At 43.3% G+C, this 144,179-nt stretch overlaps 3 protein-coding genes and 1 long non-coding RNA gene across 5 annotated transcripts; 2 read left to right on the forward strand and 2 right to left on the reverse strand.

Moving 5' to 3' along the window:
* Positions 1-10,782: 10,782 nt before the first annotated feature.
* On the forward strand, positions 10,783-42,430 carry LOC111840108 (tetraspanin-18B-like). 2 transcript variants are annotated; one of them, XM_023804601.2, is made up of 9 exons: positions 10,783-10,816; positions 29,006-29,090; positions 37,617-37,712; positions 38,814-39,008; positions 39,120-39,194; positions 39,271-39,369; positions 39,495-39,671; positions 41,233-41,316; positions 41,663-42,430. In XM_023804601.2, the coding sequence occupies exons 2-9, from the start codon at positions 29,088-29,090 to the stop codon at positions 41,708-41,710; spliced, it is 777 nt and encodes a 258-aa protein (XP_023660369.1). In that variant the 5' UTR covers positions 10,783-10,816; positions 29,006-29,087; the 3' UTR covers positions 41,711-42,430. The 2 variants fall into 2 exon arrangements, with proteins under 2 accessions (XP_023660369.1, XP_023660362.1); XM_023804594.2 differs by lacking the exon at positions 10,783-10,816 and adding an exon at positions 11,387-11,638.
* Positions 42,431-45,275: 2,845 nt separating this feature from the next.
* On the forward strand, positions 45,276-69,175 carry ext2 (exostosin glycosyltransferase 2). Its single transcript, XM_023805832.2, has 15 exons — positions 45,276-45,459; positions 46,526-46,867; positions 47,191-47,414; positions 48,347-48,436; positions 49,586-49,702; positions 51,788-51,983; positions 53,276-53,415; positions 53,769-53,862; positions 57,842-57,973; positions 60,578-60,767; positions 63,697-63,863; positions 64,846-64,989; positions 65,287-65,415; positions 66,625-66,707; positions 67,691-69,175. The coding sequence occupies exons 1-15, from the start codon at positions 45,454-45,456 to the stop codon at positions 67,827-67,829; spliced, it is 2,193 nt and encodes a 730-aa protein (XP_023661600.1). The 5' UTR covers positions 45,276-45,453; the 3' UTR covers positions 67,830-69,175.
* Positions 69,176-69,542: 367 nt separating this feature from the next.
* On the reverse strand, positions 69,543-94,942 carry alx4a (ALX homeobox 4a). The gene is made up of 4 exons (XM_023805846.2): positions 94,267-94,942; positions 80,384-80,697; positions 75,165-75,293; positions 69,543-73,799 (listed from the first exon to the last, which is right to left on the reverse strand). Exons 1-4 carry the CDS (start codon positions 94,610-94,612, stop codon positions 73,482-73,484), a joined length of 1,107 nt encoding a protein of 368 aa, XP_023661614.2. The 5' UTR covers positions 94,613-94,942; the 3' UTR covers positions 69,543-73,481.
* A 10,041-nt stretch (positions 94,943-104,983) lies between these two features.
* Positions 104,984-107,576, reverse strand: LOC140593443 (uncharacterized). Its single transcript, XR_011993792.1, has 2 exons — positions 107,228-107,576; positions 104,984-107,045 (listed from the first exon to the last, which is right to left on the reverse strand). It is a non-coding gene; the product is annotated as an uncharacterized lncRNA (long non-coding RNA).
* Positions 107,577-144,179: the final 36,603 nt, after the last annotated feature.

The following is a 144,179-nucleotide window of genomic DNA, read 5'->3' on the forward strand; positions in this document are numbered from 1 at the left end:
CTCAAAGTATAGATGTGGCCAGTGAATGATTAGTGAAAAATTCATACAAATGAAAAGATTTCTACAGAACAAAGTGTCTATCGTCAGAAGAAAGACTGAAGCAATTTCAAAGATAGCATCTTTACCTCTCTTCGGAGAGAATAAGGCCCCTTTTATATTAAAGTCTCTCTAAACCTACCCTTCGAGCTCTGCTAATAAATAGGAGTGTATATTAGACTGAGCGATGCCTGGAGCAGGGAGGACAGGAATATACTGGTCTGCTGCTTTTCCAGGAGTATGAATATGGGTGCTTATGGGTGACTGAAGAAGTAAAATGTCTGGCTGGGCCACTTTTCAAGCCCTGTTGGCCTTTAAGCTTCCAGATTGACATGTTTCTCCTGGCAAAGCTGCATTGCCAAAGGTCTGTTTTGTTGGTTCCCAGCAGCTCAGACATTTTTCTCTTGGCAGCTTTGCCAGGAGCCCAGGCCACAGAAATGACTGTTTCTTACCAAGGCAGCACAAAGAGAGGCCAGAAGTGACCTGGCAGAGACCCCCGAAAGACAGTTTGGTGGTCTTGCTTGGAATCTGGCGATTCTGCCCTTGTGTGCATTACATTTCAGTCTGTAAAGTCTGCGCCAGCAGCTCCCTGAGCGCCACATGCTTAAAAACGTGGCCAGGTTCATATCATTCTGTGGCTCCCCAGCCAAGCCATTTGGATGGAATGGAAATGAGGTTTTCTTGTGGTTCCAGTGCATATTTGAAAACCAGCAACAGTAGCCTATGATAATTATACAAATATGACACTGCTTGGTTGGTCCCTTATACGTCTGGCCCATTAGAGCTGTGGATGGTATTTCCTACACCACCTGACATAACTGCATTCTCATCCCAATGTCTAAAAGACTGACAGTGTGTAGATTAGAAATAGCAATTTCTAGATACTTGAAGTTGTCACTGAGATTCTTTGCTAAGTTTCAGAGCATCACTTTCCAGTTTTCGTAGAGCAACCACTGTGACCACTGGTTACATTAAATTGCTTCAGCAACTTAAATGTCTTAGTTTCAGTGGTAGTGTTTTGCAGCAGTATAAATTGGAAGAGCATGTCATTCTGTTGTGGCTAAGAAGCTGGGATCATGGCTGGTTGCAATTTCAAAGTGCAAGAGAGTCCACTGGCCAGACAGTTGGTCTGAAATGCCTCCAGTTGTATAAATGGGAAGAATTATGACTTATATAGTATATTGCTTTGGACGAAAGCACACAGCAAACACTCAATATTGCACAGGGTCACATGGGGACCTAGAGCCTATCCCAGGCACCATAATGAGGCTGGGCTGCAGCCAATCACAGGGCACATACATGCACACACTCACATTGTACTGATCATTTAACGACACTAAAGTATGTTGCTTTGGATAAAAGTAAATGCTAAATAAATGTAAATATAAAGCTTATTCCAGTGACTTCTGGATACCTTTCATAATACCTTTTGGACATGCCTGACTGCATGTCTTTGAACTGTGGAAGGACTAAATTCCATAAAGGTGAATGTTATGAATATGAAAAATACTCATAATCATAACATTTACATTTATGCATTTTTTAAACAAAATAATCAGTTTTCATTGTAATTTGGGGACCATAACTTCCCACAGCAGTTTGTAAATATCCATCATTACTGAACGTCGGTTGAGGCAGAGTATCTTGGACTCAGGGTTTGGACCTGATCCATCTCCCACAGGTATTTAGCTGTAGTAGCATGCGCTCTGCATGCCTGAGGTCGGAGCGCAGTGTGATTGGTCCCGAGGGCCGAGTGGGGCTCAGCGAAAGGGGATGCAGTGCAGGAGGGGCTCAGATAGGAGCCTTCAGATGTTTGAACAGCTGCGTTGGATCAGTCCCACCAACATCAGGTCCAGCTCACCTTCCTGTACAAGGCAGTGAGGCAATGCAGACATGCTGCAGATCGTGAGACCGGCCGATGGTCTCTCATGGCCAGTCACCCTTCTGCCCCCTCATCCCCAGAGTGCTTCGTCACTCTTCGTCACTCTCCACAATGGTCAATTACAGTAGGACCCCAGCCCAAGAACGTTCATGTTTGAACGTTACATCTTAATTGATATGCATTGTTATGTCGGTCTTGCTCCAGCACCATTAACAATAACAAGTCTCAGAATCTGCAAGACTCGAGATATTGCATCACTTTTTAATGTTAAAAAGGACACAGAACAAACCTCCGCCCTACTGTAACGCTGGCCATCAGGTGTGACTGCGCCCCTAGATGGAGCTTGGTACAATGATGTATAGCCTCCCTACTACCAAGTGTATTATAGAGGATAAAAAAAAACCCCGGAGCCGCTGTAATGTGTCCCCAGTGAGTTATTCCTATAGCATTTAGATGTGCTGCATAAAAGCACTGAAAGCCACTGCAATGAAAATGGTAATGGCTGTGAGAACAGCCCTATTTCTGACGGCCGGGGGCTTGCAGAACATAAGTGCAGCTTAAATGTCAAGTTCTCTTCCTATTTTATTTTCTTTTACCGATAGCGCTTGCGGCGAGAGACTCGGGAAAGGAGCTGCGGCTGGAGCCAGTGTTTGGGGTCGTTCCTTGAGCAGCCCTGGTGCATTTCATTACATGACCGTCAGACCGTATTCCGCTTCAACCGCAAACTGGTGGACATGTTTCACTGTCATGTGGAAAATGACCCTGGAGTAGCCTGCGCACACAGACACACACACACACACACGCGTGCAAGCAAACACACACACACTCATCCACACGTGGCCTGCCTTATATCCATAGCAGGTAACACCCTATAAGATACGTTTGTGCTTTTCTGTTACTGCCAAGGAAAATGGCATCGCAACTGCATTACTGTAGTGTATGTGATGATAAAACTCACGGACTATACTTAGGAATATTTTGACCAGAAATCTGCATTTGGGTGCGGTCCATGTCCCCTGATACTCTGGGATCAAGGCCTGCCTTGTGATCCTGCTTTTGCCAGCATACACTAACATTGTTACAAAATACTCTGCAAATTCTTATTCATTGGTCTTATGATTTTATTTACATCTTAGAAAGAAAATATGTATATAACATCCCTGGAGAATAATTCAAGTCACTGCAATTTAATATCCATTAATCCATCTTCCATCCACTTATCGAGCTCTTAGAACTGCGGGCTCGGGGGGGGGGGTCGGCCCCACACTCACGGGATTAGGAAAATGCAATATTGACTATAGCCTGGTAGCTACATCGTTACACTGTATTAATGTAGACAGTGATAAGACAGACTGACTCCTCACCCACTGCATCCCACTCCCAGTACAGTGGTGAGACTCCACTCATTTGCCCTCAGAGGCTTGTTTCGACTGAGATTTTAGCACTTTGCCAGACCACATGTTCACTTTGTCTTCACATAAACACAAGGACAACTCACCACCTTGGTTTAATCCCCAATACTTGTGCAAAGTGGGACAGATCCAGGTATAATTTTGTCATCTTTTAGTGTGCTTGTGGTTTGCTTTGAGTTAGAATGCATGGGTTACTCACTTATAAACAGCCATGTTTGGGCATGCGGGAGTGATTAAAGATCTCACCTCCACCTCTGTCTATCTAATGCTCTGAGAGATAAGGGTGGTGATTGACAGTCCTTTTCATATCCCACAGCAGCCAAACAGAATGTGACAGCATGGAACAGAATCAGTTCCCAGAAGACTAAATCTTTCTGCTTTAGCAACAGTTCAGTCAGACCTTTAACTCAAATGCACTGTGATCTTCCGTAAGACAATGGAGATTCAGCATGGAGGTTTACCCATTTGCTTTGTGCTTCTCCCATACAGTTAATCCTGTGCTATAGCATGCAGACATATTTTCCTAATTTTGTCTGACAGGAAGGCACATAATATAGAACAAAAATAAATAGTGAAACTGAGCTTTTTTTTTATCAACACAGACATGTAACTCAAGACACTAGCATAACATTTGCTGAAGAGTAGTCAGTGTACTTCCAAGCTGCTCTGTGCCTTTACTGCAGTAATTCTGTCCACTGGTTAACAATGCATTGTTTTAGTTTAAATCAGAAAAATAGGCACCCTGACCAAACTCAGACCAAGACAGTGGGAGTTTCTGATTGTTGCCAACCACCAAAGCAACAAAAGCCCAAACGTGAGGATGTGTTTTTGTTCTGCAATAGCATTACTTCACACAGATGCTCTTGTGAATAGTAAACTTAATACAGCATAGTACTGTGATGCAGGACCAACGGATGCGTGGACGGATCACTAGGTTCCATCGAAGGGCTGTGGTATTTTCTGAGCATGCTCAGTGTGACCATGCTTTGTATTCAGTTCTGACCATCTGGATTCTATTTCCATGCTAACTGTTGATGCCCCTCCCAGTTCAGCCTGCTGCCCTCTGTCAATCTACAGGAGCGGTCAGTTGCACGGATAGATACGTAGCCAATGAGAGCTGTGCCGCATCTGGGTTAGTTAGCGGCCCTGACGAAGCCAAAGTGAGCAGCTACTGGGACTTTGCAGGCCTCTCCTTAGCAATGAGGAGAAGGAAGCCTTTCCTGCCTCCAGGCTCCAGTGCTTTCACAGCTCAGCTCAGAGAGAGTCAAGATGAAGGTATGACACACAATACCATTCAAGAGGAGCTTGGAGCTTCTCAAACAGAACAGAATAAGGCTCAAAATGTCTTCTGAACTCTGGGATCCTGTAACCATAGTTGTCCCTTTTCAGTTGTTTTTCATGACCTCATTGCCAATTTTTAAAAATTGCTTCACTGCTTAACTTCTACTTGGAGCTAAAATTTCTTGAGATCCTTCCAAAGTTCTGTTGCTTGAATGTTCTTGCATTTTACTTTACATGTCTCATAAGAGTTTTCAGATACAGAACTTGTGCTTAGGTTCTTCATTTTATTGAGGTGTGCACACGGCCGAGTATCTTTTTATGCATTACTTCTGGGAGCTTTATCATAATGGTGGGAATGACCAGTCTGCGAGTAATGCACAGGCACTCTTTTAATTTGGCAAATTACCAATTATTATGATTTTAAAATGATGTATTAATCTAATAATGAAGCCTGATGAAGGACTGAGGGGTGTTTGATACACTTACCTGTGTACATCCCTTTTGCGGCATGACGTAGGCAACATTTGAACAAAACTCTGACAGCCCATAATAGGATATGGTGTCAGTATATTTTACCAGATATAGTATAATCATAACATGTGGCTGTTATAAAGTCTGCAATGTGATCACTAGGTCAGAAAATTATGCAGTATTTAATACATTTTCCAAAGCTACAGAACAGATTTTCACAAGATCTTGTATGCAAAAAGTAGCATAAGCAGCACTGTGAGACGATGGTGCGTATGAACTGACCTGGAATGAGGTGTGATTCGGGTCAGAACCATCAGTGTGCTATTTCACAGTGAATGTCTATTTACAGTTTGAGCCAGACATGAGGTTCTGCCTTCTGTGCTTGTTTCTGTTGGAAAATCTTATACATAAAAATGGAAGCTGACAAGGTCTGTTTTTTTCAGCTTTTCATCACACCCCTGCAGGTCCCGAGATCACCCTTCCCTGTGTAGGACACTGAGTGTCACCATTAGTCACCTGTCACTCTTTTCACTTTCACCCTCCATCTTTCTTAGCTGGTCAGTCTGTTTATTCATATGGAAACGTTCCCAGTTTGGCCATATGCAGTGTGTTAGTCATGTTAAATGCATCTTATATTATCTATCATCAAACTATTCTATACAAGTGAACCCCCTGTGGTCAGATGTACTGTATAGGAGATTCAGTTACTGCCCTTGGTCAGCATTTACCATACAGCACATGCAGCCAGTAACAGATATATTTCATTACAGCTGCAAGTTTGTCTTAGAATGAATCCCCTTGCCATAGTTGTAAAGTCCATGTGCATTATAAGTATGATTTATATTTCTTTGATGTTAAATTGTTTTCCAGCCCATTTATATATTGTATTATATAAATAAAAGCAAGGGAATTCCATTCCTGACTACATAAATGTTTGCAATGTACTATTTGCCTTGGTTGTACATCACTTTGGGCAAAAGTGTCTGCTAAGGATTGAATAGCATAATTATCACAATTATTTTTTTTAGAATCATGGTTTGTAGTCATTGTGAGTGTCTGTGTGTGGTCATTTTGGCTCTTTAATGTTACTATGTCATCACACTATCCAAGAAAAAAGAAACACTACGTGAGAAAGTCACACCAGTGACCACGTTTGGAGGAAGAGTGAAGTGATGGGGGCAGAATGAAAAGCATGGGAGCTAAGAACCACCACATAATCTCTTCTGTAAAAGAAACAAAGAAGAGATGCTTCATTAATGTAAGTTAAAGCATCCAGTTTCATAACTGCTAATGGTGTCCAGATCACTCTTCTATGGGTCTAAATACTGATAACTACATATGCCTATATACTGCATGATGAAAGTATCCAAGTGGGAATTCAAACGCTTACAGACAGTGCAAGCTATGGTGTTCTTATTATCCATAATGGGACACCTACTTATCTTCATTATTAAAATGAATCTGAGGGATGTACTGTTCTCCCATTTCCCACTACATTTATGTGCAGGATCGCACAGTTAATGGGGCCTGCCTAGTCTGGGTAATGAGTCTATGGTCGCTGTGTGAGAGGACCCACTTCCTCTTACTGCTTCCTGATTCCCTCACAGCTCTCCTGCCTTCCTGGGAAGAGCGGCAAGACTGTGGGGGCTCAGTGTCCGTTTTTTGGTAACAGCGATCCCTTCCTTCTCCCTGCTGCCCGTTGGGCTGCACAGGAAGGCTGACGATCTGGTAAGAATGGGGGGGGGGGGGGGGGGGAGTGGAAACATCTCACTGGAGAGCGACCAACAAGCCATCTGGAGCTACTCGTATTAGAGTTTATAGGATATATACTTAGTGCTAGAACCCAGAATCTCAACAGGTACACTGAACACCCGAATGTTTCCTGAAGGATCAGGACCTGGGCATGTTAACAGCCCAGGAACACACACTTTGCCTGTTATGTTTATGAGCGGCGTTCCCTTCTCACAAGCTATTATGCATGTTTAATAGGTGATCATAAAAAGTGCTCAAAGGAAACAATGAGAACATGTGTTTGTTTTTTATGGTGAAAGCAATGAGAAGCCAAAATGTTCTCAAAACTGCTTAATTCACCTTTGTCGGTTGAAAACTAGATTTTTCACCAAATATTATATTAATAATTAATTTTAACCCAAAACCTGCTGTCTATTTTCAAACTGCTCTCCATAGTAAACATTATTACAATAGGAAATTATAAACGGAGACATTTTACATGCTGGTTGTAAATAGAAGAGCTATAGCTGATAGACTGTATCTTGCATTACCTGGTTTAGGAGCTGAGATCACCGAAGTTTTTTTTAGAATATTACAAATATCACCTTATAAAGGCAGCAAAAATGAAAACTGTAGCACCCATTTATACTAATGTAGCTTATTTTAATATCCAATATAATGCACAAATGGTTACATTTTGAAAGAAATACAGGAATGAAGTTGAGATGAAGATAGAAAATTAGGTTTAATTAACTGGAGATTTTATAATAGTATCAGTCCAAAATCTCAGCCATGAACACATGAACACATGAAGACATGCCTCAGCCATGCAACTGGATGTGAATAGGAAGGAATTATGTTTTCACTATCAGCACCATCTCCAAACTGTCATATGTGGCTTCCTGAAAACAGATTTTTATAGATTTGCCATATACTGTATATCAATATATACATATATACATATTTGCACTCTTGAGTCCAGCCTTCCTTGTTTTGTACCGTCCTGTGTTCTACATTTTTTTTTAACTACCGCTACACCCTCTGTCTGTCACTTGTTGTCTGTCTTGTCTTGCACTTTGGTCTTGGGGGAACATTATGTATCACTCTATACATGAATATACAGTAGATGGACGACAATAAGGCCCACTTGGCTTGATATGACTTAAAAACCAGCCAGAGTCCATATGTGACATTGACTCAAATGGGTTTTGAAGTATTATGCAAGCACAGTACAGCTCACTCTTCAAGTCTCTTAACAGATGCAAGTACAACCTGCTCTGACACGCCACCTACCCAGACCTCTGCAATGACAGCCAAGGACAAATAAAATACTACAGATAACATCTGTTTAATGAAAAAAATACCAATGCAAAGCATATGCGATCCAGCTTAAACATATATGCAGGGATTCACATAACTGGTACACAATATGTACGTAGTATACAGTTATTAAGTAAATATCCAGGTATTTGCTTTTTGGGATTGCTGGAAGTGATTATTACATTTTTTGTTTATGTAAAAACAAGACTAGGATAGGAGAAAAATCTAGCTGTTAATAAACGTTTTGAACAGGAAGTCATCATGAATAGTGGTGGATTTTCACCCTGTGGACATACTGTAATTACAGAGCTGTGGAGACCTTGCCCACACAGGAATGGGCAAAGGAAGGATGGCCAAAGACCTCAAAAATGAAAATCAATAACAAAGGAATTAAACCGCCATCAACAGGCTTTTGACTCCTGTGTCTTCTCTGGAAGGCCACTGAAGTCATCTGGACTGTCTGACACTCTTACATTTGATGTTTCCTCATTGTTAGCTCATGGTTATTTGAGAACACAGACCTCAAAACCAAAATACCAATAAAAGGAACTGAAAAACAATGTTTCTACTCCTTAACATGTGGTTATAATTTTAATAGAATGAATGTCTGGATGATTAATGGCTGATTCTGTATCAGAGCGGGAGAAAGCATGTGCACAATTTATAACATGGTTTCCTCTGGTTCGGGGTAGTACGTGTCACACTTAATGTTGCGGTTACTGCAAACCTGACTTAGAATCAGTCATATTCTAATCAACTAGATGCATATGAAGAAGTAATCTGCAGTTTCATTCAAGTGTCTTTCATTACATTACATGACATGACGTATTTTCATGGTTTGATGATTTTCTCTGTGGACAGAAAGCATGCTCGAACCAATCAGTCCATCATCAAAAATGTTTTTATTGCAGCTGGTTTTTTTAGAGTTTCATCTAGTTGCAAAGGTAACATGCAACTTAATGTATAGTTAATATAAATATCCCAGAATATGTACAGTTTTAAACCTTTTGTCCTAAGTCCTAACTGACAGATAATGGGTTACAGGATAGCAGTAGACAGACAAATGATTTAATTTAATGACAAGTCTTTTAATTTAATTAGCAGTCAGTTGTCAATCAATAAAGAATAAATGACTAAGCGAGATGCTGGCACGGGTCCTTACTCTTGCTTTTACCGTCTAACCCTCGTAATCCTCAGAGGAGTAATGCAGTTACAGTGTGAGGTGCATGGCCAGTGCTGGGGGTATTGACCAGAAAGCTGTTCCAGTGGGCATTTAAAACCAAGCTTAAAACCTTTTTATTCCATGCCTTTGATTAGTGCTGCTAATCAATGTTGATGTTTTTTCTCTTATTTTTATTGTCTTTTATTTGCAGTTTTAAAATGCTTTTATTTTAATTGTTTTTAGTTGTAGTTTTTTTAATTGCATATTTAATGATTGCTTTTATTTGATCTTTTATGTAAAGCTCTTTGAATGACCTCTGCGTTTTAAATTGTGCTATATAACTAAACTTGCCTTATCTTGAACAAATCATTTTACCCTTTTGAACTGTCAACAAAGGGAAACGGGTGATAATGATGAAGATTAACTGAGTCTTAAAAAGAACACATGCACCGTTTGGGGCCCCAGTTAACTTACACATCTTTAAAGGTACATAAATCTATGGCGCTTTTTACTGTTTTTGCAGAACGAGGGTGGGGGCAGGTTGGGTTACACTGGCGTACCTGCAGTCACATCTATAAATATCTTCATCAGGCCTCAAAGAGAGCATGTAATGATGTAGCAGCCAGTCACCTTGCCTGAGGTCTCGATCAAAAGGCATCCCAGCATGCTCCACATCAGCCAGTGGCTGCACCTTCCCACTGCTCACCCTAGGGAGCAGACAGAGCTGGGCTCTCGACAGACAGCTTCTTTATTGCAGGTACCAAAGCGAAACCAATTGTGTGATCATCCTTATGAGGACATTGTTGCTACAGCCAATGTTTACTGCCTAAGGCATCTTCTAATAGTCTAATTTAAAAAAGTTTCTTAGGCTCACAACTACACACATTTTCAAATGAATTTTGAAAAATGTTATTAGTGTTTTTGCCTGTTCTATTACATATTTCTTTTTTGCTTTACCTATACTTTGTGACATATATTAGTAGTGTTGTTAAGTATATTTAATTTCGACTTATTGCCCGTTTAAATTTCAAGTAATAAATCCGTAGTTTTCCTTTTACCCCAACAACCATGCGTGGGACAAGTGGGTATGGAAAAATGGATGGATGGATGGACAGATGGGCGAACAGATGGATGGATGGATGAATGGATAAATTTCCCTTTAAACTGACATAGAAGGTGTGAAACTGTTGCCTTTCAGCCAGTTGCTGTCAGAGTTCAGACTGAGAGTTCACACCTCTGGAGAGAAAACCCTTTGTTGTTTCAGTATTGATAGTCAAGATCTTGATTAGATCAGTTCATAATCAACTTTGTACTCTTGAAAATGCAAATGTTCCCTCCAAAGAAAGAACGGTTGGGGGTTGCTGAAAGAACATCCACTGAGAAACACTCTTAGCGTTGTGTTTACGTAGGCTTATTGTTTACTATGGTTTTCCTGCTGATCACGTGGTTGGTCCTATATTACAACAAGCTGCCAACAAGCTGAGTCTATTCAGAGCACTGGGATCCTCGCGCAGCCTGAAGGTAGATTAACAACAGAGCGCGTTGCTGTCACATCATGTTTAACATTTGGGGTTTCATTTCTAAATTAAAGCTTTTAGTATCATCCAATAATTACACAAACAAATTCCTTTGTGCCTCTTGGGGGACAATATTGTCGGTACTTTCCAGTAACAGACCGAACTTTGCTGGGACAGCTGATACAAGTAAAATGTACAAAGCAACAAACCACGTTTTAAATTGCCTAGATTAATCAATGATGTGTGCGTTTGTATTTTAATGATCAGTGCAATTGATTGTGTCTGCTCGCTAATATAACCAAGTCACAAAAATGCTGTGTTGACATCTGGAAATTAAGATGAAATCAAAGAAAACAGCTGTCAAGTAGTATAACATCCCAATTTATTTGCATCGTCAAGAAATATGCATTCTATGTCTTTGGTACAAGTATAATAAGGCAAGAAAAATTATTATTATTAATAATATTAATAATAATAATAAACAAAGGGGTTAAATGAAGGCGTAGGCATAAACTAACTGCCCGCCCCCGGGGATGAACACTCAGCATGTTCAAATATCGACTTAGCGGTGAGTTGTAAGGAAAGCAGTTTCTTCAGCGGTCTCTTCCAAAGGCTGCTGCTTGGTCCGAAATGGGGAAATAATGAGCCCACAGCTATAGCTTTTCCTTCGCTCTACCTCACGGCATCTTTGCAGCTCCATGAAATCCTGATTTCATCTCATTTAAACGGCAAAGAGTCCAGCATCTGCAGGCTGTGTGTTTTTTTTTCCTGGAGTACAGTAACTGCTTAGGGACAACGTGCACACTAACAAATAAGCACTTTTGTGGTAAGAATTGTCGAATTGATACATTTTCATCTTACAGTAGTTTTAGGAATTAAGCACCAAGGTTTGGATAATGTTGTACTGTAGCAATATAATAGTAATTCTAACATATGGTATTTTAAATCGCTCAGCATTTTGAGCTAAATATATTGTTTTAAAGTGTATGTTTTACATAAGGTATAAAATGACATTTACGTGTAGAGAACCGGCTAAATTGCTCTATACTGTATATGCCTCTTTTATCAACAAAAGAACGTGTTTCATAACAAACAACCTGCAGTTTGTTTACGTAATTTAATTCCGTTTCATAGCATTGCGCTACTTATGTTTCAGTTATGATGTCACGCTGTACTTCATCGCTTTATAATCGCTGTTTGATCGCTATAGGTGTTACAGTGCACGGTACAGCACAGTGTTTTCTGCATGCAGCCGCTCTCGCAATTGCTGTCCATAGGCATTTAGTTGCAGAAATAATCCTGAATTAAGTTTCACGTTCCGATAACTTTTCGTTGAGTTTTAAATTTACGTTTAATTAAATTTATTTTTCACTACTGTAGCTATACGAAGTGATGTTTATTCCTCGTCCTCTCGTGTCTTATCGCACGTGGTTTGTGACTAGTTTGCTTCGCGCGACACCGTGTTCAGACTTGCAAATACTCCATCTAGATCGAATAATTAAATTTAATCAAATCGACGCGTTGTTAGTTTTAATGGAACGAGAGCAATAAATATTCTAAATGACTCGTGTCCTTGAAACCTGATATTCAAAGAGAATGACAGCTTGGAGCATGAGGCATTAAATAGTTTCCTGTCGGAGTGAGCTGTTCTGTTTGTCTGCTTTGACAAAGGTCACCAAATGGCTGTCTCTACCTATATCATCATATTATCTAAATGTGTAGTTTTTCTTCACCCTGAATGAGAATATTTCTCTGCATTGCATTGCATCGGAAATATCAGAGAAAGGCTTTTTATGATATGGCTAGTTTTTTTTTCTCTGATTATTAGAAGATGTTAATAGGCCTAATAATGTAGTTTCAGATTGTGGCACCCTAAATCACAGCCTCAGAAAATAAAATAAAAAAATTAGTCATGCTGTTATTCTGCCTTGTAAAGACAAATCTTAAGTGAGTTTATATTTGACACAGAGCTTTACAGTTTTTGACAGTTGATAAATTAAATGTTTAGTAGATTTGTCCTTGATGTACAAAGAGAAGGAGAATTTGATTAACCAGTCACTTGAGAATGATAACATTGGCTGTGAGGAGTCTCAGAGAATTAGAGAGCGTGTGTTCTCCAACACATGTGCTGCAGTTCGTTCTGCTCTTACTGTCTCATTGTGAAATTACAAGCATAATGCAGTGATTACCTTTAAAGCAAAAATGGCAGCTTGGACTCTGCACTCTGGTGTCTTCCTTATCAATTGATTAATCAATTGATTGATCAACTTTGAATCCTAAAGAGATTAGGCTTAGGGTTAAGGCCAGCCTTTGGCTGACTGGATCTCATTCAGAGTCATCATTTTAATGTTTCAGTCTTCGTTATGATCTTTATTTAAAGGGTTCGTTCTAGTTTTTACACAGATGGATCATCTGTTAGGACAATACCAGAACAAGATGCTGCTGTGGGGACTTCCGCAGGATTCATTTTTAATTTCAATCTGATTGTTTGTTTCCAAAATATATTTCTGATAGTCTAAAAGCAGTCAGGATAGAAGCAAAAACTTGATAAGTAACTCATAAAGCCCGTTACATGAATTTTAAGGGCATGGATTCATTTTGTTTTCTGATTCATTTTACCTGAAGTTGCAGTAGCAGAAATTCCTGTATAATGAAAATCTCCCTGGAGGCTGAAGCCCAGTGGGGAGCTTCAGCCATCGCAGGCCAGAGGGACCTTGTTCTCTACAAGCCCCTACAAGACACCCATCTGTAGAGCAAGACATCAGCCACTTCTTCTCAGGCAGCATATTTAATGATTATTAAGGAAAAAATAAACTTGCCTTCTGTTTGTTTTCCAGTCTTTATGTGTATTTAACCTTTCACAGCAAACAGTTGAGCTTTTGGTTGATATCAGTGGCTTGTAATGGCCCCTGCCCTGTCTGCTGGCCATCTGTTGCTGTTCCTAGCCGCAGTATTGTAGACCTGTCAGTAATGTTCACCCACCTTTGATAGAGGAAGGCTACCATTACTGGTTTGCCTCTTGCTGAAATGCAATAAAAGTGTCAATCACAGATGGTTTGAGTTTATACTCTGCACACTGTGTCTGGCTATGAAGCTGAGGTTTCTCAAGATACCCCACACCCAAAAATCAAGACTGGGAGCGATGGCTGTGTTCTAAGAAGCAAATCAGATGCACTTTATTAATTTGTGGCTCTCATGTTTATTTCAATTTGTGGCTGTGATTGAGCCTGCGGACAAGCCCCGTGTGCAGGCCGGCCCTGAAAGCAAGAAGTAAATAATGAAACGCTGTGGTTCCCCACGTCCCCTCTTCCTTCAGCTGTTCATCGGGGGAGACATTCCTCCCCTCTGCACTCAGTGAGAATCACAGCTAAACCCGTTGAAAGATGCGAGACAGTGCGGAAGATCCAGTGGGCTGCTTTGCTGTCGGTCATGTGACCATCCACTGTTAACGTGTTGTCCGTAGCAGCCTGTTTGATCCACACTCCAGATTTCACAGCCCTAAGCAGCTTTGGTTATTCATTTCACCCAGCGCCTCCTACATCACGACCCCTGGCATTCTTCAGCGTCAGCGTGAATCGTTATCTTTGGTGAGTGGGAAATGGTTCCTGTTCATTACTCAACTCCTTACGTGCAGGATTACTTTCATACAGGCCAGTATACAGGTATTTCACCAGATGATGGATTATTATTTACCCGAAGAAGGTCGTGGTACAGCAGTGTTGCTAAGGGTCTTCTCACTGTTATTGCAGTGTTGTTATTGCAGTGTTGTTATTGCAGTGTTGTCATTGCAGTGTTGTCATTAGTTTCCCTGCTCCATTCAGCAGTGCAGTGAATAATACCCTACATAGACCCAAAGGGTGGGCCCACCAGCAGCTCCCGGAAGACCTCTGGGCCATGTCGTTCAGACCTGCCCAATCAGCCGATTTTCCTGTTTGTCTTGTCCAATTATAAGGAAACAGAGAGATGGCCATTACTTAAGGGCCAGTTTTTCTTTCACGCTTTTGTTATTCCGCTTTTCGCTAAATGCTTTGGCAGTCAGTAGGATATCAGGAAAAGTCCATAAGAGGGAAGCCTCGGTCCTGCTCAGCGATAAACGAAGTCCATTCCTTTTATGTCCCAGAGACCTGTGGGTCTGCCTTTCTTCATTCAGGCACGTTTCAGCCGATACTGTTTGCAGTTGTATTTCTTTGCTTGATTTCTCTCTCTGCTGCTATAATAAGGCCTGCCTCTTTCCATTACACTCCGCTCTTGTCCTCTTCTTCAAAATTAGGATATTTTTTAACTTCATCCCTCCCTGGCATCTTGAATGACGTATGTGGCCAGAATGTAGTATGTTTCTCAGCCTTCTCCTTAGGGATCCCCTAGATAGTCCACATTTTTGCTGGCAGTGAGCTGGAAGGGAGTAAATCCGTGGACCGTTTGCATTGGTTTAGTACATTGAGGCCAATAGGGATCACATGAAGTCCCTCAGTCAGGTTGTGGTTTTCCTGTCTTCATCGACTGACCTCACCTGTTCCATACTCAGATTATTCTGATTGAGCTGTATACCAGGTGTTATTGCACAGATTTCTAGTATAATGGACATTTTATAATGTACATTTCTGATTTTCACTATGTGCAGATCAGACGTGTTCCCCTTTCAAACCCATAGCCAGAAAGGTTAATGACAGAACTGAGCTACATTTATATGGCTACATTTAGCAAGTCCCAAATCAACATCATTACTCCATTTAGTTCTCTCTGTCTGCACATTTAATTAGGGTCGCAATGATCCAGAAAATCATAGAGGATTAGGGTCTGCCCAAGGACAGTGCGTGGCTGTGCACGTCCTGCTGTGTGAGTGCTGAGCTGGAGAGCTTTGAACCGTTGGAGGAAACTCGCACAAGGAGAAAAGCTTGTAGACCAATCATCAGTCCTGCAGCTTTAGAGGTGTGAAAAAAACAGCAGCACTTGCTCACTGAAGACCCTGCATTCATCACCAACATCCTTGCAGAATATAAGACAATATTCAGACATAAATTCATCACAATCGACACACACAAAAGGGGAATGTTTTAGACATGGAGATCTTTCTGTTTTTGAACACTGTTTCTCCATAATTTGTTGGAATCAGTAATGTAAGAATTTAATTTCTTGTATCTGGGAACAGTTAGACTTACATTTCTTTGGTAAATAGGTTTCTTTTATTTTTATTTGCCTCAGAAGCTGAGATATTTGTAAGTTGAGAGGCTGGGCAAGCAGAAGAGCCCGTATGCAACCAGTAATAATCGCAGATTATTTCTATAATGATTTTATGATAAATGTTGCACGATGTAAATGGGTCAATGCATCTTATAGTCAACAGCATTTTCAGTGTGTGAATAAGATGCACTCCCACATATTTAAATAACATGCAAATGAAATATAAATATTTATTACCCTGGCATCTTTTAGCATTTGCCCAGGAAAACAATCAGACCTTATTGGATTTCTTAGTCATTTTGTATTGCTGCTGGTTCAATTGACAGATCTCTGGAAGTTTAATTCCAGTGGCCATTCCTGCATATCCCCCCATCTTGTATTTACCTCAGCAGGTTTTAGATTATTTCAGTAATCTGGGCCAGGGGTAGTCATTTTCCTCTGCCTCTCCTACAAGGTAATTTTTAAAGGAGAATTGTTGGCTGAAACTGGCTTCTTTCCCATCATAACATCAGATTTCTGTTGATGGACCCATCATGGCCTTAATGCGATTTACTGAGGTACTGAACTTCCCAGTGGATTGTTTGATGGATGTCTCTCAACCTAGAATCGGAGCAGGCAGCATGGATTTGCAATGAGGAGGATTTATGAATTCATTTAAGCGTAGCAGCAATGCTAGTGAGCTTTATGCATGAAATATTTTACCATCTCATTGTATTGCTGCCTGTGTGAAATAGTTTCTCTTCTGTTCTGAAAGCCACAAGACTTGGGCATTTTATCTACTGTTGATTAATCATGGGAGCAAAAGGAGGGGTGTATTGAAGAATGCCTGCAGGTTTCCACATATTCCTGGGGGCTTGCATAGGGTGCATTTGACTTGTAAACAGTCTGGTAGTTTTGTGCTGGGTTTTGTTTTCAGTCGGCATAAGTCTGCTGCTGTGTCTCAGGGGGTTAAGCCTGCGATCAGAAGGGCGCCGGTTAGAATCCCGCTCTCGGCAAAATAGTCATATCGCCGTTGGGCCCTTGAGGGAGGCCCCTAACTCCCCAAAATGCTCCAGGGGTGCTGGATTAATGGCTGGCCCTGTGCTTAGTCACCGGATTTCACTCTCGTGTTTGTGTGTATGTCTCACTGGACAGCAAGGTGGGATATGTGAGAAGAAGCATTACAAAGTACTTGTGCAAATGGCAAACAAAGCATTCCACAGAAGTGCCTCTGTAGGCAGTATCAGATCCTCAGGTTTGTCAGTAATCTGGGAGTATAGAATATGGTTCTTCTGCAAGGGATGGACTCCTGACAACTAGCCAAAGTCCATTTAATGCTTTCTGAGAGGTTTATGTAACTTTGTGAAGATTTCAGTCAGGCATTTTGGCATTTTGTCCTGTTAAAAGGCTTGCCACCCCCACCCCCCCCCCCCCCCCCACACACACACCCCCATGGCTGTCAGTGATGCGTCCTCCAAGTGTTCAGTCCATCCTCTTTCTGCATGGCTCCTTCTAAGGGCTCAGTGACAGTTTTTCTCGCCTCTTGAATCTCCTGTGTGTTAGCAAAGCGGTGATGCTGTTGGGGCCACTGGTTGCTGCCAGGTGATGATTTATGTTGTGCAATCACAGACCTGCCTGATGTCAGTGTTATCTGAGAAGGCATAAAGCTGCCCGGCTGGGTAGCTGCTCCAAGAATGCATCCTATTGTGAAAGGCACCACACAGATCTTCCATATAACTGAAGGAGAGCATGAAGAACGGCCCGACTGTAGAAGGAAGAGCTACTCTGCCAAGAGCCCGGAATGGCTTTCAGCGGTGAGATGGAGATGAACAGAGGCTGGGGTGCGACCTCCTTGGCCCTTGGCAGTGTGTGATAGCAGGTGAAGGAAAACACACAGTCAGTCATCCTGTTTTAGTGTGTGAGGGTCCCCAGTGTTATTTAACCATTAGTCTGGGAAACATAAACTGCTTCAAATCAGCTTGATGCGGTAATGAAATTGATCTTATTTCCATTAATTATGTCAGAAGTTTTCAGAGAGGCACCTCATTTTGTGCCAGCATTGCCTGTGATGAACAAAGACTTCCTGCACAGCTGGGGACCGTGGATTGAGAGGATAAACATGGTGCTAGATGAGAGAATCAATAAAGGAAGCCAAGGTTTGGGGCGCTGCTGGTAGGCTTTGTTCCTAGAGTTTAGCCAGCAGAAGAGCTGCCAGAAAGCATGCTGCTTTGTACGAACGGTAAACAGCCACCCTTATAAAACCTCAGCCAAGCTCTGGAGAAACTGGGTCCTCCTGCTGCTGTTGATCTAGACTTATAAATCTCATATAGGTGCTTAAGCTTGCAGGCTCAGGTGTAACAAAAGCTCAATGGTCACATTTAATTGATTTTTCTGTGGCAGCTCTAGTGCACGTCACCTAGATTTTGCAATGTGATGTTGTAGCAGGAATGTCTAGCTGAGTACTTTATCAACTGAGGTAACTAGCAGGAAGATGACTTTAAACAAATGCACATGAATCATGTCAGTGTGCTATCATCAAGTACTCTTAATTAATCCTCAAAACAGGCTTTTCACAAACAGATAGTAATCAAGATAATGGTAAAATGTAAATATAGTAATTGGAGCATCGGTGTGTAAGTGTGTAAAGATGAATGAAGAATGACCGTGCTTGAGGGTGCCTAAGTAGGAACAGTGATTCAAAAACCACATTGTTGCCATACCCCTTCCCCCCACAACACACACACACACACACACACACACACACACACCAAACCTTTACCTTTGCGTACAAACATCTTTGTAAACATGCCTGCCCCTGTTTGCATCTTTGAGATTTGCGTTAGAAATTATGTTAGAGGTAGACCCCCCCCCCCACCCCCAAGCTGTCATGGGACTGAATACAGTTTTAGCTTCAGGGTACAGAGCTTTGGTATCAATTACAGATAAATCACATAGTACCCAGTTCTCTCTCTCTCTCTCTCACTCTCTGTGTTAAAACCTGTTATTTTGACATTGTGGTGACCATTTTTTCGCACTCCACAAGGGGAAATTCAATCTTATAAAAATCTGTGACTACAATAGAAAAAACCTAAAAATGATAAAGACCTGAATTTTGTTTGATTACTTATGGTTAAGGTTATGGCTGGATAAGGGTTAAGGTGCTCATTGTTGGGATTGGAGTTTTGCCCATAGAAAGTAATACGGTCCCCACAGAGATATAATTACAGACGTGTGTGTGTGTGTGTGTGTGTGTGTGTGTGTGTGTGTGTGTGGGGGGGGGGGGGGGGGGGGGGGGGGGGATAGGTATACATTACCAATTGTCCCCACAATGTGATAAAACCTGTTATTTTTCCCCACAAAGATCTGTGAATGCAATTTGAAAATCAAAAATGCCAGTCTGATATTTCATTTGGTTACTTGTTACTTATGGTTAATGTTAGGGCTGGGTAGGGGTTACGGTCAGTATGTTGTGATTAGAGTTTTCCCCATAAAAATGAATGGACAGTCCCCACAAAGACATGATTACAAACCTGGAAAATTGGAAAAGGGAAAGTGCCATAGAGTTAGTTACTTTAAAAACTAAAGTCAGGCATTTAACAGTCACAAATGAGGAAAGGAGGGACACAGTGGCTTTATTAGAAGATGAAAAATATGAGCATTTTATTTGCATTCATTAAAATAGTGTTTGTTTGATTTTGCTTCAAAGGTATGAAAAGGCCTTTACACACTTGAGTGAACGGCCTTGCTTTAATGTGTCTGAATGCTGCTCCAACGTCAGAAACAGAGCTGCTTACACACAATCCCTTTTCCCCCTTAAAAAGAGATGTTTCCCTTTATTAATGCTGCGTTCTGTCCATTACACGGTATTTCATCATTCGTCCATGATTAATAACCATATTGAGTCATATGTATCCGCTGTTATATATTTATTTTGGTAACTGGGAATAGAAATGATTCCTCAGCCTTGTTTTTTCATCCCCAAATTTTCTTGATCTCTCTCGTGTCTAATTCTGCCCTTTATCTGACCTGTCTGAGCTGGAACAGCGGCGCTCAGCCACTGCCTAGCAAGAAACCCGTATGTTGTTCCTTGAATGGTTGTATTTCATTTTAATTGACAAGTGAACAGTGAAGGTTTCAAACATGCCTCACTGCACAAACTCTCTGGAGCAGAGTCATGCGACGGTATACAGTTGTCAGGAGTATTACGAAAGAATGTTTGTGCCGTGCTAAATATTCCTCTTTGGAAAACTGGATTTTACTAAATATTGCAATAAGAAAATATGTACAGAAGTGTTACCATTCTGCTGTTTTGCGTAACATTGATTTCAGGCATTCCAAATGGTTAGTCCAAAATGAAAATTATTTAATGCTTGCAGTCTATAGCCCATAATATTTCTATATTTCAGTAATGAACAACATAACGTCAGAATTAAAAATACAGTCATGATGAGGCAACTTTTGTAAGTATATTTGGCTTTTATGCATTTTTAATTAATGATGTTTATTTCTGTTATTAGCTGATGATATTTGGATACTATATTATGACATTAACACTATAGCAACTTCTTGTTTTAAGGAGCTTAGTCCCCTGTGCCTCATTTTTTCACTGTGTTGCCATTTCACCATCTTACACCTGACCCAATATTCTGATTTCAGGAAAAAAAAAACATTTAAACCCAGCCTAGTACAGCTTTGATACCGTTTTGGAGAAAATTCTGCCACCGAACTGAGCCAAACACATGCCCTCTGTGAGAGTTTGGTGCTGCAGCAAAAATTCTGTGTTCTTTTAAACAGTGTCTGCACTGGTGACTAACTTAAAAAAATTTAGGCTGAAGTGAAATATTCTCCATTGTATAGCCATGTGTAGGAGGTCATCCTGAGAACAACAGAATTCAAGATACCAGGCCTGGTGAACCATGTGGAAAATGAATGGAAGGTTTGTTTTCCTGTTAGTTCCAGTCAGTCTTTAACATAAAAATACTATGATATGTCATTATGACTTTTGAGCTTTTATGTCATCAATTAATTAATGGCTGGCTTCCTTACAGCTGCAGTTAATTAATGGAGACCTTTTTAGTTTGTGCTCCTGAAGGGGGTTCGGCCTGAATCATTTGAATGTTGTCTATATGAGCTCACAGTTCGTTTTGTGCTCTTCCGCAGTAGTGCAGTTAAATGGCCGTGACATAAAGTAGACTGACTTTCCCATGGCTTGACAGCAGTGATTTCTCACGACGACATGACTTTGAATGGCTTGTAAACCCCAACTCCATTATACTCAAGATAGCACCAGCCTCTGAATATCTGTGAGCTCAATCCAGCTGCTCTTAGGCTGAGAAAATGCTATTTAAACACTTACCTGTCTCCTGTCTCCTTTTAGTTGATGCTAGGTTTGAAATAGTCTTCATGGCTTGGGTTTAAGATTGCATCTTGGCTTTCTTATGATTAAATCAGGCATTCAATTGTATTATTTCTGACGCTCCCCACCTAGCCGTTTTAAGAAAATCCCCCTGAGAAGAATTAATCGTCAAGCCAGAAGCCTGTTAGCATTTGTAACACAGCATGTTGTCCTTACTGTAAGTCTGCTCCTGTGGGAGCACAGCAGAGACACATAATAATCCAGAATGAACAGGACACAGGGTTCACTCTCACTCTCTCTTCTGTAGTATTTAGATGTTTGTTTCTGAATAATGTTTTGGTCTTAACATTTCCGTCAGTACATCATGGATACAATCATGCACATAATGCGTTACAGCTGTGCCTTCTGAAAAGTGCGTTCAGTCACCAATGTCAGTTTTATTTTTACACATTCTTAGTTTTTTCAGTTTAGACCCCAACCTTTTAAAATGCACTAGTGGCCAAAATTGTGGAAACGCATCCAATTTTCCATTGCAGGACTTTATTCAGCTGTTGCTCCAGTAAGTTACTTAATCGTCCGTTTTATGATTTTACAAATATCATCACTAAATAAGTAACTGGAATTGAAGATAGTTCTGCAATGTCTAAAAATTGGAAGTGTTTCCACAATTTCGGCCACTAGTGTACCAGGGACTATTTGTATTCCCACAATGTTTCGAAATACAGTTTGGCCAGAAGAATTGTCAGTGATGTGATACATCCACAAAGGACCCATTCTTGTTTTATTTAGAGTTTTGTCCCAGAACATCCAATTTGATGTTTATCAGTTTCAAGCCAAAGGATCATGGGTTACAAAAAAAAGGCATTTTTACATGGTGTCCTGAGGCTGATAATCACTGGATGAGAGGAATGCAAAAATGGCAAGGATGTTACAATAAACTTTAACTGTCTAAAATTATGAAGCTAATGAAAAAGAATTTCAGTACTTATAAAAGTTCTGATTAAAAGTAAGAATATTGTCAGGGACTGCGTCCGGGAAAGCAGCACAAAACCGTGAAATCGGGTAACTGAGGATTTATTAGCAAAAGACAGAACCACAGGACATCACACAAGTACAAAACGTCAATGACCGGACAGGGTTAAGACAGACTCAGAAGCACTAAATACACAGAATTAATTAACAACAACTAGACACAGCTGAGAACACCGGGATTCCACACGAGGTAACAAGGGGGCGTGGCACACAGGAGGATCGGACGAGCAGGTCATAACAAGTATAAGTTCACAGTCATTTGCTGAACAGTGTGATTTATTCAGCCTAGTGTGCAGCGTGCTGTACATGAGAGTGCAATGCAGAATATGTCATGTCCCATAGGAGAGATTACTAATGGGGGGTGGCACCGTGGCTCAGTGGGTCATATTGTTGCCTTGTACCTCCCTGGGTAGGGGTTTGAATCCCATTCCTGCTCTGTGAGTGCTGCATGGGTCTTCTCTTACAGTCCAGAGGCATGTGGGTAGGTCACTCAGCTCAGGCTCATGCTATCCTGCTCAGTGACCCAGACAGGGACAGGTGGTCAGAAGATGGACTGCTTCTCTGTAATAGTGGGTGTAGCTTGAGTCCAGTATTTCTGGAAAATTGTCAAGGGGGTTTCTTTGGCCCAAAGAAATGCATGCTAGCTATCACAGGTGTTTCAATCTTGCTTTTGCTGTTGTCCATACTACCACTGTATGTCATTTGTATAAGTATATGCAAAATGTTTGCATTGTTGTTTGTTCATCATTAGTTATTGCTATTCCTGTTTTTGGCCCTGTGGTCTACAGGAAGTATATAAGAATTCCATTGTATGATGTACACAAGACTAAACTTTTAAACTTGATGTGTGATAATTACTGTAGTTTTCTGTGAGTTTTTTTCTGTGAGTTTTATCTGTGAGTTTTGATGTCAGTCTTCTGTGAGTTTCAACATTCTGGGTTAATAACTGAGGCTGATCGATCTGGCTGCCATGCAACTCTTGCACAGATATGAATGCAGATCTGCCTTGTAGGGAATCTGATGCTGATTTTATATGAAATCTGATTGAACATTAATAGGACAAATACAGTCAGGACCATAAATATTTGGACAGAGACAAAGTTTTTCAATTTTTGAGTTCTGTACATTACCACAATTAAAGAAGTCAGATGCAGTTGAAGTGCAGACTTTCAGCTTTAATTCAGTGGGTAGAACAAAAACATTGAATAAAAATGTGGGGAACTAAAGTAATTTTTCTACACAATCCCCTCCTTTCAGGGGCTCATAAGTAATTGGACAAATTAATATAACTGCAAATAAAATGTTCAGTTCTAATACTTGAGGATTGAAAACCCTTTGCAGGCAATGACTGTCTGCAAGTCTTGAACTCATGGACTTGACCAGACGCTGGGTTTCCTCCTTTTTAATGCTCTGCCAGGCCTTTACTGCAGCAGCTTTCAGTTGCTGTTTTTTTGAGGGTCTTTCTGTCTGTAGTTTAGTCTTTAGCAAGTGAAATGCATGCTCAATGGGGTTGAGATCAGGTGACTGACTTGGCCATTCGAGAATATTCCACTTCTTTGCTTTAATAAAGTCCTGGGTTGCTTTTGCTGTGTGTTTTGGGACATTGTCCATCTGTATTATGAAACGCCACCCAATCAATTTGGCTGCATTTGGCTGGATTTGAGCAGACATGATGTCTCTGAACACCTCAGCATTCATTCGGCTGCTTCCATCCTGTGTCACATCAAGAAACACTAAAGACCCAGTGCCACTGGCAGCCATGCACGCCCAAGCCATCACACTGCCTCCACCATGTTTTACAGATGATGCAGTGTTCTTTGGATCATAAGCTGTTCCAGCCCTTCTCCATACTTTTCTTCTTTCCATCATTCTGATACAGGTTGATCTTGGTTTCATCTGTCCAAAGAATGCTGTTCCAGAACTGTGCTGGCTTTTTTAGATGTTTTATTGCAAAGTCCAATCTAGCCTTTCTATTCTTAATGCTTATGAGTGGCTTGCATCTTGCTTTCATGCAGTCTTCCCTTTATGGTAGACTTGGATATTGATACGCCTACCTCCTGGAGAGTGTTGTTCACTTGGGTGGCTGTTGCGAAGGGGTTTCTCTTCACCGTGGAAATGATTCTGCGATCATCCACCACTGTTGTCGTCCGTGGACGTCCAGGGCTTTTTGCGTTGCTGAGTTCACCAATGCTTTCTTTCTTTCTTTCTTTCTTTCTCAGGATGTACCAAACTGTGGATTTTGCCACTCCTAATGTTGTGGCAATTTCTCAAATAGTTTCTTTCTGTTTTTGCAGCCTAAGGATGGCCTGTTTCACCTGCATGCTGAATTCCTTTGACCGCATGTTGTATGTTCACACCTCAATCTTCCAAATGCAAACAAGACACCTCAGATCAACTCCAGGCCTTTTATCTGCTTAATTCATAATGAAAGAACGAAGGAATTGCCCACACCTGTCCATGAAATAGCTTTTACTGTAAGTGAAATGTCCAGTTACTTTTGGCCCCTTTAAAAAGAGGGTGGCACATGTTAACCAGCTGAAACTCCTAAACCCTTCATCCAGTTTGAATGTGGAAGAGAGAGTCTGCACTTTATGTCCATGCCCATTGTATAACTTCAATTGGGATATATTTCAGTGAACAGGTAAAATAGTAAAACTTGTGTCAGTGTCCAAATATATATGGACCTAACTGTATATTTTGTCATAAACTTAAATGTACCATCCTAAAAAGCCTTTTTTTATCATAAATGACTTTGCTGCAGTAAAGTCATAAATAACTACATAGCCTAGACCAAACCATTGATAGTGAACTGTTATGCTACAAATAATGATAGTTGTGCATGTGCCCAGTTGTGCGGATGAGGTTGCCGTGGGTGAGGGGATACGTATCTACCACATTTTAATGGTCACCATCCCTGTGAAGTTCAGCCAGATTTTAATTTCTGTACTTATGAGTGTTGTAATCCCCGGCACAATGAGAAACAGAAATGGCACCGTGACAGAGAACTGGTTAGTGAACTTTGCTTTTCTTGGACCGTCAGACTGCAGTAGATGATTGTGCAAAATGGCAGTGTGTTTTTCTGACTTGCTGCCAGTCAAATAAATGGCGATGAGGAATTGAAATTTGCTGAACATTTAGTTTGCAGTGCAGTCGGCCAGGTTTCGCGCAACCCTTTCCTCTCAGCTGCCTGACAGCTCATGGTGATTGTGACCTGAAACCAGGAAGACTTTATATCATCCTGCTGAAATATCTTCCTTCTGTTTTTTTTATACAACAACTCAGTTCAGCTCAGATTTGTACTATTCTAGGTCTTTTTTCCTGTCCTCTTCATCAGTGTCAGAATTTCTTTAATGTTCTGACTCGCGTATGCAAAAGAGACTTTAATTAAGAAGGCAGGAACGATTGCATCCATATATACAGAGAGCATCATTTCAGGGCTTTTAAATTGGGTCAGAGTCTGCCTGCCTCCTGTCCTGCTCTGCATGCTATAAAGGGACCAGGGAGCTTTCGCGATGCCCCGAACCCTCATTGCCGATTCATTGCAACTATCTTCGTACAAAATTTTCTCTAATTGAGTCCCAGGAGTCTTCTCTGCCTTCCCTGTCCCTCTGAGTGCATTCTCTCCCAGCGATCCTACAGGTCTCTCTAGGTCTCATCCTCCTTAATTGTACCACTTCAAAGACCTGATTGCCCCGGGTGGGGGGAAGGGTGGTGGAGGAGGTATATATTGGGCCTCAGGGACAAAGGAGGACCAGGAAGAGAGATGGGAAGGAGTTCCTTACTTTACTTTCACACCACTTCAGTGCCCCTGAAATACGGTCTGGAAGTTTTTATACCACTCTCAATGTAGTCATGTGTCACTGGCAGAGCAGAGAGTTCGAAATTTTGTTTTCTCACTTGACATATGAGAGGACCATTTTCCTTCATTTGGAATGTTTGTTCCATGGATCAGATCCCTGCGGTGCTCAGACAGCCAAACACCGGTTTTTTGAAGGCAAAACATTAAAAACTCCATATGGTACATAAAGCTATTTGAGTAGATGGCTGTAGGCACCACAAATCAGAATCAGAGGCCTTTTTACACTGGCCATGGATCACATGAGGTCATGCATGATACAAGGGTCTGACCTGAACCGCTTCTGCATGCAAGTGATCCTGTGTTAGTCTTGCCGGAGGCCAGAGCTGAAGGCCTGTTTCCGAAAATGCAGTAATAACAAAGCCCAAGAACTGACTCATGTTTTTAATGGATAAGGGCAGATGAGGTATGTAGGCACAGTGAACATTTGGTGCAGAATCCACATATATTGAAGGGCAGTGGTCATGTGACTTCAGAAGTGTAGAAGTAGTTTGTCACATATGACCTTTGTTGTTTGATGTGACTGATGGGTAGAACGGTTACGTAACTCATTTAAGCCTATGTGGCTTGTCTGTGGGCAAAACTATTACACCGTGTGTTGACAGGAATGTTTTTCATAAGAGGATACATAAGGCAGGGGCAGCCAGAGTTACTGGAAACCTGATGCGTCTGATTTTTCTGGCCTGCTGTTGTGAGTCGAAAAAAAAACAGTCTGATTCGCAGCCAGGACGTCAATAATAGCATCACTAAGCAACCTAGAACATACTGAAGGATCCAGCACCAGCGAATACTTGTTTATTGGCAGTAAGTCGTTTGTTGGCTGTCGCGTCTTCCCTCAGAACTCCCCCACAGGGAAGTGCGCGAAGACCGGGGGGGAGATGCTTCCGCCTGGAGAGATGCTTCCACACGTCCCCAGCTGACGCCTCACTCTGCTGACTCCCCCCACACTGAGCCGCGCCAAGGCCAACTGAGGCAGCATGTCTGTGTGCTGGAGGCCCGCAAGCCCAGGGAAAGGATATAGTGGTCAAATGGCCAGATGCTGCCCTGATCGCTGCTCTGGCTGCATCTTCTTTAGCACTGGGCGTCGCCTGCAATCGTATATCTTCAGAAGGGTGTTTGATGGCGACTTCTCTAGTCAGTCTCCATAAATGTTTGTGTCATCATTTGGAATTTGTTAAATAACATTAGATTGGATAGGATAGCCTTCCAAGAATATAAATGAATTTATGTGAAGCATTTTACTGTGTAAAGCTTTACATTAACTGCACATTCATAGAACATTTGTAAGGAGCATGTAATTAGACCTCAAACTTAAACATTGTATATACATTATACCTTAATAGCAAACATTATATGATAATAACGAACATTAATACAATATAGTATTTGTTATTAATCTATATTTAAGCTACTAAGCTATGTTAGGATGTTGAAGCATACTTACATGTTGCTTATGAATTGTCTATGAATGCATAATGAAAGTGTAGTTAATGCAAAGCGTATCATGCGTTTATTGTCGGGAAACTGAATTTTGTTACATCCTGCCTGTCATGTCCGCCTGACCCTCCTCTCTCCCCTATAGATCATGACCCAGATGAGCCACACATGTTGCTTGTTACCTCTCATTAGTCTTTGTATTTAAATACCATTCACTGACGTTGCTCCTCCCGTCTGCCTGTGTCCTTCCTCATACTTGCCTTCTTGATTTGACCCCTCGTGTTCTCCTTTGTTTCCCTGCTCCAGATCACTTAATATAACCACTTTTGTGTAACGGCTGCTTTCAAGTCCTTCGTCCCGCATACGGTGACAAATGAGACCAGCAATGTACTAATAGAAAAATATTAGAACCCTGTATGAAATCGAGTGTTCTTTGTCTTCTGTTGGGGACAGTGTAATGTTTCCCATTTTTAAAAAAATGTTAGCTATGTGAGATGCCCCCAGAGGATGCCGGGTAGCATTTCTCTTTAGTAAAAGAAAAAGCCTTGTGCGATTATGACTGTGAAATAAGGGGACTGGCCAGGAGATCGCAGATTTATCTCCCAGGAGGGAGACTTCTGCTGGATATTAAGAGTGGCTCACCTGGAACAGTCTATGAAATGACATGCTGTCAAAACGAAAAGGGCAGGTGCCCAAGAGCACTTAATGATTTTCTGAGCTGTTTCGGGTGAAGCTGTCAAATTTACAAGAGCGGAGCCCCAGCTGGGCAGTAAACTGGCTCATTCTCTGTCTAAATTCATAGCTTTCCTTTCCAGAGAAATGGTTTACACTGACATGCGAACAAGGAACTATTGCACTTCTGTTATAATGAAACATTTTAGAAAATGGATACTGCCCTGTAGAACAGCTGCAATGATTGTAAGAGTCAGCGGCACCTAAATAACAGGCCCTTTTGTTTGGGATAAGTGACTCATTAATTCAGATGTAAATATGCACCGATTATATAGTATGAACGCGAGGCAACTGTGGAAATGGATTTTAATTATCCACAGTGGAAAAAAAACATAGTACCTAGAGGTAACCATATATATTTCACCTACTTGCAGAGTTGCTGTGGTTTGGCTACAATTACATTTGACAGTTGTGATGTTTCCCTGCCATTTCCAATGCTATCTGTATAGTGAATGAGACAGGGGAAGCATATGAAAGGAATTTCCATCGCTCGTCATGGAAATGGCTGCTGTCTGCGTTGCCGGGCTTACATTAAGGGCGGTGGACCTTAAGCGCGGAGCGTCTCTGCTATGCTGGCGGTGATTCAGCACTCACTGCCATCTGTCTCTCTCCTCCCACAGCTGATGTGAAGGCCTGTGGGGCCCAGGCGAAGAAGAAGGTCTCCCACGTTGCCTCTGAAAGAAGAGAGTTTTACAGGTACACATGGTACGGTGGTTTTCATTATTTAATTATGTGTTTGTTGCTTGGCTTAGAATCCAATTTTCAACTCATACATGACATGTGAGAACAGGGCTGTTGATGTGAAATGCTTCTGTCTTTTATTAGTTTTGAAAGGCGAAGCTAAGTGCTTGTGTTTGATTGTATTATGCAGATCTTATGGATTTTCCCTTTGGTAGTAATGCAGCCACAACCTGTGTGCATCCATTGCCTTGTGCTGTTCCCCAGTGCTCCACTGCAGACACTTTTGTTTTTACGAGCTTTATAGTCTGTAGATTTTAAGAACAGCACCACTAGACCTTCAGAGTCAAGGTCAGCAGTAAACCTCTCCAAATACGTAAATACATGAAACTGTCATAGAGGAATCTGAGATGACCATGGCCTCAGAGCCATAGAGGCAATATGTAACATTTCAAGCCTGTGTCATGGTTTCAGCTGTTGTATCTTTTGGGCGGTGTTCAAAACGTGAGCTCTGCTTGAATGCTGACAGACTGATATGGAGACATTTGGTACAGTGCCAGCAGCTGTAATTCTCCAGAATGTGTGCCAGTCTCCTACTGTATATTTACATTTTAACTTTCTTCTCATACACAGCTGCTGTAGGCATGGAGATTAGTAGAAGTACTGATGATCTATTATACCAGGGATGGGCAATCGTATCCAGAAAGAGCCACTGTGTGTGCAGATTTTCGCTGCAACTCCCTAAGTAGATTATTAATTAAAGGACTGATTGGTTGACGAGTCCTCACACCTGGGTTTGAACAGCTGACCTAAAGGTTATCCTAAAAACCTGCATACACACCGGCCCTTTGCAGATAAGATCGCCCATCCCTGCATTATACAGTGAATTGCGACTGTATAATAGTAATTCATCCCCATGGGGAAATTTCCCTTTTCCCCCAACTTACTCTCAGTAGGTAAGAGCAAGCTGGCTGCAAAGGGCAGCCGCCCAGGGAGCTGAGGGGTTAACAAGCCACAAATGTGCTGAAGCCAGGCTTGAACTGGCAACCTTCTGATGCGAGGCACAGAGGTTTAGCCCACTGAGCCACACACTGGCACTTTAATGCAGTGCCGTCTAAGGACCCAAAGATCACTGCTATGCAGTATTGGTTCGTGGCCTTGTCCCTTGCATACAGAAATTTCTAGTGATTCTCTGAATCTTTTAATAATATCATGTACTGTACATGATGAAATTCCCAAATTCTTTGCAATATCACATTGAGGAACATTATTCTTAAATTCTTGCACTATTTGCCCACACAGTCTTTCATGGAGTGCTGAAGCTCTCCCCATCTTCACTGCACAGAGTCTCTGGCTCTCTGGGGGCTCTTTTTATACCCAGTCATCTTACTGACCTGTTGTCTTGTTTTAGCATTACACAACTTTGCAGGCTTTTGTTGCCCATGTCTCAACTTTTTTGAAACATGTTGCATCCATCAAATTCAAACATAGCATATATTAGTCATAAAACAATAAAATTTAGCAGTTTCAACATTTGATGTCTGTTGTCTTTGTTCTATGTATTTATAATTAAATATGAGTTTATATGATTTGCAAATCATTGCATTCTGTTCTTAGTTACATTTCACACAGCATCCCAGCGTTTTTGGAAACAGGCTTGTATGTTGAGTGTCCCTCCATCAGTCCATCTAGCGAATCTCAACCCAAAGGGTCGCAGCAAGTTCTGACAGGGTCACGAGGCAGAGTGGGAAATGTAAGCATTTTAAAACCAACAAGTTCCTATGCTGATCCACGATCAGATTTCCCAGCACAAATCCTACAATTAACCTATATAAACAGATTTTGTGCCTGCAACTGCGTAGGGCAAAACTAGTGAACATTCAACCAATCCAAAAAACCAAACCACAGATGCTTAATTTAAAATTCACTGGCACATCCAATCAAGTTTGTGTGATAGGCGTTGATTGGCGCAAATTGCAGAGTGCACTGCATGCATGATCATAGCGATAATTTGAACCTATACTTGACATGGGGTTGCATCTGAGCTGGCATGGTAAAAATTGGGTTGCGGTGCAACAGAGGTTGAGGACCACTGCTCTAGCCACCTGTCCAGTTCGGGGCTGCCTAAGTTATAGGGCACAGGGCACAAGGCAGGGAAACTCCCTCGACAGGATGCCAGTTTACTGCAGGTCATACTTAGATCATTAAATAGGATTAAAATGTATGAAGACCTAATTTTAAAAAACTAAAGTGATATATTTTATTTGCTGTCAAATAAGTTAGGACAGTTTCTCAGAGAAATGGCAAAATATTATGAAATACTGACTATTGCAGAGAACAAAGAGACTAGGCTGTCTTGGGAAAGGGGTAAAAATTTTCTTAATCAGTCATGTATGCTGTTAATTATGGTGTCCAGTTTCACTGTGTGGGAACTGCAAACATCAAGCAGAACACAATAGCCATTCGAAAGCCATGGTGTAAAGACTTACCCAATACTGGGTCACGGGGGGGGGGCGGAACTATATTCAGGCAGCATCAGCCATAATCACACACTGCAGGCAATTTAGAAAAGCTTGGATGGACACAGGATGTCAGTCCAAACCCTAATAGCAACAACGACAACCTTAACCCCCACCCAGCCCTAACCTTAACCATAAGTAACTGAACAAGAAGACTTTTGCCATTTTTAGTTTTTTGATTGCAGCCAGAGGTGGCATGGTGGTGCAGTGGTTGGCACTGCACCACCATGCCACCATGCCATCACAACCCCGGGGTCTGGGTTCATGTTTCCACTGGGGTTCTATATGTGTGGACTTTGCATGTTCTCCCCTACACACATTCCCAAAACATACTGAGGCTAATTACTAAATTGCCCCTACTGTAGGTGTGAATGGTGTGAGTGTGCCCTGTGATGGGTTGGTGCCCCATCTGGGGTTGTTCCCTGCCTTGCGCTTGTAGCCTCTGGGATAGGCTCCGACCCCCCCCTGCAACCCCGAATAGGACAAGCAGACGCAGAGGACGGATGGATTATTGCAGTCACAGATTTTAATAAGATTCAGTTTCCCCTTGTGGGGACCGAAAAAAAAAAGATGGCATTGTGAAGACATTTGGTCCCCATAATGTAATATATACATAACAGACACAGACACAGACACAGACACACAGGCTCAGACACAGATATGCACTATGGGCAGTTTATCCAGCCATCCTTCTTCTAGCTGTTCTTCCTAATGAGGATCGTGCGGGGGGTAGGGGGTGCTTCAGTAGACTATTATGGGATTCCTGGACCATCATTCCCTAGTATCCTCGGTCCACCTACAGAAACCACACATGTGCAGCTGCTTTCCTGTCTCCCTTACTTCGTCCCAACATGGGCTTCTATATACATACGTATATGGTGTCCTCTGAGCTTGAGGGTTGGTCATGGGAGGAGTTTTCCGTTCATACCTAGTTTATCATTATTCCTGGATTCATATGAAGGACATTGTGGCACATGAGTCTGAGATGGACAAACCAGAAGAACATTACTTAGCCAGTAGCTAGTATTCTCATGGTCACAAGTCTTACCACAAATACAGCCCAGTGCTTGCCAACAGAATGGAATAGTATTTATATACTGGTTTAGGCTTTATTGTACATCTAATCTATTTCACAGACAGGAAAAGCACTGCTGACAATCAGTCAACATCTAATGAGCAAGTCAAGGTGCATCTTGATCCACTGTGTTGGCTGTCATCAGCATCCCTGTTGGCAGACTGAGGTTCTGACCCCGTTAGATCGTGAGGCACCTTCTTCAAAGCTCCCTCCCATCACCAGTTTGGATATGGAGGAATGGACTTGAGCTGACTTTGTCAAATACCATCCTTCTTCTTCTTCTTCTTCTTCTTCTTGGATCTCTCTGAGAGTTGTTCTTGTACACCCACAATGAACATGACTCAGTGGTCAGGCTATTAGGATCCTGCGGCTGAGCATAAGTGCTGCTTATGTCTCCCTATATGCATATCCACAGCATTCTGCTTAAAGCTGCAGTTTTGCAGCCTGTAGTTCCCCCTGGTTCTTCTCGTACCCTGACAGTGCTGAAGTCTAGCCTGCAGCAAGCACAGTTTTTGCCTTTACGTTCAGGAATTACTGCTGGGAACCGCGAACTTGACACACAGCTGCAGACGAGCTGACAGAGGTGGAGGTGATGGAGGTGCTGTTTTGTGTGAACGATTCTGAAGAAACTATGTCAACTACCTAAAAAAAAAAAATTCTAGCTGGTTAAAGCAAGTTCTTTTATTTCCCATCTTTTTGATAGATATCTGTCTGACAGAAAACTGGTTTTGTTCCAGTCGTTGGTTACAAAGCTGAGAAAAACAAGTACTGTGAATTTGTCTCACTGTACAAGCACTTCAGTTAAATGACTGAGATGCCAGTGTAAGTGTCTACTGTACATCTCCATACAGTTCAGGGCACATGATTAGTTCTTCTGTCTGATGATACATTCAGGCTGCCAGACAGTCTGGGCTGCTGGGGGGGTTTGTGCACGTAAATCGGATCTTTGTTCATATCTGTCTCTGTTGCCTTGTTAGGGGGCCTGATGTCCTGATGCCAGATCCAGTTCCAGTCCTTCTGGTGTTTCAGCTTAAACCCCAATCCTTTACTGAGCCATATTTTATCGGATATACATTATCTATATAGTCTCAGTCTCCTTAAGCATCATCCTCTGTTCAGTCCCATTGAACGACAAACTGCTACATTTAGAAGCAGGAGGAAAACAGGTTTGTATAGTAGCGTGAGAAGCAAGAGTCAGTCCACATGGGTCATTGTTTTGACCACAGACTCAGATAACGCACCGACCGGCTGCTTGGTATTTCATGCAATTCAAAAATACGGCATCAGACTGTGTCTACTTCAGTGACGAATTCAGTAACAGGAAGCTTTGTTCTCGTGACCAGGATTTCATTTGCAGACGGAGTGTTGGTGCTGGAAGAGCCCTTTTGTTTTTGTGTGGTTGCACTGGAAAAGAAAATCCACACATATTCTGTAACTGCCCATCCAGGTCAAGGTTGTCTTGATCCTGGAACCTATGCCAGGAAGCACAGGACAATATGGATGATTAGAGACAGCAGTACATCACAGGACACACACTCATATGGGCAATTAGAGACACCAGCCCATAACAGGACAGACACTGAGACTCATACACTCAGACTCATACACTCAGACTCATACAGATTTGAGACACCACAGGTCTTTGGAATGCAGGAGGAAACCCACTCTAACACTGAGAGAATGTGCTCTCTCTCTCTCTCTCTCACACACACACACACACACACACACACATACTGTATATACACACACATAGCTGGGGGCAGGAGTTAAACTGGCAACTCTTGAGGTGTAAGGCCACGTTTCAAAAGAATTCAAGAAAAATGAGCATGTTACGGTATGTTCTCTGCCTAATCATAAAAGGCACTGCAATTAGGTCTCCTCACTGATATGCGTGAAGCCCATCAAGGCAGCAAGGAGATGAAAGGCTCCCTCGCTGATCTCCTTCAGGCCATTTACACTTCAGTGTGTATATTTTAGGGGTTACGATTGTGCTACTCAAGGTTCCTTGGCACATGCAGATTGTACAGTATATCATCCTGTCTGTTTGTATGGTCAGATCTGTACTGAGGGATACAGAGATCTAGGGCACAAGGGCACGGCGCCATTCCTCAGACCTCCTAACCTAGATCCTGGTCAGGGAAGTTAGCCGAGTGCAGAGCAGGCTGCTCTAATCCTGGCTGTAGAGTAAATGTAGGGGCAAAATCGTGATGGTCATTGTGTTGTATCATGAGATGCCATCGGAGGTGCCAAATTATTTAACCCAAGTAAATCATATCTGCTTTTATGCATAAATTGTTGAAAAAATGAAGTGAAAAGATGCCGTTTTTAAAAACAGGGTAAATGCAGCTATTTAGTATTCAGACTGTTCTTTCAGCTGTTATGAAATTACACGTGCTAAATTTCACAAATATTACATTTATATTTTATTTCAGTTTTGCACAAGATAACGTTGTAAACCTATTGTTTCCATCTAACATCTGCGTTACTGGACAATGAAACTTGGGAATTCCTTCGAAAGTGGCTGGGAAAAAATATGTACAAAAAGACATAAATCTTTACAATTGGGGACACTAAATGGATTGCAGTGCCTTTGAGAACACGCCTGTCTCCCCCCGTTTTGACATGGAACAGTCCATTTTTTTTAAAATAAGGTTTGGATAAACACTGGGCACTCCTTCAGTCAGTCAAATGCCCTGAGCCAGGCTTTCTTTCAGGGCCTTTTTTTGGGATGTACCATTTCCCAAGGAGATGAATGCTTCCTTGATACAACCCATCTGCGCGACATTTTATCGCAGTGGAAAGTTATAGTCCTTTGTGTGTGTGTCCGCGCCTCGCACCGGCCCCAGGGGCAGAAAGTACAGCGAGCAGCAGAAACATTCTCACGGCTTCACCCCACCCCCAACCTCCACCCCCACCCCACAGGGATGGCGCAGCCCACATCAGCCATCTTTTTTGCCAATGACTATGCTGGGAAGCCAAGGAAGTGCACACAAAGAGCACAGAAGATGATAGCATAGGCATAATAGCAATTACTCATTCTGTTTCAGGCTCTATGCATAAAGCCAAGCAGGTGCATTGATGAAGAAGCTGTTTCTTTTCTTCTTTCTGCAGTTTGCAACTCGGCAACCGTGGCAAAAACATACATGTCCTGATCGATGAGGACTGTCTGAAGCCGGTGCTTTACAAGAGCTGTGGGAAAAGCCTGCTGTCGTGGCCCCCATGCGCTCCGCAGCCCTTACACGCACTCTGACAGCCCTCATTTATTTAACACAGCTTCCTACGTCAGGCTTTATTAGATCTGGAAACAGGGCTGTGCAGTCCCCGCTCTATACCAGGGCCAAAATTAGATTCAGGGTTCCCACAACTCTGTCCTGCTGCTGACCGCGTGCCCCGCTCGCTCAACAATCCGAAGCATGTGGTCCCTGCAAGAAAGGCCGAATGCTCCAAAGGAAGGAAACGGGCTCAGCCACGATACTCCCCGAGAGAGAGGCATGGGAAGGAGATCTGCATCTGGGGCAGCAGGCCCAAGCTCAGGTCTGAGGTTCTTTCCAGTCCCCGTACAGTGCAAATTGGTCTCACTGTATGCAGTGTCGCAGTAGCATTCAGGAAATGGGAGCACAAATGGCCGTTTGACACTCATTCAGCAAGAAGCGATGCATGTTGATCTTCAATTAATGTCTCTCGGCCAGCCTCCAGCTCTTTTGGAGAGGTAATTAATTAAAATCCTGGTTGGTTGCTGGGTATCCAGTGAGCCAAGGCACCATTAAAAGCCAGAACAACTCACTGCCTGTGGTCAGGACAGCCGGCGGGGGGGGTCACCAGCATGGGTAGGGCTTTAGCTGTCAAGGTGATGTATAAAACACCCGAGTTGTAATCATGCTGCCTGGTTTGACGCGAGCCTGCTCCACAGCGCAAAGAGATTGACTGGGAAACCGGAGTGAGTGCATTATTATTTTGATACAAAATGACTTCAAGAGAAGCCTGAGAGAAGGATTATGGGATTATCTTTGAATATTGCTTTTGAAATGGAATTGCTTTACACGTTTCTTTGTGACATGTGGCAGCACGGCTGTAGGCAGCGACTGGCTCTCAGATTCCATGGGGCTGCAGGGCTTAGATGCGTGAAGCCAGAGGCAACGTGTAGCTTATGGATAAATTAAGGAGGAGGAGCAGTGACCCAAGGTGCCACTCTGGGCTCAGAGCAGTAAGAAAAATACTCCCCTTTATTACATTTAAATGCCTCCCAATATTCCACGTTTATAAAGAGTATATTGTTGGCCAGATAGACAATTGCCTGCCGCTTACTGTTACTACATATACCGCCATGTCTTTGTAGTGGGAAAGATGAGCAGCTTTAATACAGAAGCGTCCTTGGAAATTCAGTCAATGCAGTGAAGTATAGTGAATGACTGGCCAGGCTGTAATCACCGTGATGATGCTTCCCAGAGGCTTGGGGGGGGGCTTCGACAACAAGCACAATCACGCCAGTGATTTATTAAATTACGACTTTCATATCGGCTCCGGCTTGTGTCACTCTTTAAAGGGACGGCCTCTTTAAAGAAGTTAAATAGATCACCTTTCCTCCCTGGCTTAATAATAATCCATGCTTTATTAATCCCCATGGGGAAATTGTCTTTACTCCTCCCTCAACTTGCTCTTTATGGAGTAAGTTGTCTGTGAAGGGCAGCCATTCATAACAGCACCCAGGGAGCTGGGGGTTAAGGGCCTTGCTTAAGGACCTGCAAACATGCTGAGGCTGGGTTTGAACCAGCAACCTTCCAATTACAGGCACACAGGCTTAGCCCACTGAGCCACACACTGCCCCCAACTTACCCCCCTTACCACCCTGCCTGAACTAGGCGACTGCTGGTCGGTCAGTAGCCGAGTGGAGAGCCACTGCTGCCGCAGCCCTCTGCCTGCCCTCGAGCCACAATGCTCAGCTGCTGCTTCTTCCCACAGGGGCACGGAGAGACGTCTACGAGGAGCACGGCCATGGAGGGCGACTGCTTCAGCTGCGTCAAGTATCTCATGTTCGTCTTCAACTTCTTCCTCTTCGTGAGTACCCCCCCGCCCCAGTCACCTCGCCGTCCCCCAGATCAGCATGCTCAGGGCCTGGCGTCTGACCATAGCACAAGTGTCAGGAGTGTCTAATGCATGATAATGAGGATTAACACGATCTACTTTTTAAATACAACTAAAACATCAAATCCCTTAAAAGAATACAACTAGTCAGCTGGAAAGTGTGTGAATGATCATCAAGGTAAAATGCGTCAACAGCATTATGAGGCTGGAGATTGACATGTAGCACCAGTTTTTATTGCCGTGCAATAAATTGTGTGTAGAGTGTTCCATATTCTCAGGGAATGAAATGAATCAACAGGCTCACGCGACTTTAATCACCCTGCACAGCTGCTCGTGTTGTCATTTCCCCAAGAAGTCCTGAACTGCGGACCAAAATGTGAAACCTCAACAGCCACTACGAAACTGAACAACTTAGAGCAGGGCAGACCTCTCGCATTAAACATAGCTGACAGCTACCTCACAGTTCAAATTCCAGAGTCAGGAATGAAGATTTGAGTAAACTGACTGAAATGGCTGGTTAGCATTATTAAGTCACAATGACAGACTGTAATCCTGATGCAAATTCCAGTGAGGTACAGCTGGTATGAGAGACCTGATGGGCTAACAGCTAATGTAGATAGTACTGTACCAGGGACTGGAAGTGCTAACGGCTAATATAGCAGTACTGGAGACTTCAGGGGCTAACAGCTAATGTAGATAGTACCAGGGACTGGAAGTGCTAACGGCTAATATAGCAGTACCAGAGGCTTCAGGGGCTAACAGCTAATGTAGATAGTACCAGGGACTGGAAGTGCTAAAGGCTAATATAGCAGTACTGGAGACTTCAGGGGCTAACAGCTAATGTAGATAGTACCAGGGACTGGAAGTGCTAACGGCTAATATAGCAGTACCAGAGGCTTCAGGGGCTAACAGCTAATGTAGATAGCACCAGGGACTGGAAGTGCTAACGGCTAATATAGCAGTACCGGAGGCTTCAGGGGCTAACAGCTAACATAACCATGGCCAAAATAAAGGTGTGTTCCAGGTACAGCATGACTGAAGTTGCCCTCCCCGCCCTGTGTTCTTGCTCCACAGCTGGGTGGCTGTTTCCTGCTGGGAGTGGGAAGCTGGGTGCTGGTGGACCCCAGGGGCATGAGGGAGATCATGGCTGCCAACCCGCTGCTCTTCTCCGGCGTCTATGCGCTGTTGGCCATGGGCGGCCTGCTCTTCCTGCTGGGCTTCCTGGGCTGCTGCGGCGCCCTCCGTGAGAATAAGTGCCTGCTGCTCTCTGTGAGTCAAACCATTTCTGTGAGGGTGGGTGGAGGGGCAGGGGGGACCGTGTATCTATTAATCCCTGCGCATGTGCAGTCAGGCCTCTGATTGTCCACCTTCTCTCCACAGTTCTTCGTGCTCATCCTCTTCATATTCCTGGCAGAGCTGGCTGCCGCCATATTGGCCTTCATTTTCCGGGAACATGTGAGTGCTCCATCTGCTGTCACTCTGTGGTCTGTTTCCTGTCAGCATGTGACTTACCCAGCCTGCCTTGCTGCAGCTGACACGAGAACACTTTACGAAGCAGCTGAAGAGGCACTACCAGGGCTACAACACCTCAGACGTCTTCACATCCACCTGGAACGCCATCATGACCACAGTAATGGCTTCTTTTCATGGTAGAGGTAGCTGTAACCACAGGCCAGTAAGGGAAGGCACTGGGTCTTTGGTGACATTCTTAGAAGATGCTCCACTCTCCTTCTCTCTTACCCTCCCGCCCTACAGTTTGACTGCTGTGGGGTAAACAGCCCTGACGATTTTGAGGACAGCCTCTTCAGACACATCAACCCCGGTGACATGGTGCCTGAGGCTTGTTGCCAGAGGAACAGTAAACCTGGCGATGTGGCCTACATCAGTAAGGAGGAGTGTCTCATGGGCAGCATGCTCTTTCGCAATAACAAGGTATGCTGGAATCTGCAGAAATGGGGCTTATACCATCCTGAGCCACTTGAGGGCACCCTTTCCTTATCCATTACTGTAGAGGTACCTTAACCTTTGGCCGGAAAAAAGAATAGTCAATTTCGCTCGTTTTTACAAATATGTGGGAGTGAGGTTCACAGACTTCTTGCTCTCTACCGTTGTGTTTCCTAATCCAGTCCTTAGGGACCCACAGATAGTCCATGTTTTTGCTCCTTCCCAGTTCCTGGTGGCCTTCTCCCGTGTTTAGCAGTCCCCTCTGGCCCCCGCCAGTGTGTAGCAGTCCCCTCTGGCCCCCGCCAGTGTGTAGCAGTCCCCTCTGGCCCCCGCCAGTGTGTAGCAGTCCCCTCTGGCCCCCGCCAGTGTGTAGCAGTCCCCTCTGGCCCCCGCCAGTGTGTAGCAGTCTCATCTGGCCCCCGCCAGTGTGTAGCAGTCCCCTCTGGCCCCCGCCAGTGTGTAGCAGTCCCCTCTGGCCCCCGCCAGTGTGTAGCAGTCCCCTCTGGCCCCCGCCAGTGTGTAGCAGTCCCCTCTGGCCCCCGCCAGTGTGTAGCAGTCCCCTCTGGCCCTCGCCAGTGTGTAGCAGTCCCCTCTGGCCCCCGCCAGTGTGTAGCAGTCCCCTCTGGCCCTCGCCAGTGTGTAGCAGTCCCCTCTGGCCCCCGCCAGTGTGTAGCAGTCCCCTCTGGCCCCCGCCAGTGTGTAGCAGTCCCCTCTGGCCCCCGCCAGTGTGTAGCAGTCCCCTCTGGCCCCCGCCAGTGTGTAGCAGTCTCATCTGGCCCTCGCCAGTGTGTAGCAGTCCCCTCTGGCCCCCGCCAGTGTGTAGCAGTCCCCTCTGGCCCCCGCCAGTGTGTAGCAGTCCCCTCTGGCCCCCACCAGTGTGTAGCAGTCCCCTCTGGCCCCCACCAGTGTGTAGCAGTCCTCTCCCCTGAAGGCTCTGTAATTGAATTTATAGCCCTGAATTACCTTTACTGTATGAGAGCCTTGTGATGAAGTGTCTTTCCGTCCAGATTATACCCTCCCCTGTACTTTACGCATCTAAAAGCAGAGTCCCCATCATACTGATGTATATTTAGTAAGCTATCGTTGCCTGCATGTTTCTACTTTCATTTTTTCATTGTTTCTTACACTTCATTTAATAACTTGTATAAACATACATGAAACTAGGATGCAGAATAAATCGCCCTTTGAGAACAATGCAGCCGAACTGAGCGATTTAGCTAATTTAACAGTTACTGGACATCATAATAAGTGAAGGCAGCCTCTAGTTAGGACGGACTGGCCAGCACTATGGAAACACTGTGCTGTTATTGCTGTCTTGTGGATGTACTGGGGCATTTATAAGCATCACACTCCATCCAGTCACACACAGGCTTCTGTATTGACTGTAATAACACTCAGCTATAAGAACAGACATATTATCACCATCAACAGAGCGAAAACACAACCCCCTCATTACTTTGGTAAGATTGATGCCAACATGCATCATTCAGCAGATGTGATGAGCTCCTTGTACTTTTGGTCACGGACACATGTCCTTCCCTTTTATCAGGGCTGTTACTCAGCAGGAGTAGACTACTTTGAGATGTACATCTACCTGGCTGGTGCACTGGCCATCGTGGTGTTGACTATTGAAGTAAGTCTACCGGCTTGGTATCATTTATTATTATGATAAAAGTGCTTTGCCAGCTTCCCAAAATATGCAGCCCAAATATTCTGGTGAAGCATGAGATGGGTTTTCCGGAATTACCTGACTGAGTTTCTAGCAGCAGCAGTACAGTGACACGCTGTGGCGAATGTTGGAACTGCAGTTAACTTTAAACGATGTTTCAGATATGAAATGTTTAATGCACTGAATCACTAAGCTCAAAAGAAGTTTACAGTCAATGTTTATGCATAATTAGACAGTGTTGTTTTTGTTCATATTGCTATCACATCTTGGGATCCTTGTCAAATAATTTCCCCCTGTTTTCTCTCTCCAGCTCTTCGCCATGGTGTTTGCGATGTGTCTGTTCAGAGGAATCCCATAGACCTGGCAGCCTGTACTGGAGGATGTTCCTAAAGGGAAATGGCTTGTGAAATTAAGAGACGTCATATTCTTCCTCTTTTTATACTGCCAAATTGGTGACGCTGTAATGACTCGTACTTCATGGCGGGACATTTGGGGTACTGAGTTCACTGTAAGAACAATAAATATGGAAATTCTGGAAAATGTAAAGTGAGAGAGAACTTGAAGCTGGCTGCTGCTGCGTTTCTGAGCTGGAGGGGGCAGAGCCGCTGCACTGACATCCAGAAGGAGAGTATTCATGCTGAGGGGCGCTGCCTGTGCCGCTGTGCTCTCTGTAAGTGTCCCTGTAAACCCTGTAACCTGTTTGGGCCCCTGCACTCACTCACATTAGACCTTTTGCTAGTTTCATACTGTTCTAAGCTTTTCCTCTGTGTACATACCAGTGTGTCCGTACGTGTGTGTGTGTGTGTTTGAGACAGAGAGTGTTCCAAAATTTTTTGGTGTATTTTTAAAAAATATTGTGACATGTTCGTCATAGAAATTACATGTGATTGTTATTGACCTTTATCAGTTTTCAGTTGTATTAGAATTGTTTTTAAAATTAAAATATTTTACAAAGATGCTTTTTCCTATGATGGTGTCACAATGACTGTTTAAAAGCTACCTGCACACTTTTTTTTTCATTTCTGGTTTGTGTCTGTATCCTGTACTCTGTGTCCTTTATTAAAGACTGCAAACTGCACTGTTATGCTTCATATAATTCAGTGCGTATGTTCTTAGGGGATGAATTAAAATCACAGCAGGGGAAAATGTGATGGTATATATACATATAATACATGTTATATACATATCTACATGTTATATGTGCTGTACATATAACAGCACATGGAAATCTCAGGAGAATTTGCTAGCAACCCATTTTATGACATCTGATGGTATAATTACATTGACAGACTGGCACTCTCTTACGATATTAACAGTTGGTAGCATAGTTATCCCTCAAATCAACTTTACTTATCAGACGTGTTTATTCAAAGCATGGTACTATTGCAAGAGCAGAGTCAGCCAGTCCCTGGAGGAATTAGGAGAAAGGCTCTTGCTCAGGGATCTAATAGTGACATCACTGCTGACCCAAGGGTTTGAATCAGGGCCCTTCTGACCACAGGCCTGACCTCCTAACCCACAGAGCCACAGAACTGCAGCCTTACAGCACTCTCACCACTGCTGTGTGTGTGGAGTTTGCATGCTCTCTCTCTGTTTATTTTCTCTGGGTAATACAGTTACTTCCCTTCAAGACATACAGACTGCCTGACTGGCGTCTCCAAACCTCCCAGGTAGACGATGGATGGATCTTTGCTGTTATCACTTATATCAACATATTCACACACATATATATATATATATATATATATATACTGTATATATATATATATAAATTGTCACAGTTCAAGAATTCAAGCTATCGTTTTTTTTCTCTTCCGCCTTCCATATTACACCTTTCTCCGTACTCTAATAGGAGGTGCAATGCCCCAGCAGGAGAAAGACTTGTAAAGCTCACAGTCCATATTCAGGACTCACGCAGCCAGCTTGGTGCTGTTTAGATTCTGTTCAGCTCGGTGCAACAACAGGCGCAAACACCAGGGATACATGACATAAGACATTATATATTAGAAATTACTTTTCTTGAGTAATATGCAGATAGAATTACAGATATTTGAATATTATACTTATATTTTAAATGTATTTAAAGGATACTGTGACACATGGGCACTGCTTGTAGGCGATCAGCTGCTCGCAGGCCAGCAGAACCTGTGGTTTCCTCTCCGCTGGCCTCAGGACGTGCTAAGGGGACTCGGGTGGCAAGTGACTCGGACCTGAGTCATGGGATGGAGCAAGCTTCTGGGCCAGGCTGAAAGCGCGAGCTGGGAAGAAGCGGAAGCAGGGGACAGAGGGGTAGGCTGGCATGCATGTATGGAGTTTGCAGGGGGATGCAGGAGGATGATGGGCCTGCAGGGGGCGCTGTTTTCTACTTGATGGGGTCACGGGAGGAAGATCGCCCTGCGGTGCAAGTCCCTTTTTGGCAGAGCATAGTGATGACTGGGGAAAGCTTTCCAGACAGTTGTGTTGAAAAGTGGTTAAATTCTCTAAGCTTTGAATGCTCACTGGAGTCACCTGCTGGTCAGAAAAGCTCAGAGCAGCACAGGCTAGTGCACACCAGTTCCTCAAACCAGTGGTATTACAGCAGACACTGTAATGACAATTCAATGCTTTTATACCATTTCCAAACCTAAATTTGTTAAGGTTTAGTTCAGTTCTGTTTTATTTAGTTAGTTTGTTTCATAATAAAATAATATTTCAGTTAGGTCTCCAAATATCTTGTTTTCTATTTATAAAATGGACGGATGTGCTTGTAATGGACACATGTAGAAGAAATGTGTGAAAAGTAAACTAATGTTAAGCTTGTGTTTATTTTTATATATGTCTGTTATATATTCGTCGAAAGTGACAAGTGAGTTAAACTGCATATTATAAACATGCACAGTCAAGGAGCCAACTAGGCTGAGCTTCCAATGAATGTCCAGGTACAAGAGTAAACAGCTTGCCTCTCCCCACCAGGAAATCAAACCCCAGTGTCCGAGTGCAAGCAGGGGATGCTAACCACTATACTAATAAAGATGATTGTGCTAACAGCAAAGGTGTATGAATAGCATATCAGGATTACAGTTACATTTCCTCTTATTAGTTTATACCATCACAAATTGTAATCAGAAGGTTGCCAGTTGAAACCCAGCCTCAGTATTTCTGCGGGTCCTTGAGCAAGGCCCTTAACCCCCAGCTCCCTGGGTGCCCCAACAGGTGGCTGCCCTTCGCAGACAGTTTACTCTACAAAGAGCAAGTTGAGGGAGGTGTAGGAAAGAATTTCCCCATGGGGACAATAAAGGATCTATTATTATCTTCTTTTTGGAGATGACTGCATCTCAGACTATTATGGGTATTACACAACACAATCTCAACAATCTTTTTATTGGCCAAATAAACAAGTTCTATTCTTGCAAAACAGGCCAAAAACATTTGGTGAGAGACAATATTTATTAGCAGCAAACAGAAAAGAATAAGCACAAAGTGGCTTATTAGAAGTGGAATTGGCGACACTACCTGTGGCAGAATTTAAATTCCAGGAACCTCATTTAATTTTCCTCGTGCCTCTCCTGGTCACTGAGATGGCAGCATGCAAAGCAGCTAAGACTACACCCCCTTTTCCATGGCCACAGATACTGACTTGTCCTGGGAGAATTCCAGAAGTTCCCGAGCCAGGTGGACTCTGTAAACCAAATTAATTCTGTTGGAAGTGAGGCACAATATCAAATACTTTACCGGCATTCCCCAAAATTAACCGTCAGTTATACTTTCTCGCCTATTAAAGCGTGATGCAAGATCAATTTTTAGTTTAAAGAACCTTTTTTTCTGGAGTTTCTGAATCTGTGTGGTTAGCCGCTGGATTGGCATATAGTGTAGATATGCAAGTGTACACCGCAACGTCAGGTGGCGCTGCTGTAAAACGCCTGGGTCCGATTTGTGGTGTCTATGGTAGACGTACGTCCGCCTCCCTATCACGTAACTCCGTGATTTGCTCCTTCAACGACGTCTGGATACAGAAACAAGTCATTAAAAGTTAATTTCTGAATATGACAGTTGTCCGGCTAAATAATTAAGTAAAATATGAAATAACTGCCCAGCGTTACGTTCCGAAGCGGTTGGGCGTCTATGAAGGTCAGTTTGAGCGGATTATAATTTGTTACTAAAGCATCATGGACAGGGTGGGTGTCTAACTGGTTTTCAAGACCGCTGTTTCTCTTAAAATAAAACATCCCTGTTCGTATTATTGAACATAATAACAAAATAAGCAGACTATTTTTTTCCCATTTGTCTGGTTCCGTAGCTGAGCAGTTGTCAAGTCAACCTGCCATGCTGGTTTGTTGTTTATGAAGTAGTAATCTTCCAAAAAGTCGAAATAATATAAACGGTGGTCTGGTCACGCGTAACGAATATAAACTATGCAACAGACGAAGAGAAGGAATACTTATGGAAATCCCTAGTATCCCCAGCAAGCTACTGAATTGTATTAAGTGCTTCGGCATTTATATTAAGACTTAAGCTGTGGGACTCTCAGAAGAAGGTCTGGACATGATCCTACTGTCAGCTCTGTCAGGTCGCACATTTGCATTTTCAATGATTTATTTTGTTTGAGTTCGTCATATTTTATAAGATTATATAGTTGATTGTTTGTACATGCTTCTTTTGGGCTGTTTGCGCGAATTATGTTTAGATTGTTAATTTTCCTGGGAATGGAAACTGAGTATCAGTTGAGTAGCTTGATAATGATCGAGTACTCACATATTTGGATAATAAGTAATTCAGTTTTATTATAGCGATTGTTCTAGTTACTAGTCTGATGATTAATTATATTTATAATCATATTGACGCTGCCGTTTTAATTCCTTATAAAAACCAGTAACACCAGTAACCCAATGATATATAAAATGTAACGTTTGTTATATAGAAAGCACTGTACTTAAGTAGACGTCATGCTGAGAAAGGTATGTATTCAGTTCAATTTTATTTCATATAGCCCTTTCGCAACAGTGTCGCCCCAAGGCGCCTTAATTGGGTGTGTTGTGGTGCATTACAACATCATTAAGACTTAAGACTAAATATTTCCCCATCGGAATTGATATTTTATACTTGCTCACATCTGCGTTGAATACTGGTTAGATCATCGCTACCTGTCATGCTTTTTTATTAATTTTTATTTCATTTGATTATTTTTATTTGAAAGTGGCTGAGCCGCATTGTCGGATTCAGCATGTGCGCATCTGTGAAGTACAGCTCCCGGGGTCCGGCTCTCATCCCGCGCATGAAGACCAAGCACCGCATCTACTACATCACCCTCTTCTCGGTGGTGCTGCTGGGCCTCATCGCCACTGGCATGTTCCAGTTCTGGCCGCACTCCATCGAGTCCACAGCGGACTGGAGCGTGGACCGGCGCAGCGTTCATGATGCACCACTGGTGCGTCTGCCCGTGGCCAGCTCCATCCCGGAGAGGGGCGACCTCAGCTGTCGCATGCACACCTGCTTCGACGTCTACCGCTGCGGCTACAACCCCAAGAACCGCATCAAGGTGACGCCCTACAATGCATATTCGAGCACCTTCGGAAATCGTTATTAAATTGCTGTTGTTTTAACTTATTGTTTTAACAGCCAGTCAGTCCTGTTTCTCTGTTGCAGTGTTTCCCAGCTTTCTCTTAAGTGACCCACAGATAGTTCACATTTTTGCACCAGGAGCTGGGAGGGAGCAAAAACATGGACTGTCTGTGGATCCCCAAGGGCTGTATTGGGAAACACTACTCTAATGAACCCCATTTCTTAGCTGATCATGCAAAAAAAATAACCTGCAAAAAATTACAGGCAGCTTCTGACGGCGGCTCTGCCGTCTCCCTGCAGGTGTACATCTACCCCTTCCAGCGCTATGTGGACGATGTGGGAGCCCCCATCAGCAGCACGGGGCTCTCGCGCGAGTACAATGACCTGCTGAGCGCCATCTCCGACAGCGACTTCTACACGGACGACGTGAGCCGAGCCTGCCTGCTCATCCCCTCCATCGACGTGCTGAACCAGAACTCACTGCGTATCCGTGAGACCGCCCAGGCCCTGGCCATGCTGCCCCGGTGAGCCCAGAGTGAATGGGGCTCCCAGTCTAGCCTGTGTGAGAGGGGCAGCACTGGTTATAGATGATATGCCAAACCTGGATTTTATTCCTGTTACACAAGACGATTCACCTTTTTGTTACTTCTGTCAATATGTATGTCATCTAAAAGTCTTCCTCTGAGCATCAAAATAATTCTTGTTATACTTGTAATCAGGGATGCACCGAATATTCGGCCACCGAAAATTTTCGGCCGAAAATGGCCCAAAAGTGCATTTTCGGTTTTCGGCCGAAAGATTTTTATCACCGAAAAACACGCCTGAAACAGTATGTTGTGATGACGCAAACAGAAACCGGGGCCTGCACGAGCTTGTCTGAAGCAGCATGTCTGCGGTGTGGACGTATTTCAATATATCTGAGAAAGACCCACGGATAGCGATTTGCAAAACATGTAATGCCGAAATTTCAAGAGGGGGTGCGTCTGCAAAGACTTTCTCCACGTCGGGTTTAATTTATCACCTGAAATCCAAACATCCCGATCGCCATGCTGGATATGAGAGTGCGGTTAAGTTAAACATTTAAGTTTGAATTTTATTTTATTTTATACTGTGCATTGTTGTAATGTGCTAAATAAATATTTTCATAATTTGTAACTGATTTATTCTTTGAAACTTTAATATTAATTTATGCAATCGCAATGCCTTGATTTTAGTAAGGTTAGTACACAGTCATAGCCATAAATACAATGGTACTAATTATTGGCATAATTTCTTTCGGTGTTTCGGTTTTCGGCCTTCGTTTCCTCTTTTTTGGTTTTCGGTTTCGGCCAAGAATTTTCATTTCAGTGCATCCCTACTTGTAATGGTTATACTTCACCATTTCTCTGGCATTTCTGTCACTGCATGTGATGAGAGTCAGTAATGCTGTTAATCACACTGTGGGTGTATTTCCCAGGTGGGACAGAGGGATGAACCACCTGCTGTTTAACATGCTGCCCGGTGGCCCCCCCGACTACAACACTGCCTTGGACGTGCCCAGAGACCGGTACTGACCGCCACTGGACCTGCTGGTGTCACAAAGGGGGAGGGATATATTGAGTTTATTGACATCTAAAGCGAAAGCCGGGGAAACTTGGTAATATGTTCATGATCCCTCAGAGTATCTGATGGAAAGCAATTATGTAAGGATTTTTGGTAAAATATAGAAAAAGTAAGTGATACGTATTTCTAGTCAGAAAACTGTGCTAAGCATGATGGTGCGTTTGATCTAGTTTTTAGTAAACAAGGCTGCCTTTTCATATATTTATGTTTGCTGTACTGAACAATATAGTTATTAGCCAGGATATCTGTGTTCTCAAAGCCTAACCTCTGAAATGTACTATGTACAGTACTAGTCAAAAGTCTGAAAGCTGCCTGCAAAGCATAGTGATGGTGTTGCATCACATGACCTAAGCACAGTAGAAATGGTTCTGGAGGAGTTTCACCAGGAAAAGCAAAGTGACTTGTTCATCCTCCATTGTTTTGGGGTGGCTGTATAGTTTTGTGTGATATTACGTGTGTAGCTTAACTTACAAGCCTTTTGCGTCTCCCCTGCTTATTTAGCATAAAGGTCCCAGTTCAAAGTGACACACAATAGTGGCCAGGAGCCACATAAGTTCCCATTCAACACAGCCCAGGAACGCGGAACCACAGACGGCCCCTCTGTGTCTATATGTGCATATGCACATGTGCTTGTGCTGACAGATGTGCAGGACACATGGATGTATCATGGCCATCATGTGGGCACGTGCCCCTTTCAGCGTACGGAAACTTCATGACTAGCTGTACCGTCGGTCACTTGCAATAATGAGATCGCTCACCCCACCCGCTTACGTTAACTTTCGACTCCAGTTATTCCCTACATGACGTCATCCCCAACTGTGTGCGGCGTAAAGAAAACACCGGTAGTTCCATATGAATAGGCCCACCTTCTATGGAAAGGACTGCATATTCTTGTCTTAATCGAATCAGCAGCCGGTGAAGATGACAGCATGGAGTGTATAAGTGGAGGTAAAGAGGCAGCCATTCCTGCTAGTCCGACCGTGTGCCGACTCTGTACCTTCTCTGTATTATGAGGCCCCTTCCTTAATGGCTGCTGATTCTTTTACATGCTCTGATGCTCTGCAGTGACACGGGGCTGTTTTGGCTCTTCCAGGGCCCTCCTTGCCGGCGGTGGGTTCTCTACATGGACCTACCGGCAAGGCTATGATGTCAGCATTCCCGTCTACAGCCCCCTGTCTGCGGAGGTGGATCTGCCAGAGAGGCAGCCGGGGTGAGGCCTCAAACACAGATAGCTTTAACTGCCCTGAGTCCCTCTTTATTGGTGGTGACGTGCTTGTCCTGATGATGGGAGGACTTCAGTTTTAAGACGATTGTGAGAACAGTGGTACCTCAGAACTCGAACTTAATCCGTTCAGCGCTCCGGATCGAATCCTAAAAAGTTCAGGTTCTGATCGAATTTTCCCCATAAGAAATAATGGAAAACCAATTAATTGGTTCCCGGCCCCAAAAAATTACACCTAAATATATTTTTTTTTTAGCATTTAAACACAAAATGAACTGGATAAAACAAGTAGAGCATATACTGTACTAAACACATCTAAAGACATTTATCAGAACAGTAATTTGTAAAGTAAGAAAATAAATGTATCCAAACAATGTGTAAAGTTAAAAAAAAAAACAATGTGTCCTGCCCCGATCGTCTGCCCCTTCCGTGTGCCACGCCCCCTCGTTAACCCCGTGTGGAATCCCCATGTGATCAGCTGTTTCTGGTTATCATCATTAGTCCTCTGTATTTAGTATGCGTTTCAGTTTGCTTCCCCAGTCCGGTCATTGTATTGTCTGTCTGCGTTTTGCCTGCCTTACCTGTAATTAAACCCCGTATTCCCCGATACCCTGACATCTGTGCCTTTGTCTCCGTTCCGTCCCCGCTGGGCACGACAATATTGTTATAATTAAATGTATTAATGGTTTATTATTAATATTAAAATACTGAATAAGAAATCTTTATTTTTAAATGTATTTTATTGTATAATAATAATTACTGTTACTGTCTTTCATTGTCTAAATGTATTTTTACTGTCTAAATATATGTATTCAGCTAGTGTAAACATACACAATGATATCACAGCGAATGCGAGGCTGAGACTGAAGCGTTACCCCTTGTTACTGCTGAGAGACGTGCCGCGTGACTCATTTCCCCGCGCATACAAGTTATCTTAGGTCGGCGTTCACGGTTTGACTTCTGAGATTCAGATAGAGTACTAGGTATTTTTTTTCTGAACTGGTTGGTTTCACTTCTAAGAATTTCGAGTTCTAATGAGTTCGAGAACTGAGGTACCACTGTACAATGAATCTCCCATCACCTCTCGGTTTAGTCCATTTCCTGTTGGAAACGGCACCGATTCCCACTGGTATGAGCCAGGCAGTGATTTGTGTCGCTCAGTCGCTCCACCACTCAGGGTGTGCATTAGGGTGGACCTTATGTTTTAAACATGTAAATATCACCTTCTTACCCTTTCATTTTGTTTGCTTATAAGAAGAGCAAATTCAGGCAAAATATCAGCTTCATTGGTGAATATTTACTGGTAGCTCAATTTGCATCGATATTTTGCAGATATCAACTCTTAAAGGTTTCACATACAGAATTCATAATGGGCCAATGTAATATTTACACTGCAGTATTTTGTAACCTGCTGAACAATGTGACCACATAACTCCGTCATATATCATTTACCTGTCATAGACAGAATTTTGCTGACATCAGTAATGGTGCAACACTGAGACAATGAGACGTTTATTGTTTAGTAAGCTTAATCTTGATATACGATATAGTGTCTAGTGACATCACCAGCTGAGTCATGCAGTGCATTCTACTGTCCTGCCTGAAAGTCTGATATTGCCCTGGCTGTACAGTGGGTGCTGCTTGCTTCTGAAATTATTCATTTGTAGTCATACCCAAACTGTGCTGACATCACCTGAATAGTGGTTTAAATGCTACAGCGAATGCTGGACAGTGCATACAGTTGATTGACTATTGTAACAAAACACACTGTTATTTACTCTATTATAGTTTTGTTGTAGTTGTAAATGTTAAGTCTTAATGAGATATGGCAGCAGCAACTAGATCTGAAACAGAAGGCTATCTCCTTGGCTGTACTGTGACTGAATTAACTGGTAGTGAGCTGCTATCTCTGCAAATGGCTCTTGGTTTTTTTTACATCATCACCTGTGAACAATGGGCCTCATTGCTTTATATTTGGCTCTCCTGTTCCCAACTCCTCTGCGTGTTGCTCTGTCCCGCCTCCATCCTGATCCCGGTCCCGGTCCTGGTCCCGGTCCTGGTCCTGGTCCACAGGTCCCGGCGTTACTTCATCCTGTCGGCGCAGACGGCCGTGCATCGCGAGTACCGTGCCGAGCTGGAGAGGCTGAAGGAGGAGAACGGAGAGGCCGTGCTCCTGCTGGACAAGTGCAGCAACCTCTCCCAGGGCGCCGTCTCGGCCCGCAAGCGCTGCTGCCGCGGCCAGGTGTTCGACTACCCTCAGATCCTGCAGGTGGGTGGGCGAGCTGGGGGTGGGCCGTGGACAGGCTGGGGGTGGGCCGTGGACAGGCTGGGGGTGGGCCGTGGACAGGCTGGGGGTGGGCCGTGGACAGGCTGGGGGTGGGCCGGGGGCTGGCCGTGGGTGAGCCATGCGCAGACCGAGGGCAAGCCCAGGGCAGACCGGGAGCCTCAGGCAACCTGGGCTCAACAGTGCTCGCATCTTGTGGAATTACAGCTTTCATTTATGCTTGCTGGTACTGTGATAAACAAGTCTTCAGCTTCTAAACGTGCTTTAGGAGGAGCTGTCACCCTTGCGTCTGGCCCGACCCCGTGGCATCTAGACAGGAAGCATGCTTATCACCAACCCACTACCTGTGGGAGATTTTCGTGATTAACACCCCGTGAAGCTGACTGCTCTGGGAGTGTGAGGGTTTACCTTTGAACTCTGACACTTCCCTGTCCCAGATCAGCCTACGCAGGAAGTGCTACACACAGACCTCCATGGAGACGTCTGTCTCTATTAGGTTTGTGTAATTTGACGATATTATCGTTAATTGATGATATCAGGCTAGTTACCGCGTTTGGGACAGTGACTGACCAGTGACTGACCAGTGACTGACCAGTGACTGACCAGTGACTGACCAGTGACCATCTCGCCTGTCAGGAAAGTGGGCCTGGGCTACACATAGATCAGTATAACAGAAAGATTTACCTTGTGGCTTTCAGTTCAATCCTGTAGCCTACATTTTGATACAGTTTTTTAAAAAATGCTATTTTTTAACTCCTTGTAGACTTCTAACAATCTTTGAAGTTTGTGTTAAACTTGTACATTTTTGGGGTGACCAAGTAACAGGTCAAAGTTTTATACAAGTAGTACACATACATATGTGTTTCATTATAAAAAATAATGACTTCACTTTTGTTTAATAACTGAAAGAAGTAAAAAAAAAAAAAGTGCAGTTCGTGAGATGAACTTTGACCTGTGAAGTAGTCTTTCTGAGTAGTGCTGTAATAGTAAAAACATTACGACTTGTAAGAACACATCCTGAATTATCATTTCTTGCTACCCGGGGTGCAGAAATGACACTGCACCGCAAAGGGAATTAAAAAAAGTAGATAAGCTCTGGAAGGTACGTGTCATTCACATTCCAAATTTTATCAAAATCGAAAATTATACACAAACTTTTTTGTAAAATTGTTGAATTTAAAGTGGAATGTCCCCTCATGTTGTACTTTGCATAGTGATTTTAATGTCTCTGAGTGTGGTGTGCCCTGTTCCCCCGTGATGTCTGCCTCTATGCATAGGAATCCTCTTTCTGCGTGGTGCTGCGGGGGGCGCGCCTCGGACAGGCTGCCCTCAGTGACGTGCTGCAGGCTGCCTGTGTCCCCGTCATCCTGGCAGACTCCTACATTCTGCCCTTCTCCGAGGTTCTGGACTGGAAGCGGTGAGCAGCCACTTGAGGGTCTGAGGGTCAGGGATGTAGAAATGGGGCAGAGCGAGCCGGAGCACCAGGCCACACCAGAAAGCTGCCTTACACTCTCTCTGTCTGTCTGTCTCTGTCTGTCTGCGTGTGTCTGTCTGTCTCTGTCTGTCTGCGTGTGTCTGTCTGTCTCTGTCTGTGTGTGTGTGTGTGTGTGTGTGTGTGTGTGTCTGTCTGCCTCTGTCTGCGTGTGTCTGTCTGTCTGTCTGCGTGTGTCTGTCTGTCTGCGTGTGTCTGTCTGTGTGTGTGTGTGTGTCTGTCTGTCTGTCTGTCTCTGTCTGTGTGTGTGTATCTGTGTTTTTATTCATCTCCTGCAGGGCGTCTGTGGTCATTCCGGAAGAAAAACTCCCGGAGATGTACACCATCCTGAAGAGCATCCCTCACAGACAGGTGGAAGAGATGCAGAGACAGGTGGGTGTGTGACGGAGCCGCTTGGAGGTCCTCAGGCACCAAATGGGATTCATGAGACACTCCAGGTCCCAGTAAGCATCAGTGAGCCCTCAGGTGCTGCAGACGGCCCTCCAAACTGCTCCCGCCGTGATTAGTCCTGTCCCAGGAGGTTTTTAATGACTGTTACACTAGGAGTCGCCTTACCTCCTGCATTGTAGGTTGGAGTCCCACCTCTGTCCTGTACGCTTGGAGATTTTCTCCTGTGTCCCAGTGTTGTCCTCCCTCAGCCCAGTTAGAATACATCACATCTTAGAATTGCTGTCAGTGTGCCTCTGTGTGTGTGTGTGTGTGTGTGTGTGTGTGTGTGTGTGTGTGTGTGTGTGTGAGTACCATCCAGGGTGTCAGCATCCTCTCTGTGAATGATGAGGAGTGGGATTGTCAAAGGATGCTGTGCAGTTGGGAAAAGTTCATGGCGGGGGGCTGCACTGTTTTGTTTCTACAATAGAGGGCGCTCAAACCGTGGTCTTCCACCGCAGTGCAAGACGCTGCCGGCTGTAGCTTCACACGCTGCTCTGTTTTGTAGTCTTGCTGTTTTATCATTGTATTCGAACGCCAAACGTAAACTGAAGCTGGGTGATAGTTTATATTCTGTTTGTCAGCCAGGTTTTGACATTAATTAAAATATGCACCAAACTCAGTTTATTTGTTGTCCAAAAGTTGATTTTCTAACCGCTTGCCAGCAAAATGATTGTTCTGTTTTTATTTTGGATTTGTATACATTATTATATACATTTATGAATAATTAGTGGTAATGAATCCTCTTCATGTCCCCCCCCCCCCAACAATGGGTAGCAGGTGATGGCCCTGCTGTAACTACATACCTGTTGTCATACATGAAAGCCTGCAGCTGTCTGCATTTGCACGCCCTGGCAGAGCGGTAGCCGTGCTCCACCCCAAGATCTTCCCGTTTCGGGTCGGCGCCGCCGTCAGTGCCCAGGGAGATTATCGCTGAGTGTTTGGCACTCGGAGGCTGCCAGGCGTAGACGTCTGCCTCACCCGGGAGACCAATGTGAGGAAATGTAAATGCCGTGTTGCCGTGGCGATCGGCAATGCATCGCAGAAGCCTGATTTATCGAGACTGTGCTTTGATGGCTCAGCGAGCTGTGCGGGTTACCCCTGCTGGAGGTGTGGGGTACTGCGTTCAGATTGAGAGCTCTTGTTCATCTCATCACATATTACACAAGTGACCTGGCTGTGGAATGAAACTGACATGTTATATAAATGAAAACCGTGTAATTGCAAGGGTGCTTTTTGAGTATCAGTATTGGGTTTTATTCACATTAATGATATGGAGTTCGCTTGACATGTGAGCGGCTGAGCTGTATAGAATGAGTAGAGTAATACCCAGTGATGTTTGACTCTTCTTTGTATTCCCACATTTCCAGGTTTAATCCCTTGGGATCCTTTTGTTAAGGAGCAGTGAGTCCTTCCTCTCGCGTTAAGGAAATAGGGGCTGTCTCCCCATCCCTGCTGCTGTCTCCAGAGGCACCTTCCTCACACAGGGCAAGCGGGCTGGACCTGCTTCTCGCTGGGGAGGCAACTTTCATCACTCCCTGATTAATGGGCAGCTGATCCCCCGCTGGGACTGGAAAAGTCTTTTAAAAGGCACTCCGTCTCCCCCCTCGACATCAAAACAAGAGCTGTTTTTAGTCCCGTGTTTTTCCAAGGTGTAACGCGCCCGGCTTTGTGGGGGGGGCGGGGTGTTAAGGGGAAGCAGTGGGCTAAGCAGCAGACCTCTAAGGAACAGTATGGGGGGTGAGAACTTGTGTAACGTGGCTGATTCTGGGCGTGGGTGGGACCCCCCCCCGCTGTTGCCATGTGGGGGGTGCTGATCTGCTTCCATACGCCTCTGGTTGAGCATTTGGCTGTGAGCTGCGTCGTGTGATGTTAATGGTTATCTGCGTTTGATGAGGTATTAGCACCAGATTACACTGCTGTTAATAATAACCTGTTAGCCTGGACTGGCGCCCCAAGGTGTAGCAGAGAAGTGAATGTAATGAGGTGTAACGAATAGGCTGGGATTCGAGTTCAAGGGCTAAATAATCATCTACTGCCACTTTGATAAATAAACAGACTATTATCATGGAATTTTTAAGTATAATGACTAAATTAGCATTGACGTTGATGCAAATAACTCCCACCATCTGTGTGTAGGTACTGCGTGACTGTCTGTCTCGTGTCAAATAAGGAAAGTGAATTTGATTTATTTATCAATAGCAGTGCCCTGGGGTAAAGAGAAGCTTCCAGAAAAGCAGCGGGATGAGTAAGCCCAGGGAATGGAACGCCAGAAAGTTCAGCATGGAAAATTCGCGTTGGCTTGCACATTGTTCTGGATTAACGCATCTGCCAAAGGAATAAACAGCTATAGTAATAACATGACAAAAGGACAAGCTGGCAGGAGAGTATGGCCTAAAAGATGCAGATGCATGAGAGCAAATGTGTGTGTTTGGGGGGGGGGGGGGGAGTCGATTCGTGGATGCATTCCTCCCGCAGACCTCCGTCCTGGGGCTTATCTGCAGGTCTATCCCTGCTCCGTGACGCGCTTCTGGGTGCGTGTCGCAGGCCGTCTGCCCCTCGCAGGGCACCTCTGGGATACTCTACGGGCCAAGAAAAGAAAGCATTGCAGTGAACTAGAGTCTCTGTGTGGGAGCAGATCTCACGTTAAGCCTTGTACCATGTGCAGGCCAGCCTGTCTGTCAACAGCTGAGCAGCACCCTCCAGAGGTCCTTTGCCTGCACTAAAATAATTTTACTTTAGAACCTGGTGGTTGGAGCTCGACTGTCTTTCATCTATAAGTGAACATTTCTGGCCCAAATTCAAGGGCTTGGAAGGGCTGGCGAGGTTCCAGTTTCCTGCTAGGGAGAGAATGCATGGTGGGGGGGGGGGGGTAAGTGCTCTTTTCCCTCTGATGTCGTAGTATAATAGGTAAAGCGTATTACTGTGCTGGTAGGCATCAGTGCCATGCTAGTTTGGGGGGTTTCCGCAGTGTTTTCCCCTCCCCGTCACACTCAGTCTGTCTCCTGTTTAGGACCTAGCTTGCGTCTTCCTTTTTGCATGGGAAACTGATGCCCAGGTTCGAAAGTTTAGTCTGGTCAGCTTCCCGTGAGCCCTCGGGCTCCGCATGGCGTGGAGGCAGTGGAGTGGGGGGGTTTCTTTTGAGCAGGCCTCCTGCGCCGGTCCACACGCACGCGGGTAGATGACGCCACGCACCCCGGAAATCTGCTCCTCAGGGCCAGCTTCATTTCACGGCGCCGAGCCGGACTTTCGTCAGATCCCAGCAGCCCATTCAACATGCCTTTCGTATTAAAGTGTGGCCGGCTTTCCTTTGTATGTCCTGCCGCTTTTCCCGGGCTGGACTCGGAATGCCTTTTCCATCCTTTAACGTTGATTCACTGCCTCCGGTCTGATCAAAGTCCGCCAGTGGCTGTGGGCTTTACCTGCAGCCTGTTTCACGGCTCTTTTAAGACCCCAGGTGTGCGACGGACATCGATGTCTCAGCGCCGGGTTGAATTACCCTTGTGATCCTCTGTTCAACCAGCATGGTGTTTACTTCCCTACCTGAGAGCCATAAATGAACTTCAGGCTGACATTCATGGTCACGGACGTCTACAAGATGTTGAGACCCTGAAGAACCTGCCCTGGGTGCTGAATGTTCTTTCAGAGTGGACCTCAGATGGCTTTCTTGGAGAGCAGCTTTCTGTCTAGATGTCAGTATGACTCCAAAATAGTGATGCAGTGAATGAACCTTCCCATTGATGACTTTATTGGTTCTCATAGGGGCTAAATAGGCAGTGATTGGCTGTGACTTTAAATGCCAATGTGTTGCTCTTACCTTGATACTCGTGTCAGTGTATGTCTGTTAGACCAATGCTGTCTCCACTCCCCTCCAGCACTACTAACCTCGTGAATCTGAGGTACTGCTTTTTCTCCCCGTCGTCAGGCTCACTGGTTCTGGGAGGCTTACTTCAGCTCCATGAAGGCCATCGGCCTCACGACGCTACAGATCATTAACGACCGCATCTACCCCTACGCGGCACACACCTACGAGCAGTGGAACAACCCTCCCATAGTGGTGAGTAATGGTATTGTGTCTGAGTTACTGTAAAATGCACAGGAAACACAGGGCCTTCGAATTCCAGCTGTATTGGATGTACTTTGGGAAACTGTTAGTGGCAGTTCTAACTCGGGATGTAACTGTACACAAAATTCATGGTTCGGTACAAACCTCGGTTTTGGCTTCACGGTTCAGTGCAGTTTTGGTACAACTGGGGAAACAGAATTTGTTTTGAATTTATTAAAACTGCAAGCAAACACAATTAGGAACATCTGTAAACCAAAAGCAATTCGTCTGTCGACACATGAATAACAATAGCTAAGAGACGCTTATTTGCACATTGTAAAAATAAATATGCAAAATAAATTCAACAGTTAAAAATATTAAATCATAACAATCAAAATGAACAAAATCCTGTGTTCTCTGCCACCCAATATGGTAGCATACCGGTAGTGATAACTACCACTGCCTTAATCATTTTTTCAGTCTGGTCTGAATTTCCTGGCCACAGTAAATGTCACAGGTAGACTAACTCGCAGAGGCTGTTCCCGCCCTGCTCCGGTCAAACACTCACTCGGATTATGTCGCATCAAATTAGTTAGCATGATGTATCTACCCAAGTAGAGACCAAAGTCACTTCAGCTGAATGCTTCAGCTCATAACTATTGACCACCATTCTGACCATGGTGCTGACTTCTTTTGCCTCTCTGGCCACTTTGCTGAGTGTTTTCTTGGAAATACTGCAAATATGCAGCTCTGTGGATAGTACAGTGGTTCTGTGGGTGGCTGTGTGACCTGTGGGTGGCTGTGTGTGTGTGTGTGTCTGTGTGTGTGTGTGTGTGTGTGTGTGTGTCTGTGTGTGTGTCTGTGTGTGTGTCTGTGTGTGTGTCTGTGTGTGTCTGTGTGTGTCTGTGTGTGTGTGTGTGTGTCTGTGTGTGTGTGTGTGTGAGAGAGAGAGAGAGAGACACGACAGCAGACTGCACAGTATCTCTGCGGCTGACCCATCGGGGAGGCAGACAGTTAGGCTCTGCGACTAGGATGCCGAAACTGTAAATCAGTCGGGGCGTCACCCTCAGGGTGGGCCTCTGGCTCCAGGCAAGCCGCCGGCTCCCAATGTGCTCGCCACATGCTCCCGGGCTCCTCGGATCTCCTCCGCTAGCACCTTCTGGTTCTCTGAGTGTGGAAGGTTGTTCTGAGTGTGTGTGGTGCCATGGGGTTGAGGTGGTGCCTATAGATGATCATCAGAGAAGAGGTTGCCATCTCCCTTTCGTAATGGGTGTTGGCTGTATGGCACTTGAGACATCAGGGCACCCAGCGTGCCAAAGCTGAGCTCTTCCGCCATGCTACCGTGCACGCAACTAACCCATCAAGCTTTGTGCTCACTTGTCATGCTGCCACGTAGAGCTGGGCTCATGTCACTGTGCGTTAGCAGTGTTTGTTTGCGCTGACTCTCCCGTATGAGTCATGGTGACAGATGATGGCTTGGTTTTGACTGTGTTTTTCCGTATTGCCTCTGGGCATCGAGCTTCCAGGTGCTCAGCGTCCCTGTGTTTATTTCCCAGAAATCCTCTTCTCCTGTGTTGCTCAGTGACGGGACACTGTTGCATATAACTGCTTGTGCGTGTGTACTTCACTGGCGTGGCCGTACCGTGTTCCCTGTGTCAGCGCCACACGCACGGGATTCTCGGGATTCTGATGACAGGACACATGATCATGTGGAATGTTAGCTGTTGTGAGTCTCCCGTGACATCCATGTACCCGCTGTCTCTGAACGTGCAGTTGTCATCCCGAAGTGTTCCTGTACAGTGGAAGTCCATGCTGGCCACAGCTGGCTCGTCCCATACAATGGCCTCATTCAGCTTTGTTGCTGAATTAAAGGAAGTATTTTATTTGTCAACTGTAATGAAGGTGCTGCAGTGCTGCCAGTTGCTGGTGTCCTCACACTGGCTCCCTCCCTGTGGCAAGCACACGCCCCCCCCCCCCCAGAGGGCCCTCAGCTTCCCTGGGGTAAACACTGTTGTTTTATGGCGTGGTACTTAGCGTTTACAACGTGCAGATTGGGTTGTGAGAGAAGCCTCCAGCGGTCAGTGGTCAGCTCCGTTAAGTGGATGGTCCTCAGTAGGTCCGCCCCCCCCTTCCCCCCCCCCGCGCTGCTTTATGGACAGGGCATGTCCCAGAGCAGTTATTCAGATATTCTGACAGTGGCTGAGCGATTGCAGAAGGGAAGAGCTTGGCTTTTATCTGCCCATGGAGGCCTCTCCCCTCTAGGATTAATGGGGCTTTAGCAGAGCCTGAGTCTGCAGGAGAGAGAGGCTGAGGTCACATTGTGCCGAGTGGTTATGGAGGACAGCTTTTCTCTTTAAACTTGATATGCCTATAGATGCGAGTCTTCACAAGTTAGCATCGCATGTTTATTCCGAAGTCATTAAGTTTGAGAGCAGATAGGTTGATCTACAGAAAAGCATCTACCAGCATTATTTCCTGAAAACAGTAGCATGTGCAGTGTAGTGAAATGCTTCAGTCGTGTGAAAATGTGTTGCTGAGGCAGTGGGATGGTTTGATGGTCGCCAAAGTGTGTGATTCAAACAGGACTGTGACCACTCTTTCCCCTACCCATCGTAGAAATGGTCGAGTGTGAACAGCCCCCTCTTCCTGCCTCTGATCCCCCCTCGCTCGCCGGGCTTCACCGCCGTGGTGCTGACCTACGACCGCGTGGAGAGCCTCTTCCGCGTCATCACCGAGATCTCCAAGGTGCCTAGCCTAGCCAAGCTGCTGGTGGTGTGGAACAACCAGAACAAGAGCCCACCTGAAGGTGAGCGCCCACGCTGTCTAAGCATAGCTTCAGTTGAATACGTCTGCCCTGCCTCCAGAGTGGGTGAGTGCTGACTCTAACCCTAACCCTAACCCTAAACCTAACCCTTTATGCCTCCAAGCAAATGTAGGTGAACCCTGGGGACGATTCAACAGCAGGTCATTGGACTTGAGCCATGAATGTGGTCTGTTTGTTGGCAACAGTCTGCTTAATTCATAGTGATTTTAGTATCTTGGCTTTATCTAGTTACTTATTTAAAAATATCTTATACACGTTGGGTGTTGTGGTGATAATCAAAACAGTGTTTCACAACCGCTGCTCTACAGGCCAATAGCTAACAGCCTGTAGTGGACCACGGAACTGTAGCAGGAAAACATGGTTTGGTCCTAATGGGCCACCACATGGACGCAATCCCAGTTGCCACCCTAGAAAATTCCCCGGTCAACAAAATTTACTGCAGAGATTGGGCAGGGCGATATAAACTTCATATCAGCTTAACATATTATCATTATTGATAAAGTTGAAATGATAAGAAAATTTGAAACTTCAATATTCTGACAATAAGCAACATTGCTTCATTGCACACACCAAGCTATGATGGCCCAGAAACGAATTCATTACCAACCAGTCATATGGTGGTCTTTTAAGAACAAACAGCCTCTTTTTCATCAAATGCACAACAAGGTCGGTTGAGTTAGCGGGTTGCATGCTGCTGTTTTGGAAATATCATGGAAAAGATGTGTGCTCCCTCAGGAAACTTCAGTGTTGGTGAAGAAAGGGAGAGCTCAGCAGCCACATCACCTTTTAATAAAGGAGAGATTGAGGATAAACAAGGTAAAAAGATGTTGGTGATGTGGCGGCACTTTTTGTGGTTTTAAGTTTGACACGCAACTGACTGGTCCTGTGTACTGTAAACTCTGCCATAAACTTGGAAATACTGCAAGCTTATTTCACCCCTGAAGCATTGCCATCCAGCAGAACACGGAGAATGTGAGTGCTTACTGTCATGAGCAAGTAGGGTTTCCAGTTACAAATAGTGCCATGTTTTGGTTAAAAATGTAACTGTGGGAAGCCAGTCAGGCAGTCAGAGAAAAAACCAGCAACAAGCCGGACTGTCGATGTTTTCTAGTGTTACGCCCTGTGGAAAAAAAAAAGTTTATTTTTGCATGATTTCAGTCCGCAGTCTATTCAGTATGTCATCTTTTTTCATGTTCTGAATTGTAAGCAAAGATGGAGTTTTGCCAAGTAGTAATTTGAATAATATTGTGATATGTTGACTAACATAGAAAAAATCATCCTAATATTTTTAGCAAAATTATACCTGTCCCCCACGGGATGCCAACAAGGTAGATGATAAATAGGTAGATGATAAATAGGTAGATGATAAATAGGTAGATGATAAATAGGTCATGTGGCTGGAAAGGTTAAGAAACCAAGATCTGAAGTCAGACGGCACCGATTCTGTTAATTGGCCCATGACATTATGATGTGACCCATAGCTCTGTGCTGTTTTGGCCTGTATTGAGATTTTTTCTTTCAGACGTATTCACTTAGGGCCGAAGGTAACCTGATTAAGGAGCTGGGCTTGTACCCTGAAGGCCCTGGCTTCATCGGGCCACTAGACCTTAAGTGGGTATAGCTGGCGGCCATTAGCCACATTAACCGCTATGGTCAAATAGACCAGCTAAGAGCTAATATAATAGGAGCAATAGTAAATCTGCAGGTTTGGGCAGCCTTGGTGCTGATTTTGATATATGCGGGCCTGGCCAGCAGGCACTCGGCCTCCAGTTTGTTCCTGGTGCCCTTTCTCACTTACATTTCACGTTATTTATGACCTCATAGGCAGTAAGCTGATATTCCCTGTTTCCAGCGCTAATGATGTCTCCTGACGCTCCCAGCCCTTGTTTACAGAGCGCAGAAATGCAGTGCATCCTCACTGTAGATTTGGGCAGTGTGATTATACGTGGGAGGGGCTTTGAAGTGGCCTAATGGGACACTGTTTCCTTTGATTAGTGGTGTAAGTTGAGTCTGACTAGTGCTGTGTGACCTATTAAAGTTAACGGGGCCTCCTTCTAGGTCAGGTTCGGGTTACTATGCTGATCAGTCACGGTGCCTTCGCCTTATGGAGTTTATTTATTAATTCTGTACCATTGGGCCACTCAAATACTTGTAAATTGCTATAATCGTAAACCAGGAATCACTGCTGTTAACTTTTTTTGATGGTGTGGCGTTTTCCCTTGTATTAAATGAGCTGAATAAAGAGCGTTTCTTTTTCCTGTATGCCTTGAGGCCTGCTGCCTCTCACTGGGGCAGAGAGTCGCAGACACGTGACCAGCTCAGCGCTCAAATGCCGGAAGCTCCGTCGGCCTTGCGCTGCTGAGCCGAGGCCCCGTCACCTACAGGCTCCGCTAGCCGCACGGACGAAAGCCAGGGCCGAACCTGAGATGCGCAATCAGGAGCGAGCTGGAGGTTTTCTGATCGTCTGCCTTTGGGGAAAATGGGCAGAACTGGAAAGACACAAAAGTCGCATTATTGCTCCTCTGCCCGATCCGTCTGGAGTATCTCGGGCTCCATCAAAAGAGACGTCTGGTCCCAGGAAAGAGTTCATAGAGCGACACGCTCTGCCTCTGTTCTCAATGACTCCGACTGTTGCGCAACCCAAGAAAGAGACTTTGTTTTCCTTGCCCTGAAAAAAGAAACATTGAAACAATCTGACTTCATTGTACTGAGAATTTATATCACAGTTCAAACCAACGCGCTGTTTCTCCTTGTCTGCAGCTAATGCCATCTCATCATGGCTTGGGAGGTTTGGGAGGCATTCGGCTGGTGGTTGATTGCAACCTTTTCAAATGTGTTATTAAACTGATCTGACTACCATGGGGCCCTGACTTGTTGTTGCTGGTCTTTTTCTTTACCTATCCCTGCCCAGAGTCTCTCTGGCCAAAGATCGCAGTTCCACTCAAAGTGGTGCGGACCAAGGAGAACAAGCTGAGCAACCGCTTCTTCCCCTACGACGAAATCGAGACCGAGGCTGTATTGGCCATTGATGATGACATCATCATGCTGACCTCGGACGAACTGCAGTTTGGTTATGAGGTGAGCGCAATTGTTCCTCTCCATCCCAAGCATACAAATCAGCTCTGTGGTTTAATGTCCTAACATAATGGTAATTCAGACTTCCTGGTTCCTTAACCAAGCTTTCACTTGACTGCACTGTCTTCTTTAGTTCAGTTTTTCCTCCCGTGCCTTTAAGCAGACCGAGCAGCTCTAAGCTGTCACTTTCTCGTTTCCACCAAAGAAATACGCTTTGAACTCAGAATGTGAACCCAGCGTGCAAGAAGCAAGACTTGAGTCAGGGCCTCTCTGCTTTCCTCAGGAGCCTCATGGAGCGGTTTGCTCCAGGCTCTGCGTTTTATTTCTGAGAGGCGATGACAGGCCCGGCTGACACTGCCCATGACTGTAGGATTAACTGCTGCTTGCCTGGAGGCATTTAGGGGAGAATGCTGTCCAGCCGCTGCCTCTATGACATTGAGGCAATTGAGGATAATTTGGGGTAATGACATGAAATGGGAGGCATGGTCATGTCAGCTTTGTGGACGTCGTGGTCTAAGGCATGATGTTGGTCTTAAGACCTCAAGATTTCTTTTCCAGGGAAAACTTCAAGTCTGTCCAGTTGGTCTAAGTGTTGAGGAAAGAAACCAATAACATTAATATGGTGGAGTTCTCAAGACAAACTCATTCATTTAATGAATCTTTTAAAAGATGTTCTATTATTTTTGAGATATGTATCATCAACTAAAGTTATTTTCTTCCTGTCATACTGTTTATGCATATTTTGCAAATTAGTCATTGCCTGTCAAGCAGCTGACTTGCATGTACCAGGCCCCCTTTAATTCACATTGTAAATCCCGTGATGTTCTGCAGGGAAGTTAAATGCAGATTAAATGAGCAAAGCCTCACCTCGCCTTGACACTTATGAGCAATGATTTGCAGGCAGCAGACAGACCTTTCTAGAGCACCAATGCAATATTTGATTGCCAGTGCCTGACTCTACACCCTCACGTTGTTTGGCACTCAGGTGTGGCGGGAGTTTCCTGACAGGCTGGTGGGGTACCCTGGCCGACTACACCTATGGGATCACGAGATGGGCAAGTGGAAGTATGAGTCTGAGTGGACCAACGAGGTTTCCATGGTGCTCACTGGAGCAGCCTTCTACCACAAGGTAAGGAGGCATGCCTTGGCAATGCTAGCTGGGCTAACTGTGGTTACACCACCTGACCTTTCTACTCAATCTGAGGTGCAAGAGCCAAGGCTTGGGTGAAGGTTATCTACCAAAGACCTTCTCCGTCATTTTTCTGTTATGACCACATAATGAAAAAAAATTAGGCTGACAAAGAGTTTGTTCCTTCCAGCTGGTTTTAGTACATTGGTGATGTAAACATTAATTACATGTTGTCATTGGCCATGCTTCTTCTGAAGGCAGTGATTTACACAGTTCCTCTCTTCTCTCTTCACCCAGTACTTTAACTACCTGTACACATACAAGATGCCAGGTGACATCAAGAACTGGGTGGATGCCCATATGAATTGTGAGGATATCGCTATGAATTTCCTTGTGGCTAACATCACTGGCAAGGCCCCTATCAAGGTATGTTCAGCATGTAAGATGTTTCATTTTCACATCATAGGAGAGCTGGGTTGGTGCCACGGCCTCATACCTCCTCGCATAATCCACAAACGTCTCTCACTGTGAGTGTGTGCCATGGTTTGTGTACCAGCATCCGGTACATAGTTGAAGGTTCCCTGCAACATTCCCTCGACTTCTTAGGGACTGGCTCCATGCTCATTGTGACTGAACTGAATCTCTGCTTATGGAAAATGTATGGATGGAGGAGGCACCATGTGTAAGAGAGCCAAGCATTTCTTGTTCATAAGTTGATAGTAAATGAAGTCCAGTCAGTTCATCTGGGGTTCATTTTCCTGTCACTGAGTGTAGGCTTTTATTTTGCATACTTGTTGATTGGGGCAATTCAGGAAGCCACTGCAAGAATGTTTGAGTGATCGAGTAACGTACTCCGTGGCAGTGAGACTATATGGGACATGTCAGCCATCCAAAAACTCATTCCTCTTGAGCAATGAAAGGATGTCTGTCCTCTTAAGAATGCTGCATTCCAGTGGCCTCATGCAAGCTCCCAATCCGCAGCAGAGCAGAGCTAAACTAGCTTGCTTAGTGGTTGACCAGCTTGTGCCCCATGCCCGTCCTTTTTTTACAATTTGGCAGTCCTGCTCCCTGCTCGTGTATAATGGGCTGGGGGGGGGGGGGGGGTTAGGAAGCCGTAACTCATCATCTTTATGGGCAGGGCGGAATGGCTTGTTTGCACGAGGCACGTGGGCATGGAAACTGCTGCCGTTGGGCCTGTCATGAAGGGCGCTCCCCCGCCAGCCACTGCTCAGCCTAAGGACTGCTGCCCCCACAGCTGCCAGTGTCTTGCTAAGCAGGCCAGTCCAGGCAGGGCTCACGAGATCTTACTGCATCGGTCATGCTGAACGGTGGCAGTTAGCACTGCAGCAATACGTGTAGCTAAACATGCAGCCATGTGCCAGTATATGTCAAAGATCTGCTGTTGGGCACTTCAGAAGGGTTTAACCTGAATGTATAAGCCATATAGGTGTATAGTTTCTATGGTTAATAAAAACAAATGTAAAGCAACAAAAAATAAAAGGTATTGGTCCTTGTTCTATAGAATGAAAGGAGGTTGTTCGGGCCGCTAAGCCTGTACCTGTGGCTTTTATACAAGGGTGGGTAGTGGGCTTTGCAGAGCAAAAACTGAGAGGTTTCCTGCCTGGCTGTTCTCAGGTCACCCCCCGGAAGAAGTTCAAGTGTCCTGAGTGTACGGCTATCGACGGGCTGTCTTTGGACCAGACCCACATGGTGGAGAGGTAGGGATTTCATACCAAGCACGGCCAACCACAGGCACATAAAGCCCTTCAGATCAAAGGCTCCAGCCTGCTCAAGGCATAGCTAACCTGTGTTAGTTTAGGCTTTGTCTGCTATTAAAGAATGGCACTAACAGGTTTATAGTGCTATAGGTCTGCTTCTCCAGACCTGACCAGTTAGCCCTGGGCCATCAAGGAACATGACTTGCTGATGTGGACTGAAGACTGGACTGGAGCTTTATGCTTAGTATGAGTGCCTCATTCCCAGTCTGCTTAACCACCAGTACGTAGGAGAGAAAGGGGAGGGTAGTGATCAAGTGGACAAACTGAGCTTCTTTAAATGGCAAAAAACACGTTGAAAAACAAAGCTGATTCTGTCAAGATGAGTGATTGCTGTTTCACGTGGCCTGGAGCATTCATTACGCGCCTGCTTGACCTTGGGAGTGGAGGCTTTGGGTCGGGCCAAGATGGATGGGGGGAGGGGGGGACCCCTGCTGCAGCTGCCCATCAGGCCTCCCACGCCCTCCCTCCCTCCCCACTGAAGACACAGAGCCCTGAGAATGCCTGGGATTCTGCAGGATCCCCTCTGACCTCCTCCTCCACCTCCTGTGTGCTCCAATGGGAAGGAACCCTTTCTCCCTCCATCTCAGGATACTCCTGTCACCTGACACCCATCCCATTAATGATCAGATGCCTACTGAAAGAACCAGAAGCACCACTACATAAATCACTCTTTCAGTCATAATGAAGACACAAGTTCAGTGTCACCAGCACAAAAGGGTTCTATGACTTTGTTTACAGCCAGCCAGATGTGGAGTAAATGTAGGTCTGTCTACTGGTGAATTTAAGTGCAATAGTAACAACACAGAGACAGTAAGATGTTTCTCCAGGTCAAAACAAACATTGATGGGTCTCTATTTGCTGTGGTGATGTACATACTAATGGATTTCAGGGCGTCCCACTGACCCATCTCCTTTCTTCATCAGGTCGGAGTGCATCAACAAGTTTGCCTCTGTGTTTGGGACCATGCCGCTCAAGGTAGTGGAGCACCGGGCTGACCCGGTCCTCTACAAGGACGACTTCCCTGAGAAGCTGAAGAGCTTTCCCAACATCGGGAGCCTCTGAAAGGAGACCTCTGGACGATTGGCCCTTGGTCCTCTGGCGCAGCATCTTGTTCCTACCCTCAGTCAGACCCTAATTTCAGGCTGTTTCTGTTTCAGATCCCACCTCTTAACCATTCCAACAACTTGTTTTTTGTTTTGTTTAAGCTGGAGGCAAATGACTTGTCTACCCAGTGCAGTTCTTAGATTCCACAGAGGAGGTACATTGGGGTTAGAGGCGCAAGGTAGTCCTTTTCTTAAGTGGTTCCCAAAGACACTAAAAGAATCAGGCCTCATCATGGGTTCACATGTGAAACCTGGTAACACTGAATGAATGAATGAATGAATGAATGAGTGTGTGTGTGTGTGTGTGTGTGTGTGTGTGTGAGTGAGGTTTAAGAACAGCATGGCAGCAGATGAGTTACTCTAACGAAGACCAGCATACAGTCATAGCAGTTCGGTCAAGGTTTCGAGCTTCTCACCCACGATTCTGGAACATGGCTCTTTCCAGCAGTAGGTCCAAAGGGTTCAATTATCATCTCTGCACATTTAATGAACTCTTCGCTGGACACTAAAGGCATTGGCTGTACAAGTCATGTTGAGGTGAGATTTCTTCTGTGTGATTTACTGTACTTTGATCAGTGCATATTTAAAGACAGTTCTGGAATTAGCGAGCGGTGAGTTGTGCTGAAAATGTATAGAGTGGCACTGGTCTTTTATTTTGTCATTGGCTCATCTACTTGGAACTTAAACAGTCAGCACACGTCTCTCTGGGTTGGAAGTGGGCTGTGTACGGCATGCATGAGATGGTCTGTGTACGCATCTGCTCTGTGTTGTGCTTTTTTGGTGCAGCCAGAGCCGCAGACCCATCGGACCCAGCTGATAAACTGTATGGCCTAACTGCACTTCAAGATAAACTGAGCAGTTGACGTTGCACATCAAAGCTGAAAACTGACGGGATGTTTAGTAAGAGACTGCTGTTGAGCATAGTCGTACATTGAGCTTATTTTCTATTTTGGATCCACAGGTATCTGACCTAACTAATCCAGGAACACTTCTTCAAAAGATGACTTTTGGTAACTGTAAGCTGTAATATAATTTCAGATTGAGGCTCTATTATTATTATTGGGTGATTTCCAGGTGAGGCTCTTTCAAGCAACTGTTTAGTGTGTTTGTGGTTGAAAGAAGAGATGGATCCCCACTCTGCCAGGTGCACATGGAGGCCGCGGATATGAATAGTGTCTTTTCGAAACAAGAGTAATATTTCACAATATGTACATTCATTTTTGTTGTTTTTTTTAAGATGTCAATATTCATCTTTATTTTTTACTTTTATTAATCCTATGGAAAATAATAAAGATGTCAACCAAATGAATGTGAATGTGCATCTAAATTACGGTTCATTGTTGATGAGTGAACAAATATATTGATTTGATAAAAGGAAAAGCCAGCAGTGCTGTGCAGGATGCAGGCTGGTTCTGCCGTAACTTTTTCTGTGCACAGAAGTTGCAGTTTTGTTTGTTAGTTTAGCTGCATGTTATATTGATTTGCAGTGAAAATATAAATCTGATATAAAAAGGGAGATTGGCACTTGTGGAAAATGATACTTATGGTGTCGTACAAACACCCCCCCCCCCCACACACACAGCATTTCATTCAATTTTGGCGTCAAACAGAACTTCCCCAAAACATGATTTTTTTTTTGCATAAACACTGAGAAAATGCTGTTACATTACAGTTTTGTGTTGCAATGTTTTATTGATGACCAGTATGCTTTAAAAACACAAATTAAAATTAAACAACAGTTGCCAAGCCCACTGCAAACACGCACACAAATTCTCCACCCTTCATGTTTTAAAAGAATGATATACTTTTTCTGTGAAAGTGAAACCTTTCATTGCTTCCAGATTGAATGCTTGTAAGCTTTGGAAGCCTCTGGCCTTTGTGGAAGTTTAGTGTAAAATTCCCTCAAGATATTAAAGCAGGGAGAGTAAGACTTAAGAGAATATATTTGGCTCCATCGTTTCAAAAACACAACAAAGATTCCTGTGGAGGATTGGGGGAAATCGTCCTAGGGGGATGTCTTTCCCACTCAGAATTGTTGGGAACTGTTCACCCACTGTGGACTGACTTACTTGAATAGGCAGTGCTCTCCGCTGGGGTGCGTCCCACTTGATTGAATAGGACCGAGCTCTAGTCAATGTAGAGAAGTGTTTCGCTTATTTACAATTATTTGTCTAGTTATGCTGTGATCAAAAGAGATCAAAAACAGACAAGCTTTCTATCAGATCTGCATCTACTGGAACAGAGTGTTGGTCTTAGAAATGGCATGTTGAGGTTGCAAATCAGCATGTGATGCTTTATGGGTGTGTTATGGGTCTCAGTCTAGTTTCCATCTCAGATGTTTTAAGTGCAATAAGGAACACAAAAAGCTTATTAATATGATTAAAGGTAAGACATTTAAATGCAGTAAAATCCAGCTTACAGCTGTAAAAACTTAATGTTTATATACAAATTTGAAGCCATTAAAGCCTGGGTTAAATCAAATGCAAACAAAAAATAACCTTAAATTTTCTCCTAAGGTACAATAATACTTTACAACAAGTTAGATTTATAAAGATGCTTAGTTTAAAACTGCAAATACATCAGTTCATTTGCATAGAAAAGTAACACATGACTCCAAAATTAATAATATAATACATTGTGTAACATTTTTTACTTCAGTAGTATTAGAAGTGTAGGGGACAATTTTTAATTGAGGGTTAACTTAAATGTAAAATACTGTCAGCCTTGTCACGGTCTCTAACAGTGATTTGCAATGGCGAACATGGGATGAGGTGAGTGAATCCAGATGGGGGTGTTTCATTTAATTAATTTAGTTTTACTCGTCTTTGCAGGTGAATGGGCACTTGTAGTAATTCGGGGGGATTAACATAATAGTGTCTAAGAGCGGCATCTCTGTGACCTCGAGCTGCAGGCACATTGCATTCCCTTCACAATCTCTGGGTTGCCCCCAAAGATGTTTGCCGGTTCACCTGAGCTAAATCTTTTCCTGCACTATGAGTGTACTGCTTCTGAACTCTGGATCTCCACAATATTTGGACATGTCCATTTTGCTTACTGCTTATTCAGGTATGACCCTCGGCAGGATTCCAGTCCATCACAGGGAATCCCAACTGCACTCATGTACTGTAGGCAATCGAGAGATGCCAGTGTGCTGGGCTGCATGGCTTTGGCTGTTGGAGGATTCCCGCAGGACACCCAGGACGGGGGGGGGGGGGAGGATGCGGACTCCCCAGCTTCGAGGTGTGATGTGACAGTGCTGGCCTGTGAGGTAGTGAGTTTTTCTGGTTGGGATCCATGCAGATGTCAGATAGATGGACTAGTTGTTGCTACATTCCTGTAACGTTTCCATGTGATTAACCAAATGCTAGTTGGGAGGATTAAGATAAACTATATAGATGACAACTAAAAATAAGCAATTATGCTGGATTCAGTGTTGCCTTTTGCTGACTCCTATTTCTGGCCCAAAAAGCAGCCCAGTATGACCATGTTCTGCAGCCACTCTGAGGCTCTCGCACCAACAGTCCCTGTCCACAGAGAACCTGGCCTTAATTAAAATGCCGCTTGTCAGTGGGGGAGCGACACAGAGCCCCACGGCGCTGAAAGGGGAGCCCCGTGTGGGATATGTTTGTTTTACATCGGCCCCCCAGCACAACTGCCTGCACTGTCCTTCCTGAAGCATGGGGGCTGCGTGGTCCTCCCTAGCCCTCCGCCCCCCTCCCCGACACAAATACAGCCATTAACGCAGCAGCAGAAATCTTAAGGGTGCCAGTAACATCCAGACTGGGCTGTTCACATCTAATGATTTGCTGCGGTGCTGAGATGCATGAGGCTGAACTCCCAGCGCAGAAGTAGCTCCTATGTTGCTGTGTTTGCTCTTATTCTGGCATAAGGTCATGTTCTTTACGTGGGACAGTTACGCCTATTTATCAATATGCTATGCTGTTGAAGTTAATGGACCCATAATAGGCTTTGCATTGTGCCTCATCCCTCCTGGGTTGCGCCATGGCTATGAGGTGTTTGCATGCTGCACCTGTATTTTGTGGGTTTACTCCCAAAATTCCCATGCCTCACTGTCTGTAAATATCCTGGTGTGTGCCTGTGTGCATGTCCTGCCATGGAGTGGTATCTAACACTGGGCGTTGCCCATCCTTGTGCCCTATGCTGGCTGGGATAGGCTCCAGGCCCCTCCCATTGGCCTTTTACAGGATCAGTGATTGGAAGATAATATATAGTGCAAGGAAGCCATTTATGGGCAAATGATGAAGTGGGAGAAAATAGGAGAAGCTCCCCATATTATTTCTCCAGTCTTAGCAAGGTAATGTTGTATATTCAGAACCTTCATCTATGGAACATCAGGAGCTGGAGGTTTTGTCTGAGATTCTAATCTACGGAAGCCACTTGATTTAGTACAAATGTGAGAAGTGATCAGAAAACAAAGATATGTTCCAGGAATGAAATTAAAACTTTTTTGGTCATAACTGCTGTTCACTTTTATTTTACTGTGATAATGGAAAAGGGATTTCCAAATATTTTGTATTTCCAAAGAAGTTATTTTTCTAAAATTTGGCGCTATAAAATGTGGTTGAAAACTTGAACCTTAAACTTGTAGACCTTGGTGTTCTGTACTATGGTCTCTGTCCAGCTGTGATGGGATCTATATCAGCCCTTAGTCTCACATCCCGAATGAAACATGATGACTGTGTTGGCATATATCTGACTTAAATCTGATGCGTTTGAGCTGTTCCTGATGTGTATCTAGACCTTCCTTAGGAAGATTTATCAGGTCCATAGTGACGACATGGATAGAGCTTGAGAGAAGATCCGCTGTGAGTGGCTGTGTCAGTCATGCCACTTAGTGGAGCATCTAAGTCACCTGTCATTTGGCTCAGCGTGATGTGACTGACAGTGCAGATTAATTACTACAAGCTCACTGGGTGTTTGTTTCCATCGGATGTAGTGATGTGTGGGTCGATGGTCACCTCCCTGCATGCTGGCCTGCCAGTAAAGAGACCAGGTGATGGGGTCTGTGTCAGAAATGAACGGCAGTTTTTGGGGAAATATTTCTGTAAATATGTGTACTGACCAATAACAAAGTCTTTAGAAACCTCTAGAACAGTTTTGGCATCCAGCATACTTTAACATGAAATTTGTGTTTGTAATTAATCTACCTCATTCATTGAGTTTTCTCAATGTTTCTTTTTTTCATTGTAAACATCATCCAACCCAGACAGTGGTTGTACTTGATGCCGCAAACATCCATGACCTTCTTGAGTTGGGAGCGATGGCTGGTCCTACTCACCTCTCGACTGGCTTTCGGTTGGCGTACCTTTGTCGTGAATCGGTAGCTGTCTCTGATTGGCCAGGCCAGCCAACTCTGTGAATCCCCTCATCACCTGCCTCTCGGATCTCCCAAGGGAGGCTCCGGAAATAGTGAGAGGCCTCAAGGATTCCGGAGTGACGATTCTAATTACTAAGGTTGTTGTTTTTAGTTTAGATTTGTAGTTTTCTTTGGGTTACAGTTCAAACGGCGGTTAATGCTTGGCAAGCTGAGTGTTTACTTTTGTCTCATGTTGGCTGGACCACTGATTGGCCTCCCAGGGGCTTATGGGTCTCATGTGGCCCAGGAGATGGCTGCGCTGTGCTCCTTGGCCTTCATCCGCAGCGTCGCGATGCTGGACGTCTTGCGGTCAGGGTCCATGTTGAGGTCGTAGCCATTGATGCCGGAACCCATTCCTGGTCCGGAGAACAGGCCGCCCATGTGCGTCTGTCCCACGGGGCCCCCAGGGCTGGGTGCCCCCAGGTAGTCGGAGACGCCGCTGGCTGCGTGGGGGTGGGGCGTCATGCAGGAGGTGACCGTGTCGCAGGGAACCACGCAGCCTGGCACCGGGGATGCTGTGCTGCTGCTCCCGATCCATGAAGGGTTCTGGATCTGGAAGAGCCAGGCGGACATCAGGTCTGATCTCTGACTGATCCTGTGACTGGCAGAGTGATGCCAACACTGGGGCCATGGGCCATCACTGGCCAACGTGACCCTAGTGTGGTTCTCACCCGTATGTGTGTCTGTATGTCTCACAGACAGGGAAGATGGGTGGAAGGTGAAAACAGTTTCCCCAGGGAGATGGACAAGCTATTTCTGTTCTATATTATTCATTATATCATTGCTGCTGCATCCCAAACTGTGTCACACCCTTGCTGAACTATTTAAAGACTGTGCATATAGTATAATCAGATTATATAAGAGCACATTCAAATAAACCAGGGAAAAATAAGTGCTGAATTACAAGAATGCGAAAATGTGCTTACAGCACAGTACAAGGAGGCTTACTGCAAACCACACTGACCTTGTAAAAAAATGCTTCCTCTCTCCAGATCTAAACTGGTGCCTAAATGGTTTCCATTTGTGGCCATTGTGCTTCTGAGTGCAGGCGCTGAAGTTGCCCCTTTATATCTCTTATTTTTCCTCAATATTTTTAGCGTCAAACAGCCTACTTGATAGAATTTTTAAAAAGTCATATAGCACTCAGTGCACAGCATGTAAAATGACGTAATACGGTTGCTGGTCCATCCACACCGTGTGTGGTTAATGGCAGGGAGGGGTGCTGAGTGCTGTGGCGTGGGATGGGGGGGGTGGGAGTTTGAGGCAGGCCTGAGTATCTGTAGGAGGGATGGGAGGGAGATGAAAGCCTGCTCGGGGAGATCCCCCAGATGTGCGTAGTGCAGCATTCCACAGCTGTGCCGCCCCCCCCCCCCAACCGAAGATCTCCCCGCACCCTCCGACCCCACAGAAGATTCATAATAAATGGGGGGGGGGGGTTTCTGGGCCCCCACCAGGAGGCACGCACAACTCCCCCCCAACTATGGCACCATTGCGTCTCAGATCTGGAGGTAAGCCAGCGGACCCGGATCCAGTAAGAATTCCCCGTGCTGGTCCAGACTCCTGTCTGCACTGTCAGTGCTCTGCACACTGCACTGGGCCGCTAATCCCAGGCCATGGAGACTCTCCACTCATCTTTTTCTTTTTGGTCTTGCTTAGCCCATCTGGCTCTGCCTAATAATATATTTATAGGAGCACCTGAGTGAGTTCTCCACAGTCCATAAAGTGTCTCTGATCTAAGAGCAGCTGAAGGCTTGTAAACCTCAGCAGCAGAGCAGGGACCATGGATTTCAAATGCACCCCCGAGAATTTAACTAGTACTTCCCACTTTTGTTTTTAATGTTGCGTGCCGCCTCATTGGTCGGCTCTGTTGGTCCCCCTATCAGCAGCCCCGCTCCCCCACCCCTCCCGTGGACGTACCTGTGCATAGTTCTCAGGCCGTGTGAGCAGCGGCAGCTCGTAGGCGGTGGAGAAGTGCGTGCGGACCTGCTGCATCTGTCCGAAGCGCTCCCTCTTCCTCCACTTGGCTCGCCGGTTTTGGAACCACACCTGCAGGGAGGGAGGAGGGCATGGGGGTGAGAGGGGGGGTTAGAACTGACCCGTGGAGGTCTGATGGTGAGGCATGCCAGCGATTCACACTAGCAGGAGAATAAGCCATGGATTTATGATTCCGTGGGAATCTATGAACTTATATGTACTTTGTATACGTTTTACTCGTTTACATTTTGTCATATCTGGGGGAGTGCCTTTTTTCCCCCCAAAAAAATGCTCGGTTAAAGCACTTCATCTGGTATCTGCTGAACTGACACGGTGAAAAGGCCCCCAGGCAGACCTGCTGGGGTATTCAGATCCCTCCGAGGGAATATGATTTAGGGACAGATCCACTCACACTTTCATGCGTGTCTGGCGTGCATGCGAGTGTGTGCATGCATGTGTGCATGAGTGAGTGGTAGAGGGGGTTTCTTAAAAACACTCCTGCTAAGAAGGGGGGGGGGGGGGGACTGGTGACCTTTGAAGGCCGAGGAGCTGACAGAGTCTGTAAAGGCCCCCTCTTTGACAGCCCCTGCTATCAGAGGGATCAAACGCGGCAGGGTGCTTGAAAAAATGTTCTGGAGGCCTGCGACCCCCCCCCCCCCACCCCATCGCCATCACGCCGAGCCGCCAGCCATGTGCAGAGCAGCGCTCCCTCCCACCTACTCCGCATGGACAATGGGGAGATGTAATAAAATTGAGAGAGCCAGGCTGATGCAGGCTCCCTAATCCAGACAGAGCCTCCCTGTCAGTAACACATCACCATGGGCCGGCCTGCCGGCCTCGCTGTGCTCCAGCTAAGCCGAAGCTCTTATTTACCTGTTATTTAAAGAATACTGCTATGTGGCCACTGCAGAACCGCGCCAGCTTTCACTTCAGTGTGAATGCGTGCAAAGTTTTGCAAAAGTTTCTTTTATTATTCCATTGTATGTATTTTTTTTTCTTTGATTGTTTTGCCCACATGCTGTATGTTTGCAAAAGCTAAATGTCCGTCTTCTTTTGCTGGAGCTGGTGCCAACAGAACATTCATCTTAATCCACCATCAGCTTTTAGGCGCTGGCTTTGCCATCACGCTGCTCCATGTGTTGCTTCCCATTTGACACCATATTCATTATAGCTGTAGTATCCTTAGTGTACAGTGTTCTGTTCTGCGACATGGTGCCATAAACACATATAGCAGGAGTATCATCTGTACATGCGATCCAGAAACAGAACCAGCATTCACTGGGGCTGTTATCTTACTTGAGTGGTTCCTGTTTCCATAGTAAAAAGGAAGATAATTGTCTCTGCCTTCTGTTCTGTTTATGTTTTGATTGTTTTATTTCTGTCCCCTGAGGCTTGAAGTGTCATCTTCAAAAAGCAGATCCTCCTTGGCTATCTCGGGTCATCATGAAGTCGACCTTGACTCTGAGAAAGGGCGTTGGGTCAGTCAGCTCGCAGATTTTATATGCATTGATTCTTTTTTGCATTTTTAGCGACATATTTAAGGAGGGAGTGAATTAACAAAACCAAAAGTGACTGTTCAGGCCGGGAAGGAGCAGGAGAGCCGGGAGGGAGCAGGAGAGCCGGGAAGGAGCAGGAGAGCCGGGAGGGAGCAGGAGAGCCGGGAGGGAGCAGCAGAGCCGGGAGGGAGCAGCAGAGCTGGGAGGGAGTTCTCTGCCTCAGACATGCCTCACGCCTTTCCTCACGCCGGCAAAAACCCAATCGCAGGTCCTCACAGAGCTTTTTACCCACAGGGCCTTTTCTGAAGGGTTCTCAAGGTCCACATGATTAAAGCACTGGATAATTGCCTTTGATATGTGAGTTTAAGATGGTTGTTCTGAGATGTTTATCGCAAATATTCTTACATGTAAAGGCAAAGAGGGATGTAAATGAAAGCAGGCTTGGATTTGGGCCAGCAGTCTGTCACCCTGTCACTCACAAATTTGTGTTTCTTTGCAATGGTAACTTGATACTAGCTTCTGGCGTTTTGGTAGTCATTCTGAGTATCAGTGTTTCCCCTCTGCTTAATGAGTTTAATGCATTTGTTGTTTGAATAGGTTTTGCTATGACTATTAAGCAAAATAAAAAAAAATTGATTACTGCTTTAAAATTTTATTGCCTATAAAAATGCATCATTGTGGAGATTTATTTTGATTTTGCAGTAGCGTAAACTGTCATAATATTTTTGATGAGCTTGATGTAATTGATATAACGGTGCACTACATATTTTTTCTTGGCTTGGTGAATGAAGTGTCTTATCTTTCTCTTCTCCATTAGCACTCCAACTCTCCCTCTCTCTCCCTCTCTCCCTCTTGCGCTGTCTCCCTCTCTCTATCTCTGACTCTTTACATCTGAGGGGAGAACTTAGGAAAATGATGGGATGGAAGATTGTCCAAACCAGAGGTTTGTTTTCCTTTCATGTTTAATTTCCTGAGGCCTTGGTCTCTGGCGTCCAGTGGAATAACACGTGGTCCAACAGAGGCTGCCATGATCTCCTGGCCCCGGCTCTCTCCAGCCCCCTAGCCTGTCTAGCACATGTTTGCATGATTGTTATCTTCTCTTATTCTGATTTGTCTTTGGGGGAAATAAAAATAATGGTTTGGCCAATCAGAGGAAAAATGACCATGGAAATTATGTAATCAGACTCTTTGTGATCCCTCACCTTGTAGATAATGATAAGGGTGTGTTTCACCCACCCTCTGCTGGGACGGTAGCTCCTCACAGGAAAACATGACTGCACTACACACGTGTCGGTGATCCCTTAATTGGTCAGGATGTTGACAGCTTGAGCAGCTCACGGGCTTATTAAACAGCTTTATTTATGTTCTCGTATCGCGCAGGAACGCGAGGGCACATTAAATCCAGCCATGTGGAGGGAGCTGGGTAGTGGTTTGCCTTTGAAGTCAAGCTGTTTCAGTGCAATCCTCTCCACCTGAGGGCAGTGATCTGCCATAGGTGCTAATCGGGGCTGCATTCTGGTGCCTGGCCTGGTCTGGCCCGGTCTGCCCTGTGGTTGGGGTGCCACTCAATAAGCAGGCAATGCCCTTCATCTGCAGGCTTGCTGACCTTGAAGTGCCTCATATTCTTGAACTTGGAAGTGTAATAATTTTTCTAGAAGAAATATAACATAATTAACTGAAATCAATGCATTATACATGTCATTTTTCTCCCAAAAAGGAACTCTCGATGAGCACTGTACAGATGAATAATGTATTATTTTTTTTAGAAGGGTACATTTTGTGATTGAGACATTCTTTCTTCAGAGCTTTAAATGACCACAAACAGATACACAAGGAATGCATTCCTTTCAAAACACTGGACAAACAATATATTTTACGATCTCTTTCTTTTGACTTCAGGAGATTCTCAAGCACTATTGCTACTATTGTTACTAAAGAGTGCTGTACTGTCAAAGTATAATTTAAATAAAGTTCAATTAAATAGATGGCTCTGCTTGCATTGAGGATTTATGTTCACTGTTTTTCTAACGGACTCTGGCACATAGATCCCCAGTTTGTGTCTGTGCTGCTTCTCGGCGCGGATTGTATTCCCAAACCCGGTCATGACGTCGCTCTGTTTTCTAACTCGGCACAGTAAGGTAGTTTGTAAGCCGACAGGAAGTTTTGAAATACCCGTAACCTCAGACCGTTCAGCTGTGTCTGAAACATACACAAACCAAAGCACTGCTCTCTCTCTACTCCTGAAATGTGTAGAGACTGAGCAGTAGTTTGACATTTGTAACAAACAATTTAAGACCCTTGGACTATATTTTAACTTTGTGATTTGTCAGTTTAAGCAAAGCCGTGTGAACCACTTCGAAGAACATTAGCAGCTGAAAGAAATATGAATGATTAATATCCAATTTGTTTTCAGTTTTTTCAAGTAGAATATTGTTTTGTCATTGTCATTTATAACTACTCTGCATGAAGCTACATATCACATTAACAGACTGGAATTTAATGTATATAATGTGTTTTGTGATCTTAGGATTTGCTGTCTGTAAGGATTTGCAGCTGCAGGAAAAGTCTTAGACCATGAACATTTACCTCAGTGGAGGATTTGACACCTGCACACTGGGGAGGCACACATTTTCCCCCATTCAGGGCAATAAAAAACAAACAGTACAGATCGAGGGGTTCTTGAGGGGTGGGGGGGGGCTGTCCATCAGAGCTGGAATGCTGCAGTCACCATGGGACAGAAGATCCTCAGATCAGGCTTTGGATGGTGGATGTTGCCACAGTTCCTGCTTGAGTTTGTAGAGCTTCCTGTCTAACATCCTAAAGTTCTATTGGTAACACTTTACTTGATGCCACACAAATAATATAGTATTCTACTTATGTATTAATTAACCACAAACTAAGTCATAGTTACATATTGATCTCATGTTAATTCATCATTAATGAATTATAAGGTATGTTTTTTCTCAAGCAGTAAATATATTTACTATTTCTAATTCTGTAACCCTTTGTAAACCACTGAAGGAACTAATAAGGAACTATTGAAGGATCAAGTAATGAATAATACAAGTGAAATACTGATCTCATGTTAGTTTACCAATAATAAATCGACATCTTTTATCTCAAGTAGCTACTGTATTTGTTCATAATTCGTACTTCAGTAATAACTGAGTTATTACTAAGTATTTGTGTCCCGTCAAGTAAAGTGTTACCAGTTTATTAATAGTCTAACAGAGCACTTATGGTGTCCTTATGGAGTGTCATTAAAACCATTGCACAGTGTGGATGTGCAAACTGTGAAAATACCAGCACACTGCGGTTCAGTGTGGATGTGTTGAGACAGGGATGGAGATAGAGATGTGCCATGCAAACTGTGGTTCAATGTGGATGTGGATGGAGATAGGGATGTGCCATGCAAACTGTGGTTCAATGTGGATGTGGATGGAGATAGGGATGTGCCATGCAAACTGTGGTTCAATGTGGATGCGGATGGAGATAGGGATGTGCCATGCAAACTGTGGTTCAATGTGGATGCGGATGGAGATAGGGATGTGCCATGCAAACTGTGGTTCAATGTGGATGTGGATGGAGATAGGGATGTGCCATGCAAACTGTGGTTCAATGTGGATGTGGATGGAGATAGGGATGTGCCATGATGCCTGCACCTACCTGCACGCGTGCCTCAGTCAGGTCCGTGCGAAGTGCCAGCTGTTCACGTGCATACACGTCCGGGTAGTGCGTCTTCTGGAACACCTTCTCCAGCTCCTCCAGCTGGTAGCTGGTGAATGTAGTTCGGTTGCGTCTCTTCTTGCCCTTGTTGCTCTCGCCCTCAGTCTTCTCCAGTGGCCCTGTCAGCTCGGGGCCCGGCCTCTCTTGGGAGCCTTTCACCCCAGGATCCTTGACACTAAGGTAGCCTCCCTCCATCGCCGTTGGGTCGATGTTTGGGGAAAGGTCTGAATCTATCAGACCAGTCCTCTCTTTGGCTGTGGGGAGAAGGGGAGGTGCAGGGGAGAAGACATCTATCAACAGAGAGTTTCATACGTGTAACCCCCCCCCAAGCCACAAAGCCTGAATGACCCTTCACCATGACAGAGTTTGAGTTACTGTATGTTAAAATGTTACTTCAGTTTCAGCACTGAGGACTTTTTTATTCGATAATGAAAGAGCAGTTCTTTCCCATTTAAGGTTCAGTTGCATTTTGCTAAGAGGATGTAATCCCTTCCATTTATTGACAAACAATGATATATTGTTCACAAAACTAATGTTAATGTAAATACTGCATGAGTGTCCTTTACATAATAAGATGTTTGCTGCAGCTTGGATATCCAGGCATAATTAAGTGAGTGCCATTAAGAATTTTCCAGGACTTATTTCCCCGGTCAAGCTGTTAACATGCAAGTGAATGTGAAACCCTGTGCTGTGAAGTACTCTGCAGAAACACGAGCGGCGAGTCAGCAACACACTACTGCTCTGTTCTGTATATTCCGACAGGGATGGTTGCTCTTTGGGAAGGCAGCTATCAATAACAGCGCATCACCTTCACCGTACACTGCACAGCTGCCTGAAACTGTTACACTTTAAGGTGACATGGGAATACCACCCACATGTAGATCCAGGTAGGAAACATGGATGGTCATCACTCCAGCTGTCCACCAGGGGACGTCCTACTGAGGAATTTAACTGCTGGAGCACAGAATCCACTGTGGAACCTACCTGGGATTTCTTATCTCAGACGTTGCCAGTTTCTAAAAAGTTTAGAAATGACAGGACAGCAGTGAAGGGGCATCCCAGTCAGTGAATTGATTTGGGAGTGTAGTCAGAATGGTGAGGAAAGGTGAGTTTTTTCTTTCTGAACGTGGAAGCCCTTGAATAGATTTGCCAGGAGGCCTGTATCTTGGTGAAGCACTGGGGCTCGCTTGGTGATTTTCAGTTTTCCATTTGTTGTTTTTCTTTTTTTTGCAGAGCTGAGCCCTAAGTCCTGATGGGAACGTACCAGCGTTGAGGGTCTAATGACTCACACATTGCCAGCTGTCTCGAACTGACACATCCTGTTAGGTGAAACGGAATATGCATGTGTACCAAAACACGAACATTTCAAAACGATTCCTCCGAGATTGCTCGTGCCAGTCGCTCCTAGCAGAAAAGGCTCTTGGGCTGTTTGAAATACATGATCAAAGTCTCCTGTTTATGGCCGTGGTCCTTGATTACTTTTGGCAGAGAGAGCAGGGGGACCATTGCTTACTCGTCTGAGTGATTGGACGTGGCTGTAAGTCTCTCTGGTGGACCGGCAAGACAGCAGAAGGCTACCTCTGGGGGACTCAGCACAAATTGTCTCTGTCAGAGTGGTAACGCGGTGGGGAAGCCCGTGGGCCAACGCAATGCTGTACAAAACACTCCGTCCTTTGTTTACTGGAAATGTGTCAGCAGGGAGAAGAGTTTTGTGGTTCCAATTTAAGTCTGTTGATCTTTCGACCAACTTTATCTTTCGGCTTCTTGAAGAGCAAGTTGTCGCATGGGGAAACCGTTTTAATCTGTCAGTGTCGGGAACACGCTCACACTAAGGAGTGTGCCTGTGAGCTCAGGCTCGTCTCTCGTGGGGACGCCTCTTTTTTTTATACTCCCCATTCAAACCCGCCTCTTCCTTTCCTCCACGGAGAGTGCTGAGCTCACAGTAACTTGTCCCCTCCCTCCCCCCCCCGCCAAACAGCCTTCTTTAGCAAATGCATCAGGCCATTCTCTGTAGGGTTCTGCCCAAGTCAGCCTTGCACTGGTTTGATATCTCAATTAATACAACCATTTAATTATATTCCGCCTGATATATTGTGATCTGTTATCTCCATAAAGAGCTCTGCTCCTTCTCCCAATGCCATGCATGTTTCTCATTTAGCTGGATCTGCTCTACAGTGATGTTTTCAACTATTTCACATTTAGCTTGAGAGCCAAGATCCCACAGCCATCAGTTGCAGTTGCTCTGTTCGCGATGAAGGGGCATTTCAGCCTTTCATTGTTCCCCTCTGTACCGAGGAGCCTGTCAGTGGGCAGTCCCGGTCGTCCCAGGCTGCTGGGATCCTGCCTTAGCCTTTTATACCTGGGTAGTGAGTCAGCATAAGACACCTGTTAACAGGGGCATAGGTTTCATATTAACATTGAGGATGGCCGGTATCTCAGGTTCAGAGGTGCGACATCATGTCGATTCTTTATTTTTCATAAAACTATTGCTGTTGCAGTTACAATATATAAAGTGAAATGTATCTTTCCATTTTATTGTTATTCTTCTTCACTAATATGGTAGTTTAAGTGTGTTAAGTCCCGCATTATGCATGCTGAATTTGCGGGAATTATTAAAATTATGCACAATTTGCAAGATTCTCCCAGAAATGTCAGGCCATTTATTGTGGAGAGATGACCTCAGCTTTGGGTCCACAATGACACCCCTGTCACTCTCCTGCACCCTCACAAACACATCCTAACTCTCTCACAAACACATCCTAACTTTCTGAAAAGAAACACAACACACGTAAAATAGCGATCTTGTCCTACAGACCCATATATAAATATAGGAGATTTACTGAATCTCTTCTTGGTTAAAAAAAATAAGTTATAAAAAGACATTCTGCCAGTGCTATTTATGAAGTTCATGAGTCTGAGATTCAGGTAATTGAGTGACTTTATGGCATTTTCCAAATAAATGCCAGATCTGGCCCCTTTTTTGACGGGCTTCTTACTCATTCTTATACCCTAACAGCAAACAAAGTGGGGTGAGAATTGTGACTGACACAAACGCTACGTAGCGGTACGTTATCAGCGTTGCCATCTGTGCTATGCTGTTAACTACCAGCCTGGCTGCAGTTTGTACAATCAAATAAGATAATCTTTCTGAAACTTAATCGACATTAGATGATTACATTCCACCATTTCACATGGCCTTTTTTGATTAACTGTTTATGACAGAGTCTTCAATGAGTTAAGTTTACATGTAAAGCCGTACCGTGCTTTTGCGCTCCCCGCTCACTATGCGGTTTCCTTACTCGTGGGTCTGGAAGTGAGCTTCTGCCTGCCAGAGCGGGAGTTGAGAACAAACCATTTTAAAGGAGGGTAGGGGTTCTACAAATAAAAATTGTAAGAAAATAAACTTTAAAATATGTAATGAGAAATTGTATGTGTTTTTGTAAACCAGGCATTATATGTGGTATTTTTGAGGGGGGTGATACCCCCCATTTCAACAAATCTACGCCTATGTCTGGTGTTATATCAGTCAGTCAATTAAATTGGTAAAAAAATTTGAGAAAAAATAACTTTTTTTTTCAAAGTTTCAAATAGCACGTATTTCCCGTAAGTGTTCCACCAATGTGATAAGTGTAAAGTAAAGATAAAATTTTGTACCTTTGTCATTTGGGCTGTACCCTCAAGGGTCTGCAAACTGTACCCTTAGCTGTAGGTAATTGTACCTTTTAAGGTACAGAAATGAACTCTGGAACATTTCTGTACAGTACCATTGATGGGACATTAATGCAGATTGTACCTTAGCAGTGTTATTGAGAGTCCTTTTCTGTTCCTTAAAAGGTATAATTACAAGGGTACAGCCCCAGTGACAAGCAAAGGTACAAAGTTTTACCCTTTTTTCTGGGTACTGCATAGCTGGAGTAGGACACGGTGGGTGACAGTGGAAGAGAAGGTCAAATGGGAGAACTAATTGACAGTTTAACCCTAGTGCATTTACACCTTCTTGTAAAGCCCGAAACGGGCTGTAAACTGGTTTTAATGTATTATCCTCTGGGAATCACTGTGAAAGGTCAGTGATTATATATTACTGCCTAAATGCAAATGACGCTTTCTGTAGAGTATGGAAATAACCATGCAGAGGCCCAAGTGACATTTTCCAAGATTTGATAGTTTTTTAAGTTTACAATTTTAATAAAAAAACATCTGAACAAGAATTCAGTGTGCTGCTATTCATCCGTATCAAGAAACATCCAGGTAGGATTTTAGGACCCATAACTTCTCCTATAGCATATAATCGGTCTATTTAAAGTAATAAACTATATATTCATATATTTAGTTTATAGAACAGTAATGCAAAGATTTCTACTTCAGTCAAACACATGGAGTTAAGCTAATTAGCGCCTATAAATTGCCCGTAGACTGTGTGCATGCCCTACGAAGGACTGGCATCCCATCACGGTGTACCACAGTCTTGTGCCCTCTGCTGCCTGGGATAGACTCCATGTGACCCCGACCAGGATATGTCGAGTTTTACCGGCATCGCAGGCCTACATTTAGCTGCTTTTGGGGCTCTGAAGGAAAACATCAAAGTCTAATTTAAGTAGCTCTAAAGTACCAGGGCGTCCCCTCCGCGTTTTTATGGAAAGCGATAGGTGAGGTCAGGAAAAGGATAGTAAAAGGAACGCTTAAAATCAGGCACCGTGAAGAGCCAGCAAAAGGGTTAATGAGCAAACCTTTCAAAGGGAGAAAAGGAAGCACACAGAGAACCTATTAAAAAGACATAAATCGAAAATTGTTTACAAAGTTCTTGTGGGTTAAGACTTTTTATTAGAAGAGAGCAGCAGAAGAAAATTGAAAAGCGTGCTTTCTTCGCTAAGTGCTAATTTGAAGATGCGCTTTCCTCTATTCTGCTCTTACGAGATTGTTCAGATCTCAGCGCTTCACGGGCATTCCCGACAGCCTGGTGCTCCGTTACAAGCGCTATTTTGGATTTGACCCGCAGACACAAACTGACATCGTGGGAGTGTAACGTGTAACCTGATTGACAGCCCGAGTCATCGGCTTTTGTCCTCATTTCATTACTAGTGTAAACGCCGGCGGAGATCAGCATTACTAACAGTGTAGTGTGGAGGCATTACGAAGCTTCCTCTCAGAGATCCACCTACCGCTACTGGCGAAACCGGAGAAAATCGCCGGAACAGCAGCTTACTCTGTCTCTCTGTAGCACGCCCGGGGTAAATCTAAAATACCGCAGAAAGTGCAATAATGATAATAATAATTATTATTATTATTAGAACTGAGCCTGTTCTGGATTTTAGATAGATAGATAGATAGAAATGATTTGACTTTATGAATTATTATTATTAATAATACAATTATTATTAATAATAATTCATTAAGTCAAATAATTTCTATCTATCTATCTATCTATCTATCTATCTATCTATCTAAAATCCAGATCTGAAGCTCATAGATAAACAGACATCAACCTGGTACTGTTGTAATACAGTAATTTTCTTTTCAATAATCAGTGTTTTATACTCATCAGCTGTATGTTTCCAAATCCACAAAAGTACAAATAACTAGTGCTTATTGCTAATAAATACGCAAAGCATGTCAAAGAGGGGGTACCTCATAAAAACTACTTATCCCCTGACGGTGAACGAGTCTTCACGGAAGATGTTTCAAACTGTAGCTAAATTTACGGCGGCTTGTTTTATGCCCAATAACGGGTCCTGCCCTGCTGGTTTGCTGTAGCTTCCCCTAATGCATCCCCTCCGTGTGGCGGCCTGGTGCCAGAGACTGATTTCCCTGAAGCAGAGGAACTGCATGGATGGAGATACTTGCGTGTGCCGCGCAACCCGACCGTGGCCGCCCCACTGATCTGAGCGCAGCTTCTTCCCGCTGTTGCTCATATATTAGATTTATTTCACTTCATTCATCCTGTATTTATATTGGAAAAGCCTGCTGATGTTAAAATAACTTTCAAACTGCAATCAGACTTGGCACAACAATGCTAGAGTTTGCGCGAGTCTGTGTTAAATACCTATTGATTAGCTGAGGTTTCCCAGCAAGGAAGGCTGATAATCTTGGCGAGATTGCCTGAAAGAGGAAACGGGGGGAAATTAATGGGGGGGGGGGGGGAATTCCCCTAGGAGGGCTGCTGCCTGGAATCCTAAGAACGCCTTTCGGGTTTGGTCCTGTGTCAGACTGCAGCCGTGACACTTACATCACTGGGGGTTCTCTTCACGTTGTTGGCTTGGTTCTCACCCAGAGTGAGATAAATGACCAATATGGCAAACGTACAAAGCATGTGGGAGCCCTATATCATATGTACCATTACAGCTTGAGGGGGAAAAATCTGAAATGGAAAATCTGGTAGAAGGAACTTTCTACTGTTAATGTATAAGGCTTTTCAAAGGATGCATGTCATAATTTTGTCTTCATTTTTTCTGCTAATGAGGAAGATTGAGTGTTTTGATTTGGTGGAAGGAAACAGTGCAAAATTCATCACTTCCCAACACAGATTTAATTTGTATCAGTTGTTTGATCCCTTACACTTTGAGCATTTGGTATACATTTCTATCTGTATAAATTTGGAATAATTACTCTATATATAGGATGTACATGGGAAATATCCATCTATCCATTTTCTGAAACTGCTGAATCCCAACTGGGGTTGTTGGGGGGGGGGGGGGGGGTGGGGGGGGTGTGACTGAAACCTATCCCAGGAACAATGGGTGCAGGTGGGAATCAACCCTTGGCAGTCTTCAACACACCACAGGGTGCACACAACTACAGGGCTCACACTCACACACAACTACAGGGCTAATTTAGACTCACCACTCAACCTATCCTGCACACTTTGGGACCATGGGAGGAAACCAGAGCCCCTGGTGAAAACCCACACAAACACAGGGAGAGCGTGCGAACCCCACACAGAAAGGACCCGGGACCGAACCCAAGGACCTACTGGCTGTGAGGCAGCAGTGCTAACCACTGTGCCACCCTCATGGGAAATATAATTTTGCATAAACAGTGGAAGATCATTTGAAATCATTTATCACTTTATGAGTCAGTCAGTTTCCTTTTAATAATTGGTACTATTGTGTCTGCATAAACAGTTTAAGACTTACTATCCCAAAAACCATTTCTGACTGGTCTTCAACAACTTTCTAGGACTCTAGGCCTCATAATATCCTACTACATGTTAATGAAGACCCTTGTTCCTGGACCAGCAGGGGGGCCACATTTTGCTAGTGAGAACTGACCCCTGGATACTGAGCAGCTGTTGACAATTGGGACACTGAGACAAACAGCTTCTCATCTCAGATCAGGGGCTGGGAAAAGATTCACATCCCACATGGCCCTATGCACAGTCATATGCCCCTATGCGCAGTCACATGGGCCTATGCGCAGTCATATGCCCCTATGCGCAGTCACATGGACCTATGCGCAGTCATATTCCCCTATGCACAGTCACATGGACCTATGCGCAGTCATATGCCCCTATGCACAGTCACATGGGCCTATGCACAGTCATATGGCCCTATGCACAGTCATATGGCCTTACATGCAGTCGCATGGCCCTATGTACAGGTCTCCCCACTCTGCAGTCCATATATATTTCTAAAGACCCCCAACCAAACTTCACACACAGGATGTAGGTGTTAAATTACATTGGTTCCCCATACATTATAGTTTGTCTGTCTGAACCTATTCAGGGTCTCTGAAATTGTAGCCTTGTTTGTGTGTCCTTCGGAATTGCACTAGGTTGGTTTTGTGTCTTTGATTTAACTGGTGTTACAAATTAAGTTGTTCACTCCATATGACAATGGTATAGGAGAACTGCAGTAGATTATCAAGGCCTAATTTCTGGGATGATGTCCATGTTGATGCTCATTCATGCATGGACCTCTTCAGTCATCCATAACCAAGCCAACTGCATGTTGAGATGTAGCATGTTTGTAGAGGATGTTGATATCATTAGATCATGGAAACCAGTCACTTCTTGTCATAGTGCCCCCTGTGGTGTTAATGTATGAAAAATAACGACAAGCCGCTATTAATCAGTAACGTTCTCTGTGGTCCTGGTGCATTCCTGCAGTCTCTTTAACATTCATTCAATCAGAAGAGTTGCATCACTATCATCTAGTACAGGCTGCCTCTAGTCTGATGCCTACTTAGGGCTCCAGACAGTTTGCTTATAATAATAATAATAATAATAATAATTATTATTATTATTATTATTATTATTATAATTGATACTTTATTGATCCCCGTAACGCATACAGTGTCAGGTCTTTTCCAAGAAGGTAAAAACTTCCATTGTTACACTGGCATTTCTCTACTGTTCTATTCCGTTTCAAATGAGCATGCACTCATTCTCATTTAACACGCTTTTCTGAAAGTGCCTGTTCAATTTTTAGATCATCCTTTCCTTAAGAATCAAGTTAATAATGACTAACAGCTGCTGATACTTGGCGTTTCATGTTTACAACATGCGAATTGGCCTTTCTGGCCTTATGCTTTGATAAACAATTTTATGTAGTTCAATGGAAAGACGTGTTTTTTTACAAGAACGTTTTCCAAATTTTACATTTAGCAACCGGTTTTCTGGGAAGTGTTCTGAACTTTTCTTGGTTTATTTCCGTAACTCTTTGTTTTGCTTTGTGGAGTCAGAGCACTGATGCCAGATTCGTTTTCAGGTTAAGCAAAATACCACTTAAGGACTTCCAACACTCCTCACGAAAACTTGGTCAAAATGACTTACATGCATACAGGAAATAGCGTGTATTAATTATAATGAGTGCCAGCAGGTAGCTCACCTCAGCACCAATGCAATTCTTCATGTGAACACTGCAGCCAGCGCTCCTATAACTGCATGATCACTATAATAACTCGGGTTGTTACCATGTGGCAGAATGTTGTCTTAGGCTGCCCATGTCAAACCCCAAGCTCACGGACCTAAAGCTGTCATTCTTAATTGGTGGTTTTGTCAAACAGATGCCACATCTTACTGGCCTAAGAACAAAAAGATCATTTTGCTGCCAACAGCTGAAATATTTCCACAGCTCTGTTTACAATTTAAGATTATAATTCAAGTTCCCTTATATTAGTGCCCTGCCCACAGACAAATCTTTTAAGTTCCATAAAAACTTTATTTGATATTTATATGTTCAGCTACATTAAAGTTGTATTTCTAGCAGGTCCTCAAAATATTTTCAGTGCTCAGGACAGTTTGAAGCCAAATGGGTTCTGCTACTTCTCAGTGGGGTAAACATGCCATTTGTAACATTTTGTTTATTGTTAATAAGGGGGGTGGATGTATTTTGCTGAAAATGTGCACCTTTTCACTCCTTAAAACCAGCAAAAGACTAACTTTTTACGAAAACTTATCAGCATTTCCGCATTCCTAATAGCCTGCTGACTGTTTAATTAATTACCAGCTGAGCGTTACACTCTTGTCTTTCTGATTACGTTTTTCTTATATATTGGAGAAGCATTCTGTTATTTCATTTTACAGTTAATTGTTTCCTTCTCATGTTTAGAGTTTTAACTAAGTTCAAAAAATGTTCACGTGGACATTTTACGGCGAGAATGAAAGCCGGGACTCGTATTTTTCACGTTCTTTTATGGGACATAATTTGCCGTCGTACCCCGACTCCTCTGCCGCTGGCAGCTCTGGACTTTTGCAGCAGTTTTGCGGTTTTCCAATCAGCGCTGAAACTGCGACAATTGAAAGTGCCAGCGACACACCTCTCATTCTCATCCCAGGCAGGCTGCCTGTTGTTTATCCCTTTGTGTGTATGTCGCCGTCTGTGCAAGGGCATGGATTTGGCTATGGACAGAAGGGACATGTTCCTGCCGGAACCGGTCCAAGCCCATCTGACACCCTAAGTGAGCATCACCACCGGCGCCCCCCATCCAACACAAAGTGAGATCGGCAGGTAAGCTGCATCCCCTCGGAAGTTGGCTCCCTAGGCAGCCGCCTATGTCATGTTTAGCAATAACTGGCCCTGTTCACCACCAATATTGTGAGGGGACCATGTTTTTAGGCTGATTTGCTTCTTACCAATATTGAATACTGCAACACCCTTGCATACTTGAAATCAATATAAATTACACTAAAGATGAAAAGTTAACAAAGTTAAACAGTAACAAATCAAACATAATAGCACGTACACGTGGATTATGATGGCTATCATTCTTGTGGATGTCTTTTTAATCGTCAATAAATTATTTTTATGGTTATTTGATTAAACTGAACGTGCAATTCTCTGATATTCAATAAACTCCTAAGTGGACCGTATGTTGCATTGCAATTCCGTCTGTCTCTTTGGAGTTTGGTCTGTTGAATGGCATCGACAATATAGCCTACAATTTCGATTGGTTCAATAAATGTGGCAGTTTAATTATTTGCTAAAAAAAATTAAACTAAATTAAACTATAGGCCTACTGCTTAAAATTTATCATGATGGACTAATCTATTACATTTTTACATAAAACCATATAAAACAAAATTTCTCATAATCAGAGAATTACTTTTCTCAGTCAGCCACACGCTATTAGCAGTACAATAATCATAATCATTCATTATAAAGCGACCACCGAAAGACAATACAAAAATGTTTGATTTTTAGAAGAGTGCATAAAACCAGCATACAGTCAAAATTGGCAGAAATGAAACATATCCCATGTGAATTTCACGGAAAGTAATTTAATGTCTAATCAATATGTCGTAAACGGTTATATTTTTGTTTGGATGTGTATGTTACAATCGTTTGTAGTTGTCAGCTTATGTTACACGTTAAAATCAAATGTATCCCAGTGCTCTCAGGCAGCCTGCCGATTCTTCCGCTTACAAGTTTTGTGGGCCTATCTGTTACATTTTTGCGGTAGCCTATTTTGTAAAACCTCTCAGTAACAAAAATATATACCAACTAAAGACTCATCGCGATACTGTCAAAATTAAAATTGATAGAAAAAGCAAAAAAGTATTTCACGGTTCTGCAAAAAATAATTTAAATTTTCGTGTTTTCTACTTTATTAAGTCTTAAGTTTATAACGATGCCGGCAAAAATCAGCCAGTTAAACAAGGATAAATGGAGCGGCGAGTCTTTGACAAAGTAAAGCGTATTCACAGCCAGCTGCACAACAGGCCGCCATTAATTCAAATCTGCAGCTGATATTACGTCAAGCGTCAATAAATTATGATGCTATGGGTGCTTGGACGAAAGTATTTTTCTTTTATGTTAGTTTTATGTTATGTCACTTAAAGTTTGATGGAAATCTACGCTGACTAATTCAGGCTTTTTGTAGTCAATGTGTTCCAAACCTCCTTTATATAGGCTACAACCTATACTTTTTCAATAATCTCGCCGAGATCTGTATAACAACAACGACAACAAATACAAAGAAATTATCATTATTATTATTATTATTATTATTATTATTATTATTATTATTATAGTCAGCTGTTTATTTTTGTGCTATCTGCGGTTTTCATCTAGTTGTCTATATTTCTTTTTTGGAGGGGGGTGTCGAAATGTTTAGTTTACTGTAAGAGTAAATTAATCAACAGGTCTATATGACAACCGAGTATGGTGAAAAAGTCGTGGAGAAAATAAGTTTAAATTTAAACGACACAAATTGACTCAAGGCACTTTGTCGGATTTACAGTCAAAATATAGATTTATAATTCACGTTCTATCATAAAAACTCACTTTGATCTGTCATCCCGCGTGGCAACTTAGTCGCTCTTTAAATTTTCTGTCAAAAAAAGGTTTGCTATTAAATATAGCCCATGTAACCCAATGAATACCTTATGTGCAAATAACTTCTGTCAAAAGATTTTATAGTCATTCACATTACCTTATATTTTGAACAAATTGTGCTGTATTAGAATTGCATTGGACCTTTTAATACAAATTTATGAATACGTAATTTATAGTGGTAGAGCCTATTAATACAATATTAATACATTACAATAACATATTAATATCAACGTATTTATCCGCTTTCCAATAACCCATTCATCTCCCATCAATTTATCCTGCATGGGAAAAGTCGGAGGTGGTTTTACATAATAAAAATCCTAAAGTTTATCATCACAAAGTTGTAAATAGGTTCAGTCTTCTTCTGTCGTTTGTTCTTTTCCCCCAATTTAAAAAACACATGAGGTCAGAAAGCAAACATTTACAGAGAGGATTTATGGGAGCGTAGAAAAGTTATGCCCTGTGAGTTTAATGGAACGTATTTAGCCTTAAAATACCAACGACGAATGGAATCGTTATTATATGCTTCATTAAGGTACTGTACGTCAGGTACAGTAAGTAGCCTACATTTTAAGATAATTTGTGAAAAAATACATGACGGTCTACAATATGCCAATGATCCTCATCCATGCAGACGTTTTTAATCAATGAAGTCGCATAAGTCCATTGACAACAGAATAGCCATTGGTTTATTTGCATATGTGCATGTAAGATTTGTATAGGCCTGGTTGTATTTGCTCTACAACTGAGGCACCATTTCCTGTTCCTGTCAACGTGTGGCACCGTATCCCCCCCAAAAAAGTGTCTGTCCGTATCTGTGTGGTTGATGTATCTGTGATTATCTGATTTTGATGGTTGAGAACTGGAACTACTACTCCTACAACAGCAACTAGTACTACTACTCCTAGTACTACTACTAGTAGTAGTTATAGTAGTACAACAACAACAACAACATTCATAATAATAAATATTTTATTATTATTATTATTATTATTATTATTATTAAGCTTTCACATAGTAGTATGCACCGCGAACCTGTACTAAATAATTGTATTGGTTAAATTTCTTAGTTCACTTTTGCGGTTTAAAGGCTAAAATCATATAGTATCATTTTAGTTATTGTTTTTACTCATCATTGCTGAAGAGGATGAGGGTTTTCTGTTTTCCGCCTTAGTATGTTATGTACTGTCAATTTAATTCTAGCAGTCTAAAGCAGGCGGTGTTTGCACGTCTAAAAGTAAAGTAGGGCACTATATACATATATATTTAACGTATTGTTCTTTGTTTTATTGCTTTGCCGATGGTCTACGTCTATAAGGATATGTCTTTGTCATTGCAATATCCACAAGTATTAGTTAAATAGTCTAATCCAGCTCACTATTAAGGATTATAACATGTATTAAAGAAAATTTAATTCGTTCCTCTAAACGGAAGATTTAATGCTCCAAACGCTATACTAGTCTACTCTGTTATTGTGTTTACAAATGTGGTTATTTTAAAGACAGCTGCAAAATTTTTGCAGTTCCTGCCTAAACTAGTCAAAAAGTAGAATTTCTTGCGGGTCGCATACAGTATTTTCTCATTTAGTCTCTCGTTCGTTATGTTACTTTGTAGGAGTAACTACACAGGAGAATAGTTGCAGTGAAAAAAATAAATCGACGGAAAGGTGGTTATACTGTTTGAGTTTGTCGTTTATTTCAAATAACTCTGAATCTTGTCTGAAACACATTTTCTAAGTATATTAAGGATATACATTTTATAAGTATATTAACACAACAGATTAACACAAAACTACGCCTGTTAATGTCTTGATAACCCGCGCCATAGTTTTTAGGTGGCTCATTATTTATGAAGACAGAATACAGGATGACTGCGTTAGGATGAAGTCGTATCACGTATGCATTTTCAAAAAAGAACTGAAGATTTAAGTCTTTTTCAGACAGGCGTCACTAGCTCATTTACAAATCCAAATCACTTAAAATTGCAATCCTACCCTCGAAAACAACTAAAAAACAATAAAAATTAAATGATACAGCCTCTCAGTGAACTCACCATAGCAAGGGATGAGAGCTCCGCCGTGCCCGCTGTCTTGGTGAAGTTTGCTGTCTTCTGGAGGAGTTTTGCAAGAAGACCTTTGCATGAAAATGTGGTATTTGTGGAAGGTGCCTTCCTCAGATGTCGCATCCAATGACGGGCAATCCTGTTGGAAAGGGCTTCGCGACTTTTCCCCAAAAACCTGACCTTTGTTGGCCATGAAAGTGGGGCTGTATTTGGTATCACTTGCCTGGAATGTCCTAAAAGGGTTTCCTTGGTGATCCGTGCCTTGGGGTGCAGACGGGCTATAATACGAATCCATGGATGCCATATCACAGTATGAAACGCACGTCTCCGCGTTCATTCCTAAAAAAATGTTCTGGGGAAAAAAGGGATCCGATTTCTTTTTCTATCCGTTATTGATGGCGGAGCTAAGAGCTACTCTCACGCTGTCTCGGTCTTGCACGCACAGACTCGTACACACGTATACATGCTCTCTCACACACACTAGCGGTCGGGTGTAAATGATTCAGGTATTTTCCTGAATCTAAAAGCCGACCGAATCCTTGGGGTTTAGACCAGTAACAAAAAGTCTCCTTCTTTCAGAGGGCTGTACTCCTGCTATATGGTGAACAAAACCCTGTGACACAGACGCTGGTCCGGACCTCTGCTCAGTCATTATGTAGATGGGATGAATGGGTGAGGTCAGACCTCCGCTCCTAAGAAAAAAAATCTGTTTGGTTGTAGATGTAGAGGGATCCAATACATGATAATAGATGATAATACGTGATATGACTATGTAACTGATTTCAAGCAAGCAATTTAATGGTGGATTTGCCATGGTTAATCTAGTGAGGATGCAAGCCCCTACGTTTACAGTGAACAAAATACCAACAAATATATGAATTAATACGCCCGGGCCGTTCTTTCGAAATTCATGTTACTTTCACGAATCAAATTTGTATGCATTTTGTAGTGTGCAAGGAGTTTTGGTTTGTTTCATTTATAAGCGTTCAACGTGTCGGGATGGCACAAGATCATATTAAAATATGTGATTTTTATTGATTTGATATAATGTGTTGTCCAATTAAAACCTTATCCATACAACATGCTGAAGTGAAAGGACAGTGTTCCTTTCCTTATCGATTATTATTATCATCATCATTATCATCATCATCAAGAACAACAACAGCAACAATTATTATTATTATTATTATTATTATTATTATTGCACGTTGGTATGGAATAAAGTGCCGGTGTTAGCGTGACATTCCTATTCTATTAATACTTCTGCCATAACTTCCCACGCATTGGCACTAATCTCTACCTTTTATTATTTTTTTCAGTAATCTATTAGGTAATTAAAATGCTGAAGATTATCCGCACCGCCTATGTTGCAAGCGTCCGCAAAGGAAAGCCAGACTGAACGTCACACACATGCTTTGCACACAGGAAGCTAGACAGAGCTTCTGACTCCCAAGGGAAAGTTATAGGTAGACGTAGTCATTCCTAAGATAAAGAGGGTAGGGGGGTTACACTACAGCCCTGTTATTTGCATGCCCCGCCCCACTTCAGGCCAGTATCCGTGTGTTTGCGCAAATACACAATGTACAGTAAAAGTTATTTTAATACAGCAATATTACAACTGCAAAGACGAATAAATTTAGGCTGGAAAGGCAGGTGGCATTTAAAGAGGTGTTTTCTTACGTATGTTGTTTGTAAAGTAGTATGTAAAGTTGCATGGTGCTTAAAAGCAGAAAAAATAATGATAGTTTGATTGTGTATTTGTAACTCAGATTGGACAATATAGAAAGACAAACAAGTTAACGCTTCTCAATCTATTTCAGTTTCACCAATTCACACGAAAATTGCACACATTTGGTATTTGTTTCACACTTTCCCTGTCACAGTTTTTTCTATGTACATGTAAGTTAATTACATGTAGTAAACATCGTAGACCTTAATTTACATAATGCGCATTGGTCTTTAATTCTTGCATGCGTAAGGGCAAGAGATAACATATTTTCATAATTTTTTAAACTTAGGGGAGGGGTCTGTTTTGTCTGTTTATTTGTTTATTAATTTATGTATTTCATTAAGTATTGGCTGTCCTTATGTCCTAAAACAGCAGGGACTAGGGAAAGGCTATTTCTTGATAGCATCTATAATGCCAATCAACTTGCAGCAAACGGTGCAGATTTAAGTAAAGATAAATAACCTGCCGTATTATACGTCGTAGTGTGGAGACTGACGATTACGTTAGCTAAGTTTAAAACAATACACTAGAAGTCATTGCTTTTGAGAAATAGTTTAAAAGTCTACTTCCTGACATGGAATTAATTGTTTTATTTTGTATATTTAATTCCTGTTTTTCAGACTAGATATGATACGCTTTAAAATGACCCATCGTTATTTACTGTTGACACAATTTGTTTACCTGCATCTAAAAGCCCCCGATATTTTAAGCCTAGCCCCGAGTATTTTAGCCCCGATGCCAGTCTGCCTTCAAAAAAAAGGCAAGCCCCAGGTAAACTTAACTTAGCCATAGAAACGCCCCGTGTAATGCATTACATTGTTAAGTAAAAAAGATATTGGAACTACATTATGCATCGAGTATGCTAGATTCAGAATATTTTTTCTTTGCTGACAGCTGAATAGTTTTAAATGTACAGTATACTGACGAGTGTCATTCACACAATTGTCACGCTGCTGTTTAACTTGAGTTTGACTTGTATAGAGTAAGTAAAAAATGTGAGGGTTGCATGCGTTTCCATATTAAACCAAAAAGTATGAACGGTCGCAAATAGCATATGTTCCATTCAACATAACGTGGTCTGGTTACTACACAATTCGTTTTCATTTCTATATACATATAGGATAGTTAGTTAAATATAACTAAAACGATTTAATTTGAAGCCGAATAAAGCGGTAATAATACTGCTAAATGCAAGTGTAGATTATGTTAATTGAATAGATATTGAAAATATGAACCTGTTTCCATACCTTATGTAACACAGGACGTTCCAGCTGGCTGGTTGAATTCTTGCATTTAATTTAAAAGATGTCACTTGTACCTCATAGCCTGTTTAAGCTGGTTCATTTAAACGTTTTTATACATTTCCCCTTTTATGCGTAAAAGGACCCTTGTGGCGTGTTATTATAATCTATTATAACATGAGTTTCATCGTGTTTGGGGGGGTTCGCCTTTCGACATAATTCGACACTTACAGTTTTAGAAGAACATGTCAAAAAGATTAGGATTTTTACATATTAGACGAGTTCAAGTAAGTACATCGTTTGCAAGAATACGTGCGTTAATAAGTGGAAACAGAGTGGCAAAATAACCGTGCGCATACATTTTTAAATTTCAAGCGTTTGTTACCAGAATTTTTGCTATTTTTCGTGAAATGTCTATAAAATCACGTTTGTTATTTAGATGTTTATTAACATGGACTGTATGTCTTAATACTGTAATATTAGAATCCGTATTCTTTAAACCTATACTTATGCAGTTATTACTTTCCGCTTGGTTTGCGTAAAGTGGCAGGATCACACTCTTAGGCACTGATCAGAGATGCTCTATACCGGCAATTCGAAGCATATAAAAAATATCTAGAATCGCGTCCCACGTCTTTAAGTGGAATAACAGCTCAATGAAATGCATGGTTTTGTCTTATCCCGCTGTCTGTTTTCTCGTAATATGTTTCCATGTGTTAAAAATAAACACAGACATATAGACACTTTATTACTTTATTCTGTAGAAGACACGTGTTTTTACATCTCACTAACAGTATCAAGGTGCAACTGCATTTGCTTGCTGTGTTTGCTTTATCACGGAGTCCACAAAGAAGATTATACATAAAAACTTTAATTGCGTGGAATATGAAAAAAGAAAAAATGACAGAAAGTTTGAAAGCAATAGACAATCGATAGAGTTTTTAAAGATTATTTTATGGACGTCGTATTTATTCTTTCTCAAATGTTTAAATGGCAGCAAAATCAAACAATGATAAAAATGTTTTAAAATAATTTATTTAAACGATCTATTGAATATTTGCAGTATATTATGTAGTGTCAGCGTTGTATTCGTTTAATTACAGGCCTATACCGGCTGAATCGGCAGATTTACGTTAGTTAAAATAATTCAAAATTTCTGATTTACCAAAAAAGTATGTAACACAGGACATAAAATTGTATTTAGTTGAATAAAGTGTTTCCTATAATAAAGCGATGTTTTTTTATATCAGTGGAATTTTAAATGCAAACATGTTTTCTTTTGTCTAAGCTTCAGCGTAGGTTATTTTTGTTAAAATTTATACAGATGTTGCTTTAAATAAATTGTTTATTTTTTTAGAGGTTTGTCTAAAGAGAACCGCTTTAGACGGTACACGCGATGTTGCCCTGCACACTATATAAAGTAAAGCCGGAAACTGTTATTCTTTTAAATGAACATTTGCACGAAATGTGACGCTGAATTAAGATTTATAGAAGTCATATATGCTTTTCTGCCATGCGGCCACAGTCACTTATCATTTTAAACCAATTTCAGTTGCTTTCAGACCGTTTCCTATTTTCAGTTTTTCTGCAAACGATCTGCAAACGATTTCGTATCAGTTGTGAGCAAAATATTTGTCTAATCCCTGCCTATATAGATAACGTTTTCAAAGCATAAATTTACACAGCAGTGTGAATTCTTTCATTCTGTCTAATGCTGGTCCGAAATAAAAGGAAACGAAAGAGCTAGTTTTAGTAGTGTGCTTTAATCTAATTAGTGAAAACCAGCGGTTTTGAAACCATCCAGGCATCTTCCAGCCCCTTAACCTAGTCAGATTCGGGGTCTGGAACCAATGCCAGGCAGCATAGGGTACAAGTCTGTGGTAGGCTTATACCCTGGACAGGATGCAGGTACATGAAAACATGCACATGTGCAATCATAGCCTATGGATATTTTAGAGCCATCAATTAGTCTAAATGCGTGTATTTGAACATGGGAAGATCACGTAAACTAAACAACCATAGAGTGGAGGCGGGATTCAAACTCACAACCCTGTACTGTGACGTAATAGGGGCGCTCACTAAAACCGGCGTTTGAAACTACTCCAAGGAGTTAAATGGGTGACAGTTTTCAGAGATCCCTTTTTCTAAGGCAGTATTTCTTCATTTCAAACAAGCACTAGCACGTAGACTATGTATAACAGATTAGGTTATTATATGCCCGGTGTTGTGAAAAGAATCTGTATAATATATAGGAAATGAACATTACGTTACACATACATTGAGAACACGTCTGGAGGGCTTGTGCAGCAGTACTTAAATTTAAGTCAGCTCGCAGCTATCGATGGACGGCATGGGTCTCACACCCTATTGCAAATGAAAGGGCCTTTGGTGAGCTCCAAAGATGGTTGTTTATTTTATATATATTCCTGTCTTCAAATGTCAGACTGGATTACTTACAGCAGCACCAATCCTTGCTTCAGATATGAAAAACGTTTTTATCTTTATTATTTTCTGGTTGACGGCTGGTCATTTTCATTTACTAAACCTTCGTGTAAACATATTTGTAGCATGTAAGTAATGAGCGTTTAAACTGGACAGAGAGCTGATTCATTGGTGGGTGAGAGTTTGGCAATTGAATAATTTCATACAGGACGTTAATTTGCTTAATTTCTCACCTACACATACGGAGCTGCGAATGGAAAATCGTTGTTTTTTTATTTGTTTATCTTTTACTCTAAATGCAAAATCTCACATTTTTTTCCCCAGTATCAAGACAACGTCGTAGTGAACTTAAGGCAAATTTTCACAGTAAGAACTATATGTTCTTCACAGCTGCCTTAGAGGTGAGCTTTGCATCATTTTATGTCTGTAAAAGATTAAGAGAAAAAGTTATGCTGGAGTCTCAAACAAATATTGCCTTGGGGGCTAGATGCCTGTCTTAGTGGGGGATGCTAGCCTTCAGTCATGGTCAATGTAAAAGACCAATAGAAAAGTGGTAGCCTGATCCAAGATCCGGATTACATGTTATTCTACGGATTGACCTTGCTGCTGCAATGCAGACTGAATGACAGCTAATGCTCACCAGTCAGAACACTCTTTGGGAGGACAGTTGATACCCTGCAGTTTTATTTGAGCTCAGTGTAACTGGGTGGAGGCAGTGAGCTGTATATTCACTTACTTTCCTTTTAATGCTGGGCTCAGTAGTGGCTGCCAGGCACTAATGCTTGTGACTAAAACAGAGAGATGAGATTTATCTGGCTTTGGGTGTTTAGATGCTTTTATCCAAAGTAACATAAAATTGAGAAACAGGGCCCCTGTGGAAATAGGGGCTCAGGGCCCCAGCAGTGACATCACAATGCAGACTATAGGGTGTGAACCAGCAACCTTCCATCACAGGCACAGAGTCCTAACCCGCACCGCCCCCATTCGGTGTTAGGCAGGGCAACCTTGGTAAATGCCCCCCCCCCCCCCAAACCCATCACTCATGAGCCTAGAGCAGGCACCACCTTACTCATTAGGAATATCCCTTTTGGTGTTGGATCCACTGATATTTTTGGCAAAATTGTGCAGTACATTTAACATAATTTACTATATAAATTTATGGTGACAGATTGCAATGCCTTGGTTGACCTCTGGAGGCAGACGGCTATACAGCTCATTGGTTATTGCTATTTCCAAGGTGTGAGCAAAGCTTTTCACAAGGCTGCCCGCGGTTTGTACACAGGGTTAAGCCCTCGTACTGATACTTTGCTGTATTTAACAAATCTTCACAGATGCACATCATGTAATAAATGCTGAATATGCTTTATATATTCACTGACACACTTAAGTGTCGTTCTCCTTGACCACAAGCCCAATTACAGCCCATTTTGTTACAGAGGCAGAAGCGTTCCAGTCCCACTTACTGTAATTGTTTTATTATAGGAAATATTCGCCAGCTTCTTGTACTAAGGCTCAGAATAGATGCTTTGCAAATACAGAAGATTCCAGTCTCCACTTGGATCCATGTATAGAGAAAATGTAGTGAAATTATGAATATTATTTCTGGAAAGCAATTGAAGGTTTCCTTTCATGCACAGACACACCTGTCTCGAATAATATTTCAAATTTTATGAGTGTTTTATTAAGAAGAAATTTTACCGTGTCACCTACTGCAATTTTAAAGAAATCATGAAGTTTCTGGTGAAGCAGGATGAAACTTCAGCCGATAATGTTGTGTTTAAAGAATTGTTTACTTGTCATTTAATAACATGTTACAAACAAAAAATACCTTCACAGAGTTTGAAATTGTTGGTTGTATTTATCAAAAGTGTTAATAAAAAACTAGATATTAAGATTAAGATGGAGATGGACTTCGCTGAACATTCTGGTGCTTACAGCAGCAAGAATGTGGTGCACAGACAAAATAGACAAAGTGCAAAATATTACACAATACACAGAATATTGAAATAATACAGAAATAATTATAATATTACAATTAACAACTATAATAATAATAATAATAACAACAACAATAATAATAATAATAATAATAATAATAATAATAATAATTGTAGACGTGTAATTAAAGACAACTTTACTGTCACAACATTAAATGCAAATATGAATATTGTGAATAATCTTCTGCCTTATTCATGTATGAATTTGAGTTTGTTGCCTCTTTGTATTTCCACTGATGCAGAATAATACTAATTGAATAACAAAACTTGCACAGCTCTTTCATTTGTTATGATTCCTCTTTTCTGAGATGTTCTCTTGTGGCCTCACATCTTCTGGTTTGCCAGTTCCTGCCCCTGGCTGTGTTCACATAGAGGCCGTGCAGGCTGTGTTCACATGGAGGCTGTGCAGGCTGTGTTCACATGGAGGCTGTGCAGGCTGTGTTCACATGGAGGCTGTGCAGGCTGTGTTCACATGGAGGCTGTGCAGGCTGTGTTCACATAGAGGCTGTGCAGGCTGTGTTCACATGGAGGCTGTGCAGACTGTGTTCACATGGAGGCTGTGCAGACTGTGTTCACATGGAGGCTGTGCAGGCTGTGTTCACATGGAGGCTGTGCAGGCTGTGTTCACATAGAGGCTGTGCATTCTCCCTCTATATTCTCCACATACTCCTGTTTCCTCACAGTCCACCCTTGGACTCCCTGGTGTCACATCCACGATGCCCATGCCTGGTGCTCTGGCTCCATGCTCACCGTCACTCTCTACTGAATAACCGCTTATGAAAAATGGATGACTTATTCATTTCACACAATACTTAATAAAATGCTTACCATAAACACACATTCTGTCAAAGCAAATGAAGATAAAATCTAAAAATAATAATTTTTCAAGAAAGGTATACATCTATGTATTGCTTTAAAATCAAACATTTTTCCATATTTATTAACCAAAGTTTAATGATGTTTCGTAGATGATAGCAGTAAGGAATTCAGAGCTCTAAATGCATGCCAGAGAAATTTACTGCTCTGCCATGTTTTTGGCCTCTGCAATATTTTCCATTTTGTTACTTTATCAGAATTCAATCCCTTAACTTGAGAAAATGGAGAATGTGAAAATGGAGCAGATTTTCCAGATGAGACATTTTTTTTTGTTTTGTTTTTTTTTTCAAAGGGCCACTTGCAACAGAACAGTGTTTGCATATTTTTTCCATAACCAGAAACATTTTTTTAAATACAAAAACAGCTTATGGGGGGGGGGGGCTCATCTTAAAATAATGTTTCCTTTAGAGGTTTACGCAGAATACGTTTTCCACTCTTTTTTCTGGCAGCATTTCAGCAGATGTGGCCTATCGAATCCCTTAGAGCCCATCTGTGCATTTTCCTGTAGGAGCTGCTGTCTTTATCCAGTAATCAATACCCAGAGGCGTGATTCCTATGAAGTTGTAACACAGCAAAACTTTAATGTGACTGGACTCTGTGATGTGACTTCGTATACATGGTCAATGTCGTTTTCTGAGAAAGAAGAGAGGATGACTGATTTTCATTTCAGGAGATGGGGATCACTTCTGTACAGCATGGCTGCATGGTACATTCTAGGAAGGAGTCTTTCCCTCCAGATTCAAACCTCAGTTATATGAGAAAGAGTGAATATTGAGCTACACAAGAACAATATGAGCTAAACACTTATCCAGTGAAAGGTCTTTGATGGTGGAGGTGAGGGGGGTGTTTGTCTTCAGAATACATCCTTTTTTAAAGTTTTGAAGCTTTGTTGGCAATGATCAATAATGAACAATGAAATGTAAACCTTAGTAATATATTGTTGGTTCAAGTATAGAAGATCCTGCAGTTGTAGAATTCGTATTCATATTCAAAGACAAGAGTTTTTTTAAGTTAGTAAGGCATTCTGAAATAAAGAGCGGCAGATCCGTAGATCAGTTATTTCTGTGCTTTCTTGCAAAAAAAAAAAATGGAGGCAACAATTCCTGGGCAAGTATAGTGAGCTGAGAACTGACCTGCCAGTGGTTTGGGGCAAAGATTCTGCTTCTTTGCTCCCTAAATGAACCGTAGGAAGGGGAAGAACTGTTTCTGCTGTTTAACTTGTAATAGCAAAGGATTGAGACATTCTGCTCATTCCCATATTGTTTTATTTTAACTTGAAAGACACTTACATTACCATTACAAGCGCTCACTCCTCATAACTTCTCATTACTTTTTAATGGATTGTATTTTTGAGAATCTGTTCCAGTTGCTCTGTCTCTTGTGCACAGAAGCACAGGGAGCAGAGCTGAATCTTTTGAATTTTGCTGACACCCTTTTCACTTGTCATACATCAGCCTATTTTATACGGTAAGTCATGAGCTTTGCAACAGCTAACATCAGGAATAATGAGCTCAATCTGTAATTCTCACACACCACAGACTAAGTTTGGAGCATCGCAGAAGGTCTACAGAAGCTGCAGGACAGCCGGATTTCAGCCGGATTTGACTGAGTGGTTGAATGACACATGGAAAGCCTGTGCTGCTGCATGTGAGGCAAACAGGATTCAGGTCACGTTACCCACAGAGAAGCCTTTTTGCTGAACAGCATCAACATCACATTCAAACATGATGGTATAGGTTCTAGTTTCCAGTCTGTTAAATCATCCTAGTCTCCCTTTATTATTAAGGAGTCTGCAAACCATACAAACCATGCATACCATTGTTAATTGAATAGAAGAAAAAAAACAATGGATTTAAGTGTCATTCTCTAATTAGATTTGAAATACATATGTTTAAACAGACCCCTTTCTTTCCATTTAGTGAGAAAAAATGTCTTAGAAACTCCTACATCCTCCTACATGAAACTTACAGAATTCAAATGTCTTTTTAAAAAAAATTATATAGCTAATTTTTGATAGCTGTCCTTAGAAATAGCGTGTAGGTGCTCTGTTACAAGCTCACTTTCTCTTTTTCTCCACATCTATCTATCTATCTATCTATCTATCTATCTATCTATCTATCTATCTATCTCAATCATTTGGTAAGGCTTGGCAGTCACCTTCATACTGCATTTATAAAGCATTCATATAATATTAATAAGTACCCTGTACGTATATCTTTACATATCTTAAAGCATTGCATACATAACACTTTCGATGAACAAGACATGACAGCTTTAATACACATTAATGACAAACATTCAGGGCACCTTCTTGATGCATTTATAATCCATTCCCAGAACATTAAGTGTACCTTCATAATAATGTACAGCTCTGGAAAACATTAAGAGACCACAGCGACATTTTAGTTTCACTCATTTCTCAATTTATGGGTATGTTTCTGTGTAAAATACACATTTGTTTTTTTTTTTGCCAACTGCAGCCTGGCTCTTCTGTGTTTCTCATTGATGAAGGGCTTCTTCCTTGCTATATATATGGGACTTCAGTCTTGCTTCTAGGAGCCTGATACAAACTGTCCTAGCAGTGCACTTCACACCTGCACTTAATGTTTCCCATTCCTTTTGAAGGGCGCTTGGTGTCATCCTACAATTCATGAGGAACTGTTGGATACGTTGACAGTCATCTCTGGCATTAGAAATTTACTTCTGCCCCTTATCTGGCTGGTTTTTGGTTATTGCCAGTGTTTCCTGCGTCACGTTGGTCTTGTGTACTGCGGTCTTAGAAATTTTGAGCCAGGAAGCAACCTGCCGCTCATTGTAGGATCTGCCAGCAGAACCACGATTAAACCTGGATTTAACAATGCAGACTCTTAAAGATATATATCTATAGATACTGTTAAAGGTGTTTTTAGGGCTCAGCAGTCACCATTTCACATTCACCACGGTAAACAGAGGGCCGGCCTGCATCTCTGCGTTACCATGGTGATGTGATCTTTGCCCGCAGGCTCACCCTGCACACCAGTGCTGCTCAACACAGACAAGCTCGCTGCTGTGCCCATCCCCAGCCCAGCCCCCGCATTTTCATGTGCGCCCGAAATTGGTTTCGCATGAGCTGAGGGGCACACTGTGTCAGCAGATTTCTGATCAAATTAAATGGGGGGGGCAGTGATTCCACTGATCTTTAATCCAATAAACAGGACCAAGGGAGACTGAAACTCCATTCCCTCTTTCTCAGATCTTTCTGGTGAAAAGTCCTTTAACCCTTCTTGTGTAATGTGTAAAGTGCAACATCACCATGGACCAACACCATGGACAAAAACTCCATATAAGCAATGTTTAAGGTCGCTCACTCTTGACTTTTAACGTGAGTATAGCACAAGGGTACTACAGGCAAGGATCTGAATGGGTGTATTGAGTTTGACAACTGGTAGGTCTTAGGTCGTGATATTTTTGCCTAATTTACCCCAGACGCTGTGCCAACATCCATGCATTGGGGTCTCGGGAAGTCATTCAGGGGCTGGGGCTGGGTGCCCTAATCGGCAGATGAAAGTTTATTGGGATCAGTGGAAATGTATCCCATATGTGACTGGTTTTAGAATCGGGCCTTGATCTGGGGATTCCTTCTTTAGCGATATGATCGCGCCAGCCAAATTATACCAGTTCATCAAATTCAGAACACGCTTGGCTCACGGGCGCTGGAGAAGGTGGTGGGGGGGGGGGTTATGACGGCGTCTAAGCGCCTCCACATCCTGCGGCACAGCGCCGGGCAAGCAGAACCTCCTCTGAGACTCCCTCCTTACTGTGAGGGGGCTGTAGGTGACTGGGGAGCTCCAGGGGGGTTACTGGAGCAGGCCATGTCATGGTTTCAACCACTGAAAGAAGCGTCTGGGTTTCAGTCAGGTTTGGTAATGTTTGTACAATGAGGAGCCACTTATCACCCCTGAAAACATTATCAGCACATTGGCGCAGACATGGTGCCTCAGTAGTTAAATAAACAACAAATACATAAATAAATAAAGGAGTCTACATTAAATAGAAAGAATTATGCTGTTAATTGTGCTGTCAACCACTGGTTTGTAATTTCACATGATGTCATCATATTCTTGAAGGAGCTGCTGCTCCTGTCTGAGTGATGGGATGTCTTACGAAGGACCCCACTCAAAAACAATAGGTGCTTTCAGCACGTTTCCATGACGTTCTATCTCCATCCTCATGTAACGAGATAAATCCATCAGAGAAGGTATGACGAATGTGCAGGGCCGGAGATGCACTCGTCTTATTGTCTCATAAGGCCTGTTTGCAGTCAAGCACAGATGCGTTATTTAAACTCGGGGTATTACATGGGTAAGCGTGACGTTATTGTATCATGTCAGCTTCAGTATTCCAAGGTACCAGCTGCTTCTTGGTTTTTCATGTTAGCTTTGCAAAAATTGGTTGCAGGGGGCAATGAGGATGAAGATGCATCATCCGGGGAACATCACTGATGTGCTGCAATTTATGTCACCCACAATGATAGAAAAATACAGATGTACATAAGTGTGGTTTACAGTCCTTCAAGCAGCAGTTTGTGCAATGCAAGAAAAGAAGAATGAATTAAAGAGCAATGAACAAAGTAGAAGTAGACAGTCTTTAGATGATCCAAACAGACATGATCTTTCAAAGACACTTACCTTAAGATAGCAGGCAAAGCTCAACAACCAGGGAGGCATGTCTTATATACAGATCCATGTTCAAGGGCATCTAGCTGGGAACCAGATGTGTCCAATAGAGTACATAACTGCTCTCTCTCCTGCAGTACATCACAGAGTACATAACTGCTCTCTCTCCTGCAGTACATCACAGAGCACATAAATGCTCTCTCTCCTGTAGTACAACAGAGTACATAGCTGCTCTCTCTCCTGCAGTACATAACAGAGCACATAAATGCTCTCTCTCCTGCAGTACATCACAGAGTACATAACTGCGCTCTCTCCTGCAGTACATCACAGAGTACATAAAGGCTCTCTCTCCTGCAGTACATAACGGAGTACGTAAATGCTCTCTCTCCTGTAGTACATAACAGAGCACATAAATGCTCTCTCTCCTGTAGTACATAACAGAGCACATAGCTGCTCTCTCTCTTGCAGTACATAACAGAGTACATAGCTGCTCTCTCTCCTGTAGTACATAACAGAGCACATAAATGCTCTCTCTCCTTCTCTCCTGCAGTACATCACAGAGTACATAACTGCTCTCTCTCCTGCAGTACATCACAGAGTACATAACTGCTCTCTCTCCTGCAGTACATCACAGAGTACATAACTGCTCTCTCTCCTGCAGTACATCACAGAGTACATAAAGGCTCTCTCTCCTGCAGTACATAACAGAGTACGTAAATGCTCTCTCTCCTGTAGTACATTACAAGTTCATAGCTGAAAATGACACATGAAAGTGGCCTGGAGCTACAAATGTTCGAGGGACTCGTAAACCGGGACCAGATTCGAGAACTTCGGTGTGGAAGCGCCTAATGAGCAATTATTGTCCATGAGAAAAGCGGAAATCTTGTGTGAAGTGTGGCATTGAGGGTTAGGTAAGGCTGAGCATGGCCCATAATCATAGACACTGCTCCAGGGACGCTGGATAAACAGCTGCCCTAGCACTCCAACTCCATGCTTCTCTATCTCCTGCATCTGTGTGTTTCTTAGGAGAGTAAAATGGAATATACAGAAACTAAATAATTCCTTTGTAAAACAGCTAAATAAATTATACTTTAAAAAGTATCATCATTTGGAGATAAGGAATGTATTTGCAGAGTACACTGGGAATATCCAAAATATGTCTTAGCATATCCTGCATTTTGGCTGTCATGATGTTAAAAAGAGATAAAGGGACTATAATGTTGGTGGCACTGACAGAATTATTAGATTCTGAAACATGAATTAAATGTTTAGAATGAATAACACCCTAGTGTAGGTGAACTGCAGTATTGTGCTGTTCCATATAAACAGTTTCGGGAAATGCACCTACAGTTTGCTGAATGTTAAGAATGTTTTAGGAAATGTGCCAAAGCAATTGAGGAAAACCTTTAATGAATATAATGACTAAGTAATGGTGGGGTAGTGTTCCAAAAAGTACCACAATATCCAAAACTGCACTATGTATCTTATGGTCTGTGTAATCAATGTTTATATATTTGACAAAATGTGCTGGGATCCAAAACTGAAAGAAATGTGAAAAGTTCACTATCTATCTATCTATCTATCTATCTATCTATCTATCTATCTGTCTGTCTGTCTGTCTGTCTGTCTGTCTGTCTGTCTGTCATAACAATGATAATTTGGAATCTGTTTTTTTTTTCCCAAAAAATAAAAATTAAAAATACACATGTAGTAGCACTTCATTTGACAGGGCACAAATACTTTGTAATGACTCAGTTATTACTGAAGTACAAAGATGTGTCATGATTCATTAATGGTGAACAAACATGAGATCAGTATTTCACTTATGTTATTAATTACTTGTTCTTCCAGTAGTTATTAATTACTTGATTTTTCTAACAAATATAGCAACTATTTGAGATAAAACATGCATCATAATTCATTAATGATGAATTAACATGAGACCGGTATATAACTAAAACTTAGTTTGTGGTTATTTAATACATAAGTAATAGTATAATATTGTATTATTTGTGTCGTGTCAAGTAAAATTTTACCAAATAAATAAATACATTTTTATAAATAAATACATTTTAAAAATGACAGATTGTGTCAGGTTGCAAGACCTGAATCTATGTCTGGACAAGAGGAATTTTATCATTAATAGTGACACAAGCTGAAGGCTGAAGAAACAAAAATAGGTTGTCAGTTTACAGTATAAGAAGATGGGTTTAATGAAGTCCCTATTGAAATACTTAAACGCGCCGCACAGGAGCTCCAATACGTGGAAAAACAGGAGGGTGATGTGGTCAAGCTGGCTCCTCCTCAGGTGTGAAAAGAGAGCGCAGATCTTGGCTATCTCAGGCCACACCCCAAGTAAACAGCGAGAGGCAGCAAGGCGCTGTATCTGTTTTTCTTCCAATTCAACAAGTTAAAATTTATTTAATCATGACCAGCACTCGTCTTACTTTGCTTTGTTTTTTTAGCTAGAAAAAGAAATTTCAACAGTCAATCCAGTGTAATTAAATTTTACATGCAGTATAAAAACATCAATTAATTTTAACTGAAATTGAGCTTTTTATGAAGAGAACATTCACAGCGGCTGATGGCCACGTAGCCAGTTAGGGACAATGAGTATTGAGTAAGAAATCAGAATGTTTTCGCAGCCTTTCTGCGGCCGAGTCATTGCTGGTACCTCACCTAAATTAGGCTGCCTTTATCTAGTTTGCCCATGAAGTGCACTCTGTATTGGTCTTATAGGCATGGAATGAACAAGTTGGCGACATATTGCAACATCTATCTTTTTCCATTCTTCAAGAATGACCTCTTTTAGAGCCTGTATGCTGGATGGAGAGTGACGCTCAACTTGTCTCTTCAGAATTCCCCACAGGTGTTCAATTGGGTTCAGAGCAGAAAACAAACTTGGCCACTGAATCACTTTCACCCTGTTCTTCTTCTTCAGAAATGCAACAGTGACCTTAGATGTGTGTTTTGGATCATTGTCATGTCAGAAAAGTGCACAATGACATGGGGCATGGAGTGATGGTAGCATCTTCTCTTTCAATATAGAGCAGTACCTCTGTGAATTCATGATGCCATCAATGAAATGCAGCTCCCTGAGAGCAGCAGCGCTCATGCAGCCCCGCATAAGGACCCTGCCGCCACCATGTTTCACTGTAGGCACCATGCATTCTTCTCTGTACTCCTCACCTTTGCGACGCCATACAGTTTTGAAGCCATCAGTTCCAGAAAAATTTATCTTGGTACTCGTCACTCCAGAGTATAGAGTCTCAGTAGTCTTTATCTTTTTCTGCATGGGCCCTGGCAAGTTCTAGTCAGGCTTTTTCTGTGTGGGCTTTAGGAGAGGCTTCCTTCGTGGACGACACCCATGCATGCCATTCCTCTGCGGTGTACATCGTATTGTGTCACGGGAAACAGTCACCCCAGTTTGGCTTCCTACTTCTTTATCTAACTGTAGTGAACTTGCAAAGCGATTTTCTTCAACCCATCAGAAGACGCTCCTGCTGAGGTGTTAACTTCCGTGGACGGCCTGGACGTCTCTGTGACATGGTTGCGGTTCCATCTTTCTTAAATTTTTGTATCACTTTTGCTAAAATATTTTAACTGATAAGTACAGCGTTGCTGATCTCCTTGTAGCCTTCACCTTTCTCGTGTAAAGAAATTATTTTCTTTCTCAGGTCTTGTGACTTTTCTCTTACATGTGGTGCCATGGCTGACAGCATGGAATGGGGAGGGGTTTCTTTGTTAGGTAATGCCGTTTCATAGTTAAAATGCCAGTTTAATGAATAATTAGACTTGCCTTTGGTTGATATCTTGTTAATTAGGATTTTGTAGTCTTTTTGTAGTCCCACATTTGTGAGAGTATTTTGTAGTATAGTATCCCATAGAAAATATTGATTCTGAAAGGAAACTAAAGGTTTTCTGACAAATCTGTTGGGGTGTACTCATTTACGCTGAGCACTGTAACTGCACCATCAGTTTATCATTTTCTCATTCTCAGCGAGAGCCTTTAGCTGGTTATGTCTACTCATCACTGTTTTAACCATTGCACTACATTTTTGCTATATTTTTGAAAACAAATTGGTTACGGAAACATGTAAACAAAAGAATGCTTATTATACGATTTAATAATAATTCTTTATATATTTAATGTGAACATTAACTCACTCTGTCTCATTCTAAATGGGCTTCAATGCATCATTTTGTCCTGCTGAAGACATTTGTCTTGTTCAAGGCTTCATTCAAGTTATTCCAGTACAATTAATGTTTTCAGTGATGCACATTTTCTAGACTACTTAATATAAACATTTGACTGCTACATCCATCCATCCATCCATCTGTCACGCCCCGCTCCGTCCGCTCCCGATGTGTGCCACGCCCACCTCGTTACCTCGTGTTCAGCCCTAATTGTGATCGCCTGTGTCCTGTTAAGTCTAGCTTGTCTTGTGTATTTAGTCCTCGTCTGAGTCAGTCTTCCCCAGACTTGTCATTGTAGTGTCCGTCGATGTCCCTACCTGTCTGTCTCTCGAGCATTAAAACCCCGTTTGTACTCGACTTCCTGGCTCCGTTTCCCTGCTTCTCGGATCACCGGAGCCCGATCGTGACACCATCCTTATGCAGTACAGGGTTGGCCTCTATTTGGTGTCCTTCCAGTGGATAAGTAGCACAAGTACCATCCCACCCAGAAACTCAAGGCTGTGAAGTAGGTGACAGCAGGTGGAACAAGATGCTTCAAAGGATTTGCATCCTGATTGGTTAAATTGATCTTAAAAAGCCAGATGTTTCTACGATAGACTGGACTGTGAAAAAGCAACCTGAGTTTTGTTGAACTGCTGTGCTGCTAAAATTGCCGTTCTGTGAAATAAGTCTGAAAAACCATCCCACATATTCTGTTTAATGCCAAGGTCTGCTTCACAGACCTGAATCCTACTTTGAATCTTTCACAGTTGACTTAAGCAGACAGAAGCAATCGCTTCCATTTAAAGGGAAGCCAAACAAATCCAAAAATGACACAAAAGAGGGCCAGAATGAAGACACCCTCCTACACCTCCCCATGTTTGGATTGTAAGGGAAACCTGTGCATGTAGATGGGGGTGCGACAGGACTCGGTGCCTATCAGAAAGGCGGGGAGCAGAAAAAATAAGCAGGCCTGCATTATGCGGCTCTGAGGCAGGGCTTGGCGTGGGCAAACAGAGTGGGCCTTCCTGGCAGGCATGAAGCTGCATTCCCAGTAAATAAGCTTTACTGGGATAAAAGTGTGTGGTGACCTCACGGGTCGACCTATGACCCCGGCTGTATTTTTCCAAGGAAGAGCCTGACCTTAAGCTTTTAATCCTGCTGGTTTGTAGGGCCAGTCGGGTAGCCCGCTGAGCCAGCCACGCCCCCTCCTGTGTTTTGGTTGTGGCTCACGCTGCTATTGCAGTGACCCCTCTGACCTCTCCCTACTGGTCATCCCCAGGGCTCCGTCAGTGAAAGCTGCTGAGGCTGAGGCTGGCTGGAGCAGCCCAAGACACTCTCAGGGGTCAGGGGTCACACATTACAGACATGTGCACACCTCAGCCAATCAGTGGCACCTATTCATCTTACTTTACTTTCAGTTTCCCACTTCAGGTCATGGGAAGCAACGGCTGAGTCATTGTACATGTTTCCTCTGTAAATTTATAATCTGCAGACTAAATGCCTAAGCCAAAAATTATCTTTCATCAATATTTTCATCAAAATTTTCATCAATAGTTTAATGAAGACACAATTAAAGCAGTTGTATTTAACTAGTATGGAGTGCTTTCAGAGCGAGTTATTAGGATTATCTGTACATAATAATCTGTAATATTTCATCAGAGGGGCAGGATGTGGTTACGGGGAGAGGAACCGTCACCTCTCCCACCATTCTGGAGATCAGCAGAAAGACTGATCGCTGTTTCCAACAGTTTTTATGAGTTTTATGAGTCTTCAGTCATGTTTAATACAGCATATTTCAGCAAGTCTGTCACAGAGTGCTTTACCACTCCAGGCAACATAAAAATCAGGGGAATTCAATTTGGCAGTATGGGTAAAACATTCAGTGACCTCCTCAAATAAGATGATCGAGAAATCCTACGGGGAAATTGCATCTGTAAAACTGGCATCGCATGCAGGGTGTTACCCTATCATGTGCCTTAAGCTGCCTGCGATAGGCTCCAGGCCTCTCGTGATCCTGAGCAGGACAAATGCTTGGAATATGCATGGAATTGTGTCTATAAAAGTGCAAATCATCATCTGCTGCTCTTCAGATTATCCATTGATTAAGCTCAGCTCTCCTTTTCAGAAGAAGCACTTTCAGTAGAGATACACGGTGTGGACCAGCTTCCTGTCAACCTCAGGTCAGCTACTTACCCCCAGGGTGGCACAAGGTGCCCCTGCCCTTCCTCTGCCCTCCGAACCGCCGCCATAACACTCGCCTCTCAAATTCCATGCCGGGTTGAAATTCTACCCCAAGCCCCCTATTTACTGGGTCAGTATGTTTTCCATCCCATCCGGACGCTCAAGAGTAATTAAATTATGATTCATTGCGTAGCTCCGACAGCAAGAGATCAGTCGGTCAGAAGCAGATCAGGGTTTCCTATCCAGCATAGTCATGTGGCCAGACTGTTACAACTGATCATGTTTTGTGATAAATTCTTGGTCGGAGTGATCTGATTTATGCATTATGTCAAATTATTAGAAATTATTTAGTGTGTTGTTTGCACACTGCACTGTACATTTTCCCTCTCTCCATTTGACATTTGTTGCACATCCAGTAACAATGAGGACCTTGAAGTCTGCATATTTATTTTAGACAATGCTTAACACGTTCTGTTCTTACTTTTTTCCCATAGAAAATGCTGGAAGAGATATAAATGAATGATGCTCAGCACTGATAGAGATCAAGAGGGTTTTCCTGAAGGTTTTATATTAGGTTTTGTTTATCTTTTCTGAATCTTTAATCAATGTTATTCAATTCAGTTTTTTAGGTTTATTTTGAGAAAGTGTTAATAGTATATATTTAATTTATGTGTGTAGCTTCTCTGCTTGATAATAAGAACTCAGTTTTTATGTATGTCCCCTGTGTGTTGCGGCAGTATCCAGTAATGAAAGTGAAATGCAAATCACTCAAGGAATGTCTTTAATTTAAAAACTTAATTTAAATCCATGAATTCTGCTCTGACAGCCTGGAATCCACACAGAAACCCATTTGTTGTAATACAATGCATTGGGGTTGTACTCTTCCAGCAATACTTTCACTCATTGGATCTGGTCAACTGACTGCACTAGATGAGATGTTTTCTCTCGATGGTTCCCTGTATAGGCTGACATTTACATGACAAGCAACATCACACATATAATGATGAGATATAGTTCATGGTTCAGGAAGTGTGCTTGGATTGGCCTTGTTTCCCTGCCAGCTGTCCCATCATTACTAGACTCTCACATCACATGCCATGTACAACTGTGGTGAGCTCCTGTTTGTAGGTGAGAATGGCGTGTGCATGTGAATGGCGGGCGTGCAAATGGCGGGCGTGTGTGCCCTGTGGCATGAGCAAACAGACTCACGAAAAAAGGGAATATATATGCACTTAACATGTTTATTGAACATCTCGAACACAAGTCGGATGCATTCCATCTGCCACAGAAGTGCAATACCATGGACCCATATCAAAAAGCAAGATTTTTTGCTTAGCCGGACAACTTGTCGGATTTAAGGTACCTCAGTTTAAATGGTCTTTATCTTCGTTCACTTACAATTAGCCCGAACTACCGTAAATCCGACAAATAATCTGACTAATCATGAAATCCAATTCTAGCCCGGTTAATTGCCATTGTTAGCAATATCAGTTGATAACACATTACGCGCGGTGCTTTATGTATAAAACTCCGTAGCAACATGTCCACAGATAAGTTGAACAGTATAGTGTGTGTGGCCGATTTAATGAGCCACAAATGAGAAGTAGTGCTTAAACAGTATAAAACTACAACTTTCCCTTCTGTTGATAAAGGGCGCAGCCATCATGGATTCTGAACTCGGGATCCTCTGTGCTGCTCCGAGATATTTCTCGGATCTCCGAGAAACGGGAGCGCGCATGTCGTCACTTCCGGCTTCAAAACTCAGAATCCAACTCGGAAAACGAGTTCCGAGGGCAAATGGAACGCACCAAAACTGCCCGAAATAGGTTGACAGAGACATTTCAGGGATTTTGAGTCATTCTGCGCATAATGCTACATTATGTAATAACTCACAAAATGTCACAAATATTCAGTTCAGTATTTAATAGCACCCAAATTTTGTAATGTGCTACATTTTGTAATAGACAGCTTTAACTCAATATGTACTGTAATGCAGTCCCCTGCATTTTGTAATAAATGATTACATATTGCAGTGCTTATTACAAAATGCAGCAGCCGCACCTCTTAATAATGCAAATGTAATACTGTGCATTATGTAATAAGCAACCACGATTAGTGTCTTCATTGACACTTTGTCAAGTTATTACATAATGCAGCATTATTATGTAATGCATTGTAACACGGTTACAGAAAAAGGATGGATGAATGGATGTATGTATGATGTAGGGTTCTGCTAGAGAGAAAAACGTGAGCACAGATGTTACAGTTACTATATTTATTATTCAAACCAAGACAGACATGCTTCTTCCTGTGGCTGTCAAGGAGCTCACAACCAGTCATTCTGGTCATCGAGCTATAAAATAACATTATACACAGTCTCATCACAGGCATCAAAACCACGGCCAAGTTCTTCTCTGAAAATGACTACAACTGCAGCAAGTTGCTGGTTTATTTGGAAAAAGAGGGAGAGTTTACAAAGCTTTCTCGTTTTATATAGGTTGCCACATTAAACACCGCAATGGTGAGGGGGGACCAGTGTGTGTAGATGTTAACTAGCATCATGCTTTTGAAGAGGCCTTTTAATGCTGAATGGTATATGAGAGGAATCAGCCTTTATGCTCAAGCTACAGATGTGTAGGACATATGTTCTTTATATTATTTGTTTTAAGAAGCAGGGGGTAGAGGGTAGAGCCCATCCCAGGCAGCAGTGTTAGGGACACTCTCAGGACAGGACAGCGGTCTATCACAGGACACTCTCAGGACAGGACAGCGGTCTATCACAGGACACTCTCAGGACAGGACAGCGGTCTATCACAGGACACTCTCAGGACAGGACAGCGGTCTATCACAGGACAGGACAGCGGTCTATCACAGGACACTCTCAGTTCAGGACAGCGGTCTATCACAGGACAGGACCCCGGTCTATCACAGGACACTCTCAGGACAGGACAGCGGTCTATCACAGGACACTCTCAGGACAGGACAGCGGTCTATCACAGGACAGGACAGCGGTCTATCACAGGACAGGACAGCGGTCTATCACAGGACACTCTCAGGACAGGACAGCGGTTTATCACAGGACAGGACCCCGGTCTATCACAGGACACTCTCAGGACAGGACAGCGGTCTATCACAGGACAGGACCCCGGTCTATCACAGGACACTCTCAGGACAGGACAGCGGTCTATCACAGGACACTCTCAGGACAGGACAGCGGTCTATCACAGGACAGGACACCGGTCTATCACAGGACAGGACAGCGGTCTATCACAGGACACTTTCAGGACAGGACAGCGGTCTATCACAGGACAGGACAGCGGTCTATCACAGAACAGGACAGCGGTCTATCACAGGACACTCTCAGGACAGGACAGCGGTTTATCACAGGACAGGACCCCGGTCTATCACAGGACACTCTCAGGACAGGACAGCGGTCTATCACAGGACAGGACCCCGGTCTATCACAGGACACTCTCAGGACAGGACAGCGGTCTATCACAGGACACTCTCAGGACAGGACAACGGTCTATCACAGGACACTCTCAGGACAGGACAGCGGTCTATCACAGGACAGGACACCGGTCTATCACAGGACAGGACAGCGGTCTATCACAGGACACTCTCAGGACAGGACAGCGGTTTATCACAGGACAGGACCCCGGTCTATCACAGGACACTCTCAGGACAGGACAGCGGTCTATCACAGGACACTCTCAGGACAGGACAGCGGTCTATCACAGGACAGGACACCGGTCTATCACAGGACAGGACAGCGGTCTATCACAGGACACTCTCAGGACAGGACAGCGGTTTATCACAGGACAGGACCCCGGTCTATCACAGGACACTCTCAGGACAGGACCCCGGTCTATCACAGGACACTCTCAGGACAGGACAGCGGTCTATCACAGGACACTCTCAGGACAGGACAGCGGTCTATCACAGGACAGGACCCCGGTCTATCACAGGACACTCTCAGGACAGGACAGCGGTCTATCACAGGACACTCTCAGGACAGGACAGCGGTCTATCACAGGACATTCAAACAAACACATTTGGGTTTAGCTTGTTCTTACATTACAGTTGAGCCCTTTATACATTACTACTGTACTCAACCCATAGAGATGTAATAATTTACAATGGAATGGGTTTTAAAATAATCATAAATAACCTTTAATCCTTTAAAGTCAACATAGTAAAATGCTGAACGTCTGCAAAACCAAAAATCATTTTTGTGAGGAAAAACAAATACCACTTTGTCGGTCATCCTGCTTTTGATATTAATTAATTACAATTTGCTTGCTTCCCAAAACACTTAATGGAAGCATTTTATGCAACCAGGTGTTTTTGATATAAATACACAAGCCGTGCTTCCTATACTGGGGCACTGTGCTGGTTCCCATGATGTCAGACATCACACTCTGGTTTCTCACTGTATAACAGACACTTAATTTCTTATGCTCGGCTATAATAAGTAAAGCTCTCAGACTGTCTTTACCAATGAAGGTCAGTCTTAATTTGGAATTTATATTTTCTGAGGGAATAGCCTGTTTTTTTGTCTCCGCATAGTGTCCTATCCTTCTCTAGAAGCCCATTTGTTTGTCCTTTGTCCCTACAGCCACAAAACACCCCGAATGGGGTATGCATGAAGACAAAAAGGTCAGGGAGATTTCCTCTGGCATCTCCAGTCTAGGAGCTCAGCTGTGCAGAGGAACTTATAATTACGTAGGGTGAAATCAGCAGCCCAGCACAAATGTTGTCCTAACCAGAGCAAAATGTCTTTTTTCTACCCTTCTGTGGTTTTGGCTTTGAAGAGTCTCAAGCTGCAATATCCTGACATGGGCCTGTGGTTGTGTTCTGAAAATGTCTAACTTTTAATGCCCTGCACAGAAGTCTCAATCACATGATCCATCAGTGACAAAACAAAATGACTGACACTAGGCACCCAATCGACTTCTTTGTTGACGAGAAGCGCAGTCCCTGAATGAACCGGCTGTTTGTGAACCGTACATGGACGTCAGTGCAGCATTTTGACTTTCAAGCTGGAATATCTCTGCCCTATAGTCATTCTTCAATGGCTCTGCTCTTGCGAGCAGCCCTTCAGCTGGGGGGGGGGGAGTACCAATGTCCAAATGTGATGGAGTTTGTGCAATTATAGACAGTTAATGTCATGATATGACCAATTATTGAAAACTCTCAAAACTGATCAAATATCTGAGAGTATTATTTGTTAGCACTCTACATTTTATTTTTCTTGGACCTGACTGTCAGAGTAACATAATTGTCTGTTTGCTTCTTTGTTTATATGTTTTACCCCAGCCTAGGATTCCTCTGTGGGAGGGGGGGGGCTGGCCTGCCAGCTAATGGAAGAACACCCTAAGTCCACCAACGTCACTGACCTCCTGGTCCTTGGCTAAAGAAAGCATGGGACAGAGAGCCCTACTCATTTGCCTGATAGCTCGGAATGTTCTGGAAGAGATGATAAAAGAAGCCATTTCCAATTAACCGCTAATAAGAGTCATGCTCCTGCTGTAATGAGAGAGCAGCAGCTTGCAAATGGACTCATTCCTCCACAGGCTTTTGAAAGAATGGTCCCCCAGTATTTGACCCGCAACCCCGCACTGCTCTGCCCTTTCACTGCTGTACCTACTGTCTCTGTCAGTGCTCCTGATGGTATATTTGTTAAATTTCTGCAGAAGGACTACAGGAAGAGACCAAAGAGGTCAATGAACACAGTGCCAGATTTTAGCATGAGTTACAATAATATCCCGTTACAATACTTGTAAATAAACGTGAAGTATGTCCTGTGTTTCTGCATAGACTAAAGAAGGATTGTAACTCAGTTGATTTAACAGGTTAAAATCACAGAATGTGTTATTCTGTAACCAAGCAGCTTGTCAACTGGTTCAGTCATTGCATTTTTCAAACATTATGCTTTTGTTAATAAAGATTTGTCATTATAGCATTCAAACAACAAAATGTGTATATATCTGTGAATCAGATGGTACAGAAGGTGGGCTATTCACAGGGCAAAAATCTAGCACCTTCCAGGAGGCTTTATGGTTTTATTGCATTGCATTAAACACAATATGTCAAACACATGTAGAATACAGGGAAGGTCAGCGTATTCCTCAGAAAGCTTACAGAAAACATCCCTTAATAACTAGACCTGCAATAAGTCGCATTGTGGTACAGTTTACCATTCTACTGTTTTATATATTAGATTAAAAAAGACTATGGCACACCAGGCACGTAGCCAGTAATGGGCCAGGGCGGCACTGGCCCGCCCACATTACTCCCTGGCCCACCCAGGCAAGTTTGATCAAAATACATTTTTAGTTTATTTTTATTATTCAAATGTATTAAAAAATATATAGACTATGTCTATGCTGGTGGTTTGTCCAGCCTTTATTGAGCACTGTTGAACATGATGGTTAGACGGTGTTTTGTTATTGCCTTTGCCGAATATTGCAAAATAAAGGTGTGTTTTTGCAGTTTGTTTGTCTATTATTTTTTCTACTCTCTAAGGTTTAATTATTATTTAAGTAATATTTTTTCTAGGAAAAAATATAGGCCCGCTCACTTTTTCAATGGCCCGCCCAAAATACAATTTCTGCTTACGCCACTGTGGCACACTATCCACTTGCAATTGGTTAACCTTAATTAAGGAAGAATTACTGTAGAATGTAATGGGGGGGGGGGGGGGGGCAGAGAGAAGTTCAGAGACAGCTGAGAAAGTTTCACTGTGGTATATGGTTTTCTGTTCTCAGTGTTTTAATTAATGTTAAAAAGGTATGTGTCTTAAATGTCTTTTTGCTGTTGATGTAACATCATGAGTTGCAATATCCGTTCATAAGAACGGATCATGACCTCATGAATTGAAACGGCATCGGGGACACGCTGCTCCAATGGGGTGGATGTAAAGTCACACAGAGCAGGAGAGCAGGAGGGTGTCGCTGAGCAGAGCTATAGTGGAAACAAAGCACCGTTGATCCTCCTGTTCAGGTACAAGTGACTTCAATTAGAGCTGCGCGCTGAGCTGACTGTGGCAGGGGTCAGAGGATGGGGGGGGGGGGTGGTTGATCTTCAAAGTAACAAACAAGTTTCAGGGTCTGCTTCTCCAAGCGTTTGATGGTGGAAAAACATGTTATTTACATTCTCCCATATAGCATGCCTTAGGTGCCAATACTTTGCACATTTAAAAGCTTACAAAACAACTCCAAAGCCATTTGATATTTACAAAGCCTGTTTTTCTGGTGAAAGAAACATCACTTGAAGGGGGGGGGGGGGGCAGTTCGAAGCATTCACAGTTTCATAAGGAGATGATACGGAGTTAATGGAGATCAAAGGAGGTGCTGAAAACTCATGCAAATTCACTTACATTAAGGTAGGTCTGTGAGTTCATGGGCACCTTAAGTGTGCTTAAGTCTCGGGGCAGGTGTCCGAACACAAGAAAAGGTATTATGCAAAACGCTGGCAAGGAACCCTTTTGTAGCCTTCCCTAAATTATTTATCTTGACATGTTTAGACTTTTGGAAGGCATTTTGAAAATTGGTGACCGAGTTGCTGAAAAATGCTGAGGCTGTCAGTGAGATATTTCATCTTCTGTGTTTACCATTTCACTCCACACAAAGGTCATTTTCAATAACTGTTTTACAAAATTATGTCATTGTTTTACTTGCGAACTATTCTCCCTTTCTAGTTCTGAAATTACGCAGCTGTCAACCATTGTTATTTCAGGGAAATTTCTCATAAAGCATTGAGTTCTTTTTTTCTTATTAAGCGAGTTAAATATCCCCGAGGGAGATACTTTTTTAAGTTTTACCGAGACACAATTGATGATTGTGCGACAACAGAGGACGGCCACATCCCATAATAAAACATCTCAGAGACTCTCTGACTTCATCCAGCTGCCCTCCCAGACCTAATGCTCCCAGCCCACATCCTCCTCTGTGAAAATTAAAACATACTTTTCACCGTTAGTCAATGGCTCAAGGGCCACATCAGCCAAATAATCAAGGAGTCACGGGGCCATGCAGAAAAAAAGGGCAGGAAGAATCGATTCCCCTTGGCGTGTTCTGACTTCCGCAGGTTGAGGGGTGTAGTTTGGTGAGGGGGAACTGATGTGAGAGAGCTTGGGCTGCCCCGGGATCACACGTCCCCTTCATGTCCACCCTTGATAACTCTTTGAGACATTTCACAGTTTGAGGATTCTGAGATTTCAGGTGTTTAAATTTAAATGCTTAAAGCAGTTGCAGTAATGGACCTACCCGTTATCACTGTTGAAGATTAAATGCCATGTACATACTATACCAGTCTTCTAAACACTTACCTGGTACAGTGTCCCTGATAGCCTGGAACCCAACTCAGGCACCACTCTGGGTGGAATGTAGCCCCATTGTTGATCACACCTTTACACAGAGCCTTTGGGTGCTTAAAATTAAAATTCCATTTTCTTGATGCAACGCCCCCCCCCCCCCTGCTTTCTTATGCTTCATACAGCCTAGCGTGTCATATCCCGTCTAAGCCCTGACATTTGGTTTTGCTTTGTGCCGGATATGGTAGTAAGACAAACCTCCTCCTTGATAATCGAAATACTGATTCAGAATGTAAGTTTACAATCAACACAAAAAGAAAACATTTCCTTTTTGGCAACACTTTGAATACATTGTGATAATACTGTCAGCATGACTTTATAATCTTGTATTTCAAAGTAGATAATAGTATGTTTCAGTTAGTATAACTAAATTAGGTTATTTTCTAGAAAAAAAAAGATTCTCTGACGTGTACAGCAGAGGTACAGTACTACTGTTTCAAACTCATTGTTAACCATTATGCGAAATTTCCTCTTATTGTATTAAATTATATAAATGTGTTCAAACATGAACACAAAAGTTAGGGTAAGCAAACTCCTTGAAAGTTTTATAGGTTCTTATGAACGGATATTGGGGGAGTGCAGCTCTATACTATTAATATGCCAGCCCAAACAGCACTTCTGCTGACAACATGCCCTGAACTGTAGGGGGCGCCACCAAAGAGCCAGTTAGCAATATAGTGTTTCATTTTTTAAATTGATCAATACATGCTTAATTTGCTTCTTCAGACAGTTGAGTAAGAATGAAACATGAACCAAATCTTAATCCCAACATGCCTGATTAACTCTTGACCTGTACCCACTGTGTAACTAAGCTGGCTAGCAGCTGACACGCATAGCCTAAATCGTAAAACCATCGGTATTATTGTCTGGAAGTTTGGATAGAAATCTATCCTATACCATTCCCAAAAAGGACTTTGGATGCCTTCGGCCACATAACATGGGTATAGACATAAATCTACACTTTAAAATCTATGGCACGGCAGCAGGGCTGACAAAGGGGATAAAGCTGATAAGGGAACGCACATGCCGGGCTGAGAGACCCTGAGACAGGCCGCCCTACAGTGTCAGGGCCACTGGCTGTGAGCCAATCAGAGCTTGTGACCAAAACGTAAAGGTAGGAACCACAAGTCAGGCTAGGGGTGGCACAACTGCACTCTTATGCGTCATGCCTGAAATCCATGCGCTCTGCCCCACCATCACTGACTGAATTACGCCTATTTGCTTAATTAACATCACATGGGCCACCAGCCCCACATAGTGCAGACTCTGTTATTTTCCAATGATGTCTTTCTGAATAAAATTCAGGGCATGTTTAGACATAGCAGAGGTGGGTAAGACACTAGTTACAAAAAGTGAAGATTGCAGGTGTATTTGATAGTGTAATATCACTACAGTGAAACTGGCTATTTGGTCTAATACAGTGAGAAATTAAGCTGCTATGTAACGCTGCAGTCTGTCCAGTTGAGCCCTGCCGGGGGGGCGGGGGGGCAGCATAGCTAAACTCGCCCAGCATTGCCGGCATTAAAGAGGTACAAATCTCAGCTGCTCTGACTGCCGTTGAGACCCCAAGATTATCTGCTTGGCAATAAAACCATACAGTCAATAAATTCAGCTTTTATCAGCTGAGACCCACTTTCAAGACATGGCCGTTGAAGTGAGTTAATGTGGCTGTTGGTGTGATTTTTTACATTGCTTCGCGCCTGGAGAAAAAACAATTATCAGAAGCCAACAAATGGGATGTTTTACAGTCCCTCTTGATGTGTTTACAGCTCTGGGCGGTGGCTGAGCACCCTATTCATGCGGGGCTCTTTCATGTAAGGCCGTCAATAAAGACCCATGCAGCGCCCAGACCCGGGTCGTTAACTGGCCCAGATGCCCATCGACAAGCAGCCTCATGCATGCCAACCCGGCCGCTCCAGAGGGACTGCAACGCAAGCCACCAGGAGGAGCGAGAGCGCGGCTAGAGGAAATGGAGTCTGGCATGTTTACTCTGGGATAAATCCCCCCGGACCCTTTTGTGGGCTGTCATTAAAGTTTAATTGCCCGTACGTCTGGGAGTCCTCACAGCCCTCACCGGCGGAGTGGAATAAGTACGGCCGCTTGGGACAGTTGACTACTAAGGAGAAGTCATTGAGCTTTTCTGATTCTCTGAGTGGCCCGGCAATTCCGTGCATCCTGTACCGACTGCGTGCAAACCAGGCGACGTCCGTGGAGAGCTCAGAATATAATACTGCACTGGGCAGAGAATGAGACCCTCTGACTAGCGTCAACGTGGCCAGGAAACCACAAGGCCAAATCCATCTACTGTACGCTGAAAAATATAGTGATGCTAAACAGCAGGCCTAGATTTCCTCCCAGAAAACACAAGTGTATCTGAGATTTGTTTCTGAGCCATTTGCATAATGCATTCTGATGGGTGGGTATTATTTTGAACATGTCTTCCTGTCTTTGTTGCACAGGATCCCGATGGGAATGGGCCCATCTCTGAGCGGGCTTCCAGAGAGGGGGGCTTTCAAAGGGAGACGATGGCCCTTTCAAGTCAGGACACTTCGATTGTGTTACAGATTGGTTCCAGGTGAGGCGGCTTTGGGGAAGCTCAGCAAGAGGAAAATTGCCCTCCGCAGAGTGCTGGCTGGAGCTGGGAAGGCTTCATGGTTGGGATTGCAGGCCAGGATTCCAGAACTGCGCAAGTACTGCAGGATTTAGAGGGATGGAGGCCTCGCCTTGGACTGCCTGCGATGCTCGATCATGGTTAGGGGCTGAGGCTGTTTCGCATGAATGGTGAATATTTGGTGGGTATTTGGAAATCACAGCAAAACTGCTCTGCACAGTCTTCTAAGAAAAATGACTGTATTATTGTAATTTCACATTGGTCCCTTAAAAATAATCATTCTTGGGTAAAGATATTGTTTGTTGAGGTAACATTTTCCATCCATTACAAAAGTTTTTTTCTGTCTACATTCCTCTTTGACTGTTTGTTACCCTGCTCACATTGTGATATGAAACTTTCATCAAATACAGCTAGAAAGTTGTAAATAATTAACATCATTTAACAATTACTAGAATCTTGCACAGAATTAGCATAACTAAACACCTCGAATAGCAAGAAATGGATGTTAGTCATAGTTACTCATGCAGTATGTTTTGTGGTCTGGCTTTGTCAATTTCAGCATCCCTCGCTCAGGTACCCAGGCAGCCAGGAAATTGCCCATTTTACCATTTATATAATTTAAGTTAGCAATGATTACCTTTGCCTTGAATCTGTCAGCAGCCAGAAACTAGGTCATTTTTACTCACTATTGGGTAGCTAACAATAGTTTACGTAAATTTATGAAATCCATGGTTAGTGAAATTTAAGTAAAAGTTTACCATAAGCAATGGTTGTAACAACTATATTCCCGTTGTACATAAATCTGATTTATGTAAATTATTTGACACAAATGTCGCAATTTATCTTGCCATGTTCGGGGAAACACCTGATGTGTTACTGGTGATGTCTTGCTTGGGTCAAGTTCCATTTTTGAGGGTGGTTCTGAGGAATAATTTTAGTTATAAAATATCAATGGTTTGTATTTTCAGTGCCATGGGTCTCAGTGGGTGAGATGAGCAGAGCAGTGATGCCTATGGGAAGAGTGAGGTCACCGTCGTGAGGTCACAGTCGTGAGGTGACAGTTGTGAGGTGACAGTCGTAATGTCTGGCCAAGCGTTTACTGCCGGTTTACATGCATTGGAAGAGGGCTCTCCTTTTCCTCCAAAGTCCAGGCCGCATAACGAGACGAACAGTGCTGCTCTCACCGCCTCCACAGGGTTTGCTGTTATTCCACTCATGTTTGGATGGACTGTGTGGGGATCAGCCCCTTAATGAAAAGAAAACAGGGGCGACATTCCCATGACAGATCATGAATACCGAGACGGGACAAAGCACCACCTTAGAGTTCACACTTCCAGTCCCAGAACAGCTTTCCTCTTACCCCCTGCTACAGAATGTGATTCAGTACATTGCGGTGTGGTTTATACCCCCTGTGGATTTTGTTCAATTCTTGTCAACCCTTATAGTTTTGTGCCATTAGACAAACATAGTGATTTGCCTTATATCCTGAGTGTCTCATTTTTATATAGTGGTATTGTCCTCCATTCATTTGTTTGTGATATGGTTTCAGTAAATAGGAGGTTTTTCTAAGGGCAAATGTAAGATCAGATAAACAAAAGAAATGATCGTTACTACTTACGAGAGGTGGCATAAGGTAAATCATGTGTCTTGTACCAATAATCACATTTAAATATGGTATAAGATAAGATAAGATAAGATGGGCTTTATTGATCCCAGATTGGGGAGATTTACTTGTTACAACAGCCTAACGATAAATAGCAATAGAGAACAAACCAAGGCTACTATAACAATAAAATAAATAACAAAATGAAAACATTATGAAAAATTGTGTGCAGAAATGCACATATTACACACATGCAGAGGATAATTGCACAGATGTAATGAAACATATACAGATATTGCACCAAGTAGATATAAACTGATTGTATGATTGAAGGATGCACTTTCATACAGGTTAAACAGTGAATATTGAAGCTGACCTCAGAACGTTCCAGGTCCAATGGCTGGGGTTCTGAAGCGTGGAAGCTGAAGATCCCCGGACGGCCTGTGCCGCTGAAGGGAGACGCTCCAAGGTCAGGGGGCCCCACCATGTGTCTCTGGCCAGGGAGGAAGTGCAGTGTTTACATGGCGCTCAGCCTCCTCTCTCCGGTTTCAAGGGAAACAGGCCTGATCTCCCATCACATGCCCCCCCCCCCACCCCCCATTCAACACAGAGTGTAGCTTATTTCTATTTTTACATCCACAGGGTTGGTTTTAAACCGCCATAGGACCCCTACAGCGTGTCATATATATGTTCTGCTTTCTTTAACAAGACAGCCCCATGCAGTCTTTTTCACAAGATTTAATTTAAAATGTGTTACCCGTCCATAAATCCCAGGAAGCACAGGCCACAGGCAGGGACAGGCGGAATGACAAGGCAGGACACACTCAGACACGCAGCGCCTCTTCACCGAACACTGGGAGGAAGCCTACCTTATCACAGGAAGACGTACGTGTGTACAGAGGCGTGTACCAGACACACAATCCACCAGGTTACAGTGTTGCCCGCTGAACCAGTGTACTAGCAGGAGTGTGTTTTCTGAAAATAAAGTAATTATTATTCACTTAAGGTTTAAAGCTGGAATATTGCGAAAATCTCTCATTTGCATTCCTCTGCAAATATATATATTGTCTTATGTAGGACAAATATCAAGAAACATGTGAGGAGAACATGGATGATTTTATTCAACTTAAAATTAATTAGAATATTTGCTGTGTAACAGTCAGAGTGCCCAGGACCTGGCCGGAAGGAGTGTGAGTATAATCCCTGCTCAGCGCTACTCCACACTTCACTACCCATCTCTGGCTTCACCAAAACACTTTCCTTTTCATCTCAACTTTAGCATTGTTTTGACATCCTACATAACACAATATTGCAAAATAATAACACTGCGGTCATTCCGTCACAGATAACATCCCCCATAATGGGTTTATAACTGTACGATTTAGTCAAGGAGAATAAGTGTAATATGATTCTTAAAAGACTATGTACTATAACCTTCTGAGTGGCTTTGTTTGCTGGACGTCAGAGACATCTACCCCATTTCCCCATTTTATATTCACATATATATATATATATATATATATATATATATATATATATATATATATATATATATATATATAAAAACAGATTTTTGGATAAGATTAATTAATTATAAATTGAATGGAAATTAGAATATAGTCCAGTAATTGTAGTGTAACATCTTTTGTTTACAGGACAATTAAAATGAGATATTTTGCTCAGTAACATGAAATGACAAGTAATCTTTATGTTTAATGGCAGATTCCGGGTCCTAGGAGAACAGGAGATATGTGTCATTTGTGAACAATCACACCATTTTCCCCACACCTTGCATCAATCCCACACAGTGACCATGGGCAATGATCTGTAAGTGCATTATGGCATTGCCATGCCCAACACGGTGACCGGTGCATTGTGCCACGGCACACCCAACACGGTGACCGGTGCATTATGGCATTGCCATGCCCAACACGGTGACCGGTGCATTATGGCATTGCCATGCCCAACACGGTGACCGGTGCATTATGGCATTGCCATGCCCAACACGGTGACCGGTGCATTATGGCATTGCCATGCCCAACACGGTGACCGGTGCATTATGGCATTGCCATGCCCAACACGGTGACCGGTGCATTGTGCCATGGCGCGCCCAACACGGTGACCGGTGCATTATGGCATTGCCATGCCCAACACGGTGACCGGTGCATTATGGCATTGCCATGCCCAACACGGTGAGCAGTGCATTATGGCATTGCCATGCCCAACACGGTGAGCAGTGCATGATGGCATGGCCATGCCCAACACGGTGAGCAGTGCATTATGGCATTGCCATGCCCATCACGGTGAGCAGTGCATTATGGCATTGCCATGCCCAACACGGTGAGCAGTGCATGATGGCATGGCCATGCCCAACACGGTGAGCAGTGCATTATGGCATTGCCATGCCCAACACGGTGAGCAGTGCATTATGGCATTGCCATGCCCAACACGGTGAGCAGTGCATGATGGCATTGCCATGCCCAACACGGTGAGCAGTGCATTATGGCATTGCCATGCCCAACACGGTGAGCAGTGCATGATGGCATGGCACACCCGACACAGTCAGTGGCACATTAAGACACACCCACCGCAGTGAGCATAATGCATTATGGCATGGCACACCCACCGCAGTGAGCAGTGCATTACAGCATGGCACACCCACCGCAGTGAGCATAATGCATTATGGCATGGCACACCCACCGCAGTGAGCAGTGCATTACAGCATGGCACACCCACCGCAGTGAGCAGTGCATTACAGCATGGCACACCCACCACAGTGAGCAGTGCATTACGGCATGGCACACCCACCGCAGTGAGCATAATGCATTATGGCATGGCACACCCACCGCAGTGAGCAGTGCATTACAGCATGGCACACCCACCACAGTGAGCAGTGCATTATGGCATGGCACACCCACCGCAGTGAGCAGTGCGTTACAGCATGGCACACCCACCGCAGTGAGCATAATGCATTATGGCATGGCACACCCACCGCAGTGAGCAGTGCGTTACAGCATGCCACACCCACCACAGTGAGCAGTGCATTACGGCATGGCACACCCACCACAGTGAGCAGTGCGTTACAGCATGGCACACCTACCGCAGTGAGCAGTGCATTACAGCATGGCACACCCACCGCAGTGAGCATAATGCATTATGGCATGCCACATAAAATAGCATAGGATATCAAGCACGTGTAATCTGTACACAAAACAGACATATGTGTGTGAGTCTTTTTAACTGTCCTGTAACCTCACTTTTGTCACAATATATAAGTTACACTGTGTGGTTTTCTCTTAGTTTGGTCTATAAATCTGTGAATTAATGATATGAGCCTGAGATAGAAAAGCACATTAAAATGTGCCATGCTGCTTCCTGGTGCCTGCGATCTTATTGGTTAATGTTTGCGAATAAGCGGAGGGATGATGCTGTCACACCTTCCGAGGACGTGTGAGCAACTAGAGCAGGCTTTGTCATTCGTGGGCCGAAGAGGGGCAGTGCCAGGCCTGTCTGCCATGCCGCCTCCTGCGCAGGACCACAGCCCCTGCGCAGGCCCACAGCCCCTGTGCATGTCAGGGAGCGAAGTAGCCCTCCAGCGGCACGCCAGCATAACTCCTGCCACTGCCTCCAGTTTAGGTCTGATTTAAGGACTGGCCACAGATGAGCACAGCGCCCCCGCCTGGCCTGTCCAGGCTGGGGCTGCCCGCAGTCGGGACTTCAGGCAGTCACTCCCCAGCCACCCTGTGGGAGAGCACCAGTCTCCTTCAGAGCAGTACAACAAAGGCCTTTTGTTTTCTTCTGTAGTTTGTTCCATTGTAATTTTGCAAGATGATATGCTGAGACATTTGGCTGGAGTAGCAGGAGAGACTTTTGGGAAGATTTCAAAGAATACATGCTCATTTGGAGTTTTATGTACACTTCTCACTATCTCTTCTGATGTATTTTACTGCCTGTTGTAAATTTGCATAATAATATCAAGAATAATATTACAAATCATCTCACTATTCTGCCTGGGTGCATCGTAAAGCTGCTAAAGATTCTGTCGAGGTAGTTTGACCTTCATTGGAAATTCCAACACACTGTCTTGGGACAGGAGTCAAAGTAACAATTTTTATTTGTGATTTAAACTCTAGAATTATGACTGCCCTTCTCTACTAATTGTCAAGAGAAAAGTAAAACAATTGGTATGAGTATGACATAGGAATGTTGTGCGTATGGTCGTCTTATGTAAGTGTAACCCATTTATCTCAGGTATTATACATTTACTGAAACCTACGCATTATGCTGTGTTTTTTGCTCTGTTTTTCCATACAGTTTGGCATCTTTTATTGTGTAATCTTATAAGTAGTTAGACGGCTTCTATCAACAGGAATAAAAAATCAGTCAGCTGTGTTTCTTATTTAATGTAATGCTTGTTGAAATATTTGTTTTGGTTATATGATGTTCAGTTTTTGTTTCAAATGAGGTAACATTCTAGAATGCTAATAGACAAGCATTGACCTATAATGCAAGCAAGCCGATGCCAAGTCATGCAATTGGGGGCTCAGAATCAATCCCATCTGAGTTTAAAGTAAACACAACAGATTCCGTTTAGTTTACATAGACAAGAGAAACTTCATCCAAACCATGATTGTTTTAAAGTAACGTGTTATGGAATTCTGATCCAGGTGACTGGGATTTAGGAATCTTTTCTTTTCCTTTTGTGTTTCCATCCTATCTAACTGCCCACTTTAAGTAGACAGAGACTGGCTCAGTGGTAGTCCGTCCTGGTTAAAAGAGTTTTCTCCCACTGCTCTTAATTAATAAGGTTTGATTGGGATTGTGTAGGAATTGACTGCCACTCCCACAACCAATTTAAAGTTCAGATATAAAAATTGGGGAAAATGATCCAAGAAAAACAGCTTACAAAGGTTGTCTAGGAATCCTCACTTAACTGACAAAAAAATTATGATCAGGATAAAATGTTTTATAAGAGTTGCACCCATTGTTATGTTTGCGCCATTAGCCTGATTGGGTTCATGTGTGAATGTAAAACAATTTTAGAAAGTGGTAACCAATCATTATTTTACTTAATGTTTCATATACCATAATGAATTAATTAAAGTAACTGAATAATTACTGGTATTTATAGTGTTTTGTTTATTAATATTAAAAATAATACAAAAAAACAAAAACAAATACACCCAGAAAAAAATGGTAACACTTTAATTGAGGGGGCAGAAGTAAGTTAGTAACTGAGTTACTCTCAAGTACAAATCTAGAACAAATGTAGTAACTGCATGATACAGTATATATGAAGCATTTTGATTGATTAATAACAGAAGTGGGATCAGTGTGAAACTAAGTTTCTGGTTAAATTAATACATTAAGTAAGAGTGCACAATTACATTATTCAAGTAATGTGTTACCAAAAATGTATTGGAAATAATCATGGGATATAACTAATAACTATCAGCCATAATGAATGAATGTAGTATTGTGTGTAATTAAGAGTGCAGCTGGAATGAAACCAGCACGCAGATACTGGGGTCCCCCGGAGACTCAGGCTGAATTCTCCTGAAGTGAAGAAGCGTTTGTGGCAGATCCGGGACAGGGCTTCCGAAGTGTGGGGTGACGCTGAAGCTATGTGCACGCCAACATCGGCCCGTATGATGTGTGATGGTGCTGCCTGACGTTTCCTGCACATTGGCTCAGCTGTGAGTCCCCGCTGAGGTGAGGGATGATGGAATCCCCACAATTGGCTTCTACCAGGAGAGGACAGGAGGTGAAGCTAAACTCCTTCGATTTCTCATTGCCGCTATTCGCCCATGACTGATTGCATGTCCTCTGTGTACTTTTAGAGTGGCATTGATCAAAAGATTATTCTCTCCTTTTCACATGCTGTCTGGATTTCCACCTTCGACTTGCCATATGTATCACTGAAATTATTTATGACTTTAGCAGGTGTTCTGACTTCAAACTTGTTTTCTAAAGACTTCAGCAGATGGATACGTGTTGCATTCAGGTGCGCTGCTTAAAGTAAAGGACAGAAGTCATTCAGAATTTGCAGCAATTACCATTATCTGCTGTAAGGCAGAAGAGGAGTATAATGTGAAGTATGATCCCCCAACAACCATGAAATTTAAATACATCCATTTATTATTATTACATTGTAAGGGACATATAATATTGTAAATGCATGGAAAGTTTGACAATGGAAGTCTGGAATGATATAAATCATTATCCACTTCCTGATCGATTTCAAATTTTGTGACTGTTAGCTATTGTGCTGCTAATAATTTTCATTTGACAGTGATATAGATTGACTTTGAATGTCAATTTGTCGAAAATTCCCAGGTCCAAACTTGACAATCGTGGTTTCCTTTCAATAAAGAGTCAGACCAGCTAATGTTTTTTGGGGAGGGGTACAGATAAGATCGGCGTGCATAGGCTCTTAATGCTGACCGAGGTGGGCTGACGTGACCCCCACTGCTGGAGTCATGCCTCCGGTCTGTAACTCTTAACCACCGTCAGTCACGCGAGACAGGAACAGGAACACAGGGTCAAAGGCTACGTTTCCTTTCCCATTAGCATCATTTATATAATTTTCCCTCTATGCTCAACATGGAGACTTGGTTGCTCATAGCACAGCTTTGGAAAGCTTCATACAGAATGAAATTTTAAGATTCCATCTATCCATTTATCTAGTCTGGCTTGCAGTTGGGTATGGGCTGGTGAGGACAGCATATGTGCACAGAGGGAGAGCATGCATACTCCACACAGGCAGATAAGGGGTAGGGATGAAATTCATGATCTGTGAGACAACACATCTAACCAAAGAACTCTTTTTTTGGTTGTCTTTAGCTTAGCCTTCCTCTGTGATGAAGAGCTACATTCTTGGGGCTTCTTTAGTAGCAAAAGCCCAAAATGATTTTTAAAGAATGTCTCACCCCTCACTCAAATGGAGATGAATGCAGCGCTTCACAGATCGAGGTGACTGCTTTGTGTTGGCTACAGCCCGAAGAGGCCCCTATAAAGGGGGGGGGGGGGGCTGTCTGTTCCACCAGGGGTGAGAGGGAATGCAGGCAATAGGTGAGACAGACGGGTCCATCAATTTAAAGGCTGAAGGGCCCAGCTGCCCCAGAATTCTGAGCGGCTCAGCTCAGAGGCACCAGCATTTAACAAATAGAATTGATCTGATTGACCATCTTCACAGCTTCAGCTGTGTGGAAATCCATTTGTAATCTAATCAAATGCATTGGATACGTAAGCATTGCAGAGCTGCACTGCTGAGGGTTAATTGCAGTTTTCTGGAAGCACTAGAGACGTCTAATTAATACCAGTCAATATCTTACATATTCAGAATTGTTAGTTTTTTTCTTAAGCAGTGTAGTCAGTCATGATGCCTTCTTTATTTCTGAGGACACTTAACAGTGATTAAAACCACCCAACTGTTAAATCACTGTCCATGACAGAAAATACCTGACTTTGTGTTTTGGAAGCCTGTCAGTTATTTTGCCAGCTCAGAGTAAGTGCATGTCAGACATTTGATCTATTGTGAGTTTTCTCAGTATCAGAGTTTTCTTGTTTCCAATAGCAGCTCTGAATTTGGTGGCCTGGGATACTAAAGGTATGAGACACACGATGATTTAACTGCATCCAAACCACAAGTCGTCTCTCTTATCCTGCTCTGCACTGCCTCTTCATTATGGTCTGATCATTGACTTAAGGTTTTCCAAGTAGGTCTGACTTGGAAGTGGATCTCAGATGGGAGATCTTTTCATCACTGGTTTGGCTCTGTAGCTCTTACAGTGATGTGATCTGAAGTGCGTGATCTTTAACTAAATGAAAGGAACATGTCCATTTTCTTGAGTTTCTACTCTTATTATACTAAAATCAATGTCATTGTCAAGTGTAGCAGTCATAATGACATTGTGTGGCTCATCAAGGTTTGTTGTTAAGGAGCAAAAGAGCAGCTTTCTCTGGACAGATGGCAAATTGGATCTGGATACCTGCCTCAGCTCCCAGGGTGTCTTTTTCTTCTCACTCCCTGGGGAAAGCAGTGTACAGGAAGGCCCTGGGTTACGAGCGTGTTTTCACAAGTGTCACAATTTAATGCGTGCATTCGTTATTACAAGCCATTGTATTTAACCCATATTTTTTATATAATAAGCTTTATGGCAATCTGTTTGAGCTGCCCGTAAGTTGGACGATCTTAACAGGAGGCTGCCTATACAGTGAGACCCCTGCATCCATATAACTGGGCCAGTGGTGGCCTAATGGTTAGGGAAGCATACTTTGCTGGTTTGAATCCCCAACCAGTGAGGTGCCCTGAGCAAGGACACGCCCCCCAAGCACTACTCTGCAGGTACTGAATTAGCTGCCCCCTGCTATGTCATGATGCCTCATATGGGTTAAATGCAGAGGACACATCTCATTGTTGTGTGCTGTGGTGTGACAACTAATCACTCACTTTTATCTACAGTTTCACTAACTGTGGTTTCAGTTATCCATGGTTTACTATGGTCCAAAAAACCCTGTAAATTCGAGAAATAAACGGTTCATAAGTTTCAAACTGCACACAAGTGAGTAAAGACTGTACCATGATAAAAATCCACCAGCCCAATCGCGCCGAGTTCATGACTGATTTCCCTTTGTCCCCATACCAAGGCTTCCTCACAGAACTCTCTTCCTGTCTCTCTCCCACATTGTCGTAGTATCTGTGTTATAAAATGTATAAAAAGCATGTTTCTCATTGCTCCATCATCTGTATCGTCTCCTGAAAACTAAGCTAAAATCCTTTTTATTTCAGACAGTACTTTATTATTACTGTATTTAATATTGGTACTGTCCTACTGTGCATGATTCATAAATTACCATGCATAAATATGTGAAAATCACATATATATGGGGTCCGCAGTTGGTTCACTGTTATCTGTGGTTTTGGCTGTTGGCGGTAGGTCTTATAATGTATCACCCGTGGATGCAGAGGGACTACTGTAATGTGCCACAAAACAGTTCTCTCATCACTGAGAAAGAGGAAGGCTGTGTGTTTTGTGAATTTGAACAGCTCCGTGTCCTTGCTGTCCCAGAATGCACTTTTGCACTGCTGGACAGTGTAATTATAAACATGTCTGTCAATGTCCATGGCTGAGGCAAAAGGTCTAGAGCAGAAGATCATGTCCTGCCTACAGTTTAAAACCATCATGAGGAATATTCTTTAGCTTTGGCATTTTGTTGGACACATAATGATTATTATAGCTGGAAAATTCTTAAATTCATTTTGGAATATTTCACACCCCAGAGACACATTATCTTAGTCTGGCACAGCACCTTAAAGCAAGGAACCTAAATTACCTCAATAAAACTTTCAGTTTACAATGTAAATTTTGCACTAATGTCCTTTTCCAAAACAGAAAGAAAAAACGTACAGCACAGATGATGTACTGTTTCTCTTAATTATGGAACAATATTTTATTGTTAACGTGAATCATGCACTTAATAAACAAGTTACATAAATTATTCAACATGAACCAGACCTTTCAAATTCAAGCAAATCATCTCCTTTCCTAGCAAACTTTTGCTGCCTCTTTATCTGTTCCTTTTCTCCAACTTAGTAGTACAGTGAGCAAAATTCTTAGGCAGTCAAAGAAAATATTTAAAAGCTATTTACTTGTTTTGTGATTGTGAAGTTTTTCTCAGAAAAAAGGCAATTAAACATTAGAACATACGCAAATGAATAGTAACATAATAAAAACTAAGAAGAATTTCTTCTGTTCTCCAGAAAGTTATTGATATCTTAGTTACTTAATTAGTTTAAAAAGTCAATGAGGCACTGATTAGTGATACAAGGTGTGCTTGTGGTTGAGTCAAAAATACATGGGTGTATTGAATGGTTGCTGCAGACACTCGGGATAATTTAGGAGAGGTTTTAAAATGGCTAAGCTGACACACTTTGAAAGGCGTAATGTAGTTTCAGACCAATGTAAAAAACATTTAAACATTTCCTTTGATTGTGTAAGACTTTAGCACAGTACTGTATGTGTACTCAGCAACTCTAATTCACTTCTTGTGTCTGGTGTTGTTGCTTCTTGTGTGTTTTGCATGACTCTGGGGGTCGTGTAGATGAAGGCAGTTGAAGAAAGAGAGAGAGAGAGAACTACAGGAGGGGAGTGTGGTGAGGAGGAGAGGCAAAAGGCAAGCTATCATGTCAGAAGTGGAGAATGATGAGGAGAGAAGATTGAGGAAAACGAGAAGATGGGCAGAAAGTGAAGTGCAAAGTTACGAAAAATTTCAGCGAAGAGGAGAGATGGAGGGAAAGTGAGAAACGCGATGAGGTTATTATAAAGTGTGGTTGATGGAAGTGTTCAGGACCTAAAACATCAAGGCTGGCTCACTGATGCTCACAGTTATCGAGCACGTGGCTTAAAGGGGCACTCATTCTGCAGAGGGCATACATTTTCCAAGACTATATCTGCAGATATTTTCCTCAGCTATATCTGCAGTGTAACCTCATATTATATCCCATGAATCACCCACACGCTCATTCCTTTTAAAACAGAATAATGATCCGCATTACACAACAAAAACTATTCAAGAGGTCCACCTCAATCCTTAGTTTTTAGATACTTATGTCTCCACACATTAGAAACAGGGGTTCCCTAACTCTAGCCTGTTTTCATTTCTAGGTCCCTGCTCTGATGGCCAGTGTGGTCACTTTGATGGCCTCCAGTTTAGCAGAAATGAGCACCACCTGCTGATCACTGTAAAAATTACAACAGATCACAGGCCATTGGGGTTTTCTTCAGGACATTTCCTTCATTTTCCGTAAGTGCAATTAGCTCATTGTTTTTCCGTGGATATTCATGGAAGGCTGACGACGCGAAAAGAGATATTCCAGGCATGTCTTTTCACAAGAACAAAATTACAGTGCCTGCAGTGTGTACAACTGGTAAAGATGACAAGAGACACAACGGGCTATATTTGGTCCTTACGTGAGCTGTGCCTGTTCAGTGCGCATCTGCGCTGACTTTTAGTCCCACGTCGATAGTGCATGGGATTAAAAGCAGACCATGCTCAGTAGTTTACATGACTACATGGATGAATATGAAAATATCAAAGAGTACCTTCAAGCTAATTACCTATAGCAGTAGTTATTTTTTGGCATTTGAATGCCAGGGCTGGTCACCGCACTGATTACAAATGTGTGTTTTCCATGCTTGATGGAGGGTGATCCCATCATCAGTTTAGATGACATGGTGGCTATATTGGGTGGTTACTTAAGAACTCTCCCCCCCCCCCCCACAGGAAGCTGGGTAATACATATTGCTGTCTGTATGACAGACTCCACACACATCACTCATACTCAGTGTCACTGAGTCCGGCGGTATGCAAAGACCAGCGTGTCTCAGTGTCACTGCGGCGGTATGCAAAGACCAGCGTGTCTCAGTGCCACTGAGTCCAGGGGTATGCCAAAACCAGCGTATCTTAGTACCACTGAACCCAGTAGTATGCAAAGACCAGCGTGTCTCAGTGTCGCAGAGCCCGGCGGTATGCAAAGACCAGCGTGTCTCAGTGCCACTGCGGCGGTATGCAAAGACCAGCGTGTCTCAGTGCCACTGAGTCCGGCGGTATGCAAAGACCAGCATGTCTCAGTGCCACTGAGCCCATTAGTATGCAAAGACCAGCGTGTCTCAGTGCCACTGAGCTATTAGTATGCAAAGACCAGCGTGTCTCAGTGTCACTGAGCCCATTAGTATGCAAAGACCAGAGTGTCTCAGTGCCACTGCGGCGGTATGCAAAGACCAGCGTGTCTCAGTGCCACTGAGCTATTAGTATGCAAAGACCAGCGTGTCTCAGTGCCACTGAGCTATTAGTATGCAAAGACCAGCGTGTCTCAGTGCCACTGAGCTATTAGTATGCAAAGACCAGCGTGTCTCAGTGCCACTGAGCTATTAGTATGCAAAGACCAGAGTGTCTCAGTGTCACTGAGTCCGGCGGTATGCAAAGACCAGCGTGTCTCAGTGTCACTGAGCCCATTAGTATGCAAAGACCAGCGTGTCTCAGTGCCACTGCGGCGGTATGCAAAGACCAGTGTGTCTCAGTGCCACTGAGCTATTAGTATGCAAAGACCAGCGTGTCTCAGTGCCACTGAGCTATTAGTATGCAAAGACCAGCGTGTCTCAGTGCCACTGAGCTATTAGTATGCAAAGACCAGCGTGTCTCAGTGCCACTGAGCTATTAGTATGCAAAGACCAGAGTGTCTCAGTGTCACTGAGTCCGGCGGTATGCAAAGACCAGAGTGTCTCAGTGTCACTGAGTCCGGCGGTATGCAAAGACCAGCGTGTCTCAGTGTCACTGAGCTATTAGTATGCAAAGACCAGCGTGTCTCAGTGCCACTGAGCTATTAGTATGCAAAGACCAGCGTGTCTCAGTGTCACTGAGTCCGGCGGTATGCAAAGACCAGCGTGTCTCAGTGTCACTGAGTCCGGCGGTATGCAAAGACCAGCGTGTCTCAGTGTCACTGAGCCCATTAGTATGCAAAGACCAGCATGTCTCAGTGTCACTGAGTCCAGGGGTATGCCAAAACCAGCGTATCTTAGTACCACTGAACCCAGTAGTATGCAAAGACCAGCGTGTCTCAGTGCCCGGCGGTATGCAAAGACCGGCATACCTCAAATGTAGGGACATGAGGGAAGGCCTGGAGTCTACCCCATGGACAGGATTCCAGTCCAGTGTACAACATGCACACTGGGGAAATTTAGGGATGCTAATTTGACTGGCTTTAGAATCTAGGAGGAAACTTACAGAAAACACACACAGTGCAAAGGCTGGATTCAATCCCCCAACCCTGTAGGTACTACCACCATGCCCAAATGACTGAGATATCTGCAAAGTGCACATGCTGTAGTGAAGTGTGAATGCTTGGGGCAGACCTGCTGGGGTATGTCCACCTTTATTTTGTCATCCTAATTATTTGGAAACTTGATAAATCCCAGATACTGTTTAGTGACAACCCCACCTACGCTGCTTGCTGCTTTCAGGAAGCACAGTTTTTCCTCACAATATACTTAAACACCTCCTTGGGGCAAAGACATCGTAGGCTCAGGAACAATGATGTTTTCTCCCGTGTAAACAACTGTGTTTGTGGAGGTCCAGTGTAATGGGATTATGGGATAATGATGGGAAGTGGCAGCTGGAGGCACACACATCTAGGAGCTGACAGATGCTGAAAATGCTCTTCAAAGGCATTTCCCCTGATGAGTACAAAGGTAAGGCAATAGATGTAATATGAGCATCCCTTAAACCTACAGGAAAACATCTTGATCAAATTATCAGCTCTTCTACTTCATAAATTTGACTTTGTCCAGCTTGCTTCTTTACTTTTTTTTTCCCTTTACACAATGAATGCTATAAATAGCCCAGCTGGCAAAAGTTGTCTTTTCATATATATTTTTTTGCAAGCCCTTCAAATTCCTACACACTAAAGCTATACACCGATCAGCCATAACATTAAAAAACCTGCCTGATATTGTGTAGGTTCCCCTCGTGCCTCCAAAGCAGCTCTTACATGTCGAGGAATGGTCTCTGCAAGACCTCTGTAAGCTGTGAGGTGGTGCCTCCATGGATTGAATTTATTTGTCCAGTACATCCCACAGATGCTCAATCTGATTGAGATGTGGGGAATTTGGAGGCCAAGTCAATACCTTGAACTCTTTTTCATGTTGTTCAAACCATTCATGAACAGTTTTTGCAGTGTGGCAGGGTGCATTATCCTGCTGAAAGAGGCCACTGGCAAAAAGGGGTAGACTTGGTCTGCAACAATGTTTAAATAGATGGTTCATGTCAAACTAACATCCACATGAATGCCAGAACCCAAAGTTTCCCGGCAGTACATTGTCCAGAGCATCACACTGCCTCTGCTGGCTTGCCTTCTTCCCATAGTGCATCCTGATGTCGTCTTTTCCCCACACACATGATGTAACAATAAACATGACTCATCAGACCAGGCCACCTTCTTTCATTGCTCCATGGTCCAGTTCTGATGCTCACATGCCCATTGCAGGCACTTCTGGTGGTGGAGCTGAGTCAGCATGGGCAATCTGGCTGGTCTGCAGCTGCACAGCCCCATACGCAGCAAGTCGCAATGTGCTGTGTGTTCTGACACCTTTCTATCATAGCCAGCATTAACTTTTTTCAGAAATTTGTGCTATAGCTCTACTATGGGATCAGACCGGATGGGCTAGCCTACTCTTCCCATGGGCATCAATGAGCTTTGGGTGCCCATGACCCCATCGCCGGTTCACCGGTTGGCCTTCTTTGGATCACTTTCAGTAGGTACTGACCACTGCATACCACTGAACACCCCACGCTATTTTGGAGCTACTCTAGACCAGTTGTTTTACCATCACAATTTGTCCCTTGTCAAAGACGCTCAGATGCTTACGATTGCCCATCTTTCCTGCTTCCAACACATTAAGTTCATGGACTGAGTGTTCACTTGTCCAAAATATGAGATAATTAATGGTATTCACTTCATCCAGGGTTGGGACCATTCCGGAATGCATTCATCAATTCCAATACAAATCAGGAAATAAAACTGGAGCTGGGATTGGAAAAAGAACTATGGGGAACAGAACTGGAATTGAATTAGAATTTCAGGGAGATTTAAATTCCAACTCCAGTTCCATTTCCTGATTTGGATTTGAATTGATTAATACTTTCCAGAATGACCCCCACCCTGACTTCGTCTATCAGTGGTTTTAATGTTATGGTTGATTGGTGTGTTACCACTGCCTTTTCAGAAAATCCTTCCAAGTTTCACATGTCTGCAAATTATTTTTATATATGACCTCAAACAATAAATAAACACCCTAGTGCACATTAATTGAAACAAGTTGTCACGTCTATATGCAGACAGACTGACCACAGTTAAAATGCACATGACAGTCACATTAATCCATGCTTATCACCTTAGGTCTGGATTTAGGACCTGGTGTAACCCCACCCAAGCAGGCCTGCCAGTCTGTGGGCACAGTGCCTCCTCTGTCCATCCACTCAGCTCTAACCCCACCCAAGCAGGCCTGCCAGTCTGTGGGCACAAGGCCTCCTCTGTCCATCCATTCAGCTCTAACCACACCCAAGCAGGCCTGCCAGTCTATAGGCACAGTGCCTCCTCTGTCCATCCATTCAGCTCTAACCCCACCCAAGCAGGCCTGCCAGTCTGTGGGCACAGTGCCTCCTCTGTCCATCCATTCAGCTCTAACCACACCCAAGCAGGCCTGCCAGTCTATAGGCACAGTGCCTCCGTCCATCCACTCAGCGTACTCTCTGCCCTGTTAGCTGTGCAAACCAGCTGGTCCCAGGCCACAGCAGGCATGCCTGTGTGATAATTAAACTCCTCTGCTTGATGCAGTAACCACCAGAAGAGGGCAATCCAACTTTTTACAAGAACCATGACCACAGACTTGGAGGCAGTGATCCTCATCCCAGCTACCTCACAATCAGCTGCAAACCACCCTAGTGCATGCTGCAGGTCACCGGCCGATGACACCAACAGGACCATGTCATCTGCAACAAACAAATATGCGATCCTGAGGCCCCCGAACTGGACCTCCTCCATGCCTTGGCTATGCCTAGAAATTGGTGGTGGAGTCCAATACCAACCAGAAACGAGTTTGACTTACTGCTGGCAATGCAAACCAAGCTCTCGCTGGGTTTGTACAGGGATCTGATGGCCCGCAAAAATGGACCCCGTACCTCATACACCTGAAGCACACCCCCCCCCCAGGACCCCCCGAGGGACACAATCATATGCCTTTTCGAAGTCCACAAAAAAACACATGCATTGCATCGACGTTGGGGACAGTGCTTTTGGATTGGCAAATTGGGGTGGTGATCTCAGTCTTTAAGAAAGGGGACCAGTGGCAATAGCCCCAGAGATGGGCAAGTACTTCCTCTGCTTCCTCCAAGGATGGCATATCAGTGGGATACAGGAGATCCTTGAAATATTCTTTCACCACCTGACTATATCTCTGGTTGAGGTCAATAGTTCTCCATCTGTAAACAGCACGGGTAAAGACCTGCTTCCCCCTCCTGAGTTGCCTGCTAGTTTATCAGAACATTTTTGAGGCCGACCAAAAGTCCTTCTCCATAACCTCACCAAACTCCTCCCACACCCAAGTTTATACTTCAACAACCACCAAAACCTCTTTCCTCTTGGCCTGCCAAGTACCTGTCAGCTGCTTCAGGAGTCCCACAAGCTAACCAAACCCAGAAGGCCTCCTTCTTTAGCCTGACAGCTCCCTTTACAGCTGGTGTCCACCACCAGGTTTGGGGATTGCCATCATGACAAGTAACAAGAACCTTATGGCCACAGCTCTATTAGCTGTTTCAGCAATGCAATCCCAGAACATGGCCCATTCAGGCTCAATGTCCCCTGACTTCCTCAGGATGCACGAGAAGTTCTGTTGGAGGTATGAGTTAAAGATCTCCTGGACAGCAGCCTCCGCCAGATGCTCCCAGCATACCCTCACTATGGGTTTGGGTGTACCAGATCTATCCAGCAACTTTCTAACTCAGCTCCTGTCTTCACCCAAGTGTCCAAAATATGCAGACACAAAATAAATCATGAAACTGTTGTGTATGGTGGTCTGGTGCCAAGGGCACTTATGAACACCATTATGTTTGAACACGGTGCTCGTCATGGACAGCACAGAAGTCCAATAACTGATCACTGCTTGCATTCTGATTGGGCAGGGAATTCCTCCCAATCACACCCTTCCAGATTTCACTGTCATTACCGACGGAGGCGTTAAAGACCTTCAGCAAAACAATGCACAATAGTCAGAGCCTGTCCCCTGACTTGAAGTCAAAGGGAGGCGACCACAGGTCCTTTTCCACCAGAGAGGTTATGTTCCATGTGCCAAGAGCCAGTTTTGGTAGCTGTCGATTGGTCCACCGAGGTCCCTCCCTTGATTGCCACCTGATCTCTATTGCACCCGACCCTGGAGGTGGTGGGTAAACAGGAGGGCGAAGCTATCTTATACCCTTTGGGCTATGCCTGGCCACCAGGCACCCACCTTCGAGCTGCCGCCCCAGGCCTGGCTCCTGGATGAGGCCCCGGTCTCCCCAATCCAGGCAGGGTATCATGATCCTTATTTTTAGTCATAGGGATCTATGTGAACCGCACTGAGTCTGGCTGGTCACCTAGGACCGATTTGCCTTGGGAGACCGTACCAGGGGCAATTTCCCCCGACAACAAAACTCCTAGGATAATAGAGGCATTTATTGTATGTGAATTGATTCTTGCTCAGATTTAAAAGTAGAGAGGGCTACTTAACATACGTCACCAATGACTTCCTAAACAAGCAGAGCATTCATCTGCACATGGGCTGAAGAAAAGGAATTCAGTAACAACACTGTTTTAAGGTTACAATATAAATGTATTCCCCCAAAAGCTGCAAACCCATAACATGGACCCAAATGCCTATATTTTCCAGTACAGTGTATACTTATCTGTATAACATTTGTCACTCTAGCAGCATTTTGACAGCATAAAATTTAAAAGGCGGCATTTACTGACTGGCAGGGTACTGGAGACCCTGGCCGATACAGGGGGCCCAGCATGAAATAGGGGCCCTTGAACACAAAAAATAATGTAAATGCTTGGGATACATTTACAACCATTTGCCAAGCTCTACAGGACCCAGGGTGACATTGTGTCAGTTAGTCCAGAATTTCTAGGTATGCCCCTGCATTCATTATATTCTAAATTCTGTATCCATGCCTTTTACATACCTGTCCCAGTGACACAATGATCTGTCCCAGTGACACAATGATCTGTCCCAGTGACACAATGATCTGTCCCACCCCCCCCACAGCAAAAAAGGTTATTTAGATTATTTATTAAATTTGGTCCTTCGGCGACATCTAGTGGCGATATATGAACTAATCTACTTTGTTTTATTTATTTCACGGTGTCTAACATTTTACTTATGTTAGAAGAAATGTGTTTCTTTTGTATAATTTATAG

The sequence above is a fragment of the Paramormyrops kingsleyae genome, chromosome 11, assembly GCF_048594095.1.
Source record: "Paramormyrops kingsleyae isolate MSU_618 chromosome 11, PKINGS_0.4, whole genome shotgun sequence".
In the NCBI taxonomy this organism is placed as follows: Eukaryota; Metazoa; Chordata; class Actinopteri; order Osteoglossiformes; family Mormyridae; genus Paramormyrops; species Paramormyrops kingsleyae.

What these genes read in the sequence shown, in the direction of transcription:
- ext2 (XM_023805832.2), top strand. An exon ending in GGAACAACCCTCCCATAGTG is followed by an intron (nt 57,974 to 60,577) that starts GTGAGTAATGGT and finishes TACCCATCGTAG; the next exon opens with AAATGGTCGAGTGTGAACAG. An exon ending in GAACAAGAGCCCACCTGAAG is followed by an intron (nt 60,768 to 63,696) that starts GTGAGCGCCCAC and finishes ATCCCTGCCCAG; the next exon opens with AGTCTCTCTGGCCAAAGATC.
- alx4a (XM_023805846.2), bottom strand. Translation starts at nt 94,612, where the DNA reads ATGAACGCGGAGACGTGCGTTTCATACTGTGATATGGCATCCATGGAT. An exon ending in AGCTCTCATCCCTTGCTATG is followed by an intron (nt 80,698 to 94,266) that starts GTGAGTTCACTG and finishes TTCTCCCCACAG; the next exon opens with CCAAAGAGAGGACTGGTCTG. An exon ending in GGCCTGAGAACTATGCACAG is followed by an intron (nt 73,800 to 75,164) that starts GTACGTCCACGG and finishes TGGCTCTTCCAG; the next exon opens with ATCCAGAACCCTTCATGGAT.
- LOC111840108 (XM_023804601.2), top strand. An exon ending in TCTTCAACTTCTTCCTCTTC is followed by an intron (nt 37,713 to 38,813) that starts GTGAGTACCCCC and finishes CTTGCTCCACAG; the next exon opens with CTGGGTGGCTGTTTCCTGCT. An exon ending in CCTTCATTTTCCGGGAACAT is followed by an intron (nt 39,195 to 39,270) that starts GTGAGTGCTCCA and finishes GCCTTGCTGCAG; the next exon opens with CTGACACGAGAACACTTTAC.